General features: G+C 31.3%; 25 protein-coding genes and 3 non-coding genes across 29 annotated transcripts; 10 read left to right on the top strand and 18 right to left on the bottom strand.

Annotated features, from left to right (window-relative positions):
- The first annotated feature begins 7,910 nt into the window (after positions 1-7,910).
- LOC124914269 (expansin-A4) lies at positions 7,911-9,549 on the top strand. Its single transcript, XM_047454777.1, has 3 exons — positions 7,911-8,150; positions 8,237-8,555; positions 8,751-9,549. Exons 1-3 carry the CDS (start codon positions 7,997-7,999, stop codon positions 9,058-9,060), a joined length of 783 nt encoding a protein of 260 aa, XP_047310733.1. The 5' UTR covers positions 7,911-7,996; the 3' UTR covers positions 9,061-9,549.
- Positions 9,550-9,773: 224 nt separating this feature from the next.
- On the bottom strand, positions 9,774-12,716 carry LOC124916295 (protein INVOLVED IN DE NOVO 2-like). Its single transcript, XM_047457020.1, has 7 exons — positions 12,575-12,716; positions 11,276-12,431; positions 11,009-11,190; positions 10,847-10,915; positions 10,465-10,791; positions 10,217-10,384; positions 9,774-10,134 (listed from the first exon to the last, which is right to left on the bottom strand). The coding sequence occupies exons 2-7, from the start codon at positions 12,420-12,422 to the stop codon at positions 9,898-9,900; spliced, it is 2,130 nt and encodes a 709-aa protein (XP_047312976.1). The 5' UTR covers positions 12,423-12,431; positions 12,575-12,716; the 3' UTR covers positions 9,774-9,897.
- Positions 12,717-14,616: 1,900 nt separating this feature from the next.
- Positions 14,617-17,167, bottom strand: LOC124915326 (factor of DNA methylation 4-like). Its single transcript, XM_047456019.1, has 7 exons — positions 17,037-17,167; positions 16,090-16,945; positions 15,821-16,002; positions 15,659-15,727; positions 15,282-15,569; positions 14,998-15,198; positions 14,617-14,907 (listed from the first exon to the last, which is right to left on the bottom strand). Exons 2-7 carry the CDS (start codon positions 16,934-16,936, stop codon positions 14,668-14,670), a joined length of 1,827 nt encoding a protein of 608 aa, XP_047311975.1. The 5' UTR covers positions 16,937-16,945; positions 17,037-17,167; the 3' UTR covers positions 14,617-14,667.
- Positions 17,168-18,930: 1,763 nt separating this feature from the next.
- LOC124913787 (probable serine/threonine-protein kinase PBL10) lies at positions 18,931-21,190 on the bottom strand. Its single transcript, XM_047454202.1, has 7 exons — positions 21,019-21,190; positions 20,775-20,882; positions 20,293-20,654; positions 20,063-20,198; positions 19,848-19,990; positions 19,640-19,763; positions 18,931-19,563 (listed from the first exon to the last, which is right to left on the bottom strand). The coding sequence occupies exons 1-7, from the start codon at positions 21,023-21,025 to the stop codon at positions 19,127-19,129; spliced, it is 1,317 nt and encodes a 438-aa protein (XP_047310158.1). The 5' UTR covers positions 21,026-21,190; the 3' UTR covers positions 18,931-19,126.
- Positions 21,191-21,382: 192 nt separating this feature from the next.
- LOC124913785 (pentatricopeptide repeat-containing protein At4g11690) lies at positions 21,383-23,305 on the bottom strand. The gene has a single exon (XM_047454201.1). It carries the CDS (start codon positions 23,241-23,243, stop codon positions 21,549-21,551), a length of 1,695 nt encoding a protein of 564 aa, XP_047310157.1. The 5' UTR covers positions 23,244-23,305; the 3' UTR covers positions 21,383-21,548.
- Positions 23,306-25,786: 2,481 nt separating this feature from the next.
- LOC124916581 (pupal cuticle protein G1A-like) lies at positions 25,787-26,531 on the bottom strand. The gene is made up of 3 exons (XM_047457310.1): positions 26,464-26,531; positions 26,285-26,350; positions 25,787-26,188 (listed from the first exon to the last, which is right to left on the bottom strand). The coding sequence occupies exons 1-3, from the start codon at positions 26,478-26,480 to the stop codon at positions 25,888-25,890; spliced, it is 384 nt and encodes a 127-aa protein (XP_047313266.1). The 5' UTR covers positions 26,481-26,531; the 3' UTR covers positions 25,787-25,887.
- Positions 26,532-36,163: 9,632 nt separating this feature from the next.
- LOC124915717 (metallothionein-like protein 1A) lies at positions 36,164-36,959 on the bottom strand. The gene is made up of 3 exons (XM_047456484.1): positions 36,845-36,959; positions 36,660-36,737; positions 36,164-36,563 (listed from the first exon to the last, which is right to left on the bottom strand). Exons 1-3 carry the CDS (start codon positions 36,895-36,897, stop codon positions 36,410-36,412), a joined length of 285 nt encoding a protein of 94 aa, XP_047312440.1. The 5' UTR covers positions 36,898-36,959; the 3' UTR covers positions 36,164-36,409.
- Positions 36,960-38,962: 2,003 nt separating this feature from the next.
- On the bottom strand, positions 38,963-41,215 carry LOC124916557 (protein TRM32-like). Its single transcript, XM_047457290.1, has 3 exons — positions 41,019-41,215; positions 40,819-40,910; positions 38,963-40,703 (listed from the first exon to the last, which is right to left on the bottom strand). The coding sequence occupies exons 1-3, from the start codon at positions 41,188-41,190 to the stop codon at positions 39,162-39,164; spliced, it is 1,806 nt and encodes a 601-aa protein (XP_047313246.1). The 5' UTR covers positions 41,191-41,215; the 3' UTR covers positions 38,963-39,161.
- Positions 41,216-43,905: 2,690 nt separating this feature from the next.
- LOC124914809 (fasciclin-like arabinogalactan protein 4) lies at positions 43,906-50,250 on the top strand. Its single transcript, XM_047455417.1, has 2 exons — positions 43,906-45,080; positions 49,728-50,250. Exons 1-2 carry the CDS (start codon positions 44,126-44,128, stop codon positions 50,099-50,101), a joined length of 1,329 nt encoding a protein of 442 aa, XP_047311373.1. The 5' UTR covers positions 43,906-44,125; the 3' UTR covers positions 50,102-50,250.
- A 4,707-nt stretch (positions 50,251-54,957) lies between these two features.
- On the top strand, positions 54,958-55,543 carry LOC124913665. Its single transcript, XM_047454076.1, has one exon. The coding sequence runs from the start codon at positions 55,004-55,006 to the stop codon at positions 55,469-55,471; it is 468 nt and encodes a 155-aa protein (XP_047310032.1). The 5' UTR covers positions 54,958-55,003; the 3' UTR covers positions 55,472-55,543.
- Positions 55,544-60,366: 4,823 nt separating this feature from the next.
- LOC124915047 (40S ribosomal protein S26-3-like) lies at positions 60,367-61,770 on the bottom strand. Its single transcript, XM_047455695.1, has 5 exons — positions 61,695-61,770; positions 61,519-61,611; positions 61,188-61,272; positions 60,963-61,093; positions 60,367-60,643 (listed from the first exon to the last, which is right to left on the bottom strand). Exons 1-5 carry the CDS (start codon positions 61,695-61,697, stop codon positions 60,563-60,565), a joined length of 393 nt encoding a protein of 130 aa, XP_047311651.1. The 5' UTR covers positions 61,698-61,770; the 3' UTR covers positions 60,367-60,562.
- An 877-nt stretch (positions 61,771-62,647) lies between these two features.
- LOC124914868 (UDP-xylose transporter 3) lies at positions 62,648-67,371 on the bottom strand. Its single transcript, XM_047455487.1, has 7 exons — positions 67,236-67,371; positions 66,792-67,096; positions 65,286-65,470; positions 64,594-64,661; positions 63,736-63,868; positions 63,475-63,636; positions 62,648-63,405 (listed from the first exon to the last, which is right to left on the bottom strand). Exons 2-7 carry the CDS (start codon positions 66,910-66,912, stop codon positions 63,103-63,105), a joined length of 972 nt encoding a protein of 323 aa, XP_047311443.1. The 5' UTR covers positions 66,913-67,096; positions 67,236-67,371; the 3' UTR covers positions 62,648-63,102.
- Positions 67,372-68,037: 666 nt separating this feature from the next.
- LOC124914867 (transcription factor RF2b-like) lies at positions 68,038-70,175 on the bottom strand. Its single transcript, XM_047455486.1, has 3 exons — positions 69,337-70,175; positions 69,104-69,236; positions 68,038-68,728 (listed from the first exon to the last, which is right to left on the bottom strand). Exons 1-3 carry the CDS (start codon positions 69,879-69,881, stop codon positions 68,192-68,194), a joined length of 1,215 nt encoding a protein of 404 aa, XP_047311442.1. The 5' UTR covers positions 69,882-70,175; the 3' UTR covers positions 68,038-68,191.
- A 1,940-nt stretch (positions 70,176-72,115) lies between these two features.
- On the top strand, positions 72,116-72,907 carry LOC124914869 (RING-H2 finger protein ATL72-like). The gene has a single exon (XM_047455488.1). The coding sequence runs from the start codon at positions 72,230-72,232 to the stop codon at positions 72,737-72,739; it is 510 nt and encodes a 169-aa protein (XP_047311444.1). The 5' UTR covers positions 72,116-72,229; the 3' UTR covers positions 72,740-72,907.
- Positions 72,908-73,486: 579 nt separating this feature from the next.
- On the top strand, positions 73,487-75,282 carry LOC124915377 (taxadiene 5-alpha hydroxylase-like). The gene is made up of 4 exons (XM_047456083.1): positions 73,487-73,848; positions 73,934-74,502; positions 74,586-74,776; positions 74,848-75,282. The coding sequence occupies exons 1-4, from the start codon at positions 73,487-73,489 to the stop codon at positions 75,148-75,150; spliced, it is 1,425 nt and encodes a 474-aa protein (XP_047312039.1). The 3' UTR covers positions 75,151-75,282.
- Positions 75,283-79,289: 4,007 nt separating this feature from the next.
- Positions 79,290-80,923, top strand: LOC124916296 (taxadiene 5-alpha hydroxylase-like). The gene is made up of 4 exons (XM_047457021.1): positions 79,290-79,651; positions 79,730-80,298; positions 80,368-80,558; positions 80,621-80,923. The coding sequence occupies exons 1-4, from the start codon at positions 79,290-79,292 to the stop codon at positions 80,921-80,923; spliced, it is 1,425 nt and encodes a 474-aa protein (XP_047312977.1).
- Positions 80,924-80,966: 43 nt separating this feature from the next.
- On the bottom strand, positions 80,967-85,839 carry LOC124914104 (B3 domain-containing transcription repressor VAL1-like). The gene is made up of 14 exons (XM_047454583.1): positions 85,356-85,839; positions 85,063-85,187; positions 84,586-84,667; positions 84,389-84,505; positions 83,618-84,318; positions 83,409-83,505; positions 83,162-83,336; positions 82,976-83,055; positions 82,789-82,881; positions 82,472-82,699; positions 82,320-82,369; positions 82,135-82,248; positions 81,980-82,041; positions 80,967-81,888 (listed from the first exon to the last, which is right to left on the bottom strand). The coding sequence occupies exons 2-14, from the start codon at positions 85,170-85,172 to the stop codon at positions 81,254-81,256; spliced, it is 2,544 nt and encodes an 847-aa protein (XP_047310539.1). The 5' UTR covers positions 85,173-85,187; positions 85,356-85,839; the 3' UTR covers positions 80,967-81,253.
- Positions 85,840-88,924: 3,085 nt separating this feature from the next.
- Positions 88,925-90,062, bottom strand: LOC124915302. Its single transcript, XM_047455995.1, has one exon. The coding sequence runs from the start codon at positions 90,032-90,034 to the stop codon at positions 89,117-89,119; it is 918 nt and encodes a 305-aa protein (XP_047311951.1). The 5' UTR covers positions 90,035-90,062; the 3' UTR covers positions 88,925-89,116.
- Positions 90,063-90,529: 467 nt separating this feature from the next.
- LOC124916889 lies at positions 90,530-90,631 on the top strand. The gene has a single exon (XR_007096964.1). It is a non-coding gene; the product is annotated as a small nucleolar RNA snoR100 (small nucleolar RNA).
- A 136-nt stretch (positions 90,632-90,767) lies between these two features.
- Positions 90,768-90,869, top strand: LOC124916891. Its single transcript, XR_007096966.1, has one exon. It is a non-coding gene; the product is annotated as a small nucleolar RNA snoR100 (small nucleolar RNA).
- A 137-nt stretch (positions 90,870-91,006) lies between these two features.
- On the top strand, positions 91,007-91,108 carry LOC124916892. The gene has a single exon (XR_007096967.1). It is a non-coding gene; the product is annotated as a small nucleolar RNA snoR100 (small nucleolar RNA).
- Positions 91,109-94,544: 3,436 nt separating this feature from the next.
- Positions 94,545-96,292, bottom strand: LOC124914308 (trans-cinnamate 4-monooxygenase-like). The gene is made up of 2 exons (XM_047454823.1): positions 95,333-96,292; positions 94,545-95,252 (listed from the first exon to the last, which is right to left on the bottom strand). The coding sequence occupies exons 1-2, from the start codon at positions 96,240-96,242 to the stop codon at positions 94,651-94,653; spliced, it is 1,512 nt and encodes a 503-aa protein (XP_047310779.1). The 5' UTR covers positions 96,243-96,292; the 3' UTR covers positions 94,545-94,650.
- A 7,677-nt stretch (positions 96,293-103,969) lies between these two features.
- LOC124915436 (pathogenesis-related genes transcriptional activator PTI6-like) lies at positions 103,970-105,244 on the bottom strand. Its single transcript, XM_047456149.1, has one exon. It carries the CDS (start codon positions 105,025-105,027, stop codon positions 104,293-104,295), a length of 735 nt encoding a protein of 244 aa, XP_047312105.1. The 5' UTR covers positions 105,028-105,244; the 3' UTR covers positions 103,970-104,292.
- A 2,297-nt stretch (positions 105,245-107,541) lies between these two features.
- On the bottom strand, positions 107,542-113,430 carry LOC124913996 (ubiquitin-conjugating enzyme E2-17 kDa-like). The gene is made up of 5 exons (XM_047454456.1): positions 113,269-113,430; positions 112,970-113,085; positions 112,710-112,837; positions 111,799-111,903; positions 107,542-107,897 (listed from the first exon to the last, which is right to left on the bottom strand). The coding sequence occupies exons 2-5, from the start codon at positions 113,037-113,039 to the stop codon at positions 107,754-107,756; spliced, it is 447 nt and encodes a 148-aa protein (XP_047310412.1). The 5' UTR covers positions 113,040-113,085; positions 113,269-113,430; the 3' UTR covers positions 107,542-107,753.
- Positions 113,431-115,054: 1,624 nt separating this feature from the next.
- Positions 115,055-117,960, bottom strand: LOC124913995 (probable inactive receptor kinase At5g58300). Its single transcript, XM_047454455.1, has 3 exons — positions 117,700-117,960; positions 115,975-117,296; positions 115,055-115,893 (listed from the first exon to the last, which is right to left on the bottom strand). Exons 2-3 carry the CDS (start codon positions 117,257-117,259, stop codon positions 115,295-115,297), a joined length of 1,884 nt encoding a protein of 627 aa, XP_047310411.1. The 5' UTR covers positions 117,260-117,296; positions 117,700-117,960; the 3' UTR covers positions 115,055-115,294.
- A 3,884-nt stretch (positions 117,961-121,844) lies between these two features.
- On the bottom strand, positions 121,845-123,491 carry LOC124915138 (cytochrome b-c1 complex subunit 8). Its single transcript, XM_047455801.1, has 2 exons — positions 123,231-123,491; positions 121,845-122,163 (listed from the first exon to the last, which is right to left on the bottom strand). Exons 1-2 carry the CDS (start codon positions 123,398-123,400, stop codon positions 122,115-122,117), a joined length of 219 nt encoding a protein of 72 aa, XP_047311757.1. The 5' UTR covers positions 123,401-123,491; the 3' UTR covers positions 121,845-122,114.
- Positions 123,492-123,594: 103 nt separating this feature from the next.
- Positions 123,595-127,917, bottom strand: LOC124916549. Its single transcript, XM_047457282.1, has 6 exons — positions 127,501-127,917; positions 125,286-125,483; positions 124,883-125,008; positions 124,525-124,746; positions 124,249-124,413; positions 123,595-124,161 (listed from the first exon to the last, which is right to left on the bottom strand). Exons 1-6 carry the CDS (start codon positions 127,747-127,749, stop codon positions 123,829-123,831), a joined length of 1,293 nt encoding a protein of 430 aa, XP_047313238.1. The 5' UTR covers positions 127,750-127,917; the 3' UTR covers positions 123,595-123,828.
- Positions 127,918-136,157: 8,240 nt separating this feature from the next.
- Positions 136,158-137,295, top strand: LOC124914947 (NAD(P)H-quinone oxidoreductase subunit N, chloroplastic). 2 transcript variants are annotated; one of them, XR_007096838.1, is made up of 4 exons: positions 136,158-136,678; positions 136,750-136,866; positions 136,923-137,021; positions 137,089-137,295. XR_007096838.1 is itself a non-coding variant. In XM_047455578.1 (4 exons), exons 1-4 carry the CDS (start codon positions 136,271-136,273, stop codon positions 137,147-137,149), a joined length of 672 nt encoding a protein of 223 aa, XP_047311534.1. In that variant the 5' UTR covers positions 136,161-136,270; the 3' UTR covers positions 137,150-137,295. The 2 variants fall into 2 exon arrangements, 1 of the variants encoding a protein (XP_047311534.1); XM_047455578.1 differs by having other exon boundaries at positions 136,161-136,678; positions 136,936-137,021.
- Positions 137,296-139,500: the final 2,205 nt, after the last annotated feature.

A 139,500-nucleotide genomic window follows, 5' to 3' on the forward strand; every position in this document is an offset into this window, starting at 1 on the left:
ATCCAATTGAAGAGTCGAGAATATGTGATACGACCCATTTAATATCTAATTCAAAAATTACTTTTTGTCATTGGTTATCGATGACAGAGCAGATTGCATATGGGATGGACATTACCTTCGTTGTCGCAAAGGAGTGACTTCTAAAATTGTGTGTAATGACACGAATTGGTTTTCCCACGTGATCTCGAATAAGAGACAAAAATGTTTGTCCATACTAGTTGTATGATCCAATCTTTCTTTGGCTCCCGAGTTGGTCTGCATCACAAGAGAATCAAAATTCTTTTAAGGTTCACATTATAAATAAAAAAATATTTATTTTTATCAAATAATAAATAATTTATACAAATTCAATAGATGGTAGCAAGAAGAATAGGGAAAATTTGACGAAATGACCCTTAGGGTAAATGAGCGGGTAACCAGCGCATAATTTTAAATGCGCTGGTGACCACTTCATATTTTTTTGACGAAATTGTCTCTATCGCGAGACGTAATCGAATGCCCTGTGAAAATTCCACAATCACGAGACGCAACCAGCATTCGCGAGTCGTAAATTTTTTCAAAAAAAAAATGTCGATTGCGTCTCGCGATTGTGGACTTTTCACCGGACATCCGGTTGCGTCCCGTGACAGGGATAATTTCGTAAAAAAATATGAAGTGGTCACCAGCGAATTTAAAATTATGTGTGGGTCACTAACTCATTTTAATCCTTTGCAGGGTCATCTCGACAAATTTCCCAAAAGAATATTGGAAATATTATTTGTAAATATTCTCTTGCTTTCTCCCATTAAAAAAAATTACCTTCGATAATAATTATTAAAACTACTTTTTGTCAATTTAAAATGCATATGTATATATATATATATATATATATATATATATATATATATATATATATATATATATATATATATATATATATATATATATATATATATATATATATATATATATATATATATATATATATATATATATATATATATATATAATATTATGATTCCAACATGGAAATTCGATTTTAGGCTTTATTTTAATTACCTCATCAAGCTAGTCATTTAATTTCTTTTGATTATGCCTAAATTGACAAAACTATCATCCTCCCAACTGTACATTCGGTTTTTTTTTTTTTTAGAAACAATCCAAGCTTGAGATGTGGAGAACTTCACCTGAAGAAATACGAGACAAGGGACGAATCCACCAGGAGATTGAAGATCGTTAACCCTTGAAGAAATCTATGAAGATATCCATCACTCATTCGGAATTTAATGATTGGGTCTTGTTCTTAAGGCCTTATCCGGGTCAACTTTCTCTCTTTCTATCTTCTTTGGTGAGCCCACGCCAAGTGAGTTATCAACTTATCGAAGATGGTGGAGAAGATTGCAATTCATAATTTCAAGATTCTAGATAAATCCAAGAAAATTAAGGGAGCGGTAAAAGAAGTTACAGCTCCGTAAAGAAAATCGAGCTCCAAAGTTTGACATCAATTCTTCTAATACAGAGTTTGAGTGTTAATGTGACCCATGTTTCATTTTCTTTTTGTAGCTTCTCATTTGATGGTATTATTTAGAATTTCAAGAGACATCAAACTTAAAAGAAACAGACTAAGAGGAAACCAAAACCAAGACCGAAGAATTAGGTCACAGCTGTATCCAGATCAGGAGAGACGAGGACACAGGGCGAATCTATGTAGAGGCTCGGTTCTCCCCGAAAAAAACAAAAGAATTTTTTTTTTTTTTCCGGTAGGGTACCCTCAATTTTTTAAAATATTTTAATATAATTAATTGTTTTTTTATTTAATTATTGGTAAAACTTTATTTTTATATATTTGTGTTTTTCAAAATGTTCTAGTTATTATTTTAAATATATCTTAAATTTTTTTCAAGCCCACCAAATTCGAAATATTGGTTCCTCCATGAGGACATACAGTAAGTCTTAACCACCATAAACATGGGTATGATGGGCGTTCTGCTGTTTTTGGAAGAGAGGTGTACGTGTCACCACCACCGCCTGTAGCCCGATATCCACCTCCTCCACTGTTGGCTCAATCAAGTCTAGAATTGGATATGTATAGACGGGACAGAGTGATTGAAGATCACGGATATAGCAGGCGATTGGATTTGGAGATTGCTAGGCATGAATCCTACTTGCCATACAGCAGGCAGGAAGTAGTACTTCCTATGTATCATCATCATCATCTTCAATATTCTGCAGTCAATGAACCAAGAGATCATCCCCTCGTCCTCATCCTCCTTCTCATCCTAGACAATCTTACGAGGAAGAATACCGTGGTGGTGGTGATGGTGCTGCTGTTGCAGTCCCATCTGATGATTACCGTCATCATCATCCTGTGGCACTATCATCTGAGTATGGTCGTCACAGACATGTTTATAGACTTTAATTTAGGTTTGATGGGGAATAAAGCTGTTGGATCTTCCAAATATATGTCAACCAAGATTAGTATAACTTTGCATGGGTACATTGTCTTGTCCTTCCTTCTTCCCCTTCATTGGAATTCCCATACAATGCGGGCTCAGTTGTTAGTGCCCAAGTGAATTTTGCTTGGATTTGGAACTTTTCAGAAAACTTTTGTTATGTCATAACCAGTCTCTGTTTGATCTTTTGACATATTCCTTGGCAAGTTCCCCTTCATTTTTTTTTATTGGTTAGTCTAATATTCCCAATCAATAATATGTCTTTTTTTTTAATCTAATTAACACACTTTTCAATAACAACTTATACCCAACAAAAAGACTCTTCTCTTGGCCAGAGAATGTCCTCCCCACACACAACACCCCCCATATAAATGATGATGAAATTTGAAAGAAGCATTGCTTGGAAGTGAAACATAAGTGATGATGATTATTGATAAGTGTGACTTTTGACCTCCTCTAATTTCATTTTCTATATGTAGTAAAGTTGCTTACTCATTAACAGTGTTTGTTTCATGAATAGTCAGTTGACAGGTTTCACCCATGACATTAATTTCATTATTTCTGCCTGACTTCTTGCTAAATTAAGGTATTGATTCATGTGAATCACTTTAAATTAGCTAGGACTTAGGAGAAGGATTCATTATAGGATATTTGTTCTTTTCAAGGTGCTAGCTGTTTCCCTTGTGTTTAATTTACTTTGACAAGTTTCGATCTTACCTTACCCACTGACTGTCCCACATGCTTCTATAGCTATGGCTACGTAATAAATATGTCATCCTCTCCATCACTCTTTCTTAACTGGATCCAATCAACCATGTGAATGATTGTCCGGGGATGCCAATCCAAACCAGCCCTTAGCAAAAAAGGAAGAAAAGAAAGTCAAAATTCACCTCCCTAGGCCTCCCCCACCCATGTATCCCTTTCAAAGTGTTCTTTTTCTTTTTTGAAAATTAGTCTGATTTGAATTGAGTGTTCCATATATAGTGTTTGAACCAGGGTCTATCATTCTCATTGTTTGGAGGACTTCTTTCTATATATAGATAGCTAGGTTGTTGTGGGTTATTGATAGGTTATATGTGAAGGCCACTCAATTAACCTTAACAAATTGGGCATTTCCTTTAATAATTTTCAGCACATTACAAAGAAATATTGTTAATAGAACTTGCAATAACCATGGCCAAGGAAATGTGCATCAAAGAACATATATTGTAATTTAGACTACTAGAGTCTACCAATTAGATAAGACATTTCATGGACAACAAGAACAAACAATTTAGGAGCACATTGGTAGCTAAGGAATGCAAGGAGAACAATGAATCATTTCTAACTTAGGGTTCACTACAAATTGCTTCCCAAAACAATTGATTCTCAAAATGAAAATATCTTTATCAAAATACAACACATAAATAAACAAATCTTGGAGGATAAAGATGAATGAGAAACACTTTATAAATATTTTGAACTCAGTGCGATACGAAAGATAGCGAAGATAATCAACAAATTAAACATATTGGACATTAATAAGAAATCAAAACGAGCTAAGAAATGAAAGAAACAAAAGACATAGTATAAGATTGCATACGGAATTTAGAGATCGATGACAAATATGTCATAACAGAATAGCTCTTATCAAAAGGAGAACTCATGTCGGCTGAACAAAGAATCCAAGTCACGTAGAATTCTGAAATTTCAACTCGGTCTAGAGTTTACATATTGACTAAAACACTCTTAATTTGAGTTTTTGTGTACTTTAAATCTATTTATATTATTATTTTTTAAAATATTGAGCAATTTTATTTTATAATATTTTGTCACAATTATTATTGTAATTATAATTATATTAATCAACTTTTATAACACTACAAAACAATTTTAGATTACTTTTTTTTTTTGCCAAATACATTTCTTATTGATTTTTATTTTTTCACTTTTGTCAAAATATAATATGAAAAGGGATTGTAAATTTGTCAATGCATGGTTATATGTGTAACAAGTGTTATATATATATACCTATATTTGAAATTTGGAAACTTGGAATTGACCCATTAAAACGAAATTCCGGTAATTAAGGCTTCAATCTTTATGTATCCTGATCAATGGGAAACCGTACTTTATTATCCTCTTTTCTATTTGTATATCTTAACAAAAATTAAATTAATCGGTGCATTACTGTTTTGACCACTTTATTAACAGGAAATTTTGAACTTAGTTTGATATTGGTTGTTTTTTTATGATTTTTTTATTTAATATAAAAAGTTAACCGTGACCCACCTCAACTTAATGAATTCTAAGTTATTTGAATTTGTTAATTTATTAAATTATTATAATAACTTTTATATTTAAAACTTATAAAAATAAAATAATTTTAATATTTTAATTAATAAATTAAATAATTAAATTACTAAACATTATTTTAAAATAAGATGTACTATTTTTTTATAAATAAAAAAATTAAAACTATTTATCAAACAAGCTATTTATTTAAGAGATTTTGTTCTCTTTTTCTAAAGTTAAAAGAGGATGCATGTTTTATAAATAATTAAATATTATAATATATTTAATAAAATTTAACATTTCATCACTAATCAAATATAGATAACACCCCCACATGTTCTTTTAGTTGGAATTTAATCTGTGATACTTTGGTCTTGTAAGTAGACTCTTAATATCGTATTATCTTAATTGGTTAAAAATATTTAATATTATAATTTATAATATTTAAACTTATTTTGATAAATTAACTTAAATAATTTTAGAGAAATGATTAGGTGAGGGAATTTGGTGAGGGAATAATGTGGCATAATGAAAAAATCAAATAATTTCTCTCTTTTCTCTCTTTCCTCTCACTTTTACATTTTCCAAGATGATGCCACGTCATTCCCTCACCAAATTCCCTCACTCTATCACTCCTCATAATTTTATACATTAACAAATAATATATTTTAAAATAAGTGAAAAAGAAAAAATATTTTGATCTTTTATTAAGTAATTTCAATCAATTCTTGTAGGACTGAAAAATATATAAATATTGGGTCAAACACAGTTGACCCACAGTTAACGGCACATGATGCGGATGATAATAATAATAATAATTAATATTATTAGAAATGACCAATATTAATAATGATTTTATTCCTTAGAAGTCAATTTACTGCTAACGTGAGTTATCAACCTTAATTCCTTTTTCTTCAAGGATGTGTTTCGAATGGCAAATTATAATTATTTTTATTTTTGTGTTTAAAAAAAAACAATCATTGTAATTTTTAGACCAGTATTATATATAAAAGAGAATCAGAAATGGAGCCAAAGAGAGAAAACAAAACAACAAGTCTCCAAATAGAAGGCATACAAGCAGAAAAAATTAAAAATAAAAATATATATTCCAATATTATTAGGTCAAACCACATTTTCTTTAAGTAGGTAAACTAAAATATATATTATTATAGCAGCTATCAACTAAATAAGTAGGCACCGTTAAAGAAAGAATAAATTTAGACAATCCAAAAAAATATATATAATTAAAATGCAAGTAAAAATATATTAGCATACAAGAATTAAAGTTTTATCTCTAGACAATATTCCCAATATATAGGTTTAGTTTAGTTAAACACTAGGGTTACTTAAATTTCAAAAATCATGCATAAAAAATCATAAGTTGTATTAGAGCTTCTTGAATTGAGAAAAAAAAAATGTTCAGTTTAATTACACACTTTTAAACTTATCTTGTTGACACCTTGTCAATATAAAAATAATCGATTATTTGTTTTTATAATTATAAATTAATACGTTTTAATTCATTTTAAAAAAAACTTAAAATTACTTTTTAAAAAATAATTTTAAATTTATTCAAATAAACCCAACTCCGCAGTCCCCAGGGGTATTAGTTTTAGTTTTAGTTTTAATTTTTTTTTTAATGGAATTTTATATATAATATTTTAAAAAAATAAAAAATGATGTAGGATTGGCTGTAGTTGAGAATATTATACATGAATTCCTAGTTTGTAAGGTCATTTTGAATAGATTTTATATATAATATAATATGGTTGGCTAGATTGTCCCTCGATATGATCCCATTATTCCATTCCATTTCATCCAAATTCGATATATTTAAATAGTTTATTATAAAATTCCAATGAAATGGTAACAAATTACAAACTGACAAAGAAGTTACACTGATTGATTGATTAATGAAAGATCATTTCACCAAACACCAAATAAATAAATTGAAGGGAAAATGATTGAAACCCTAACATAACTATTATTATTATTATTATTATTATTATTATTATTATCCCAAACCAGAGACAAGGTGGAGCTTCCGCTCGCAACCTCCGATCTCCGGCATCCTCCATTACACCTTACAGTCTTCTCCGAACTATATATATAAAATAATAACTATTTTTCTTAATTAATCAAATCAACCAATATCTATCATAATAAAGTGAGAAGTTGAGAAAATCATTCACAATGATTGAGCAAATCTCACCCACCATGTTACTTTTCTGTTCCTTAATTCAAACGAATATAACAAATATTAGTATTAGACAGACAGACCCATGATTCTATATATTTATATATGCATATACCTCTGTTAAAGTTCATCCAATAATATTCTTACCATATATAATAGTTAAAGTTCAATCTCTGCAATAACCTAAGAATTCATTCATTTAGTTAGTTTGTTTGTTTGTTTATTGTAGAAAATAAAGTTTGATATTATTAATTGCTGCAAAATTAAGTTTGAGCTATAATGTCTTCTTGTTTGTTTGGGGTCAGCCAGAGACCAAAAAAAAACATATATAGATAAGAATAGAATAATTTAATATTAAAAATAATAATAATATATGAATTAAAAAGTAGGGTAGTGATCGGACGGGTGTTGTTTTTCATTCGGGTCGGGTTTATAAAGAGATAAGGAGGTGGATGACAGGTGTTTGGTAGAGAGTGGAGTGGGGCCATTGTTTCGGGGAAGCATACAATGGGAAACCCGTGGGCGTGCGGCTCGATACATATATTTCATTAATTATAATCACTAGTATTTATAAAAACATTAATTCTTTTAATTTTGTACTTAATTTAAATTTTATTTATATTAACTAATTAATTAACTAATAAAAATAAAGTGGGCCTAATGGGCCACGCCACACCACGCCACGCCTTGTTGGTTACAGTTTAATGTCTCTCTACTCCGGCCGTTAATTACGGGCCATCATGTGGGTCCCAGTCTTGCTCTTTTTTTTTTTCTTTTTTTTTTCTCAGTCTCTGTCGTCTGGTTAGTGGGGTACAATAGTAAAAGATGAAATTTTGACTGAGAAGCTGGCGGGAGAGACTTATTAGAGAGAGAGTTTCTCTCTCAACATTTGTTTTCACTTTTACGACATGCTTCATCCCCAAATTACATGATTTGCCACTGAGAACTGTGAGGAACTGTGAGGAACTGTCCTCCCATAAGTACTACATTCCATCCACCTTTCCCTTCTCACACCACCTCAATTCAATCTCTCTCACACACACATATAAACACTCGCCGGCCGGCCGGAATACAGTCTTGTTAGAAAGAGAAAATGTCTGTAACAAATGTGATCTGCATTTGTAAATTCGTTCTTCTTCTCATCATAACAATGGTCGAGGCAAAGCTCCCAGGCGTCTACACCGGCGGCGCATGGCAAACCGCTCACGCCACTTTCTACGGCGGTAGTGATGCTTCTGGAACAATGGGTATGTCCCCATTTTCTTATATACTTCTTATAACATATTTTTCAACTATCGTCTCTAGTTTCTTATAATGTAAAGGATTTCCGCAGGTGGAGCTTGTGGTTACGGCAATCTATACAGTCAGGGCTACGGCGTGAACACGGCGGCGCTGAGTACAGCTCTGTTCAACAATGGGTTGAGTTGCGGCGCCTGTTTTGAGCTCAAATGTGCTAACGACCCACAGTGGTGTCATTCCGGTAGCCCATCGATCTTGATAACGGCGACGAACTTCTGCCCGCCTAACTTCGCCCAGGCTAGCGATAACGGTGGGTGGTGTAATCCTCCTCGCCCCCATTTCGATCTCGCCATGCCAATGTTCTTGAAGATCGCCGAGTACCGTGCCGGCATTGTTCCCGTCTCTTATCGCCGGTAAATCTTCTGCCTTTTTCTTGATTTGCTTAACTTTATTTATGACCATTCAAAATCTGACACGTCATGTTATCTGACAAGACATGTCCTGAACATTATTACTGTTTTTTAGTGGTCAGAAATTAGTTTTATTTTTTAATATGTTGAAATGACGAAATTGACCCTAAACAACTTTTATGCGCGTTTTTGTTACAGTGTGCCGTGCAGAAAGCAGGGAGGAATAAGGTTCACGATCAACGGCTTCCGTTACTTTAACCTGGTTTTGATCAGCAACGTTGCGGGTGCAGGGGATATAGTGAGGACTAGTGTGAAAGGTTCTAAAACTGGTTGGATAAGCATGAGTCGGAATTGGGGACAAAACTGGCAATCAAACGCCGTTCTGGTCGGACAAGCACTCTCTTTCCGGGTAACCGGAAGCGACCGTCGGACATCCACTTCTTGGAACATCGTTCCTTCTAACTGGCAGTTCGGTCAGACCTTCACCGGCAAGAACTTCAGGGTCTAGACCAATTTTCTTTCTTTGGGGAGGAAAAGGGGAGAAGGGAAATTCTTGATTTCCCACCCCTTTTTGATGTGAAATCATTTTTATATTACCCATTTGGATCCCAATTTCAAAGACAGTCTTTTTTTTCTTTCTTTTTTTTTTATTATTATTACCAATGTCTAGGGTTTTATGATTTGTGTATGTGGGAACAGGGCAGGGGGAAGAAGGAAATAATTTTCTTTTGTCGTCCAGTTTTGATTGGGAGGATACAGTGGGAACAGGGGAGGGGGAAGATTTGACTTTGTGTTTTAAATGTGTGTGTGTGTGAGAGAGAAAGAGTGTGGGCTGAAGCGGCTGCGGAAAGCATAATTGTAGCCCACAGCATCGTGAAAGGGGACGAGGATGAGGCATAATGCTAATTAATTATTAATTAATGTAATGTTTTTTTTTTATATATATTATATATATATATATAATGATAATGAAAAAGGTTTGTATGTATGTTCCCTACTTTGCTTCACTTTATTATCTTTTGTACTTCAAAAGCTGTCATTGTATAATATTGTTCCTCACTGTTATTATTACCATTTACAGGATCCTATGAAAAAAGAGAGAACAAACAGGATGATTCTCTAAAGATCATAGGATTCCATACGAGAGAATGTTGAATTCAATCATGTAATTGTTTTTTCAGTTTTACATTTAACTTCAATAAATTGACACTAAACAACCCATGATCATCAACCAAAGATAAAAAGAAAAGTCTTATGTTAAGAAAGTCATGACAAACAATTAGAATAAAACTCGGAGTTATATGATATGAAAAAGGCATGATAGAACTGTGTTTGGGCAATCTATCTATCTCCTCTTAGTCTTTTGTAGTTTCCATTGTTTGATTATATAATCTGCACCTTCCATCAGTGTTGCTTTGCGGTTATCTCTGGAATTCCATAGTTCTGGCACAGGATGACGATCATAAGGATTGTACATACTCATTTCAGTTAAGGCTCTTGTCACAGCTTCATACACTTCTTCCCCATATTCATCCTTCAAATTTACAAGTTTCTCATCATTTTCATCGATTACATACTCCTCCTGAATTCCCCAACCAACAATTAATTCAAAGATGGTGAGAAAAGAAGAAAACGTAAGACACATGTTTTTCAACAGGACTAACCTTAAAAGGACACCAAGTTGGGTCTCTAATATAATCCTCCCAAAGAGAGCACAATTCCACTGCATCTGCTTTAGAAAATTTCCCCTTTGCTGCTTTAAGGAACGGCTTTAAATCAAGTTCACCCAGTCTCTTCACGCATATAATAGAACGATGATGGTCCTTCAAACCCTGTCAATAATAATAATCATGTTTAAAGCATGCAGCAGCAGCAGCAAGTCACCTTAATTACTTAAGCTGTAATCACTTACAGTAATAAGCTCCTTACGAGCATCATCTAACTCCTCTTTGCTGATACGTTCCTTAACAATAAGTGCCTGATTTAGTGCTTCAGCTTCTTCAAGGTCATCTAACTTTTCCTTTAGTTCTTCCTCAACTTCATCCATCTTCTTCTTCGCATCCACATCTCCAGCCTCGTTCATATGTTTCATCACCCCTACAGCTCCTCTTAACCGCTCAATCTCCAGTTCTAATGCCTGCTTCGCATCGATTTTCTTTTCCAGATCCATAGCTTTCGCATGAAGTTTCTCCTTCTCTTTCTGCAACAATTTCTCAGACTCATCAATACACAGTTTTGTTCAATTTCATCACCTAAATTATAACCACAACAACAATATTAATTAAGCATCAAACCTTTTGCTCTTCCAACAGGTTCATCATTTTCTCATCCACTTTCTTCTGTTCTAAAATTGCCATTTCATTCTGCAATCATATAAAGCACCATATGAATAATGACAAAACCTCCATAAATCAAACAACATGATAATGATTATTGAGACAAAAATCAAATGAGACCATTTTCTTCTCATGGTCAAATCTCCTTTGTTCATTTTCAGTAACAGTTTCAAGCTCTTTCAGCTCTTCTTCTCGCTGCTTAAGCTTTTCCCTTTGACACTCTAATTCTGACATACTCCTTTCATGAGAATCCCAAACATTACGCAAGTAATTATATGCTTCATCCCGCATCGTCGTAATCTCTATATGAAAAAATTGAATAATAAGGAAAATGACAGTAAAGCATATAATCAAAAGTTTTGAAAATTATTTAAATCAGTTCCATACTTTGGTTATGTAAATGAACCATCTCTTCAGTCTTCTTCATAACATTGCCAATGGAAACTTCAATTGTGCTTATTTTTTTCTTCCTCTCTTCATACTCTAAATTTTTAACCTCCAGGTTATTGGTTAAACTAGACATAAGAGTCTTATCTTTCCTTTCAATCTCTGTTTGAATGTCCAATACAGTTTTTAGATCCCCATTCTTACGCAAATAGTCCCCAACGACACCTCTGGCATTATAGTCATCCTCCCGTGCTATCCAAGCATACAAACTCTCTCCTTTAGCCCCGAGTTTTTGCCAATCTCGCTTCCCATGGTTTTCAGCTGCAAATGTGGACTCAAACTTCATGGCATCTCCGAAACCAGTCCAATCTTTGTTGAACTCTACAACTGCAAATCCCGAATGACCACGGTAGTTCCACAAAAGTCTAACCCTGACAGGCTTAAGTCCCTTTTTCAACCAACCATCTCTCATAGTCGTAGAACGTTCATACCTACAACTGTTTTGATCAACAAAGATGTTGGACACCACTGCCACCCAAGGATGGACAAACAATTCTTCATTAGATTTCTGTTCAGATGTTTTGTTAATGGAACTGACTGATTTGTTTGGTCGAGAAATAGGAACATTCGTTGTTTTTACTTCATCACAAATCTGCATTGCTCCAGAAGGTCTTTCAGCAGGTTTAACAGCAGCGTCTGCAGTTGATAATGGTGCTTCAGTCTCAACAACGTGAGATGGTCTGTACTTTGGTGGCGATGCGCCACTTTTGTATTTGGACCTATCCCTGGTTGGGGAACGATAAGATCTCCTACTCCTATTATCATCATAATTTTCATGTCTCCTGTCGGATGATAAGCTATTGATTACATCTACATCCTTCTCCAGATACATCAACAAGGCTAAATGTCTAGCTCTATCCTTCCATCTTTCACCCTTGATGTCATAACCTATGCGAGAAGCATGATTTCTTATAGCCTTATAATCATAATCCTTACCTCTCCTGTCATAACAGTAAGGGCATTCAAACAATTTGCGTGATATTCGGACTCTGGTTTTCCTATCTCTCAGATCGTCGTAGCATCTTAACTTGTAATCTTCCAACTCCGAGTCAGCATAATCGTTTCTTTTATCAAGCTTGCTAGACATGTTCGGAACCTAAACATTAGAAAAGAAACGATCAAGCATTTTAAAACTAGTAGTGATCATTCTCATCACTAGATGATAGCTCAAACCTGTCGTACACATCCGCGAAGAAATGACGATGACGATGATAGAAGAACGATGATCGGAAAACTTACCTGGAGAAAGGTGGCGGCCACTGGTTTGGATCAGTGAAGAAGAGATGATAACCGCTAGGGTTTCTTGAGAAAGGAATTCTGGAATGATGAGTGAGAGATGAAAAAGGAATCAAGTTAGTTAGTCAAGAGAATGGGAAAAAGGCAAGACTTCATCAGTAATCAAAGGAGGCGGAATTTCACCACTCTATACGGACCACTGACATTTTGTTCTAGCCAGCCATATTCGAGTTTCTTTGTTTTATTCTTTTAAGTAATACAACATCATTATTTTAATTATATTATTCAAATCCACTCTATATAGATTAACAAAAAATATATATGATTAAAATTAATTGAAAACATTTTTTTAATATTTTTAACAATGAAAATTCATTCCATAAACACATACTCCTAATTTAGTTTTTATCTAAAAAAATCAATCGTGTAACACAAAAAAGAAAATTGAACTTCGAAACCCTAACCTAGAAAGATTAAACTTGCGAGACGAATCTACGTAGGGTTGTACTGGGCTGAAGCCCAACTAATTTTTTTTTATTATTTATCGAGCAAAGTCGACAAGTGATTAGTATTATCTTAAGACGTAGACATAACATTAGAAAGAAATTGTTAATATTTTAACCTCACACTCAAAGAGAAAGACATTTAGTAATATTGCAAACTTTATTAATCATGATATTTTAAAAAGTTCTTAATAAAAAATGGTCTAAATATTATATCATTAAAAACATTCAACACGAAATCTCATATATTTATTTATTATTATTACTAATATTACAAGAGATAGAAAAAATGAGACTGGGAGAAGAAAAATATGAGAAAGTAGAGAAGATAGATAAATTATTATATATATATATATATATATATATATATATATATATATTAGAAAAATTTTTCAATTCTCTTTTTGATTATATCTTCTAAATACTCTCGCTATTATTTCTCTCCTTCTATATTATAGGATAATACACTTACCTAATTTAGATAAAAAAAATATTGAGTCATTATCCACCTAGAAATATTAAATACTAATTATAAATAAATCTAAAAAAATGAAATTATGCCTACTTGGATTGTAGAAACATATACTTCGGATAAGGAATACTTTCATAAAAATGAATTGATTACCTAAAAAATTGATATAAATAAGGTACTCTATATTTGTTATTATTATTATTATTTACTATAAGAGGCAGATGGTTGATGACAGTTAGGGTTGGGATTAGAGGCATTGTTCAGATCCTTAAGAAGTTTCTCTAATTCCTTGATCATGGTTGGGCTCCACCGAAAGGCATCTCAGTGTCAGGCTGGCTGCATACATGATGTACTGCCCTTCAAGACGGTTGTCTAGGACCAAACCAAGGCTGCTTATTAGCCCATTCCACCAACAAAGGTAATAGACCTTGACCCTGACACCATTTCCAGAAGTACCCGCCCCAAAACTGCACACACTATTTGCATTGAACCTGGGCCAAATAAGAATTCAAAATATTTGAAGAATATATTCTGTAAAAGTATTTACCAGTGGCAAGATATTCTGGAGTAGCATATCAATATATGTCCCAATTAGGCAGGCCCTGTCTTTTATTTTAATCAAACTTTTAGTTTACTAATCACACCCAGTTGTGCCATACTAATTCTTTTAAATCTATAGGATTCGAATCTCATGAAACAATCTAATTCTCAATGAAAACAATGGGTTATTATTATTAAACCTCAATCTGGTTTGACTATTACCATTTACTTGAATAAAAACTATGATATAAAGGAACAGGTGCAGAGATATCATATGATCCTATGAGACAAAGAGAGAATGTTAGGTGAAAATGGAAAAGGAAGGGTGAATTCAAAGTGAAGAATATCATTAATTAATATCATTTTCTGATCTATTCTTTCTTTTTCACATTTAACTACTACCAATTATAATCATCTAATTAATATGGACAAGAATATAAAGTAATTGTGATGTTAAGAAAGTAATAACAAACAAACAAAGAATTCTATTCAATTCTATTCGGAGTTATATGTAAAACCTTAAGAAGAAGAAGGCATGGCATTGATAGAACTAAGTTTGGGCTATCTATCTATCTATCTATCTATTTCCTCTTAGTCTTTTGTAGTTTCCACTGTTTGACTATATGTATTGCCCCCTCCTTCAGTGTTGCTTTCCGGTTTTCTTTGGAATTCCACAGTTCTTGCACAGGACGCCGATCATGAGGACCGTATTTACTCATTTCAGTCAAGGTTCTTGTCACAGCTTCATACACTTCCTTCCCATACACTTTCTTCAGATTTTTAAGTTTCTCGTCATTCTCATCAATTACATCCTCCTCCTCCTGAGTAGTTCCCCAACCAATTTCAGCCCAACTCATTGCAGCAATAAAGAAAATTAATTCAAAGATGGTGCAAAAAAAAGTAAAACATACCTCCTTCACAGGATCAACCTTAAAAGGACACCAACTTGGGTCTCTAATGTAATCCTCCCACAAAGAGCACAACTCCACTCCCTTTTCTGGAGCTTCTTCTTTAGAAAATTTCTTCTTTGCTGCTTTGAGGAACGGTTTTACATCAAGTTCACCCAGTTTCTTCACACATATAATAGATCGACCGTGATTGTCCATCAATCCCTGTTAATAATAATAATACAAAGCATGCAACAGCAAGTCACCTTTCTGAACTATTCATTATTACTTAAGCTTTAAGCACTTACATTAATAAGCTCCTTACGAGCATCATCTAACTCCTCTTTGCTGATACGTTCCTTAACAATAAGTGCCTGATTTAGTGCTTCAGCTTGTTCAAGGTCATCTAATTTTTCCTTTAGTTCTTCCTCAACTTCATCCATCTTCTTCTTCGCTTCCACATCACCAGAATCGTTCATATGTTTCATCACCCCTACAGCTCCTCTTAACCGCTCAATCTCCAGTTCCAATGCCTGCTTCGCATCGATTTTCTTTTCCAAATCTAATGTTTTTGCATGAAGTTTCTCCTTCTCTTTCTGCAACAATTTCTCAGACATCAATACACAATTTTGTTCAATTTCATCAACTAAATTATAACAACAACAATATTAATTAAGCATGAAACCTTTTGCTCTTCCAACAGGTTCATCATTTTCTCATCCACTTTCTTCTGTTCCAAAATTGCCATTTCATTCTGCAATCATATAAAGCACCATATGAATGATGACAAAACCTCCATAAATCAAACAATATGATAATGATTATTGAGACAAAAATCAAATGAGACCATTTTCTTCTCATGGTCAAATCTCCTTTGTTCATTTTCAGTAACAGTTTCAAGCTCTTTCAGCTCTTCTTCCCTTTGCTTAAGCCTTTCCCTTTGACACTCTAATTCTGACATACTCCTTTCATGAGAATCCCAAACACCACGCAAGTGATTATATGCTTCCTCCCGCATCATCTTGATCTCTATATGAACAAAAATTGAATAATATGGAAAAAGACAGTTAAGCATAGAATCAATTTTTTAGAAAATGATTTAAATGTGTTCCATACTTTGGTTATATGAATGAACCATCTCTTCATTTTCCTTTATAACATTGTCCATCGACGTTTCAACTGTGCTTATTTTTTTCCTCGTCTCTTCATACTCTAACTTTTTAACCTCTAGGTTATTGGTTAAACTAGACATAAGAGTCTTATCTTTCCTTTCAATTTCTCTTTGAATGTCCAATACAGATTTTAGATCCCCATTCTTACGCAAAAAGTCCCCAACAACTCCTCTAGAATTATAGTCATCCTCCCTTGCTATCCAAGCATACAAACCATCTCCTTTAGACCCGAGTTTATGCCAATCTTGCCTCCCATGGTTCTCTGCTTCAAATGCAGACTCAAACTTCATGGCATCTCCGAAACCATTCCAATCTTTGTTGAACTCTACAACTGCATATCCAGATTGACCAAGGTAGTTCCACAAAATCCGAACCCTCACAGGCTTAAATCCCCTTTTCAACCAACCATCTCTCAAAGTCGTGGAACGTTCATACCTACAACTGTTATGATCAACAAAGATGTTGGCCACCACGGCCACCCAAGGATGAACAAACAACTCTTCATTAGATTCGAGTTCTGATGTTTTGTTTGGTTGAGTAATAGGAACATCTTTTTCTGCTTCATCACAAATCTGCATGGGTGTAGAAGAGCTTTCAGCAGGTTTATCAGCGTCTGCAGTTGATAATATTGGTGATCCACTCTCAACGTCTTCATGAAATACAGAACGGTGAGAAGAGCTTATATCCCTCTGGATATATTCAGCATTCAGATCCTCGTAACAATTTAACTTGCAATCTTCCAACTCTGAACCACATCCATAATCATTCCTATTATCGATCTTGCTAGACATATTCGGGACCTAGTCATTAGAAAATAAAGATCAATTCCCAACACTAGATGATAGCTAAAACCTGTCCGTATGATGATGAATGAAGGAGAAGAATGATTACCTGGAAAAAGGTGACGGCGACTGGTTTGGGTCAGTGAAGACACTAGCTAGGGCTTCTTGAAAGCATGAAGGAATTCTGAAAACGAATCGACTTTCTATGGCTGGCTGGCTGGCTCGGAATTTCTACTCTGTATGTACGAACTACTCAAATTTCGCTCCGGCCATATATATTCGAACATGTTTTCTTTTATGGAATCTTATTAAATAATTCACTTTATTCATTCCCATATTAATTTGTTATTGGTCAAATCTTTTTGAAATAATTGTTATTTTTTAAAAGTGGTTAAGTTATTAACAATATATTGGAAGTTTATTATTATTAAGTTTTGCTGGGTTTAAATGTTTTTCTATAATGTGACTATTCTAATTTGCTTCTTCTCTTTTAAAAAAAATGAATTACCTCCTTGTCTGTGTCTTTCTTTTTTCTTTTGTCTGATTTTTCAAAACATCTCCCTTGAACTGTTTATTGATAGGTTCATTTGAAAGCAATCATGAACATTCAAATTAGGATTATTAAAAAAATTTACATTCTAAATTAATCTATTCCAAATTTGAGCAGTTTAAAAAAAAAGTGTGTTATAGTATTTTTTTTCTCATTTTAATACAATGTTCGGCATCACTAAGGACTAGTTTCGTCTATGAGTCTTTTAGGCTTTTCTTTTTATTTTATTTTAAAAAAAGACAAATGAATTATTTAAAATTTGTGTAAGAAAAGGTATCAGAATATCTTTTTAAATTTAAATTTAATAAAAGTAAAATTTATTTTGATATTTTAAGTAGGGTGAGTATACCATAATTTTTTATCAATATTTTGTATCTTACCAAAAATTTTAATATAGAAAAATCATTACTTTTTTTGTACATTAATTTTGATATAATTTAATTTTGGTACGGTATTAATATTATACCGTTGATATAAAAAAATATATTTACTAAACATAAAACGTTAAACAAAACTAAAATTTAGTTTATATAATTGAATAGTATCAAATCTATTTGGAAAAAATTTATTAAGTTTAGATAAACAAAGTAAATACCTTAAAAATTGAGATTCAAATATATTTGGAGAATAAAATAAATTTATTAAAATGGGTTGATTCATTAATAACCATTTAATCCTGTTAAAAATTTCGTAATTACCAATGTAATTTTTGAAATGGAAATTAAAGTATAATTATTCATAATTTAATTATTTATTATTTATTTTTTAGTATAATATTATATATATTTAATTTATAAATATTATTTCGATATATACTTACCTACCAAAAATTTAAAAATTAACTTTTACCAATTATTTATTATTTATGTATCGTTACCATACTTTAATTTTTTTTCGTTATATCAAAAAAATTAATATTTTCGATATTTTATGGTACGGCATTTTCAATATACCGATAATATCGATAATTTTGAACCCCTAATTTTAAGTTCTACTAACAATAAATAATGTAATTTAATAACTAGAATGATGTGATAGAATCATTTTAGAAAAAAAAAATAAAATAAAATACCAGAGATCAAATCAATGAGTGATCAAGTCATGGGGCATATAAACAATTGGGAATATGAGACAAATATGTTAAGGAGATAGCATTATTTCACAAGACATCAACTTTGACTTTTTCTTTTAAGAAGAAAATCAAACATGACCAAAACATAAAGTAACAATTTATTAGACAAGTTCCGTAACAAAGAATCAGTCTTAAATTAGACATAACAATAGCAACCATGAATGTTCAAACATGGATAAAAAATATAACATGATTTAGTTTTAGTGCACCTGATGCATATGACTAACATAATATAGGACATTCTGGTTGCCTTATTTGTCAAATCAATACTTTAACTTCATTGTAAGCAATGTTACATATATATTCCAAAATTCTTAAAACTTACAAAAAAAACAAACTTATAAACTGCTGCCTGCATTTATAATAATAATAACAATGTTTCCTGCACCATATAGAAAGACGAATGAATTTGACAGTGAAGAATTTCGTCTTCAAGTTAGTAGCTTTGCTAGCTTGTATGTAAGAATACATCTTGATCATGATCTTCATCATAATATCCCTATTCTATTTGTTATTATTATTTACTATAGGAGGCAGATGGCCTCAAAAAGTCTTCTGCGGCGGGGTTTCTCCTAGCAGCGTAGCTTGAGCTTAACCTCCTCCCAGAAACTGGTCGATCAGAATTAGGGTTTAGATTAGAGGCATTGTTCAGATCCTTAAGTTCCTCTAATTCCTTTACTACCTCGATCATGGTTGGTCTGAACTTGGGCTCCACCGAAAGGCATCTCAGTGCTAGGCTGGCTGCATTCATGACCACATCCATCGTGTACTGTCCTTCAAGACGGTTGTCTAGGACTCGGTGAATTTTCCGCTTGTTGGCAAGCCAAGGCTTAGCCCAATCCACCAATTTCTGTTCAGACGAAGGCCTATTATTGTCCATTGACCTTCGCCCTGACAACATTTCCAGAAGTACCACCCCAAAACTGTACACGTCGCTCTTTGCACTCAAATGACCTGAAATTAAAATATCTGAAGCATGTAATATTCTGTAAAATAATAATCTTGTTTGTAAGTGTAGTAGTAGTAGTACCAGTGGCAAGATATTCTGGAGCAGCATATCCATATGTCCCCATCACTCTTGTGGAGACATGACTCTTGTCCCCATTAGGCCCGTCTTTCGCTAACCCGAAATCAGAAAGCTTCGCATTGTATGCCTTTGCAATTGAAACACACGCAGAACCGTATTAGGGTCCCCGCCACTCCACATAGGCATAAACCAATACAAATATATAGCTTACCGAATCAAGCAAGATGTTGGAAGTCTTGAAATCCCTATATATCACTTTTGTCTTGGCACTGTGAAGAAAAGCTAGCCCTTCCGCAGCACCAAGAGCCACCTTTAGTCGAAGGTTCCAGGAAAGCGGTTGGAAGTAGGAACCTCCTGTGTTAAAGTTGTTGTATTTAGTAATAATTACTATATGAAATGAAAAAAAACAAAACAAACAAAACTAACTTCTGAATAAATGATTCTCTAAGCTCCCTCTGGGCATGAATTCATAGACAAGAAGCCTTTGTTCATCTTCCAAGCAAAACCCAACCAGTTTCACAAGATTTGGATGATAAAACTGCCCCAAGTAATTCACCTCTGCCTATAATCCATTGATATATAATTCAAAATAAATCAATAACCCATTAATTAAGAAAGAAACTAATATATAATTCCAAATAAAAATCAAAACTCACCAACCACTCTCGGTGACCTTGAAAACCATCTTGGTTGAGCCTTTTAACGGCAATCACCATGCCAGTACCCGGCTTTGCAGCCTCTAAAGAGTGTTCATCAATCCAACCTTTAAACACGGACCCAAACCCACCTTCCCCTAACACACTATCCATTCGGAAGTTTCTTGTGGCCGATTTCAGGTCAGAGAAAGCAAAGTTCTTCAAATTAGGGGATTGTTGCAGGATTTCATTCTCACTTTTCGTTGCCAGAGGTGTTGCCAGAGGTGTTGCCAGAGGTGCTGACGAGAACAAAGAAGAGGCTTTAGTGCTGCTATAATTAGAACCACCACTCAGACTGCTTCCGTGCTTTGGATCTTCTTCACCTGAATCAAACAAGCAACTTCAATATGTGTAACAACAGCCTGGAGATCTAACTGTATCTTGATAATTTCATCCAGAAAGTAATCAAGAACAACTGAAAAATGGATCAATACAATACCCACCAGTTTGACTGAGGCTTTCGCCGCCTTTAATTCGAGAACTGAGACAACTCCCCATGGAAAACAAGCCAGGGAAGCAAGAAGCCACCTTAACCTCCTCCTTCGCCAGTTCTATTAATTAATTCCACAAAGCAAAAAAGCGTTACAACTTCCAAAAAGGCAACTAATCATATAGAAACAGATCCTGGATATTCAGGTGCAGAAATCAAAACTGATCAGAAAATAAAAAGCGTTAAAAAGTCCCCACCTTTCATTGATAATTGATTCCACACCAGGTGGAAATTCGGCAGCAAATAGGTTCAGAGGTCTGATGGGTCGGTCGTCTACTCGTCTTGGAGCTTCGTGACAGGCCTATTGTCCGCAAGAAGGGAGCAGTTTGGGGGAGAAGTGGGAGATGGGATGGTATGCATTAATGGTGGGAGTGAAGGCTGGTACAGTAGAAAGTTGTGAACAAAAAATAATGAAAATGGTAAGATGGGTACAAAATAAGTCTCTTTCCTTTCTCTCGGTCGCTAGTGGACGACTGTAATGGAGGGTGGACTTGGAGCTGTATGGTCTCTCTCTCCCTCTTTCTTCAAGACAAAGTCAGTGTGGGGGAGAGAAGGAAGTCATTCACAGGAAACAGATAAGCCTCCGTGGGACCCCAACTCATCTCTGCCGTTGGATCTGAATTGCTTACGTCAAATTCCCTCATATTTCGGTCGTAGCAATTAGAATAACCACCAACATTCAAGTAATTTTCAATCTTAATCATTGATTGCTTCTTCTTCTTCTTCTTCAACCTCCACTAAAGACTTTACATTCAGACATAAGATTTTTGATTGAGATGGGAGGTTGATGACCTGAATTCATCATATCTTTAAGAATAATATCTGCATCTTCCAACTTCCCATCTTTGCAAAGAATTTCAACTGTCATCGAATAGCTAGTGGAATTTGGAACCATTCCTTTTTGACCCATTTCATTAAGCATCCTTAGAGCTCTATAGGAATTACCTTCTTTGCAATACCCAAGTATCATCATGTTATAAATCACATCATTTGGTTCAAAATTCATTGATTCAAATAGTTTTGATGCTTCCTTCATATTTCCTTTCATACACCATCCATTTATCAATACGCCAAATGTTCGAATATCTGGTGATAAACCAACTTTCTTCAAGGAATGAAATAACTCGATTGCTCTAACCATGTTACCTGATCGTGTACAACACTGAATAAGGATTGTGTATGTTGTTTTAGATGGGGGGATGCCTCTCTCCTTCATCTCTAACATCAATCTTTCACCAACTTGTAGATTTCCGGCTTTTGAGAAACCTGAAATTAGTACATTGTAGGTAACCAGAGATGGCAATAGGCCTAGAGATTTCATTCGTTCAAATAAACTCAAAGCTTTCTCCATTTTTCCGGTTTCACAGAAGCCATTCATTAGGGTATTGTAAGTGATGAGATTAGGTTCCATCCCAGCTCCTTTCATCGTTGCCAACAATTCCTCAGCTTCTGAAACTCTCATTTCTTGGCAAAACCCCCAAATTAAAGTGTTGTACGTCACAACATTACATGCCACACCTCTTGTACGCATTTCATCGAGCAGTTGGAAGGCTATGTCCATTTGGCCGGTGTTTGCATATTCTTTCATCATACAATTGTAGGTATAAACATTCGGCCAAATTCCATCGACCTTCATCTTCTCGTACAGATTAAACCCATCCTCCCTAAGCCCATTCTTGAAAAGACCATTGATCAAGACAGTGTAAGTGTACTGATTAGGAACAAGACCTAGCTGCCCAATAACATTGAACAACTCCTTCGCCCTGTCAATCTCACCTTCTTTACAACACCCCTCAATCAAACTAGTGTAGATAACCACGTTCGCTTTCCAATCCGAATCCTGCAACTGATTCATGATCTCAAAAGCTTTATCCAACGAACCAATCTCACAGCAATACTTGATCATTATCCCAAAACTGTGTTGGTCCACCATATTACTACTCTTAAACTCTCTGAAAAGTTTCCAAGCTTTCTCCAATTCGTTTGACCTGAGAATACACAACAGAACACTGTTAAAAGTTCTGGAAGAGGGGCGCAGACCGATTTCAATCATTCTCTTAAGATAGAACAAGCAGGGGTCGTGCAATTGCATTCGAGCATGGGAGGAGATGATTGTTTCGAAGAGAAGAGCTTGATGATGGGGTACGAGGGCAAAGTGGGGATCGGTTAGTGAGTTGAGAAGAGAGGAAAGGTTGAAAGATGGGAAGGTGATCCGGCCGGAGAGAAGTCGGAGGAGGAGGGATTGGGCGTCGGAATGCTTGTCGGAGGAAACGAGAAGATGCAGGATGATAGCTAAGGATTGGTAGCTGTGCTGGAAATCATTGGTCATGGATGAATTGAATAGAGAAAGAGCTTTGGACGGCGGAATCTTCACCAAACTAGGAATCAAAGCAATGCAGTTTCGCCGCATTCCAGTCATCATTCAAAGACACGAAGGAAGGAGGGGAAAACAAAAGGGGCGGTCGGGGTTTTCACCAAACTGGAAATCAAATCTACGTTTTGTTTTGTTTTGTAACAATTTCCCTATCATCAAATATCTAAAATATTATATTTTTTGGTTTGTGAAAAAACCTGGCTACAATTTTGATTCGAGCATTTAGAATTATTCGAATTTATTTTTATAGTTTTCTAATTGAAATTGTATATATATATTTTTGGTCTCTTGTGGCCTTTTAGTATTGGTATTTCTTTTTTTATCTATCATATTTGAGTTAGGTTGCATTTTATTTGGTTCAGCATATGTTTAATAATCAGTTTTTTGTCTCGAATTATTGTAATCCAAATAAAATTTGCAATCGTTGGTGGATCGTTTATCGCTCATATACTCTGATTGTGTTGTTGATCTTTTCTCGAGTTCGTGTCCGTCTCCTTCTTAACAATAAATATGACCAAATAATCGAACCTATAGATATTTTTTATTTTTTTAAATAAAGAGTTAGTGGATTTAAATTTTCTTATAGAGTCTCTTACAAATATTTTTTCATCATTTGTATCAATTTCTCGTTATTTCGACTATATGTATAGATGACCATTACCATTTGTCATGACATTTTTTGACGTTACTTACCGTTCATCGATTAATTAAGAATAATTTTAACTGTTGCACTATTTTATTGGTTTGTTCAACTTGCTTTATTGCAACACTCATTACTTATAACTCAAATAAATTAAAAAAATTATTTTGTAAATTGTTCATACAAATTAATATATAGATCATTAAAATAAATTATTTTGATTTTGAAAATATTAATTGATTTTATATATATATATATATATATATATATATATATATATATATAAATTTATATAAAAAAAAAATAGTATCAATTATGTAACACTTTGAACTAGTTTGATTCAGCGTTTAAACGTTAAGTTTGAGTGTTTGTGTAATAAGATGTAGCTAAAGTGTCTACTAATAAACTATTACAGTAATTTTACACAAAATTATAATAAACACATTTTGCGTTTAAACTCAATTTTATCTTTATTTCACTCATAAGCATTTAAACTTATAATCTCAATGATTTCCTTCTCATCACTTTTAAATATTTTTTTATTTATTTTCTCTTATTTTTCTCTCATTTTTTTATACATTTTCTAAATCTATTTAATCTCTTTTAATTATTTTATTCATTATCTCTCATCTATTTAATCTCTTTTTAATTATTTTATTCTTTTTTTAATCTATTTTATCTCTTTTTAATAATTTTATTTAGAGAAATTATATAGGCAAAGAAGCAAGATCACTAATCCTACCTAGCATGATCACTAATCCTACCCGGTATGATGTGACATGTGTAGAAGAGAGAAATGAAAAAAAAAATTCTATATTTCAAATATCTCATTCTCACACCTCTCTTATATTCTGTTCACCGAATATTTCATTTTATCTTTTTCTCTCAACTTAAGAAAATATCTTTTTGTTTATTTATTATTATTTAAAAAAAATTATTAATTTTTTTTATATATATCTATATATTTTGTATATCATATTTATATTAAATATATTTAAAATTATATATTTATAAAATTAATATATGATTTATAAAATATATGATTTTTTAGTTTAAATTATTTATTAATATTTAAAATTATATATTAAAAAATATAAAATTTAATATATTAATAAAATTTATTTTCAAATATATTATTTTTTAGTTTAAATAATTTATTAATATTTAAAATTGAATTAATATATATATAATATTAATTATTAAATAATATTATAAAAATAAATATTAATTATTAAATAATATTATAAAAATAAATATTAAATAAGGTGAAATTATATCAAACTTACCTAGCTTATTTGATAAGCTACCTAGCTTATTCGATAAATTGAAGTCAATAAACTGAGATTAAGCTGAATCAAACTAGTTCTTTATATAAGTAAAAATTAAATTAAATCATGTTTACCCAATAAATATATGATAATTATTTTATTTTTTAATTAAAAAATTAACACAATTATCACTCTAATTACGTACCTTTACTACAACTTAACGCGTATTAGCTGTGATAAAACATTTTATCTCTTAAACATCGACTTTTATCACTTGAACTATCATATTGAGTTATCTTGTTATTTATAATTACTCTATTTATTTTTACTTTATTCTCAATATAGTCTTGTTTATTTTATTAATAAAAAGTCTTAATTTAAAAAAATAAATTATAATATATAATAATTTTTTAAATGCTGCTCATCGAAATTATAAATGAGTCTCATCCTATAATTTTTTATTAAAAAAGTAATATAATTTCATAAGAATATATATAGCTTGGTCTTGAAACATAAACACAATACTTAATTAAGACATATCCTCATAATTAATTAAGATTAGGAACAGAAGTACATACATTGAAGCAGGCAGTCAAGCAGAGCTTAGAGACCACAGTAAATCATTAACTATATACTGTGGCCATGATCTATGGATAAACTAAGCCCAGACATGAGTCTTATTTATAAGAAATAAGAAACACACTATATATATATATACAACACAAAGCACATAAACATATTTGATCTTAATTAATACGAGGATTTAATAATTAATCAAAGCTGATTAATACATAATTGCAGCTCTCTCCGCAGCTGCATGAGCCATGAAGCCCTCCGCCGCAGCTGCATGAGCCATGTAACCCTCAGCCGCAGCTGCATGAGCCATGTAACCCTCCGCCGCAGCTGCATGAGCCATGTAACCCTCAGCCGCAGCTGCATGAGCCATGTAACCCTCCGCCGCAGCTGCATGAGCCATAAAACCCTCAGCAGCTGCATGAGCCATGGAGCCTTCCTCAGCTCCCCCACCATGTTTGCATAGATATTTGTTTGTTGCCATACGAGACTTAAAACTATACATGCATGAACTGATCGATCCAGTAAAACACAAAACAGGGTTAATATATATTATCTTAATAATTTATTTTATTATTTAATCAAATAATAATAATTAAAATTCATACACTTTGGCTGGAGTAGCTATAGCCACGTCGGTTGGAATCGGCACATCAAGGTACATCTTCTTTTCACTGCTTATGACAAATAATATATAATTAATGAAACACACAAATTAATGATTTTTTTTCTTAATTAATTTAAAGAAAAAAACTAAAAATGGTAGCTAACTAGCTAGGGTTGTTACCCGAAGTTGCAAGACATTTTCTTTCTTAGGAAGAGAGAGAGAGATAAAAGCTTAAATTTTTGTTTTGGTACGAGATTAAATGTTATCCCATGGCTGCTATTTATATTAGTTAGTCTTCCAGATCTGCCCGACACGTGTTTGAATCATATCCATATGATGGATGATGCATATGCCCCCCTTTATTTTATGCATTATTAACCTTTATGTCTATTTATCTTTTTGATTCATGCATGAGTTCTTATAATTTGATCTTGAATAGAAATGTATAAATAAATAAATAAATAAAAACATGCATGATGTTTGCTAAGAAATTAGTTGGTTTTAAAAATCAGATTTAGTTTTTTTGATGTTCACTAATTGTGAGTTTTTATCTAATTAAAATATTAAATATTTTATATTGGGAATAATTATGAAGAAACTCGTATTAACTTTTTGTTTTTGTTTTTATTCTTAGATAATAAATTTTATTTCAAAAGAAATAAGAAAAGCTAATTTAAGTGGATATTTCGTTAATATTTGTGTGGATCAGGGAAATTTGAGATATTTGTGAACGAGGTGAGGTGGGTGTGTGGTGGCTAATTAAATATCCAAAACAAATTATACGTAAGCAAAACTCCAAGAAGAGACGTCAATAATAGTACTAATTAATATTATTAATTGTCACATTTCATTAATAAATCATGAATGAGGACAAAAGCTTCATGATATTAAATTATGAAGATGGTTTAACCCTAGTTACCTGCACCCCATGATATTTATCTCCCACACAAGTTGCTGATTTTGACATTTCAAAACAATTTTAAACCTAAGTGTAAAGGCTTTTTCTCGGTAAATTTTATCTTATTTCATTCTTAAATGCATGGTATTATCCATTTATTTGTAGTATGTTTTATGAAGACTTTTCTTTTTTTTGATTTTTTTTTTATCTATAGAATATTCTTATAATTACTCTAAACTCTCACTAATTAAGTAAAAATTAAAACTAAAATATAAAATTATTTGTTATTTATAAACTGAAAATTAATTTTAAAATAATATTATTTATATAAAATATTAAGAATAAAATTAATTTAAATAATAATAAATAAATTACACTAACAAGAAAATATATTTATAAAATAAATTATAATTTTTTATTTATTTAAATTAATATTTAATATATATATATATATTCACTTTATTTGTGTAAAGTTGTAAAATATTAAAATAATAAAAGTTTAACTTATTTAATTAAAAGTTACTTAAAAGAGACTAGTTAATCTATTTTAAAATCATAAAATTATAAGAACATATTTTAACTTAATAAAAAAACATAACAAAATTTTTAAAATTTTAATTATTCCTAATTTAAAATCAACAAAAGAAATCTTAATTAAAATAAAAATTATTACACCAATACAAATGTAACGGAAAATCAAAATGTTTAACTCAATCTATTAAGGTGATGATTTCTATATTTTATTGAAAACGAATTTCTACATTTTATTGTTCATAACCTCCTTATTGGTCATGAATGAATTGAATCACGCGCATAATCAAAATAAAAACCTTATTTGACTGACCTGTAAAAAAAAATAAAGTTATAAAAAAAATAATATATGTAGCTATAAATTTTGAAGTTAGTACCTATCTTGCAGATCTACTATATTTGCAATTTCGATAGCTTGAACTAATTGCAACATAGTGTGGCGTTTTGGAGATGACTTAATCAGTCAATTTTGAAAAAAAAAATCCAAATAAAACTCTCTTTTTCAGCAGTCGATACCAACGTCAATTGAAGCCTATATACGAAACAATGTATATAATATGCTTGAGGAGAATCCCTCAGAAAAAGAGCATACAGTCCGTTCCATGAAACAACATTTTGCTAGCTTTATTGTATCTAGGGATGAGCATAATTTGGGTTTACCCAAACCCAACCCTAACTCAAACCTAAAATATTAATTTGGGTAAGTTAATATGGGTTGGGTTGAGTGGAGTATAGATTAGGTTGAATATGAGTTGGGTTTAATTTAGGTTGAATTAGGGTTAGTTGAATTAGGGTTACTCAAATTATATAAATTTAATTTAATTCTCTATTATTAATCCAATATAAACTAATTATCTTCCAACTTCAAGTTGAACACGTTTTTGACATGTTTAATACGTTTAACACGTTTTTACACATACAACACGTTTTTCACACGTTTAACACGTTTTTGGCACATTTAACACGTTTTTGACATGTTAACACGTTTAACACGTTTTTACACTAATAACACGTTTTTGACACGTTTAACACGTTTTGACACATTTAACACGTTTTTAACATGTTTAACATGTTTTTCACATGTTTACACATTTTTCACACGTTTAACACGTTTTTTTATATTTTTGGCACATTTAACATGTTTTTGATATATTGAACACGTTTAACACGTTTTTGGCTTATTTAACACATTTTTAGCACATTTAACACATTTTTAGCACATTTAACACATTTTGGTATGTTTAACACATTTTTACGTTTTTGGCACGTTTAACACGTTTTTGACATTTGAACACGTTTAACATGTTTTTGCACATTTCACATATTTTTGACATGTTTAACATGTTTTTTGCACGTTTAACACATTTTGACAAGTTTTAACACGTTTTTAGCACGTTTAACACGTTTTTGGCATATTTAATACATTTTTCATAGTTTGGCACGTTTTTCACGTTTTTGGCATGTTTAACAAGATTTTCAAATTGTTGGCACGTTAAACGTGTCAAAAATGTAAAAAACGTGTTAAACATGTCAAAACATGCAAAAAAGATGAAAATATGGAAAATGTGTTAAACATATCAAAAACGTGTTAAACGTGTCAAATCATGTTAAACATTTCAAAAACATGAAAAACGTGTTAAACATGTGAAAACGTGTTAAATATGTTAAAAACGTGTTAAAAACGTGAAAAACATGTTAAACGTGTTAAAACGTGTCAAAAACTGTTAAATGTGTCATAATCATCAAAAACGTGTCATGCATGTCAAGCGTGTCAAAAATGTGTCAGGTGTGTCAAAAACGTATTAAACGTGTTGAACATGCCAAAAATATAAAAAAAAAAACGTGTTCAACGTATTAAAAACGTGTTAAACATGTCAAAAACGTGACAAAACGTAAAAAAACGTGTTAAACGTGTGAAAATTGTCTTAAACGTGTCAAAAACGTGAGAAACGTGTTAAACGTGTCAAAAACATGTTAAACGTGTCAAAACATATCAAAAACGTGAAAACCGTAGAAAACGTGTTAAATATGTTAAACATGTCAAAAACGTGTTAAACGAATAAAAACGTGTTAAACGAGTCAAATAAATGTTAAATGAAAAAATAAAAAATTAATTTGGGTTACCCAACTCATATTAGTAAATAATATGAGTTGAGTAAATTTAATTTGGGTTGAATATGAGTTGGGTAATACGGGTTGGGTTTACCCATTTGCTCACTCCTAATCGTATCCTTGACCCCGAATATCTTTGATATGTAACTCATGTCGACCAAGTACATTGCATATTTCTTTTTTAAGTGTCACGACAATGATGCCAACAACATGCACAATATCAAAGTAATGCTCTTTTAAGAACCCTTCACGATTAACAAATCTCAACACAATAGCCATATGTTCTTTGTCTGATATATCTTTAGCATCATCAATCAAAAGATAAAATTTTGCATTCCCAACCTCCTCGCGTATTTTCTTCCTCACTCTTTCAGCAAAAATATGCAAAATATCTTTTTGAATATCAGGTGATGTATATTTTTCATTTTGTAATGCTTTTTCTAAAACAATATTATTAATGTTAACATGCATTTTTTTCATAAGTTTTATCATCTCTATAAGATTACCTTGATTTTTAGAAGACGAAGATTCGTCATGTCCTCTCAATGTGTATCCTAGCAAACAAAGCCATCGAATGCTTTCAATTATGGTTGTAAGCCTCAACCGATTCTTCTTCACTTCTTCTGATATTTGTGCATTCATTGTTTTTTCGATGTGATTACTTAGTTTCATCAAAACACTCATAAATTTTACAGCATTGTTATGTGATGAAGTGGACTTCTCGTATGCATCAATAAAGCACATCTCTTTCCATCATGAACTCTTTTCCAATATCTGAAACCATCAACTGTAAATGCATGATAACGAGCCTCTTTTTCTTGAAAAATAAAATATGGAAATCAAAATATTGCATCTTTACTAAGAGAGTACTCCAACCAACGAAATTGCTCAAACCAACGTGTTTGAAATCGACGATATTGTTCTCCAAACTTGGTGAAATGTTGATCATCATGGTTTGACATATCAACGTTAATTGAAGAATTCTCATGCAGCTCCTCAGTCTCACTAGTCTCACTAGTCGGTGTACTAGGTTTTGATTTAAAAAATGAAAACAAGGTTTTCTTTTTAGCTCATTGATCATCCACTAAAAAAAATTAACCTATTAAATATTAAATCAACCTTTTGAGAATTGAGATATGCTAAGAAATATTTAAGATAAAAAATATCTAAGAGAACCTTAAAATGCAAAAAGAATGAAAAAATAATGAATATATATTAAATATTGTAAATTTATAACATAATAGTAGGCATATAACGGGGAATTTGAGCATGTGACCCTAAAAATAGGCTGAATTGAGGGAAGTGAGTGTGACTAATTTAAATAGCGCTGGTGACCCTCTTTTTTTTTAATGACAATTATACCCTTGCGTAACGCAACTCCAGTTGCGTGACGCAACCGAATTATTTTTTTTTTTTCAAATTTTTTTTTTCCGTCTCGCGGTTGCGTGACGCACCTGGGGTTGCGTGACGCAACTGGGGCATTTTCGTCCAAAAAATTTCATAATTAAAATTTTTTGAAAAATAAAAAAATAAAAAATTGCGTCACGCAACCTGAGGATGCGTGACGCAATAGGGGCATTTTCGTCAAAAAAAAAAGGGTCACCAACGCTATTTAAATTAGTCACCCTCACCATATGCATTTAGGCCTCTTTTTAGGGTCATTTGCTCAAATTTCCCCATACAACATCCACAAATACAATCTTTGTTTATGGTCTGAACTCTGAATTAAGGCAAGGCAATTAGGTAATTAGGCAAGACAACTATAAAATTAGGGAAAAATTATGGCTAATGGGAATTCTAATTTACGAAGGAAGAGAAAAAGAGAGAGAGAAAAAAATTAGGAACTGGGGAAGGAAGAGAGAAGAAATAAAAGAATTGAATTGGATTTGAGCTCCTCAATTTGGGCCATTCATAGTTAAAAGAGAGAGAAAAATTGAACTGAGTTTGGGCTCCTCAATCTGAGCTAGCCAGGGATATAGTCCACCATATATAGCTTAGCTTTTGGTGTAGTTACGCACCTGAATTGAATAGAGAAAGAGCTTTGAACGGCGAAATCTTCACCAAACTAAAACTGCCGCATTCCAGTCATCATTCAAAGACACCGAAGAAGAGGGAAACAAAAGGGGCGGTGAGAAAGAGGATTTTCACCGAATTGGAAATCAAATCCGATGACTATTTTTGATAGTTCAAGCCTCAATAAAACAACTAAAAATTTGAGCCTTGTTTTGTAAAAATGATTCAAATTTGAGCCTCAAATAACAAATGGGACTTTAAAATAATAGAATTATTCTAATTTATTTTTTATAGTTTTCTAATTGAAATTGTATATATATTTTTGGTGTAATTACAAGAAAAATTGATAAGTAGTTTCTTTTTTGTTCTTCTTGTGGTCTTTTAATATCGATGTTTCGTTTTTTTTTCATCCTCATATTTAAGTTGGTGTTACATTTTGTTTGGTTCAGTATCATGTTTAACGATCAATTTTTCGTCTTAAATTTTTGTAATTTGAATAAAATTTACAATCATTGGTGGGTCATTTATTGTTCATTCCCTCTAATTGTGTTGGTAATCCTTTCTCGAGTATGTATCCGTCTCCTTCTTAGTAACAAATTAGATGAAATAATCCGATCTAGAGTTATTTTTCATTTTTTAATAAAGATTTTTCTTATAGACTCTCTTACAAGTATTCTCTCATGATTTGTATAAATTTCTCGTTATTTTAGCTATATATATAGATGATTTATTACCATTTTCTGATGTTACTTACCATTCATCGATTAAGAATAATTTTAATTGTTTTTCAAAATATTTAATAAAAATTCTTCTCACATCATTTTATTGATTCGTTCAACTTGTTATATTTCAACACTCATTATTTATAATTCAAATAAGTTCAGATTTGCATTTAATCACGAAAACAAATTTCATGGTTGTTAGATTTTTTCATTAAAAAAATTGTTTTTTAAATTGTTCATACAAATTGATATCTAGATCATTAATTTTTGAAATTATTTTGATTTCGTAAATTTTAATTTATTATATATAGCTCTTAATTAAATTTAATAAGAATTAATTTTTATAAAATAAATAGTATCATTTATGTAACACTTTGTATAAGTAAAAAATTAAACCATGCTTACCCAATAGATGTATGAAAATTATTTTATTTTTTAGTTTAAAAAATTATTACGATTCTTACTCTATTTACCTTCACTACAACCTAACGCGTCTAATCAATCATTTTATCTCTTAAACACCAATTCTTATCACTTAAAACTACCATATTGAGTTATCTTATTATTTATAACTAGCATAATGTTCTTTCGTTGCAAGGATAAATAAAAATTAAATTTACAAAAGTTGAAATAAATATTATTCACCTCTTTAGGGTTGTCATCATCATCATAATCATAATCTTTTTCGTAGTCAACATTTATGGTCTGAATATGATATAATTTCAATGGTTGGGATAGCTTAATGATCGTCTTCCTCCTCTCATTCTTCGTTGTTTTCATTATTCATAAAAAAAAAGATAACAAATTTGATAAGAAGACATTCATATAACTTTTTTCTCATTAGTACATATATCTTCTTCTTCGACCTCTTACTCTCATTTCTCGGTTAACCAACAATGTCATTAATTTTTTACCTAATAATCTCTCATATTATTAATCTCATGACCTCACTTCTACACTCAACCATTTCAATAGTATCAACATATTTTACCATCACTTTTGGCAAACCAATCATCTCATCATATCACCAACCTCTTTACCCTAACTTCTTCGATAAATCAACAAATTCATTCATTTATTTAACCACCAATATTTGTTGTTCTACAATTAACATCTCATTACTAATGCCGTGACCTCACTTTGAGTATTTTGTACCTCAACCATTTCAACTCTTTATTGCGACCTCTTTACCTTCATTTCAGTAAACCAATCACCAATTCAATCGACCTCTCATCTCTTGACTTCACTTTCAAACTTCGATCAACCAACCATCTTAGTCACACATTTAACCGCCAATATTTTCTTTCCTAATGGACAACTCTAATTACTAATATTGTGATCTCACACACTTTTATACATCTCTTATCCTCTACCAAATCAACCATCAAATCCCAATTGATCTCTCTATTTCATGACCTCACACTTTCAGACGTCTTTTATCTCTCAGTAAATCAACCACAAATCACAATCGATCTATAATATCTTGATCTCACACTTCGGTCAATCAACATCTTATTCATATATATTTTTAACCACCAATCACAATCAATCTTAACCCTAAACCATCAATCTTAATCTTATCGGCCTCTTATTTCTTGGCAAACCAGCCACTAATCTCATCAACCTCTCATCTCATGACCTTATACTTTCACATGCTTCTAATCCCTCGACAAACCAACTAATAATCACAATTGACCTATATTCTTGTGACTTTATGATCATTTGTTATCGGTCTCTTATCCTTCGGTAAACCAACCATCAATTCTAATTGACCTCGCATCTCATGGCCCATTACTTTCACGCACCTCTTATATCTCGTCAAACCAACCACCAATCCCAATGAACATCTCAATATCATGACATCACACTTTCATATACCTCTCTTATCACTCGGCAAACCAACCAACCACCAACCTAAATCGACCTCTTATCCCTCGAAAAACTAACCACCAATTCCAATATTTTCGGCCTCTTATTCATCGGTAAAACAATTATTAATCTCAATCGACCTCTCATCTCGTAACCTCACACTTTCAAACTTACATGCCTTTAATCCCTTGGTAAACTAATCACCGATCTCAATCGACCACTAATTTCTTGAATTTATGATCCTTTGTTACCGATCTCTTTATCCCTTGACAAACCAACCACTAATCATAATGTTATCGACCTCTTATCTCTTGACAAACCAATCATGAGTCTAAATCATACTTTTACACGCATCTTATCCATCGACAACCCAACCACCAATCTCAATCACATTGTCACACGTCTATTATCCATCGGCAAATTAACCATCAATCTCAATCGACCTCTAATCTCATCACCTCATTATCCTTTATTAGCGCCCTTTTATTCTTTGGCAAACCACATCCCATCACACTTTCATAAGTTTTTTATCCCTCAATAAACCAACCATCAATATCAATGACACTTTCACACGCCTCTACCCCTTAGTAAACTAATTGCCTCTCTCAATTATAATTTTACACACCTTTTATCCCTCAACAAATCACCACCAATCTCAATCACATTTTCACACGTCTCTTATCCATTGGTAAACCAACCACCAATCTCAATCACACTTTCACACGTCACTTATCCCTCAGCAAACCAACTACCAATCTCAATCATACTTTCACACGCCTCTTATCTTTTTTAGCAAACCAATCATTAATCTCAATCGACCTCTAATCTCGTGACCTCATGATCTTTTGTTACCGGTCTCTTATCTCTTAGCAAACCACATCACAATCACACTTTCACACGTCTCTTATCCCTAAGCAAACCAACCACCAATCTTAATCAATATTTAACTTTGTGACATCACATTGGTCAATCAAATATTTTATTCATATTTTTAACCACTCTTATTTGTTACCAGCCTCTTATCTGTCGGTTGTTTTGTTAAGTTTCAAGTTCGAAACATACCTATATCATTTTTTATTTTATTTTTAACTGTTACAAGTTTATGGGCAGATCAACCCACAATCCGACCCAAGTATCCATTTACTGTCACATATATATTCAAATTAACTACAACTCTCGACCCGACAAACCAAGTAAATTCAAATTAAGCATTATTATATATATTAGTTAGTTAAAAAGTTGAACTTATATTGTTAGAAATGTCACGCGTTCTTCAAATTTTGTGATGAATTTAAAATATAAAGTCTTATTAGCCAAGTTGGTTAAATGTTTGTACTTATTTTGTTAGTTTGTAAGTTCGAAACATATATATCTATAGTATTTTTAATTTTATTTTTAAATATTTTAAGTTTATGTGCGAGTCAACCCACGATCCAACCCAAATATCAATTTACTCTCACATATATGTTCAAATTAAATACAGCTCTCGACACGGCAAATCAAACAAATTCAAATTAAGCCTATATATATTACTCTATTTATTTTACTTTATTCTTAGTATTGTTTATGTTGTTTTTTTATTAATAGAAAAAAGTCTTAATTTAAAAAGATAAATTATAATATATAATATTTTTTTAAATGCTGCTCATTGAAATTTTCAATGAACATCGTCTTATAATTTCTTATTAAAAAAGTAATCTAATTTCATAAGAATATATAGCTTGCTCTTGAAACATAAACACAACACTTAATCAATACATATCCTCATAATTAAGATGATTTAGAAACAGGTTCGTACATCGAAACAGAGCTTAGAGACCACAGTAAATCATTAATTATATACTGTGGCCATGATCTATAGATAAACCAAGCCCTAACATGAGTCTTATTTAGAAATAAGAAACACACATAATATATACAACACAGAGCACATAAACATATATTTGATCTTAATTAGTATGAGGATTTAATTAATCAAGGATTAATACATAAGTGCAGCTCCCTCCGCAGCTGCGTGAGCCATGAAGCCCTCCGCCGCAGCTGCATGAGCCATGAAACCCTCCTCCGCTCCCCCACCATGCTTGCATAGATATTTGTTTGTTGCCATACGAGACTTAAAACTATACATGCATGAACTGATCGATCCAGTAAAACACAAAACAGGGTTTTAATATTATCTTAATTAATAATTTAGTTTTTATTATTAATTTAATCAAATATAAAATCCATACACTTTGGCTGGAGTAGCTATAGCCACGTCGGTTGGAATCGGCTCATCAATCATGTCTAGGTACATCTTCTTCTTACTTCTTATATATATGTCAAATATAATTAATGAAACACACAAATTAATGATTCTTTTTTCTTAATTTATGAAAAAAATAAACTATAAATGGTAGCTAGCTAGGGTTGTTACCCGCAGTTGCAGCTGGAGCCGCAGTTACAGCTTGATCCGCAGTTGCAAGACATTTTTTTTTTTTATTTCTTAAGAAGAGAGATATATAAAAACTTAAATCTTTGTCTGGTACGAAATAAAATGTTATCCCATGGATGCTATTTATAGTAGGCTAGTCTTTCAGATCTGCCGACACGTGTTTGAATCAAATCCATCTGATGGATGATGCATATGGCCCCCTCTTTAATTGCATTGATATATTTTTTTATGCATTATTATAATGTATGTCTATTTATCTTTTGATCATGAGTTCTTATAATTTGATCTTGACAAGAAATGTATAAATAAATAAACAAAAACATGCATGATGTTTGCTAAGAAATTAGTTGGTTTTAAAAATCAGATTTAGTTTTTTGATGTTCACAAATTGTGGGTTTTTATCTAATCGGAGATGATTATGAAGAAACTCGTATTAATATTTTTTTTTAGATAATAAATTTTGTTTACAAGAAATAAGTAAAACTAATTTAAGGTTAATATTTGTGTGGATCAGAAAGTTGAAAGGGAAATTTGATATATTTGTGAATGAGGTGGGTGGCTAATTAAATATCCAAAACTAACACGTAAGCTAAACTCCAGGAAGATAATATTATTAATGTCACATTTCAAATCATCATTATTAATGAGGACAAAAGCTTCATGATATTATTAAATATTTCATTTTTAACTATGAAATGGTTTAACCCTAGTTACCTGCTCCCCATGATATTTATCTCCCACACAAGTTGTTGATTTTGACATTTTAAAATAATTTTAAACTTGAGTATTTGGCTTTTACTCGTTAAATTTTATTTTTGGGTTAGTTGGTAGTCACTTATTTTAAAAATTAAGAGAGAGAAATTTTAATTAAAAGAGATTATTTCGAGGAGATGATAATTTTTTTTGATAAAAAAATTTAAAAATTATTGATATATATAAATAAAATAAATAATAATAATTTTAAATAAAAAGTATTTTAATATTTTAATTAATAAATTAAATTGTGTGATGAATATAAATTGAGTGGTACAATAAATAGAGAAAGTTAAATAATATTTAATTTGTTTAAAATTATTTTAATAACTTGTAGGGCAGGGTGAGTTGAAATTATCCATTTATTCTTAATAATAATAATGTTTTATGAAGACATTTTTTTATTTTTATTTTTATATATAGAATATTCTTATAATTACTATAATCTTTCAATAAAAAAGTAATAATTAAAAATAAAATATAAAATTATTTGTTATTTATAAACTAAAAATTAATTGTAGTTATATATTATTATTATATATAAAATTAATTTAAATAATAATAAATAAATGATACTATCAAGAAAATATATTTATAAAATTAATTATAAAAATATATTTATTTAATAAGTATTTTTTTATAAAAAAATTTATAAATATAAATTCACTTTATTTTTATAAAGTTGCAAGATATTAAAATAATAAAAGTTTAACTTATTTAATTAAAAGTTACTTAAAAGAGACTAATTAATTTATTTTAAAATCATAAAATTTAAAAAGTTAAGTCAAGATTTTAATATTTTAACTTGATAAAAAAAACATAACAAAAACTATTTAAATTTTAATTATTCCTAGTTTAAAATTAACCAAAGTAATATTACTTTAAATAAAAGTCTTGGACCAATACAAATGTAACACAAAGTCAAAATGTTTAACTCAATCTATTAAATTGATGATTTATATATTTTATTGAAAAGGAATTTCTACATTTTATTATTCATAACCTCCTTACATATTATTTGTAAATTTATTATAATTCAAGTTTACTTAAATTATATTTGAAATTTAGGTGATATATCTTCTACAAAAATTTCAAATGCAGCAAATAAAAACATAATTAAAATGGTACAACTAACGTTTTGAATTAAATAGTTAACATGACCTATTCGAGAAATCAAACTCCGAATCGATCAAATCCATGGCCTTCCATATACCAATCCAAGCCCCCAAAACCGGGCATAACCCAAACCATGTTGAACTTTACTTAATGATTCAATTTTTTAAATGAACTAAATTATCACAATTAGTTAAACCATTGTTTCCCTAAAATAAAAACAAGCAATCCACCTCACAATCTATCGATATATATATATACATATACATGCAAACAATTAATGATCGTTCGTGTATGGCCGGGTATGACCATGTTTATGTATTCATGCATCTACAGGCCTACAACACAACCCTAAAAGAATACTGAAAAAGTATAAAAGAAAAGACAGATTGACTGAAATCCCATCTGACTCCTAAAAGTATAAAAGGGAATCTCAACTATACATTAGTTCATCAACAAGTTCATCTATAAGCAGCTCCTCAAACTCGAGTGCAACGCACTCACTTTCAAACTGTAGATTCATCCAACCATAATCTTCAGCAAGATCTCGACCCACGATGCAATCCACCGGCTGGTCAGGCTCTGCGCTTTTATTGAAGGATCTGTCAATACATGCCAATACCTCATCTAGGAAATGGTTTCCAAATGGAAGTGGTCGAACCCAACAAACAGAGGACAATGCCTTCGGGTAGTAAGTGTATGATCTGTCGTATATTTGAATTATCGCTTCGTTTGTTAAATCAAATAGAATCTGGTGATGTGAAAATGAGGACGCGGTGTCATTGTCATCACATGGCCAGTATGTCTCCATATCTTCGTATAATGATGGGTCAAGAGGAGATTCAGATGAATTCCATGCCCCGAATAAGTCATTAGCCGTGAAGCCTGAAAGTTCTAGAATCTTCTTAACGTAATTGATGTCAGAACCGTCTGTGATCTGTAGCTCGTTCTGATTTCTGTTTTCTGTCTGACTGTTCTGATCAGCTTCTTCAGCAGAAGACATTTCTTTCTCCTCTTCAAGCAAACAGATCTCCATTTCGCCGAAAAATGTCTCTTCCTTGCAAAATTCAACATGTGAAAGCGAGTGGACCCTCTTGAAAGATATCCGAGGCTGTGCTAATTCGGAAGAAATCTCATATTCACTCCTCAACTTCAAGCTCTTGGAGCGATAGCAGCTGGTATCTCTACCTGAAACTGAAGAATGCTCTAACAAATGAATATACCTATCCAATGATTCTTGAAGAGAGGATGTTCTTAAGTGGGTTCTTCTAAAACCATAATCAGATCCATCATACTTATCCTCCTCAACCACATGTTCCTCTTCAATAAATTTTGATTCTTCCTGATCATTTGTATTGCTTTCGCCATCATACTGAAAGCGTAACGGACCAGATTTCGAGCTAAGGAGTTTTTCTCTCTTCTTCTTGAAAGACCACACCTCGTCTATTTTGTGGTTTAGTTTGCTGGATCTAACATTTGTACCATGTGACATACCAGCTTGAGGAAATGAGCCCGATTTACTCAGTCTTGCCGGTCTGTCAGAAATTCGAGGGATTTTCGTGTGAATTGTTGTACCATCATCATCTTCAGTATTATACAGAAACTTTTGGAACAAGTCCTTGTTGACTCTAAATATCTCAAGAATATCCTTCTTTCCTTGTTGATCCGGATCCAAGTATTCTTCTTCGTTGACTAGACTTTGGTTTTGTGAAGTAGTCTTCTTTATTTGGGATGGATGAAAGCTGTCCGGTTTACTGTGAAGGAAAATAACTTTTCGCCTCCAGCCAGCGATCTTTCCTTTAGTAGGTCCATGATTGAGAGTTTCTAAATGATGGATGGAATAGGTTCTTGTAAGTTTCTTTTGTTGTTTAAGTGATGACTTTTCTTCCTTCGACATCTCATAAACTAATGACTTAATTCGTGCCATAATGGATCGCTTGCTTGACGATCTGGTTTCCTTTGTATCTCCATCAACCTGATACAAATTTGAAATCATAACTCAATTAGGAATTTTACTAAAGTTATATGGAACCATTGATGTCAATTAACAAATTTTGTAGGTAACCAAAGTTGGTGATCCATAAACTTACAAGGAAGTTACCAGCAACTTCTTCATCATCCAAAAGACTGTGAACCTCATTAGAATCATCTATATTCAATGTTATCCCCGATCTCCTATTTCCTTTAGGAGAAGAAAAAGAAAGATTTTCAATGCTTACACTTGAGAAAACCATATAAATTTGACATCAATGGTTGAATCAAACCTTGGAAAAGGAAAGGCGATCCATACCTTTTACATGTTTGTTCCTATTGTGTTTCTTGGGGCTGTGGGGCATCATCTTTTTAACATGACGGTTCCAATGATGGTAATCAAAGGCATGAATTATTCCCCACATGCATCCCGGATGGAATTCTTCAAGCTGCCCATCATCGTTACTGTCAGCAATGGAGTCCTTCCCCATTCTTCAAGCAGATCAAAGCTGGAAGAATTCTATCACCACCATAAACCCCAGAAACAGAAACTAATTAATAACAAGTAAAATTCACAACTGAGCCAAAATTCACAGACGCAAAATATCAAACACCTTATAGGCAAACAGAACAACTCTCTTGATTTTGATCAAACTAGTTAAAAACTCGAACAACCATTGATGATGTGGGTAATAAATCCAATTAGAGTTTCTATAAACCACCTAAATTAGGAGGAGATAGTCGTAAAAAGTCGACGAACCTTTGATTGTGGGAACAGAATAGAACAGAGAGGCGGTAGATGGTGGAATTGGCGACCAAGGAAGGAGGATCGTAGGCGTTGTCCCTTATGGTTGAAAAGGGTTGGAGATACTGGAGCTCTGGTATGGAGAGGTGTAAAGATTACTACTGAAGGCCGTCGATATTGAAAAAAATCATTCGTGAAGGTAAAGATATGAGATATGAGATGTCAAGATTGGCCCGTCAATGCGGAAAGTTTCAATATTTAAGCTAAATAGTCGAATCGGAGAGTGTCGCGTCTCTCTGTGTGTGTGTGTGTGAGAGAGAGAGAGAGAGAGAGAGAGAGAGAGAGAGAGAGAGAGAAATGGTCAAAGTTTATGTTCTTCGTTCAGAGAGGGGAGGGGAGACTTTGAAGAACGATGGGGGTGTTTTTAGCGACGCTTAAGCTTTTACCCGTCAACTACTTTTCTGTGTAGAAAGAACAAACCACTTTACCGGTCATCAACCACTCTCCTCAGTCACACATATACACGACCAGGCTTACACGCGACACCAAAATATCTAATTATACTTAATTTATTATCATAATAATAATAATCTATTAGTGGTTATACCATACAAGCAAAGCAAAGCAACCATTGATTAATTCATATGCTTATTTTTATGTAATTCTTTCTTTGTCTAGAATGTTTTCATTTCCAAACAAAAAAAAACAACATTTCCTTGTTTTTTTAGATCAAACCAATGCTCCAAACACAATAACATTATAGTTTCTATATGTAAAAGATCAATTTTTTTTTTAGGCATATGAGATAACAATTTTGATCATATCGAAGAGTGTCTCATTTTTATTTTCATCACTCAGATTTGAGTTAATGTTGTGTTTTGTTAGTTTGATGTTTTTTGTCTCGGAAATTTATAGTCTAAATAATATTTTTAATTGTTGGTGAGTGTTGGTGAGTCGCTTACTACTCAAACCCTCTAATTGTGTTGATAATTATTTCTCGAGTCCGTGTCCGTCTCTATGTAGCAGCAAAAGAAATGAAATAATCGGGTATGAAATTATTTTTCATTTTTTTAATAAATAGTTATTTGATTTGATCTTTCATATAATGACATCCTCACTCACATAATTTGTATGAATTTCTCACTACTTTTGTCATATATATGTATATAGTTTATTTTCACTTAACATGATTTTTTTCGGCGTCATTTATCAACTTTCGGTTAAAGATAATTTAACTGTTGCTAGGAATATTTTGTAGAAATTTTTTCGATATCGTTTTCATTGATTTGTTCGGCTTGCTCTACTTCCACTTTATTGTTTAAGAACTCAAATGAGTTTGTTTCTTCTCAACAAATTGTATTTTTTACCTTAAGAGTTTTATTTTTATAAATTATTTATACGATCTTTAGATAATCAATTATTTATTTTGATTTTATTTATTTACTAATTAATTTATTTTATATTTAAATTTGATGAGAATTAATTTATTATAAAAAAAATAAATCATTAATACTGCCAAGACATTACACAATCACAAATAAATAACCAATTTATGTTTTAAATCAATAATAAACAAAATTGAAATAACTAATTAAAGAGGTTACAAAACAGAGAGCAGGTTGAGGATGTATTAATAGTGTGATTAGGTGACCGAATTGATGATTATTTATTTCAAAGCAATATCATAATATGTATTTATTGTTGTTGAAATATGAAAGTAACATATATCTAACTATATGACACTAATTTTGAGGCATACATATAGTTGTACTTGTATTCCAATCAATAATGGGCATATGTATATATAAAAAATATAGTTTATTTTTAATTTTTTATAGAATTAATGACTCCCAAATATAATTATATTTTGTTAGATAAAAGAGGATAAGCTTTAACTAGTGTTAGGCCATCCGCCTTAACAACTTAAGTGAGGTCATTTGTTTGGAGATTATCCAGATTCTCTTGTACTTTCACTTTATTTATTTATTTATCAATTATATTATCCCATAACTTTGTACTTATCTGACTTTTTAATTTATAAAACTAACAACACTTCACAACTATAATTCTCATGTTTTCATGAAATTTTCATTTATATATTCTCAGTGTCTAATTTTAATTACTACTAATTTATTTATGTATTGGGTTAGAAAATTAATATAAAGCAAATTTCAAAGGTTTACATAGTCAAAGTAAAAGTCAAACGTGTTTAGTGTGTTTGTTTGAAGAATATCCAGTTGTTGAAGTAAAAGTATGAACACAAGCTAACGTATACAGAGGGCAAATCATCATCTTCTTCTTCTTCTAGAATCAAATAAAATACAAACAAGGGTTTTATAGAAGAACTAAAATACAAACAGGGTTTTAAAGAAGAACGATTATTGTTGAGGAAAGATTAAAACTTTAGAACTTAGAAGGCAGAATCAAACCAGGTTATGCTGATTGCTGATGATATGAAAGAGCTTTGAATTCACAAACATGGAATGATAAAATTATTTGAAAAGTGAAGATTGAAGTCATCTCTTTCTGTAAGACTGACTTGACTGTAAGTCTGTAACCCTTTTTTCCTGTAAAAATGGAAATCACGAGAGGAATATTCTTATTATAGCTTTCTTTCTTTCACTCTCTCACTTGCTGCTCCATTCTTTTCTTCTTCTTCATCTGGGCTAAGCGAGCTAAACATGGGCGGCACCTCTCGTGATGCCCATTTAGCCCCATTCATAATTCTATTCCTTTTCTCGACCAATTCAATCTCCATTCTCACCACCACCGCCGCCATAAACATCACAGATTTGCTATCTCCTTTCCCCCATCTCTCCGAATTCAACAATCTACTATCTTCAACCTCCGTCGCCGCAGATCTCGCTTCTCGATCCTCCATAACTATCCTCGCCGTCCCTAACGCCTACCTACGCTCTCCTAATTTCACTCGCCTCACTTCTTCCTCCGCTACTAACCTCGCCGATGTCGTCCGTTACCACGTCCTTCTCCAATACCTTTCCTGGCCCGATCTCAACCGCATTCCTCCCTCCGGTAAATTAGTCACCACACTCTACCAAACCACCGGCCGCGCCACCAATAACTTCGGCTCTGTTAACATCACTCATGACGATTCCGCCGTCGGCTTCTCTGTCAGATCCCCTGCGCTATCTCCCTCCAATGCCTCCATTCTTTCGCTCGTTGTATCCCAACCCTACAATTTCAGTATCTTCACCATCAATTCGGTTCTCGTTCCTTCCGGATTCGATCTAATGGAGACGGAATTGCGGCCCTTGGGTATCAACATCACAGACGAATTAATCGAAGCGCATGATTTCAATGTAGCCGCTTCCTTGCTAGCCGCGTCCGGCCTCGAGCTGGAGCTCGAGAGGAACGAGGGCGGCGCCGGAATCACAATGTTTATTCCCACCGACGAGGCTTTTTCGGATCTTCCCGTTTCAGCAAATTTCCAGTCCCTTGCGGCAGACAAGAAGGAGGTCGTGCTCAAATTCCACGTCCTTCATTCCTACTACACCCTCGGCTCGCTTCAGTCGATAGTGAACCCGGTTCAACCCACACTAGCCACAGAGTTCATGGGGGCTGGCACCTTTACACTCAATATTTCTCGGATTAACGGTTCGGTCGCCATTAATTCAGGTAGATTAATCTTCTTCATCATTTTTTTTCCATATCATAAAATCAGCTTTTACTATTCATTTCCTAAACAGAATTTCAATATCTTAAGAATTTGCCCAAGTAGAAAAAGGCACCAATCATGCTCTTTGCTATAGACAAATTGTTGCATATCTTTGCAGTTTACAGAACCGTATTATAAAGGCTTCCTAGACACTAATCATACTAACTGGTATTTCCAAATTGTTTATATGCTTACATGTTTATTCCCTCAAATCTGACAGCCTTATCAGTCCATAGTGTAATCAACCAATTAACATTGTAGTAAATAACTAAATACTGAAATAAGTATCTCTTGCCTCTCCAAACCTTGGCAGCCTTTTCTAGTTTTATTTGAGAATGGAAAGAGTCATGTCTCATCTTGTTAAATGAAATATTGCCAAGATGGGGAATGTCTCAGTGTTCAATAAAGTCATTCTGTTTAAATGGTGTTGGATATTGTCTAAAGAAAAGGATAAGCTTTGGGTGAGGGTGACTCTGGGCGAAGTATGGTGTTGATATTATAGGATAGTTCGCCAACTAGGTTTCTCACACCCAGGACATTGGTATGTGGAAGGAGCATTAGTCTTAAGTCTTAACTGAAAGAATTTCAAGAGTGCGACCAGCTTCTTGGTGGGTAATTGGAACTCCATTGTGTTTTGGACTCATAAATTGGAAACTCATTCCCTTAGCCTTTTGATGTTATTTTTAGGATGCTAGTGCTGAGGATATGTAAGATGGGGATGATAGGGATGTTTCAAGTCGTGTTCGTTTTACCTGTTGTTTAACAGAGACGGAAAAGGAAGCAAAGCAATAGTTGATTAGTTTGATTCAGGGAGTCAAACCCCGAGAGAACTGTGAGGACATAATGAAGTGGGGCAGTATGGACCATTTTTGTGTCAAAGTGTGCTACGAGCTGTTGGAAAAGGATGAAATATCTTCGTTCCCTTAGACCGGGGTATGGAATGCTAAAACCTCTCCAAAATTTCATTTTTCGGTTGGAGGGTTATTCATGGTGAAATTCTCACTCATGACTTTCTTGTTAAGGATAAAAGAGTTACTCTTGTATGTGTCTCTCATTTGAGGAGTCAGACATCTTCATTGCTCTTTAACAAAAGAATTGTGGGACTTGATCATGTGTTGCAATTCTCAATTAATGCCTTTTTGGAGGAATTGACTGATTAGGGAAGAAAGTGCTCTTAATGAGATATGATTTACCATTCATATTCTCAATTAATGCCTTTTGGGTGGATTTGATTGATTAAGGAAGAAAGTGGCTCCTAATGAGATATGATTTACCATTTATATTATCATTTAGTGGGTGATCTGGAATGAAAGGATCAAGAGATGACTAGGAGACTGGTCAGCTGACTGAAAAACAATTTCCTTAACATCCTCACGTCTTATTCTTATTGACGCCCCACCCGGGTTCATCTGCACTATCCCTCTACTCCAATCTCTTCGTCATTTAATTTAAATGATGGCACATCATATGTTTTAGTTTAAACCGTTCGTTGGTTTTAACCCAAATAAATTATAAATATTAATATCATTATTATAATTTAACAACGTTAATATCTCTCCCCTCTTATTTAAGAATTGTATCTGTTGATAGTAGAATATTATGTGAATGTGCCAGAGATTAATAGTGGAATATTATGTGAATGTACAAGAGATTGATAGATGAATATTATGTGAATGTGCAAGTGATTAAGCCTTGGCGCTGCTTCCTTGACAATCCCTGAAGCTATCAATTCTGCACAGCTTCAATGATAAATGCAGATAAAAATTATCGGTTATTATCTACCTTAGTTGTTGAATTCAATGAATCATTCGTTCTCCTTGTTACCCTTCTCAAGTAAAAGAAAACCCATGATAATTTTTTAGTATACACTTTTAGCTATTATCATCCTAATGAACAAGAGATGGAAGACAACTTAGATTGACTCCTCGTTTCACCAAACTGCTAGAGACTACTCTGTTTGATGTTTTTTTAATGTCTTTTATTATTATGTTATTAGTATTTATCCTAATTAGTATTATTGGCTTCTAGTTTCTCTAATGTTATTTAAGTTGATTTAATCAAATGATCAGGACAAAATAATTGGACTCAATTAGCATTTCTAGTTTCAGTTATTGTATTGCATATGTTCATGTTCCTAAACAAAAACAAGATTGAAGTTGCATGATAAGAGCTAAAAGTGTATCTTCAAAAATTATCATGGTTTTCTTTTCAACAAGGAGAACAATTTTTATTTATTGAATGTTGAAAGCTAGCATGACACATTACAGTCATGACTTCCATTTCCATTTAAGGTATTTTAAGTGGGAATCGAAGAAGAACATTTTTTTTTTTAAATGTAGAAAGCTAGCATGACACCCCATAACCCTGACTTCCACTTCCATTTAAGACGTTCTAAGTGGGAATCGAATCCGTAATTTTTGGTCTCTTATGAACCACTCTTGGCGCTTGAAGTAACAAGGAGAACAAATGATTCATTGAATTCGATATATAACACCATCCAACAACAGAGGTAGATAATAACCCATAATTTTATCTCTATTACCCATTGAAGTTGTACATAATTGATAGTTTTAAGGGATTGTAATGAGGCATCCAATGCTTAATCTCTTTGCACATTCACATATTATTTCAATTAACAGATATTTTTTCAGACGATTCTTACGGAAGAGGGAGAAGGAAGAGAGAGGTGAATAAATGTGATGTTAACTATGTTAAATTATAATAATGATATTATAATTTATTTGGGTTAAAAATAATGAAAGGTTTAAATTAAAACATATGATGTGTCATCATTTAAATGAATGGATGAGGAGAATGGTGTAGAGGGATGGTGCAGAAGAAAACGGGCCCTTATTGACAAGGGATTTTCGGATCACTCGGTGTATGACGATTTGGATCTCTTGAACAATCTAAGGTAGTGTTTGTCTTCACTGTCTTTTATTGTACTTTCTCTTTTTCCATGTTGTGTTTTTTTGTGTTGTGTTTCTTTCTTTTTCTTGTACTCTTGATATCCCTGAAATTACCTTATTAAAAAAATGGTAACCTTTTCACTCCATAATATAAGCAACCAAGTGACAGTTTTAAATAACTGAAACTGTGTATTTGATTTACTGTCTGTATGTAGTGATGCTTAATATTTTCAATAAATGGAGGATTGCATCAGGAAGTTCTATACTATACTTTTCCATACCAATAAGGCTGACGGATTACTCACCAATATATATTAAAGTAACATTAAATATTATCTTGTGCTTGCCATGAGAAAATGGAAATTATAAACATCAACACAAACATCTCATATACACATTTAGTTGTTTCAGAGGAAGAACATGTGTAGGTAGAAGGGAAGGGACCTGGAAAGGAAGAACATATGTTTTTTTTTGGACATGGAAAACAGAGAGACGTAGTGAATAGAAATGCTGCTAGAAAGCTCATGAGTTAGACAAAGACAGATACCAAAGGCTGGTAGGTCGACTTATTTGCCGACGTTTGTTTTAAAGTTAGTCAGTGGCTCGATTCATGCATGATCCAACTGAAGTGCACATGGTATAATAAAAATACATTTTTTTCGGGAAAATAATGGAAGGGGAATCACAGATGCACAGAGCACATGTTACCAAAGATATCTACACAGATGCAGATCTTGCCAGAAACACAGTGAACAAGTGATATATATATATATATATATATATATACGACCAACAAAACAGGTTGTGGTCTCAAAAAGTGGTGTTTGAATCGAGATCTCTAACTCTTGGGATATGTAATGTGGACATAGACAGAGACTTCATCTTAATTTTCTACATACATACCCACTACTGCATGTCGACAGACTCACCAGGACAAGGTTTGAAAAACTCTGTGGGTGAGTGTAGAAGAATATCCAGATTAGTGGAATATCTTATAATTTGGGTAGAGATAATATGTGAAAATAATTGTCTATAGTTGCATAAGTGGTTAAAATATCATTATTTTAGCATAGTTATAGGAACTGAAACTATATCCTAGAATTTTATGTGTATTGTGTATATAAACGTATGAGCAGTTGGAATAAAATCATCACTATTATATTCCCTTTTATCCAATCTCCACAAGAATCAAGATTCCCTTCACCATTTACTCTCATCTCCTTCCTTTCCCACTCCCCTTCAAATATATATATATATATAGAGAGAGAGAGAGATATAGATAGACAGTTATGTTATGTACTTATAGATTACCATTTGACCTGATTCTGACACACTAATCATGATTGGAGAGCTGGATTAATATGTGAAGTTCTTTTGACATATGACTTTCTTTATTGCTTTGAGAAATGAAAACATCATTTAGCATGAGAGTTACTTGTGATTGAGGGGGTTTCTGAAAATGAACAGAGAAACAAGGGGGCTCTGTGGTATGAGGTGAATTCACTAGGGTCATGTTCATTTTTAGATAAAATAATTATAAGAAAATGTAATGAGCTTGAGATTGGTGGGAACAAGCTAGCATAAATGGTAAAGTTGAACTATGCTTCTTTCCACTAGCATATTTGCATTAGAATATTAGGGGGAAGAATGTAACTAAAAAAAACTGTATTGGATCCTTTTAACATGACACGTATACAGGACTTATTCAGGCGACAGTGACACGAACGGTGTTCGATCAGAACCCTTTGGCTATTTTTGGAGTGTCAAATGTACTATTGCCAAGAGAGATCTTTGGAAAAAATCCTGTGGATACCAAGCCTGTCGGTGATGGTTCATGGGATGCTGTGTCACCTGAATCTAATTGGTCACCGCGGGAGGATTCGCCTGCAGGTCTGTTGTCTCCGCCAGGAACCAACCAAGATATCCTCCAATCAGAAGCTGTTAGAATTTCCCCTATCCTTATTGCTGCTCTATGGAGGGAAGGTTGTGTTGCCAATTTTATCCAGCTCCCAGGTTTAATTTTGCCAATTGTAATTTTTATGGCATTATGCAATTATCAACATAGAGGGTAAATAGTAATCAATTGAAATGATGATGTGGACTGGCTGGAAGAAGAAAGAAAGAAAGAAAGAGCAGCCATTTTAATTTTGATATTGATTTAATCTTATCATAAGGAAATTATGTGTAGCTTGATTAAATCCAGAGTGTGTTATCTCTTGACTAGATATTTCACCAGTTAGTAATTATTAGTGATATATATATATACCAAACCATATTTCTCATGCTTTATTAGGTTCATTTGTGTGTATTAGCGGCTGGTACTATGTATTTTATGGTTAGGTTTTTGTAATGCTGGTTATTGTTTTGTTTCTTAATAAAATAAAGAAAAAGAAGAAAAAGTGCATGTTTTCAAGCACAGGTTCATGAAAATGATTTGAGTGTGCCAAAAGTCTAAAGAATTTGCGCATGTAAATGTGTAATGTAAGCACAAAGGCATGCATTTAATTCATGCAGGCAGGCCTTGTAAAAAGGAGGACTAAAACAAGCAAACAAACTTGCAGCCTCATTTGTCACAGCATATGAATTTTAAATGTCAACCAAATTGAAAAAATTTTATCCGGCTCTCTTTTTTGGATTGAAGTGAATGCGTGTAACAGGATTTCTTTAAACTATCGTACCTTTAATTTTTTTTTTCAAATTTTTTTTTTATTTATTTATCTCCCAGTTGTCCTCCACAAGTTGTTGCTATAATTCCTCCATTCAATTAATTTGATTCAAAAATTGGCAACAATTATTGGTGTAAGAAGCTTCTGCATAAGCGTTCACCACAAAGTAATAATTGATTTGAAATATAACCCATACTTGTTTTTAATGAATAAGTACAAATAAAATAAATGAAAAAGTTAGATCTAAAGAAGAAAGAGATGGAAGAATCAATCCATTTTGGTAATCGTGATCTGTAATGTAATGTAATGTGGGGGTATGGGGGGGACCTTAAAATTCAGCTTGAATTCAGCCTTGAAACTGTAAAAAAAAGGAAAGTGAAGGGAATAAAAGAGACAGGTGAAGTAGAAATCAAGGCCTTGTTATGTGGGGGATTTGTTATTATAGTTGACAATATTGTGTAAGAAGAAGATGAAAGTGGGACCCTAACCCATATTGGAAGCAAAAATCATTCTTTATTATGATCAAATGGACACATAATTGCTTGCCATGAGAGTCTGTGTTAATTATTAATTTTCATCTTTTACTTTACTTTACTTTGCTTTTGTTTGTGGGCATTATTATTACTATTACCCAGCCACACCCATCATTATTTCATTCATTTCTTTATTTATTTATATATCACTTCTAGTACTTCTACCTAAGCATGCATGCAATTTCTTTTCTTTTCTTTTTTTAATTTAGGTTTCTTCTTCTTCTTGTATTTTTTCCATTTCATTTGTAACCAATGACTAATGATCTTTTGATTGCATAACCATCTATGGACATGATGCTTTCAAAATTAAAGATGAGTAATTAGCAAACCCTTTAACTTGTTTAATTAGTCCAAGTTTTTGTATGACTTAAATACATATGGTCAGTGGGTAGGTAATTAAGCTCTATCAATTACCATATTTATAAAAATATATTAGTTGCCTATATATATATTTCTGCAGCATAATTTACTACTTATAAATATTTGACTTGTACCCCTTAATTAGCTAGCTAGCTAGCATATGGTTTGCATTCATATCCACATGATCCATTATAATTAATACTTCAAATGCCTGTTTGATTTCATTTAATTCCAGCTATATATAGAGAGAAAGAAATGGGTGTGGATTAGAAACCCTAGTAATAAATACTTCAACTCAATTCAGTAAAGAAATCAAATCATTTTATTAATTAAACCTACTTTCTTTAATCCCACTTGTGATTAATTGTCAATGCAATGGATCTTCTATATTAATTAAACCTAGCTAGCTACTCTCCTAGAGTATTCCAAGAGTCGTTATAAGATGACCTGGCTAATTAAATTAAGAAATCAAAATATACATCAGTCAGTAGATAATTAAAATGCATATTTCTTTTATACTTCGCCCCCGCCCGTATCATATATATTGCGGCCAGTAAATAGGGCATATAATATATAAGATATGGAGATTATATTTAATTAATATATATATGATCACTTCATTAAGTCTCTGTCACGTTTAATGTTGGAATCCTATGTAATATGAATATTTAATTTATCATTACTAAAATCTCTCTGTCATGCGGGAGTGTGGCTCACTTATGGACTTGTTCCATACTCTCTTCTAAAATATATTATTGTCTTAATTATATATATAAATCATCAATTAATATTAATTGCTGGTGACGTTTCTATACTGAAAATATATATAATATATTAAAGTACATTTAGGGCTTATGTAAGATTAGAGGAAGTTTGAAAATTGATACTCATAATTTAATGTCGAGTTGTGGATGTGATATTTAGAGATTATGTTTTACATAATTTTCAAATCTGTAAGTTTTTAATATAATGATAACTACAGTTAACAAGTTTAATTTTATAACTCATCTATTGTGTTATTTGCATTGATAATTTATTTAAAATAATTCCAAAATAATATGCAACTGATGTCTATGATTATTTTTTTAATCTTAAAAAGTGAGCATATTTCCACTCAAACTTAACATGACAGATCTTTGAACTACCCTATTGGGATTACTTTACATAGATAAATTGGTAATAAAAAAAGACTGATCCTGCTAGTGGTTTAATTTAATTTTATCGTTGGTTGGAAAATTAGGATAATGAACTTATTATATTTGTAGTACATACATTAATGCGATCCCATAGCTATGGGTTGACATGTATATTCTAGAATCTTAGGGCTAGTTTAATGAGATTCGATATAAACATTTTTAAATATAATTAATTAAATATTAAGGATATTTTAATAATTTGAAACTGATTATATAAACAATAAAATAAATCTAGATCAAACAAGGCCCTAATAATTATGGATGAGCTAATTAAGTAGGCATTTGATCCAATGAAGAAACACACAGATAATGGAGGGATGGATGGATGTTTGTTGGGTTAATTAATTAATAATGCAATTATTAATTATTATGATCAAAATTTTGAAAACTTTTTTGAGAATGGGTGGTGGGATTGATCCAGATCGTGATTAGATGTTGGATCCAATTAATAATTAATTTTTATAGAATTTTCAAATAATAATAATAACAATTAAGGAGGGTAATATATATATATATATATATATATATATATATATATATATATATATATATATAATTAGATACTTTGAATCCTTCTCATCCCATGATGCATATTGGGTAAAATAGCATATATGTCCCCCACTGTCCCAATGCTATGTGAATGGACCCCTAAATTATTAGTTTCTGACCAAATTTAATACAGACTTTAACATATGCAATTGGAGTTAGACTAAATTGCCCCTCCCTTCTTTTCTCATATAATTAATTAATTAGTCAGTTCAATATTATAAATATATATATATATATATATAATGAATTTTGATGTTAATTATGATTATTATTATTGTATAAAGAAGGCAAACCAAGCACAAGCACGTGAATTGTTACATCAAAGTTGTTTTCCAGATCTGGAATTATTAGTTAAAGACACTGTAAATAAATTATATATATTACCTTAATTAGTTTATTTATTATGATAATAATTAAAACATTACAGATAGATAGAGAGGAGAGCACTTTAATTCCCTTTCCCAGCTACAATGAGATTCAGAGTTATAATTTAAAAAGTACACAAAGAATTTGATAGTTACTTGATAAGGACTACTTTACTCTATTTTAATTCCTTTTAAAAATATCTTATTTTTTTTGTTTTTTTCTTTCTAAAATAATATATATATATATATATATAAATAAATAAATGATAGAGAAGAAATTTGAAAGACTAGAAATTAATTTGGTTAAAAAATTAAAAATATTTTTCAATATTCTCTCTTTACATTTTTTTTTTTATTTTTTCATGATGGCATTCATTTCTCTAATTTCTTTCCCTCCTTTTATATATATATATATATATATATATATATATATATATATATATATATATATATATATATATATATATAAATTAATTAAGATTATATCAAATTTAATATTTTATCATAATCATTATTAATTACAAATAAGTTGTAGAGAATTAATAAACTAAAAAAAAAACTATTTTTGTTTGATATAAAAGATGAGATTAATTATAAAACATTTTTGAATAAACATACAAATTTTAGATTACTTTTTTAATAAACATAATTGGTATTTTTTATAAGGGTTTTAGTTTAATTTCATATATATTTATGTTTTAAAAATATTCTCTCCTAAATAAAACAATACCTAAGAGATTTTTAAAATTAATTTATAAATATTTAATCAAGATTATTTAATAACTCTATTATAATCACATTATTCTACTTTCTCCCTTATCTATTATATCACTCCATTTATTTATTAAAATATTAAAATATTATATATTTAAAAATAAAATTATTTTATCATTATATTAATATTATTTAAATATTTTTACCAAAAAAAATTATATACTTCAAATTAACCAAAATAAATATAAAAAAATCATAACATTTTAAATAATTTTTAAATTATTTAAATAAGTAATTAATAATAATAATAATAAATGGATAATTGTTAGATGGCCTGGGAATTAGAAGTGAAGTGTTTGCATCGGATCCCTCGCCGAAATAGACATGTCAACCACAACCCACAACCCACACACACAGTGTCTCTATCTCTCTCACACACTAATAACACACACAGTCATGATCCAAATTACAAATTTAAAAAGCCATCACTCAATCTCCAGCTATTATTATTATTAATTATTTTATTAATACAGCTATATAAATATACATAATTCTCTCATCCTCATCCAAGGCTAGGCTAGGTGATCAACGATGAATATGGCCGGTATAGAAGATTCTGTCCGTCCTCCTTCTGTACTAATAAATTCCTCTGCCTCCTCCTCCACCACTAATAATAATAATTGCCAGACGTTGGATCATCATCATCATCAAAATGATTTCTTCACTTCTACAAATCTCACCGTCAAAATTCCAAACAACCATGGAAGAGGACTAAAACAAGAAGAAGAAGAAGAAGGGTATACGACATCCACATCCTCTGACCGGAGAATTCCACCGGTTCCTATCCGTTGCCCGCCGGCGCCAAGAAAACCCAAGCCACGCCCAACGCCGGCCAAGAGAACAAGAACAGGTCGCCGGATAATTGTTTTGGATCTCTCAACAGATATTGATTTCTTATTCCCGCCCACTCACCATCTAATCAAATGTTCTAGTAGTACTCATGATGATGATGATGATGATGGTAAGATCATCAAGAAATTTAGAACAGATAATAATTAGTTAACTAACCCAATTAGTTATATATATTTATTACGATTAATTTGATGCTATAGCTTTTCTTCATTTCTTCCATCTAAAATTGTGAATTTATAATTGTATTACATATAACTATGCCATGCAGTTTAATTCAATTAATTAGAAGACACTAGCTACCTAGATCTTCATTTATAATTTGTTACAACAAATTTATTTATTTTCGACTATACCTAGCTAGATAGATAGATACTAATTATATCTATTAGTTAATGCAAATTACAAGCAGCTAGCTAGAACTTCACATTTTCAAATTATTCTTCCTTTTGATTTTTCGATCATAGGTTAAAATCATCTCATTAACACTTTGGGAAGCCTGGATTGGAATTAAAAATATATATATAATAATAATAATGATCGCAATCATTGATTTTCATTAATGCTGGTGATAATGGGAATAGCTAGTTGGACAATATTACTCTCCCTCTCTGTCTTCTTTGTTGTTTTCAGCATTAATTGACGATAGCTTGACAAATTTGCAACGCAATAAGTTATGTCGTCACTGCAATGTGAAAGTAAAAGTTTTTTTTGTTTTTTGAAAATAAAAAATTATATTTATTATTACGGGCACCGCAACAATTCAGAACAACTGTTTTTGTAAGTAGTTGTCTTTCAATAGAAAATGAATACAACTTTGGGGCCTAGGGCGAGGATATTGAAATATAAATAGCTGAAAACTTAGTTTAGTTGTAGGCATATCCAAATAGAAGAAAGTAAACAAAAGAAGAATTATTGTTCAAGCAATTAGTAATCAATTTAAAACCATACAATATCACAATATATAGAAGAAAAAAAATAGTATTATTTATGATTTTTCAAATAAGGAATTACAAGGGAATAAGAACACCAAAAGGACATGTCTTCCTGGAATAAACATGCATATTTAGAGTGCGGCGTTTTTAAATAAAATAGCAAAAGACTGAAGGATCTGAGTTGCATCTTTTGAGGAGAGAACATTTTGGTAGATTCATTGATGAAGTTTATACAATTTACTGAATTCAATGTAAATAAACTTATGCATATGCATAAATAAGATCATCCTATTTAAAACAATACATCTATACACTATACATATAAGCTTATGAAGAAATTAATTAATCAATTAACTATATTTTTTTTTCATTTTAGTGTTAAAGAATTTATATATCTCTATAATTTTTCTTAAAGAGAAGTTAAGATAATAAAAATTGATTAAATAAATCTCATGAAGATATTAATTGTCTTTAATGACTCGCATAGGTTGAGACAAACCTATCCAATTGCATAACCCAATTTATAAAGTGTCCAAATTTCTCATAAATATAATATTATTAATTAATTATTAAATATATTATAAATCAATTAATATATTTAGTTTTCAATTATATTAATATTTTTTATATATTATAAAATACTTTATATAATTATATATTTAATTTATGTAAATATTTTAAGAGTAACAATATGGTGAGAGCTAAAAAAAAATTCCAGTATTGATGTGGAACAATGGAAGACATAATTTTAAAATTCGTGCCGATCATCAACCCGGTGAAGGGACTGTGTCACTGAGTTACTGATTTAATTGGTGAGTCAACTGGTTCAACTAGTGATAATAATAAAATTTTAATAAAATACATCAAATTGTTTATACAAAAGTAAAGATAAATTTTCCGCAATAGAGACATATGCGTCTTTTTTTTAATTTTTTTTAATTACTTAGATTTTTCTACAATGAGCCTGTGCATGATCAAATTTTACTCTTATATAAATTTGAGATTTACACTTAAAAGATTTTGTGTTGCATCCGTTAATGTTTCTCCAACATAATTCATTATTAAACAACATATAAAAATATAATCTAGAAACCAAATAATCACTATATAAAGTATGAAGTTCAAAATAAGTCAAATTTAGATAAGAAAATGATGACAATAATTTAAAAAAGTTGAAATAAAATAGATTTACTTGAATTATGCGAGAGACAAGGCTTCAAATCAAACTGCAACCATCGATTTTATATAACTATGTTTTTAACTAGAGAAAAATTAGGCTTAAGTTATGAATTACAATACTACATTAAATTGATTTTCTTATCTGGTAAAAACGGAATGAGTTGGTTTAGATAAGAGTGGAATTTGATGTTAATGAAATAATTTGTCATTTTTAGTGTCTAAACTATAAATCAATTATCTCCCCACATATAACTAGAAATAGGTAAACTCAATGGGAACAAAAAAACCGAGAGAGTGATAAGTGAGAAAAAAAAAATTAATAGAATAAACCCGCTGGTTAACCTTCGGGCTGCCGAATTTTCGGTCCAAACGACGGGTTAATTAGGTTTAACTAGGTTATTGTATTTCCCATGTTTTCATAACCCAGCCTAGTGGGTTAATTAGGCTTAACTAGGTTATTGTATTTCCCATATTTTCATAACCCAGCCTAGTGGAAACTATGATGGAAGAATGATTATGACTTGCTAGATAAGAATAAAATTTAAAAGTTTATTTCTATCTTTCTCTTTATTAATAATTTTCCCTATTCTCTTTATTGCTTTACCTATTAATTTATATTTATATATATATATATATTTTTCCTATTAATTTATATATATATATATATATATTTTAAAAAATAATAACATGAAAAATAAATAAATCAAATTAGAAAAAAGTTATATAATATATATAAAAAAAATTAATATATAATTATTAAATGTGTTTTTAATAATAAAAAAATAAAAAAATAAATTATTAAATGTATCTGTCGAAGGTATAATGTCCGCAAATGTTTAATTTGCTTATCAGTTAGTATATATTTTTTTAATTTATGGGCCTCAAATGTTTTTTTGCATGGGCCCGTAATTCTTAGGGCCACTCTGACTCACTGGTAAATAATTTTAATAATTTTTTAACAAAACATAATAAAAATTTGCAAACAATTTTATAAAATTAATATAACAAATTACAAAATAATGAGACAGTCTGCTTCTTATAATAAGAAATAGAGGGAGAAAAATGAAGGAATGGGTTCTCAAAATCGAGAGTTTTCGTAAAATCGTTGGTTGGTCATTTGTAAACTCGTAAAATTTATAGCTTATTTGAAATAGTTAAGGCTGTGCAAAAAAACCGGAAAACCGGAAAACCGGTAACCCAACCGAACCGATAGTTAACCGGTTTCATTTTAACGGTTTATTGGTTAACCGGTTCTAGCGGTTCCGGTTAATCGTTTTTTACCGATTAAACGGTTCGGTTTTCGGTTTTCTTATTTTTTTAACGATTTAACCGGTAAACCGGTAATAATTTAATTATATATTTTTATGTTTTAACTTTCTCTCCAACACGTCCAATACGGAAACACCTAAAATCAAAGTTATAAATTATAATTTACCAATTTTACTTCTCGTTCTATCGGTTAAGAAGGAGATTTTATCATATTCGCTTATACTTGATTGATCAAAGACTAATCGAAATGAATTTGAATTTTTTCAAGAAACATATAAAACCTAACCGAATAGCTATAAAATATATTATATTGTTACAATAAAATTATATATTATAATATATTTCTAAATATATCAATAAAATATATTATTATAATATAATATATTTATATTACATTATAATAATAATATAATATATTATAATAGAGAAAAAAAAAAGATGAAGAATAGTATAATAGGAAAATGCAAACAATAATTAAAAAAAAAATATATTTTTATAAATTTATTACTTAATTTAAAAAAAATTGAATTATCGGTTCCTGGTTAAACCCGGTTAACCGGCCAGAACCGATCAAAACCGGTAGAACCAGAACCGTTAAAACCGATACCATTAACGGCGGGTTAAACGGTTTGTAAAATAAAAGGCAAAACTGGTATTAATAACACCCCTAGAAATAGTAAGAGTTTAATAAAAAAAATAATAGTTATATATTATTATTATTATTTATATATATAATTAAGTATTTTATACTTAGTCAATTTTAAATTTTATATATTTAAATATAAAATTAATTTAAAATAATAATAAGTAATAATACTATAAAATAATAATTATATTTATAAAATTAATTATATTAATTTATTTATTTGAATAAGTAATAACTTTATTTTTTATTTTTAAATATAAATTCATTTTTTAAACGTAAAATCGAAATTATTTATAAACTCATAAAATTATAAAATTTTATTATTGTAAATTTAAAATTGTAAAAGTTTACCTATTTAAGATTTTATTTAAAATAAGAATCGTTAATCTCATTTGAAATCGTAAGTTTGTAAGATTTTAAGAATTAACTCGAAATTTTAACAGGCTTTTCAAAGGGACAAGAAAAGAAAAGAAAGATGAATATATAAGCAAGTACTTATATAACACTCTAAGCGGTTTGCTTAAGTTATTATTATTATTACGTAAAGAAAAAATTATCTATTTTCCAAAAGTCTTGTTTCTAGATTTGATCCCTCCTTTGTTTGCTAGAGGGCCTAGAGGCATTCATTGATATTACACCTCTTTGGGGTGCTTGGTTTGTCCTGACCAAAACAAAATATTAAATAAATTAATACTAAAATATTCAATAATTTTGATTAAAATATATCAAATTAATATTTTGAAGATATTTTGTTTGGGATTAAGGTTTTCTTGAACTTATGGGACGAAGATTATAATATTTATAATTATTTTTGAACCGTGATCCACTTTAATGAGATGTCAATCTATCAATTCTTTTGAAAAAATGATATTCCAGTCAAATGATATTTACTATAGGCAATTGATGAAATAAAAAAGACAAGACAACCAGCTTCATAAACAATCTTCAACAAATCATTAGAGGAATTTCAACATCTTTTTAAGGATGCCTCTAATTCTTTAACTCTTGCAGGTGTTAAATAAAAATGGTTCTTCAATGCAAAATGAAAATAGTAATAATTATAGCTCAAACAATAAGAGTCAATAACATTTCAATCCAAAGACATGTCTTGGTTCTGAAAAATAAAATTTGCTTAAATAGTGGAGTTCAAAGCTTTCAAAAGTAAACAAGGAAAATGCAAAACTAGGCAAAAACCATCATAGGATAGATGTCTCAAGTGCGGGCTGCTGCTGCAGCTGCTGGTCCACCAGCAGTGTGTGGTGCTCCTCCTTGGGCAGGCTTTGGCTGATCATCCTGGTGTACATAGAGAAGAAAACATTTCAAATGATTAGGTTCTATACCAAACAGCACTATAACAGCACATTTCTTGTTGCAATAATATATCATGAAAAGCATGCAAAACTAGAAATTTCAAAAAGTTCATTCTGATTAGATTTAGAAAGTTAGAACCAAACCCACTCTTCAAAGGACTCATAATTATGTGAACTTGTGAAATGAGTTCAAAGTGGATGATAATAGATTGCCAAGTGATTTGATTGAACAAACAAGAAAGTTTACAATAATATGCAAGAGATCTGAAAAATTAAGAAAACATGAATAAAACATTGCATACCCTGCGTCTGAAGCGCTGTGGGGGCTCACGGTTTCTCCTATCGGTGCGAGAACGAACCCTAACAACTTTAGAATGAATGGCACATGAAATGCAGTACTGCATTTTCAGATATAGCTTGGGCAAGGTGTAAGCTAGCAAGAACAATAGAGAAAGTCCAATTGTTAATCATCAAGAATAAACATCTAGCAATATTAGCATAGAAATAAAATTAAGAACAAATTATACATTCAAAAGCACAGGCTTCTTGAACATCACGAACAGCAGCCTGCTCCACAATATTCCTCACAAGAAACCTCTTAATGGCCTTGTCCTATCAAAGTTATTCAATTAATCAGATTCATGTACAAAATACAAAAGGTGAACAAAATTAGGTCCCTAGACCGGATCTCAATCCCAAAACAGAAAGCAACAACAAATTCTAATAGAAATCCCGACATTCAATAGAAAAATCTTATATCAGGTTCATTCTAGTGAGGGTTTTTCTAAGCAGATCCGGATAGATATGAGAATAAAACAAGATCAATTGATATAGAACGCATAGATATAGAAAGAGGACCTTGGGGCAGCATTTGCCGCAGTTGGAACAACGGATGAACTTGACATGACCACGGCCGTGTTTGTTGCGGCCACCGTTCCGTCTCTTGAAAGTCTGAAAATACACAAAAACTAAACAATGAGAAGAGAAAGAAACGAACATGAGATCAAAATCCAGATTCGCGGGAATCGACTCACCATATTGAAAGAAAACCTTAGGATTCTCTTTCGCCTCTCTCTACGCCTGTATCTCTCTTTGATTAGGGTTTGGCAATCAGACAGTTTAAATATATAAGTGATTATTCAGGCCCATTACGTATTGGGCCCGACATCTTTATTTGTTACGAAGTCCATTAGACAGTTTAAATATAGAATAACTCATTAGATAAAATTATTAATAGTTTTCTACCTTTTTAACTATTTTATTTTTTCATTCAATTCACAAAATTGACCTTACAGAATTTTTAGGTTTCATTTGCTCAATATATTAAAAAAACTGTATTACATCTTTAAATAATTTTAACACCTTGATTAGTCGTGACACATAGATTATAACCTGGTATTTTATTTTTCAAATTAATTGTTATATATTTGATAGATGGAAAGAGTCAATATTTTGGGGCTCAAAATAAACCAAGATTATTAACAAACTAAAGATGACATTTTTTTTTGTATGTTTAAAATAAACGTTGAAAGGAAATAGCAAAAAGAAATGTGGCTATATTTTAGTTTTAATTTAGTTTGGAGCAAAAGACCTTTGTCATTCTTTAATTTTATTTGAAGCAAAAATAATATTGTCCTAATCCTGCGTTCTTGAAATCCAACCTAACCACAATAGATGAACTTATTCTTATCATTACAATTTATGTTTAAAATTTATTCATTTAACATATTTTTATTTCTTTATATCTAATGTAAATTATATTAAAAAAATAGCTATAGTTTTGTTGTTTATAACAAAAATATAATTGGAAATGTGGCATCTAACGTAAACACTAGCTGTGTGCTAAGATATGACTTTTAACGACAGGTTTAGATACTGTCTTTGGTTCCTTTCCAGTACTGAAGTGTCCCGTCGCTATAAAATATTATGACAGTTTTTTTAGCAACGCGTTAATTTCATGGCACTTATTTTTCTAGTCACCACAAAATCTCATTCAACCTAAATTGAATATCAAAATAACAAATATGAATTTACAACCTCAACAATATTGAGTATATATATATATTCCCCGCAAATTAAAAAAAAAAATTACCCTCATTCCTTTGTATTGGCACAAACAGCTAATACGTAAATTGCAGACATACCTTCCTTCCCATCGACTTTCTCTGTAAAGTCATGGGGATATCATCCTCACCTCTGAATGGCTCTCCATCAGCTTATATTTCAGATGCATCTCGATAAGTATATATATGGATAGGACAAGGCTCAGGCATGGAGGTCCTTGTTTGAGCTCCAAGAAGGGCCTTTTGTACCCACATTGCCATCTGCTAATAATATGCTAGCTCCACTTTCCACGATTAAGAGTGAATCTGATTCCCCCTCCTTCAATAATTCAACAACATATAGGACAAGTTTGTTTATAATATATACATCAACCCCTTTTCAATTGAGATTTTTTTGTTTAAATGTACCTACCTGGGTTAGCTCTTCAATAATAGTTTTTTGCTGGGTGGTCTCAAGGGTGCAATAGTATGAATAGAGAACCATGCCTACAACTGCAACCAATATGCCTAGAATGTTTCGCCAACTAAATGGTTCATGGAGAAGCACATACCCAAATCCTAAAACTAGGCATGTTTTAAGGTGTCCCAACACCTGATATGTCACAGGCGATGTCTTTCCTATCACCAGGAAGGTACTGAAATTCACTGATACAGATATCAAGCATGATAGCACGATGAATGCCTGCAATCAACCACTGAAATTAATTATATCCCCCTTTTTTTATCCTACTAGTAAATGTCATGTCCATACCAGAACTTGAGGGGTATATTTGAACGCAAACACATTTTTATTTGTTAACAGTCCATCCACAAATGGGCCACTAATGAATAAAGTCATTGCCTGATAAGGACATGATTGGTATAGAAGCTGTGTTGAAGATACTTTGAATTTCTTCTGGATTGTGTTTGTCATCTACAATTTTTTATTGGTTAAAGGCCATAAAACAACTTAACAGACTTGTTGTAAGTATCTATCCAAGTGAAAGTTGTAACAGAATAATGTCAAGGATACAATCTGGGCTATGCAAGTCGTGATAACCGCAAGAAGAGACAAGACAGATCCCGTGGCATTGAGCTGCAGATCAGTAACAGTTGCAATACCAACACCCAAAAGAAGGACTGTAAGCGAAAGCTGGACATTTTGGCTGCTTGCTCATATTAGTAAAATGAATATGAGTTAGTCCCAGTTCCACAATTCTTCATTTAAACAGTACCATAATGATGATGAAAACAATCAAAATGATAGATCTCATTAACTGCACAAAATGCAATAACATTTACTAATCCCTTCAAAAGAAGTAGCAAGTTCAGTTTTTAAATGTAAAAAGAAACTAACATTGAACCATACAGAAGTATAATCCACAGCAATTTAGCTTCATAGAACATAGGTTGCTACATAAAGCAGTCAATAACATGACTGTTAACCATGACACTAACACTAGCCTCCTGTCTCTCTGAAAAAGAAATTGAAAATGGCTTTTAATGTGTAATATGATAAAGAAGAAAGAAGGTGAAACTAGCATAGCTATGCCGGTGCACAAAGTATCACACATCAAAATAAAAATGCCTGGATATGCTATTGATACTTCCAGAAATGGTCTCTACATGAACAAGTAAACAGCAAGCTAAAGCAACTAGTATCATGGAAAAGCCAAAGTACTATGGATTAAAATTTGCTCTAAACTTCTTTTTTCAAAAGACAGCATATAAAGGCTCAAAGCCTGGCAAGAAACAATCAAACCCAGGGCACTTGTGGGTATGTATCATTCCTTTGGAGGAACAGATAACTTTTTTTTCCTTTTTTGAGGAACAGGTAACTGTATATAATTAGCACACTGCCATGATTTAAATAAAGTATGGCACGACTTACCTGAACTTTTTCCTGAAGAAAAGAGTCTCTAGAAGTACTGTACAGGGTATAATTGCCAGCTTTGTCATCTGGAGAGCAACAAAAAGACACTCGGCTCAGATTCAACTCGGAGAACAATAACTAGAACCGATCTTTATTATTTTCTCTGTATCTAGGAGCAGGGTACAGAGAACTATGAGCATCTAGAACTAATTCATGTAATAAAATGAATAAATGCTTCATGATGAATCACTTGCTTTCATGCACATAAATCAGCCTAGATTTTCCATGAAGCAATATTGGGAAGTTGCATGTGCGATTTCATTCACAAGTTCGTCATCACAAAAGGTTATTATTAGCAGTTTGTAAAGCCAAATGATAGGGAACCATTATTGTTCTTTAAGGATCAACACCAGAAAGGATTTGCATATATGCATGTTTTTGGGTGTATGTCTGCATGTATGTGAAAGAGAAAATATAACAATTGCTTTTTCATTAAGGGGTCCATTCATGGCTGTGAGTTCTTCCTGATTTTTCATGTGATTTTTTTTTAGTGTGACATGTATAGGAATATATTAAGACTATTGAATTAAGATTGACAAATTGACATGTGAAACACCCTGACACGGATCAACAGTAAAAGATTCATGTTATTTATGTCTGTTGCATCATAGACCATTTAGAGCACCATGTAATGATGACACAGAAATTACCTGGTAGAAGCCAACGGAGTTAAAACCAAGACTAAGATTCAGAAGCCCAATAGAAGTGCCATTCAATATGCCAAATCCCATCACAGCTCTAGGATCAAAAGGCTTGTGCTCAAACAATTTCATCCATAGAGAAAAGTGAAGAGAACAGAAAGTGACTAAAAGATGCCAACTTGTTAATGTTGTAGCTGCAAAAGGAAAAAGTTGCCATTAAACAATCTGGTTTTAGTCCATACCTAAGAAATTCTTGAAATTTTTATTGTTACATCCTGCTTATGTTTTATTTTAGTTCTTAACATATGTATATCAACCTCATACCTGTTCAAATTTACTGAGTATTATGAAAGTGTTGAACCCTCATCTTCAAAGATAATATATATTTTCTACAAATTATTATTCTTTTTAATTTCAGAATTTGGCTTTCTTTAAATGTTTTTACATGTTCTAGTCACTAGATAAAGGCACAATATTATTCAGTGTTATGAAAACATGACCCCCACCACCCCCTTGTCAGTCTACACATTACACAGTGTAAACAATTCAATTCACAGTCAATCACAATTTTTTACCAAGAAAATTATGTTTTCCTACAATGTACCGAGCATGTTTGCATAAAGGCTAGAGCATATGCAGATAGCTCAAGGATGCAAAAGACAACAACCTCATTTAGTGTGTGTGTGTGAGAAAGCAAAATTAATGAAAATAATTAGTCACCAACTCCAAGGTGTTTATGTTCGGTCGCAAAATATTGAAAAGTTCAGATGCAATGTTGTCGCAACTATAAGAAGAATCTCAATTCTCTAGGTCAAAAATAGAGCCACATCTGTGACAAAATAAAAATCTGACCTGCATCTTCACTTGATTTTGTAATTACATTTTTATAGTTCATTTATCTGTATGCAAGAAAAATATTCTCGCATTATTATCTCAGGGGATACCGCCAAGAAAGTTGTGTAACTATTCAAAAGCAAAAAAATACTGAAAAAATGCAACTAAACAATCAGTTCTGCCCTAAAACAAAATCAATTCCTAAATCATAAAGGATTTAACTGCACACAACACATACAATGAGAATGAACTCAAAAAGTTGAGAAGAAATGCCAATGACACTATGACATCAACAAAATCCTTGTATGTAATGCTCTGCTCATACAGTTGAACTTGATAGACATTTCAAGATGCATTAGAGACTTGAAGTTTAATTGCAATGCACAAATCTAAAGCAGTGATAGAATAATCTTTTCTCAAGCCAGCTAAACAAGTACCAAAGGAATGGTTCTACATTCATTTGATTTCAGGTGATCAACTATTACTAATGTGATAAGATGTCCAAAGACTTAAAGTGAATGTAGTCAGTCATTAAACTATTCTCATAATTACAATTCGAGGATCTAAAATGTAAGAAATATAGGATCAAATTGATAAGACGATTTCCAGCATTGTTAGTACCTATATTCGCTTAGTAAATGTGAAAACGAAGAATGAAGTGAGAAAAAGCAAACCACTCACCAAACATGAAACCAAGAGTGCTAATCAGCGCCTTGTTGCAAATCACGATGGACACAGATGAGACGACAGACAGACTTAGTGCACCAACAGTTCCCAACTGAAATCTCTGTCCCTCGCTCATTTTACAACCTTATATAATCGCTTGTCTCGTCGCCTAATCTGTCGGTCTCTCAATCTTCCCAATTAAAGTTTCAATCCAAAATCCACATCAACACAGGATCGCAGGAGAGGCATACGATGAACGAGTCATGCACCTCCTCATATTCATTAAATCCAAGCAGAAACCGAAAGAGCAAGTAGCTCAGCTGCAAAAAGACAAGAGATAAGAATTTCACATAATGAAGCATATATAACAGAGCAGAGCAGATGAAATAACAAGTTGTGAGAAATCCAACGCTCTGGACCCTAGATCTGCCGACTTACATAAGTAGAAGATGCAGTAACCTGGAGAAGGAAGAGATTAGGATAATTAATTCAGGAGTTTTTCTGATCAAACTTATGATCGATCCAAGCTTCATTTTGATTCCATTTGAACTGATGAGAGAGAAAGAGCTTATTATTGGTCTAACTAATAGTAACGATAAATTGATTGTAACGGAAGTGAAGGTGGGTGAGAGAAAGCGAAATATCAAATCAGGGATTTTCCCTTTGCTGGCCATTTCATGCCAATAATATCAATTTTTTATTTATTTTTATTTATTTCTGAACTAACAATAATCAAATCATATACATCATTAATACAACTAATACATCATTAATTTAATTAATGCGTCATTTATTTTTAATTTAAATGGAGTGAGAATGAATTTGTGATATTGAACAATTATAGTAGAGTATTGTTTGTAAAATTATATATATATAAGAGGCGCATACTCACACTCCTTTTTAGACAAATTCTTAGACAAACCCTCATAGTGAAGATCTCGTCTACTCATTGAGAGTTGATCAGGCTTTAGGCAGCGATCAACCGATCCCCTTTCTAAGAAAAGGCACCAACATCGGTGATTAGTAGGGATTCTACACGTTCATGCATCATGATAATCATGCGATAGGGAAATAAAATATATATGTTTATAACAATATTTATGTGTTTGGATTCATCTTTTAAAAACAATTGTGTTCAAGAAAAAACAGATATCTATGATAAGTGTAAAAGTAAAAAATGTAATGAAAGCAACATGGACGATTTGTGAAATACATGATTTACATTTCTTTAAATATCAAGAAGAAATCCGTGAATGCCAAAAATAAATGAAATCGAAGAATTGGTGTTGACAATATTGTTCCAAACAAACATTAGATATATATAGAGTACAATATACATGAATAATGCACACGATCTGTTCTAGTGAAATCCTTAAATCTATAATATTGTTTTGCCTCAAGAAATTGAATTATAATCAAGGAGAAGACAGTTGAGTGATGGGGCTGCCGTCGGATTTTGAGACATTTGATCTCATGTTGGGGCTCGGTTGTGATAACCCGGTGGTTAGGATAGTAGCCGATTTCCTGGGGAGAGGAAATATTACGTTTTTGTTGGTAAGGTTAATGGTCTGAGGAGGGGAAGTTGTTGAACTATAGGGCATCTTTTTCATGTTTTCCGGGGATGTCAATTGGCTAGGTACATTAGTTGTTGTTGGGCTGTATGACGACTTGATTCGTTGACCTGCAAAGATGAATGACTCCAATGATGGGCTTTGCATTTCTCCGGTCGCAATCTTGAGTCTGTCGACTTCTTGCTTCAATGCTTCGTTTAATGCTGCATGCATGCAAAAACCACAATATATATTTTTAAGATTACATAAATTTGGAAACTCGTTAAATATATATGTTTCAAAACAATTGTGATCACCGTCTCGTAATTGTGCATGTTGGTCCATCGCTTGCATACGAAATTTGAGCTCAGCATTCTCCGTGGTCAAGCCCAACGCGTCCCTCTAGTAAATGCAAATGATGTAAGAAACAATACATTGACAATAGATGTTAAAAGCTTTTTTTTTCCTTTGAAAACAAGGGTTTAACTATTCCTTCACACCAATGAAAAGACCATTTTTATTTATTGGACAAAATTATTTCACTGAGTTCAGGGTTGGAACCAAGTGTATGTTTGCCCGGGCTGTAGCCGGGTAGTCCAAAATAATTATTATGTGTCCAAAAAAATATTAGTGACTGTATACTTTGTTTATTTCGTTTGTTTAGCCCGGATAGATTTTTTTGATAAAGAATTAGTCCGGGTAGATTTCAAATCTTGACTCCGCCCTGCTCGAGTTAGTCTATTGGTTACATATATATAAGATGTTTCAAAACCTAACCTGATATATGGTGAGTTGAGCCGCTAAATTTGTAGCTTCTGTTTGAAGACTTTGAACCTTCCTTTCTAGCTCCAATATATAGCGGGCCTTCCTTTCCTTTGACCTTGCAGCCGATTGTCGATTAGCTAGGATTCTAAATTCAATAATCACGGTCACATTAGATTAGAGTTATTGAATTATAATTTGATCAACTTATAATAGTTTGGTAACAATTATAACATGCATGAATTAACCTTTTGACTCGTTTAGGATCCACCGTCCAAATCTCCGCCAACTTTTCTGGAGGAATAGCTTTCTTTGTTTCAATTACCTCGCCAAATCGGCGCCTTAGATTGGAATTCCTTTCCCATTCATCAATAGCCCTCCCTTGGTCAATGGGGCCACTTCCATCATCGTGGTCCATGACATGTGTGGTGGTGACTTCTTCGTCATTTCCCCCTACCTTCTCGAGGAGGGCAGACATGAGATCGTCCTCCGATGACATCATCATCTCCGGCGTCAAGCTGTCGAAGGCTTCCCCGGTCATATCATCGGTGGGGATACGTAAGCCACCGTCCGAACAACTTCTCCTAAAAATGTCATTGTATGATGAGTCAACCCTCGAGGTAGTAGGGACGTCATTGGGTGATGAGACCGCAAGATGAAAATCACCATTTGAATTAGTACTTGACGAAGAAACCGGAATTGAAAAATCGCGAATAGGAATATTTGTATTGTTATCGATGTTATTTTTGTTGTTTATATTGGGATTAGAATTCAACGAGTCATGGATTTCCATCGAGATATATGCTTAACAAAACATTTGTCGGATTTCTCTTGAGAAAAATAGAAATGATAGAATGTGTGATGCTTGAATGGAGGTGTCCAAGTTTAACGACAAACCATAACACCACTCTCATGCACAAATAAAAAGTCGACAGAGCAACCGCGAGGAAGGGATGGGGGTTATTTCCTCGCGCGCCCGTGCGCGAGTCAAGAAAGAAAGAAATAGAGAAAGTGGAAGAGATTGTTTTTACCTAAATTGGCTAGCTAAAAGATTGCATGTTGTTGGTTCGATTACCATGGGATTTTCATAATTAACAACAACAAAAAAAGAATAGAATGGGTCAAAATAATTTAGGCCACCATGTCTCCGAGATTGTCGGATATATCTTACACTGCTGTAATTTTTATTTAGTATAATTATTATTTGTAATAATAAATGTTGTAAATGAATTGCTAAATATTTTAGAAAAAGATATTTATAGCAAAAGGGGTTTTGCGTGTGATAGGGGTGTTGTGGACTGGACGATAAGATGGGGCAAGTGATATAATTATGGAGATGGATAAGGATGCATCCAAATTCAATAATGTATCAACTTGACATGCTACCATTGATGATGTTTGTGTTTTGGTCGGTTTAGACTTTAGACTTAGATCCTCATATTTTGAAAAAATAAAATAAAAATTGAAAAGTCTTCAAACACTGTGTGTCCACTCAAGTAAAAAATGAAGAAAAAAGATTATAGAAATATATATATTTTATTGTATAATCATTTTATACATAAAATGTCATGCATTGAGTGAGAATAGCACTAAGCTGATGTAATAATGCAGTTAAACCATGATTAACAATAGGATATTGTTTGATTTTAGGTTATTTAGGAGGTTTTTTTAGAAAAATGATTTTTTGATAAAAAAAAATTATATGTTATTTGAATTTTTGATTAGCTGAGTTATTGTAATTTTTTATTTATTTAAAATTTTATAAAAATAATATAAGAATAATGTTGAATATATCTTCAAATGGTTGATAAGAGCTCGCTACAATATCATGTCAACATTGTCAATTGAATTTCGTGTTGTGGACTCAATAGCATTTATTGATGACAACTATTTTTCTAAATATTTAAAAGGGTAGGTGTGTTTTCAGAATTTTTGGGCTTAATTTAATATATATATATATATATAAATTGGTTTTTAATAGCTTTCATCATTTTAAATGAAATCCCTTAAGTTATGTGAAATAAATTTAACATTTTAATTCAATAAGCTTTTTTGTTATCATTTTTTTTCTTTATAAAAATCAAAACTAATAATATTTGTTAACAAAAATTAATCTCAACTTTTTACTTATTTTTTCATCAACTTTTTACTTATTTTTTATTTAATTTATTCACATTTTTTATATCAAATGAAAATAAAATCACTTTCACTTTTTATTTTAATAAATTTAAATTTTCATTTTTAAAAATAATTATAATAAATTATTAGTTTTTAAATAACTATAATATATTTAATACTCCTTAGAGCTAGGTGGTACGAGATATTTAAATAATTTAGAGAGAAAATAAATATAATAATTGATAATTATTTTAAAGAAGTAATTATTTTTTTTTTATAAGATGACTATTGATATATATAAATAAAATAAAGAGTGATAATTTTAAATAAATAAAATTATAGTATTTTAATGAATGAATTGATATTTGATTTTTATGAGTTATTTAAATAACTTAAAACCGAATCAGGCCTAAGCATTTTTTATAATATGTAATAATATGTTTATAATAAGTTCAATATCTGCAGTAATTTAAAAAAAAAAGGAAAGAAATAAAAAAACCCATTAAAAAATACATCTTCGCCCTTTGATCTCCAAGTCAAAATTTGAAAAAATAACTCAATGAAAAATGAAATGTTAATAAGAAAAACAAAAGTGAAGTAAAATGATACCACCAAACAAATCTTCTTTGGGTGTTACAAATTAGAACTAGATCTAGAGGAATGTTTGCTTCTTCTTGTAGGTAAGAAATGTTTAACATAAATTTGAAAATAAAATATATAAATTTATTTATTTAAAAATTAAAAGAAATAGATGGGTATAATGATTGTGACTTGAGTTTTAATAAATTCCTAATATGTATATAAAATAAATAAAAAGAAATTGAAAGGCCACCTAACTCCGATATAGTCTGAAAAAATATCTGATTTGTCTGTGTATGTATGTATGTTCTTCAAGTTCTCTCTCTTTTTTTTTTTTTCCTCATGCCCAAGATATTTTCTCTCTATCCCTTTCCTCCTCAATCAATTTGATGTTTTTCTTGATAGCATTTCTTTTACCTGATTCCAAATCAACAACAGAGATCAATGGAAGAAAGACATGTGGCTTACTTTGGCCGCCACCTCCTACTGGACAACAACAACATTGCCGCGACACTCCCGCCGGCGAACGGAACGAATCCTCCGGCGAACACCAACAATTCGGATTTCGAGAACAATATGGTAGTCATTCTAGCCGGGCTCCTCTGTGCCCTGATTTGCGTTCTCGGGCTCAACTCCATGTTACGCTGCGTGTTTAGGTGTTGCCAGCGATTTCGGGTAGAGAGGCCGCCGGATCAGGAGTCGGGTCAATTGGGTTCGTCGTCGTCGGCGGCGGGGCTAAAGAAGGAGGCGCTGAATCAGATTCCGGTAGAGGTGTACAGTGTGGAGGTTGGGATTCCGATGACTGGAGAGTGCCCAATTTGCCTTGGAGAGTTTACGGAAGGAGAGAAGGTGAGGATTTTGCCTGAATGCAGACACGGGTTTCACGCCAAATGTATTGATAAATGGCTCTCTTCAAGCTCCTCCTGTCCCACTTGCCGGGCGGCTCTTGCTTGATCCTTCTTCTTCTTCTTCTTCAACCTCTCTCCGGTCGCCGCCGGTGTAAATGGACTGGACATCTTGTTTTTCTCTATTTCTTTCCTTTGTTTGTTTGAGGGAAAAAAATAATGATACAATTGATATCACATTTTATTATTTAATTGGATTAAGTTTATTTAATTATTATTATTATTATTATTATTATTATTATATCAAATCACTTAAACTAAAAAATTGTCTTAATTCTATATTATTGTAATTTATAAATTCTTTCAAAAGAAATATTTAATGACACTGCAATTTGATGATAATAATAAGGATGGTTTATACTATTTTTTCAATTCATATGTTTATAAAAGTTTTGAAAAATTTAAATAATTAAAAACTCTTTAAACATAATATAATATTGATAGTTCAAATTAAAAATATCTACGACTCATCCAAAATAATAGGTTAAAAGACTTTAATCTAAAATCTGATTCATCTAGAGCATCCTTGACTTTTTACATTCCACCAATCTAGCAATTTAAATTGATGGGTATTTTTTAACATTAACATTTATAAATATCAAAATCTGACTTTAGTTTTAACCTTATAAATTTTATTGCATTTGTTAAACAGCCGGGCGAAGACCATTGAATATTCGCTCTTTGGCTTGTCATTATCTAAATTTAACTTATTGAACTCAAAAAATACAATTAAAATTCCTTTTTTTTCCTACATATATATAATTAACGCCATGTAATCACAATAAGAAAAATCAAAATGGATATTGTTCTCTTAACAGCAATTCTACTATTCTCCATTTATTTTATTTCACTTCTCCAAAGAGGAAAAGGTCGAAATCTTCCTCGCGGATCTCTGGGCTGGCCGGTGATTGGGGAGACGTTGAGCTTTTTAAAGGCTCAAAAGACAGATTCCGGCGCAAACTGGATCGACGATAGGGTGAAGAGATATGGAAAGGTGTTCAAAACCTCTTTAATGGGTGCGCCCACCATAGTTATGGTGGGTCAGGCCGGTAACAAGTTCATTTTGGGTTCGGACGAGGATATCCTCGTCGCTCAACAGCCTAAAACATTGTCATCTATTGCAGGCAAGAACAACATAATTGAACTCACAGGTTCAAGGTAATGATCTTTTTTTTTTTATAAATTAACTAAATACTAACACTAACATGTTTATATTATTATTGTATCATGTGTAATGTGTTAGATACAAATTAATAAAGGGGGCAATGTTAAGTTTCTTAAAGCCAGAAAGCCTACAAAACTACATAACTGAAATGGATGAAATGGTCACAAACTTACTAAACACAGAAACAGAACAATCCGACACACTTCAAACCGTTGCATTCATGAAGAAGATAACATACAACATAGCTTGCACAGTTCTGTTCGGTTTTCGCGAAACACAAACCAGGGAAGATTTCTCTGACGACCTAAGGATAGCCCTCGCAGCAGTCTGGTCCCTTCCCCTGAACCTTCCTGGAACCGCCTTTCGCCGTGGCCTGAAAGCTCGGTCAAGGATCGTCGAAAGGCTGAGGCCGATCATGAGGAGTAGGAGAGATGGACTCGAGAAAGGGTTATTAGATGCTAACAGCGAAGTGATGACGAGTCTCTTATCGTTGAGGGATGAGAAAGGGGAGCTGTTAAAAGAAGAATATGTTGTGGATAACTTCATCACCTTGTTGATTGCTAGCCATGATACTTCTGCTATTCTTTTGAGCTTGATGGTTTGGAAGATGTCCACGGATAAAGATGTTTATAACAGAGTGCTGGAAGGTAATATAATATCTTCTTGATCTTTTTGTTTTCTTTCTTTCATCATCATCATCTTTATCGAGATTATCGTCTTCTTTTGACAGAGCAAATGGGAATTCTGAGAGGGAAAGGAGGAATGGAGGAAAGTTTAAAATGGACGGATATACAAAAGATGAAATATACGTGGAGATTTGCGCAAGAGATAATGAGAGTTATTCCTCCTGCATTCGGTAGCTTTAGGAAGGCAATTAAAGATACAACCTTTGGATCTTTTGACATTCCTAAAGGCTGGCAGGTAAGTTTTCTTCAATACAATACCCATTATCTTAATTATTGAATATCTAAGAATTAATTGTTTCTGAGCAGGTGTTTTGGGTATCACACGGAACTCATATGGACGACAACATATTTGAAAACGCAACTAAATTCGACCCGAATCGATTCGAGAACCAGTCAAAACCAGTTCCACCCTATGCTTACGTTCCGTTTGGTGGGGGGCGACATAGTTGTATAGGAAACGAGTTTGCTAGAGTGGAGAGCTTGATTAGCATCCATAAGTTGGTGACTATGTTTGAGTGGTCGCCGGTGCACCCTAATGAAGTGATCACTCGACAACCCATGCCTTACCCATCCATGGGTCTACCTATCAAGCTCAAGCCAAGAATTTGATGCAATTAAATGCTCTTTGCTTATTCTATTTCGAAATAAAATATGTAAAAAGTTTATGTTATTGTTAATAATATAATTCAAAATTCTAAAGGCAATTGTAACCCAAGAAAACAAGGAGACAAACCGTCTCTGTTTCTTGAGGATTAATTAATATGTTTGGAATTTTGAAACGAATAATAATTTTATATTGTACTTAATCGATGTGAAAATGCTAAAGTTATCCAAATATAATACAAGAGAACAAACCCAATAAAATAATATAAAATTTACGTAGAAAACTTTCTCAACCTAAAGGATAAAACCACGTGATCAACCGATAAATTTTACTATAAATAAGAAACGAATACAAATGCTCTTCTCATTTTAAACCTAAAATTGAGGTATTCAAAGAAAATCAATTTATTCAGACCCAAACAAGTCTAGATACAAGATACCTGAATGTGATAAAGGTAAGGATATGCTACTGCCTTTTTCTCTTCTTATTCATATGTTTTTTCTTCTCTGTTTCTTCTTTTAGTAAAACCCTTTGTCTCTAGCAGTGATAGAATAAATAACATTCTTAGAGTTTGCTTGTTTAAATAAGTGTCTAATTGGGCTGAACCCACAAGGCTCAACATTCTCCCCTCCAGCCCATGGAAAAAGGCACACCGATTTTCAAGTCATCACTTAATATTAATGCCGACAAGTCGACAACAGAGTTTGAGCTTTGTCTTTTGGAACTATCTTCGTAAAAATGTTTGACGATTTTATCCGCGTAGATTTTCTTCAACTTCATCTGCTGGTTTCTATTACATCTCTTAACCACGAAATCTCACATCAATATGTTTAGTTCTGTAATGATATGTAACATTTTTGCTCAAATCTATGGCACTCTAAATATCACAAAAAAACAATTGCATCTTTTTGTTGCATACCAAGTTCAGTTGCTACAATATAAAGTTCAGTTGCATACCAAGAGAAATTTAATTACCCACAATAACTCCTTACCAACTTCAGTTGCTACAATGTATTATGCTTATAATGTTAACAAAATAACACATTTTTGTAACTTGGATTACTATGACACAGCTCTCCCTACAAAAGTAAACACATAACCCGAAGTGGATTTTCTATGATCTAGATCTCTAGTCATATTAGCACCTGTGTAACCTTATAACACAGTTTCACCATTTTCAAAACTCAAACACAAATTGGAAATGCCTCTTAAATATATAAGAATTCTCTTTACTACTTCTCAATTTTGTTTTCCTGGATTAGAGAGGAATTTATTTACCACACTGATTGCATTCGCTATATTTGGTCTAGTGCAAACTCTCTACAGCTGAGTAGTATGACACAATTGATATTTCATCATTTTCTCTATTTTGATGGACATATCTTCTTGCTCAATTTCAAATAGTTAGGAAGTGGGCAACTTACTTCCTTTGCTCCTCAGCTCCTTGCATGTTGAATCTCTCAAGCACCATTTCAATGTACTTCATTTGTTACAACCAAATTCTATTGACCTTTCTGTCACGAGTAATCTACATGCTCAATATTTGACGTGCTTGGCCTATGTCCTTCTTGTCAAATGTCTGGCACATCTCTTTTTTTAACATAGTTATTATCTGAGCATCATGTCTTATAATCAACATATCATCAACATAAAGTAAAGATTAGAAATTTTTCATTATTAAATCTTTTGAAGTAAACACACGGATCTACCTTGATTATCTGGTACCCGTGACTCATCATAAAAAAATCAAATTTTTTACCACTGTCTCGGAGCTTCTTTCAAACTGTATAAATTATTTTTCAATTTGCAATTTATGTTCTCTTTTTCTTTCACTTCAAATTACTCTAGTTGCACCATGTAGATCTTTTCTTCCAAGTTACCATGAATAAATGTAGTTTATACTTCAAGTTGTTCAAGTTCAAGATTTAAGTTAGCTACTAGACCTAACATTGTACGAATGTAAGTCATTTTATACCTTATTTCTGTCCAAAACCCTTTACAATCAGTTGGGCTTTGTACTTCATAATTTCTCAATTTTCATCTCTCTTTAGCTTGAACACCAATTTGTTTCTAAATACCTTTCGGCCCTTAGGAAGTTCCACCAACTCATATGTGCTCATTTCTTGTAATGACTTCATCTCCACATTCATGACATTCTCCCATTTAGCTTTATCTTTATGAATTTGTGCCTCTTGAAAACTTTTGACTCTCCTTTTTATGTCAATAGAATATACTCTGAAAAATTATGTTTTAGAAGGTGTGTGTTCTGTTTCAGACCTTCTTACTAGGAGGAGCTCTTCTGACTCCTCTTGATGGTGTTGCTCCCCTACTTAGAAGCATCATAAACAAGCTCATCATCATTACTACCATTAATGTCAAAGGTTTCCTCGGCGATTTCTTCATTATGTATATCTTCATTTGTTACTATTGATTGTACACGTGAAAGAAATTGGTACGAGTTATATGAACTCATCTACTCTTTCTGACTTCTCGTTGATTTTTAGATTTATCCCGTTCTTACCCTCGTCTTTTTTTAGTCTCATCATCTATACCCAAATTCCTACATAATTATAATCAAATTGGATTAAGTTTATTTAATTACTATAATATAAACTCACTTATTTATAATCATATTATACTACAAATTTGTCTTAGTTCTATATTATTGTAATTTATAAATTCTTTCAAAAATAAATATTTAATGACACGTAAATTGATGAGAATAATGATAGTTTATACTATTTTTTTCAATTGAGATGTTTATACACTTTTTAAAAAATTGAATTAGCTAAAAACTCTTAAAATTAGACTTTGATATGTTTTAATTATTTAAATATTCTACTAAAATATTATTTATTTTATTAGTATATATTAATATCTTTAAATCTTCTTAACCAAAAAAAACTACCTCTTCAAAATCATCACGATTATTAATTTGTTTTTCTCTCCTATTTTTAAAAATAACTTCAATCCAAACGTGGCCTTAATATGATAGTTCAATTGGTTTAAATTAAAATAAAATAAAATCTATACTCATCCAAAATAATAGGTTAAAAGACTTTAATCCAAAATAGGGCTGAAAACGAGTCGAGTCGAGCTCGAGTAGAGGTCTACTCGAGCTCGAGCTCGAAAAAATTTCAACGGCTCGAGCTCGATCGAGTATCAAAATTAAAGTTCGAGCTCGAACTCGAACTCAAAACAAGTACTCGAGCTCGACTCGAACTCGACTCGATTAGCTTGAATTTTACCGAGCTCAAGAGCTCGACTCGATTAGTTCGATTTATAGCTCGAGCTCGAGCTCGAACTCGACTCGAAACATACAAAATTAAAACATATCAACTAAATAGTTTCACACTTTCAATATATCAAATGATCACAACAAAATGAATAAACATATAGAATTATTCATTTCACCTAAAACATAAACATTCCATCAAAATCAAATAGAACACACAACATTACACATTAAAACATTCAACTTAAAACATAACCATTCTAATTAAAAATATCTAAAATCCAAAGTCCAAACATACAATATATTAAAATATAAAATATAAATTAAAAAATATATATAAAATATAAAATATAAATTAAATATAAAATATATTAATATAAATTATATATATTCGAGTAGTTCGTCGAGTACTCGAGCCGAGTATATAACTACTCGAACTCGGCTCGATTATATAACGAGTCGAGCTCGAGCATGCTCAAGCTCGAGTTTGACTGAGCTCGAGTCGAGCTTTGACCGAGCTACTCGTGAGCAGCTCACGAGCAGCTCACGAGCAGCTCACGAGCAGCTCGTCTCATTTTCAGCCCTAATCCAAAACTGACTCAGGCAGAGCATCCTTGACTTTTTACATTCCACCAATCCAGCAATTTGATTTGATGGGGGTATTTTTTAACATTTACATTTATAAATCATCATAAATATCATTTGTTATCGAAATCTGACTTTGATTTTAACGTATATATTTTATTGCATTTTTTAAACAGCCAGCCGGCGAAGAGCATAGTATATTCGCTCTTTATAATTTATATATATATGTCCTCTTATTATAAAGAGTTTGTCTCTATCTAAATTTAACTTATTTTCCCCCATATATATAATTAACATCATGTAATCACAATAGGAAAAATCAAAATGGATGTTGTTCTCTTAACAGCAATTCTACTATTCTCCCTTTCTTTCATTTCCCTTCTCCGAAGAGGAAAAGTTCAAAATCTTCCTCGCGGATCTCTGGGCTGGCCGGTGATTGGGGAGACATTGAGCTTTTTAAAGGCTCAAAAGACCGATTCTGGCGCAAACTGGATTGATGATAGGGTGAAGAGATATGGAAAGGTGTTCAAAACCTCGTTAATGGGTGCGCCCACCATAGTCATTGTGGGTCAAGCCGGTAACAAGTTCATTTTGGGTTCGGACGAGGATATCCTCGTCGCCCAACAGCCTAAAACATTGTCAACTATTGCAGGCAAAAACAACATATTTGAACTCACAGGTTCAAGGTAATGATCTTTATTTTATTTAAAATTAAATAAAATACTAACAGTAACATGTTACTGTTTATATTGTTATTGTGTTAGGTACAAATTAATAAAAGGGGCAATGTTAAGTTTCTTAAAGCCAGAAAGCCTACAAAACTACATAACTGAAATGGATGAAATGGTCACAAACTTGCTAAATACAGAAACAGAACAATCCGACACACTTCAAACCGTTGCATTCATGAAGAAGATAACTTACAACATAGCTTGCACAGTTCTGTTCGGTTTTCGCGAAACACAAACCAGGGAAGATTTCTCCGAAGACATAAGGATAGCCTTCGCCGCAGTCTGGTCCCTTCCACTGAACCTCCCTGGAACCGCCTTTCGTCGTGGCCTGAAAGCACGGTCGAGGATTGTTGAAAGGCTGAGGCCGATCATGAGGACTAGGAGAGATGGACTCGAGAAAGGGATATTAGATGCTAACAGCGACGTGATGACGAGTCTCTTATCGTTGAGGGATGAGAAAGGGGAGCTGTTAAAAGAAGAATATGTTGTGGATAACTTCATCACCTTGTTGATTGCTAGCCATGATACTTCTGCTATTCTTTTGAGCTTGATGGTTTGGAAGATGTCCACGGACAAGGATGTTTATAACAGAGTGCTGGAAGGTAATATAATATCTTCTTCTTTTTGTTTTCTTTCCTCCTCTATATTCAATTATCGTCTTCTTTTAACAGAGCAAATGGAGATTCTGAGAGGGAAAGGAGGAGTCGAGGAGAGTTTAAGATGGACGGATATACAAAAGATGAAATATACGTGGAGATTTGCTCAAGAGATAATGAGAGTCATTCCTCCTGTATTTGGTAGCTTTAGGAAGGCAATTAAAGATACAACCTTTGGATCTTTTGACATTCCTAAAGGCTGGCAGGTAAGTTTTCTTCAATACCCATTATCTTAAATTGGATATCTAAGAATTATTTGTTTCTGCAGGTATTTTGGGTATCACACGGAACTCATATGGACGAGGACATATTTGAAAACGCAACAAAATTTGACCCAAATCGATTCGTGAACCAGTCAAAACCAGTTCCTCCATATGCTTACGTTCCTTTTGGTGGAGGGCTACATAGTTGTATAGGAAACGAGTTTGCTAGAGTGGAGAGCTTGATTAGCATCCATAAGTTGGTGACTATGTTTGAGTGGTCGCTGGTGCACCCTAATGAAGTGATCACTCGACAACCCATGCCTTACCCATCCATGGGTCTACCTATCAAGCTCAAACCAAGACTTTGATGCTATTAAATGCTCTTTGCTTATTCTATTTCGAAATAAAATATGTAAAAAGATTCTGTTACTGTTAATAATATAATTCAAAATTCAAAGGCAATTGTAGCAGCATGAAAAAAACAGAGACAAACAGTCATCTTTCTTGAGGACTAATATGACCCCAAGAAAGAATTTGAACAAACCAAGAAAATGAAAAGAAAGAAAAACGTCTATGAGGTTGCTAGTCTGTATATAATAATAATATATAAAATTTTGACACCACAAATAACTCAAACCCGATAAACAGGGGCAGGAATTTAAAGAAAAGAAAGAAAAAAATTGAGAAAAAACTCACACTCAATGATCCATAATCTCATTCTCTTGATCCCGGGAAATTGCAGCAGTTGTTGTGGTCTCGTCATCCATGCGCAGAAGAGATTCAGAACGAGGGTGGTAAAGGTTTTTGATATCATCCTTCCTGGTCATAAGTATTTCATCGTCCCTGTTTGGATGGCTGTTCAAGTCCAGTATTTTTCCCTCCTTATCAGTAGTCTCTTCCACATCATCCTCCTCCTCCACCACAGATGGTGTTCCGACAATGTCATCCCCTTGACAGGAGGTTCCTTCCGTTTCAGGAGGAAGGAGCTCCTTCCCTTGTCCAGTTTCCGCATCTCTTTCTGATTGCCTCTTCTTCTTGCGTAGCATTAAGGTTTTGAACCGGCGTTTCACTGTCAAGCAGACGTTGCACATGCATGTGGGCTTGTGTTTTCCCTTCCCGCTCGGTGGCTGAATGCAAACTATGCACGAGCACCCATCACGGTGTCGCGGATGTTTAGTAGTGGGTCCCGACGATGGCTCAGTAACCGAGTCAACCAGGTTGTCTCCCAAAACCGCAGCTGTAGCCAAGGCCTCTAAGCCAGAGAGCTCTTGGTCTTGACGTATCTGTATATGTATATTCTTGTTGGTTTCCGAGATCTTCCTTTTCTTGAAATCTATTTCCCACAGATATAGAAAACAAACATTTTGGTGTTGACAGACAAAGATGAAGGGGAAAAAATGAGCAAAATGGACAAGACATAATACCAGCTTTAAGAAGACTTTCCATTTCTTTTGCATTTATCTCATCAGCTGCTGAACACAAACATCTGCAAACATGCATCATACAACGATACAGGGCAATTATAATTCAGAAACAAAAGAAAAAAACAAAACTTTTTGATTCCAAATGAACTAGCTACCTGCTTTGATCCCAAACATTGTCTGCGCAAGTCCATTTTACAGGGAGAAGAGCATCAACTGGCAATCTTCTCCATTTCCAGCAACTATCACATTGAGTCCATTGTTCTTGTTCCCTGATTAATATATCCGACACCTTTAGTAGACAAACTTCCAACAAATCTGATTACATTGAAAATAATCTTACCCAGAAAGTCTGGCTGTGAACACGGTTCTCTTCCCAAAAACAGGCGGCTCCTAATTGACATACAAAATTAAGCACATATGCATCACCTAAATGTCCTCTAGAGAATACAATACTTCAATTATCATCATCTAATTATGGTAGCAATAACTTACATCATATTCTTCAAATTCTTGATCATCAATCATGACAATACTTCGGGTGGCACTGGTAGAAGGCCGAAGCAACTCCTGTGCTTCTTCCCATGTAAGTTTGAGCTCCATAGCTTCTGTACTACGCATCAAAAGCCTCTTGCTTTTTAATCCAATATTTCTACTCTTCTTCTTCTCTTGAATCAGCAGCCCGGGTTGCTGCGAAGATTCTTCATTTGACTTCCCTCCAAGCTAGAATCCCCACCAAACCAAAAGCAAATTGAATCATTTCAGACACCAGTTATGAGTAATTAAATGGCAGTAAGCTGGATAAAACTTACTGCAGGTGTACTGCTGCTGTCATTGGCACAGGATGATACAACTGTTTCTCCAGGTGGCGCTCCCCCATTGGTGACAGGTGTTGTCTGACCATCCTGTTAATTAGAAACAAATAAGAGGGCTTGTTTGTAAAACTGACATGCCTAACTATTAAGTTATGAATATGATCACATGTATATGAAGTTTGACCTGCACAGTATCAACTGAAGTAGCTGACTTCCTAAAGCCGATGACAAGTTTGCCACCAGGATCTAACCGACTAAAAGTCACTGCAAATCAATCAATCAATCAATCAAAATTTGAATTAATAAGATAATAATGTCTCTTCTTCTCCCCCTTGTTTGTAAGAGTAAAACAGACTGCCAATAAAATTACCAGTATCACCAGCTTGTAATTGCATATTCTGTATGCAAGGTGTTACCCCTTCTAGCACATACATACGACTGTTATTGTTCGGCCAAAATCTGAACTGGAAAGTCCACTCTTTCCCCTTCACATCCTGAATCTTAATTGGTATACCTTCTGATTGAGATATAGAAGGAAAATACGCCTGCATGCATCATCAATTCATCATTTACAGATCCAAACACATCCCAACTCAAACAAAACAAACAAATCTTACTTCTGCGCAGGCTTTTGGGAGGACCAAACGTCCAATTCGACCAGCATCACTCGCACTAAGAACTTTCTCGAAAAGTGGCAGAATAGTAGAGTTCAAGCTAATGACAAAATTAAAGGCAACATATCCAAACAAGGAAAATAAACAGATTGCTATTGTGTTTCGCTATGCATGAGAAAATAAAATAAATAAATATATATAGAAAAGGATACTCTCCGGAGATTTTTTGCAATTCTTGATCTGTGATTCTCGGCCAATATCTAGGAAGTAACTGATTCCGTCCCCGCCCTTCAGCAGGAGGCCTTGGAACACGGGTCTGAGAAACCGACCCCTTACTTGTGTCGGGAGTTATTGTTATCCCAGATTTAGATAGCTTAGGCAAAATTTGTCGAGATTTTTGGGCTTGTTGGAAAGGAATAACTACTTTATTATTGAGTTGTTGTTGCTGTTCTCTTCCTTCAACCCCGCCACCATTATTAGTTACAGGAAATGAAACATTTGAAGCATCCAGAGGGCCAAGAGAGAAATGCAAAGATGGCTGAGATGATAAAGGATCACGCAAATCATTGACTGTTAATATCGGGATATTATTACCATCTGGTTTGGGGAAAAGGGAAGATGTAGTAACAGCCCTTTGAGAAAAGCTTGAGCTAACTTCCCCTACATGACTTTTAATCTCTTCATGTTTCAGATTTTTATGTCCAGGAGAAGGTTCTTTCATGATGGTTTTCTTTGGTTGAAGATAGTGGTCTGTTTCTCTAGAATCGAGTTTCCTGCTCAACTGCATAAAGTTTGTCATATCAAAGCTGGCACCACCATTGTTCATCCTATTGTCAACATAAGAAGTCTGCAAATCACCATTGTTGATCATGGTCATCGAAGAAAACCCATTAGGAATCCCATCATTTGGCATCTGCACAGGAAATGTAAATTGTATAGTCAAGATTTTCTATACATGAACTTCAAAACTGCAATAAGTTTACCTGAACAGATAAAAAGGAGTGAGCTTCCACGCTCTTTACACAGCCAATACACCCAACACCCCCAGTATCAAGATATTCGTGCATTGATTTTGAAGCAATGCATCCGCAGTGAATACGCTGCAATTAAAAATGAAATATTATTCGCGAACAAGACTTGAAACCAAACCCGAAAGCAGAAGGAACAATATCAAACATACCTTTCCACAAAGTCTGCATTCTCTCCAACCAGATTCCTCCGGATGAAACGTTTCACAGTATACTAAGCTCTCGTATACAGATCTACATGCCAGTCACATATAAGTGTTGGTTAACATACAATAAAACTCAAACTAAATCACAATTCCAATAACAAGGGTCAGTAAGTTCATACAAACTGCTGCAAGCAGCAATACTAGTAGACACTATATTGGAATGAATGATTTATCTATATATGTTTTTTCTTACACAGTTACACCCCCAAAAGAAAGTTTCAAAAGAATATATTGAAATGACTGTGACCATATATTCGAAGAGTCTAAGAAAAACAAATACAAGTCCAATCAAGAATCAAGAATCGTAATCGAGAATGGATTTAAAAGAAAAACCTGAGAAACCCAAATTACCCCTTGACGAATCAGATCAAAAAGCATCGGCGGATAAGGAGAGGAGAAAAATAGGGATAGTGAAGAACATACCCGCAGTTGTAACATAGAGTGGCTAGTCCACCTGATTTCAAACTCCATCCTTTCTTCCAGTCGAGAGTCGTGATTGATTTACAAGCCTCGTTCATGCAAATCGTCGCCATTGACTCGAATCAACACTGAAATAAGCAATATAAAACTCAAAACCCTAAGACCCCTCTACGAATTGAAGGATAAATCTAATGGATCCAAAAATAAGAATGGGTAGATAAAAAGCAGGCGCTCAATTCGAAACACAATAAACTTAGTAGGAAGATACATACATAGAGACAGACAGACAGACCGACCTGATAGAAAACTATGAAACGAATTCGCTAATGTGACATTCACATGCACACAAAGTATCGAACATAAGAAGAGGCGATTCACTTTGTTGTTCTTGGTTGGACTTGGGTCTGACTGAAGGAACCGACTTTATCAAATCTGATAACGAATCGAGACAAAAACGGCTGAAAGAACCCGATCTCCTCTAAGTCGGAGAGATCGAGAGCAGGGGCGGAGACAGAGATGGGGATAATTTGCAGGAAGAGAGAGGGAGAGAGAGAGAAAGTGTATGTGCATGCAGAGAGAAGAATGAATGAAGGAAGGGAGAGGGGAGAAGAGGGGGGGGTAAGGTAAAAACAGATGCACAAAATGCATGCACGACAACACTTGAAGACACCGCGAGGGTGAGAGAGAGAGAGAGAGAGAGAAAAGGAGTCGTCTCTTTACCCACTAAAGACTCGGCCTTTTTGGGTTTTAGCTTCTTTCCTCGCTGCCCAAATTCGGACAGTGATATCCCAACCCCGATGGTTTCGTGGATTCCCCCATTGATATTCTATGCATGATGTCAAAACTCCTTAAATTCATTTCCACCCACCAACTGTAAACCCTCTTTAATTTTCTCCACCTTCTCTTTCTTTCCTAACAACACTTCTCCTTTTCTTTTTCTTTTTCTTTTTTTTATTATTATTATATATCAAATCTTCTTTAACCTATAAATTATTTACTTAATATTATTTTATTTTTATTAGGATTTTTAATAATATTTTATTCTTTTCTATATTATGTTGGTCAAACCTTACTAGAAAATTAGTAACTGTCTTTAACTTTTTCAATTCCTTAAATTCATATTAGTGTCCAGCAAAATATTATACTTTATTAACAATTACACTAAACATAATAAAAATATATATTAATCCAAATAAGCAATCATATCGACCATTTTCACATAAAAAATTTTTTTATCTAATTAAATAATATTTTTTTATTTTAATAATTTTTAAAAATAAAATTTCAAAAGAAATCAAATAAGGCAAAGGACCCTTTTACTCCTCGGAGCAATCATGGGTACCTGTCCCAAAATGGAATCGGGTTATAATATAATTTGTCAATAAATCCGTGACACATAATTTTCGATATAATAACTGTGGGTTCTTTTTTGGACAGATTTTAAATTCCTTGGTTGTATGATCAATCTAATAAAATTAATATACTACGAAGGGGGAATAAGATAAATATTAATAAAAGACAACTGGATATGTATCCTTTCAATATATTGTTATAAAAAAATTGTTCTTGGTGGAATTATTTTAATAATATATGTTTCCCAATCATATTTTGTTATTTCATTATTATTAATTATAGTTATTAGTAGGTTCTATATATAGAGTAGTATTATGGAAGACATGCTAATAATAATAATATTAATAATTTAATTATATATAATATATGAGCTGTTTGTTTGGTTTGTGATGATAAGTCATATAGATATAGATTAACGTTTACTTTGATGCAATTTGATTTTGCATGACACATGATGTCCTTAATTAACTTGATCATGTCAATAATCAATTTAAGGATTAAAAAAAAAAAAGTATATATATTAATTTATAAAATTAGTAAGAACACGTAGTATTGAATTATGGGTCTTTAATTTAATTTATTAAATCGGTTTTATTCTCTTATTTTTTATTTTAGTACATGATTAAAATAAAAATTAATAAAAAAGAGAGTATATCTAAATTAACTTTGGAAAAAAAAGAAAGATGTCAACATTGTTGGCTGATGGAGAATCATGACGATGATTACCACAACAATTAGCGGCACAAATTTCAAATTAATTCATTGTGGGAAACCCAGCCAACTAGCTAGCATTATATTATTATTATTAATGTGAACATTGACAATATTGGCAGAGTATTTCAAATAATCTTTAAATGGTCACAAATTTAGTAATACATTTTCTTACGTGTCATGGTGTAAATATTTAATTTTACTAGAAAACATATATATATATATATATATATATATATATATATATATATATCAAAATACTTTATTCAAGCTTATATAAAGTATCAACTTGTAAATTAGAACTATAAGACAATTTAGGGGCCTAAATAAATTACATGGCCGGTTTGAACAAAGAAGAAGTCAGTTAGAGAATTATAATTTTTTTTGTTTGAAAATTAAATATATGTTAGGTGTGTTTGTTTAATTAGTTTTAGTACATGTTGTTACATGTGTGTATGTATACCACACACACCTGATCGAATGTGGCTTCCTTTGTTTATATTCTAACTTAAAAGTCAAAGAAAATTAAAAGCAAGCAATAACAGATGTGAGGTTAATGGACAAATAAATAAATAATCAATAATAATTTATTCTCTTAAGTAAATTAAGCCTCAACAATTATTATTATTATATTTTATTTAAAAAAAAAAATTATTTAAAAAAGTTATAACTTATAACCTAACCTACAATTATTCCTCCACTTCAAATCAAAGTGAAGGGTAAGTCACAATAAACAAATTATTAAGCAAAACTTGTTCCAATCAAACTAGAATAATAATTTTCATATAGTATAAAAACTTCATTTAAAAATATATATATATAATTATAATAGATGTTTATTTTTATTTCTGTCAAAGCTGTATATAGTTAATAAAGTTGGTAAATGCATCTTAGTCGGTGAGATGGACTAACCTATGAAAAATAATTAAGTCATATTTAAAATTTATTTTCAAGTCGTTTATTAATGACTTATTCATAGTGAGTTATCTCTCATTCTCATTTGTTATTGTTCTGTCTTTTTATAAATTATTCTACTAATTCCTAATTTTGTTATGGAACTTTTGAAGCTAAATTAAGTTAAAGACATTTCAAATTTTGTTTTTATTACTGCATCCGAAACAAATCCAGATACAAATAATAAGGGTTTCTAAATGGGGACACTAAGTATATTTTTGCCTTGCAAATCAGGTCAATAATTTGTTTTTCTTCATTTGTTAGAGGGAATAAATATTAGAGGAATGTATTATTTGGCCTGTTTAGGAATAACTGCTAATATTGATTTAATTATATTATGAGAATTCTTTATTAATTTTTTTAATTATCTTTTGTAGAAGTATGGTCAAGAGTCAGAATCCTATGCAACTAGTTTGAAGAAGGAATAGTCAAAAGACGAGACCAGAGTCACCAGACACAAATAAGATTGTGATTGGGCCACAAAAACTGACAATGATGGATCAAAATAAGCTCCAAAAGGGGTGAAGCACACCTCCAAAAATAATAATAATAAATTTATTTTTTTGTTGTTATTGGTAGAAAGTATATTAGGGCAAGCATGAAGGCAATATACAATGGAGGGTTTCTTGAAGGTTGATGATAATGATTTGAAGAATGATAGGCACCCTAACCCTACTGAATGGTCTTTCTAATTACATGATTCAAATGGAAACCATTGTTCATAGACATCAGTTGTTTACATTATTGTCACATTTTCTACCAATTCAAAGTTAACTTTGTAGGCTTAATGGTGGTCCAGTCACCAGTGGCAGGAAACACACAATGAAATCAATCCGGAAGAAGAATCTAGAGAAATCAAACATACCCATTGAGCCTTTTTGGTGTTATTTTGATAAACATAACAAGAATCTCAATGATTTCAGAGGATTACTCATATCAAAATTTGTGAGATTAACAACACAATTGAGTTGGCCATTGTTGAGACTTGAGACTAACCAAAAGATATACTATAAACTAAATATAATCTAATTGTCAAAGACTATTGAACAAATTTGGTCGTGTTGAATTGAAGATGATGAATGGCTTGCAAATTGTTTGGCTCCTCCTCCTTCTTCTTCTTCTCCAGCAGATTTTGGTTGCAAACTCCACTCTTCAAGTCAACTACACCATTACCGGGTTCACTCACTTTACTACTATTAAAACAACTAACCCCATTGATGCCCATGATATTCAATGGTGGTCTCAACCTTTTCACACATTTCCCACCCATCTTAAATCTAACATTTTCTCTCTTGTTTGGTAATTTCGTTGCCTCCAGCTTAGTATTCCCAAATCCACTGCATAACAATTCTTCTGTTGTTGTTGTTATCTGTCCAAATAAAACATCATCCCTTGCCCTGCTCTTGTTATCATCATCACATAATAACTTCATGTCTGGAATCGGTGGAAGCCAATCCGGGATATGAGAATATCTTTTCATGTTTTCTGTAATGTTCAAACCACAATCACTGGACTGCTTCTGCTGCTGCTGTTGTTGCTGTTGTTGTTCATGAAGGATGACAATTGGCTTAATAGACTTATTTATTTGTATGGATGTTGAAAACCTGATTAGATCAGTTAATAATGAGGAGTTTAGGATTGGTCGAGTGATATCAGATGCGCCTGTAAAACCACGGTTAGAGTTGAGGTCCTCTAGGGCATACAAGATGTCTAGAAGGTTACATGTTGGCGACGATGACTGATCAGATAATGCGGCGGATTTGGCGGCAGACTGGGCTAGGGCTCCAAGATACTTGCTTGCGACGCTTGTAAAAATATCCAACACAGATTGACTGCAGCCACGAAACCCAACTGATTGAGAAATCCTAGCCACCGCAGCTCTCATTACCATCTTTGTGAAATTCGAATTACTTGTTTCCGGAAGTTTGATCTTCAATATTTTATTGTTATCTTTCATCTTAAGATCAAGAACTGAAGACTGCCCTAATTTCATGCCCAAAGATGATGAAGATGAAGATGAAGAAGAAAGGGGTCTTAATTTTTCCTTTTTTTTTTAGAAACAGAAAACAAAATATTAGGGTTTTAGATGGGTCAGGTTGAAGTAGCGGGTCGGGCGATAACCATATTTATTTATAATAATATGGGATGTGTTTCTTTAATAACGTTAGTGCAAGGAGTAGAGTGTAACTTTGTTGATAGTTGGAGGGATAGTTTAGTAAATATAGAACCTCATACGGGCCGCCAGGAGAAACCCTAGTTCGTCTCAAGCCTACTATAAATAAAGAAGGATGTGAGAAAATTATTCATTATCTCTTTCTCTCTGAAATGTTTACGGCTAGGGTTTCTCCTTTATTTTTCTAGATCTAATGTGATTTTCTCTGTTTTCAATATTGAAATCGAATGAATTAGATTGTTAATCCGTGCACAATTAAGCCGATGCTCTGGAAAACAAAGATGAAGGAAGCATGGTTATGTGTACGGAGATCAAATTAGGTCCGCATGTCTGCCCCCTCTGATTCTCTCTGATTTGGGGGCCTGGTTACGACCTACATCTTCCATATTTATTTTCATTTTCATGATCATCTTCATTCGATTACTGTTTTTATCAGTATAGTTGTTAGATTTATTATGATTATATATCTGTTTCATTGTTAATCCGTGCACAATTAAGCCGATGCTCTGGAATATAACGATGAAGGAAGCATGGTTATGTGTACGGAGATCGATATCGGTCCGCATGTCTGCCCCCTCTGATGATCTCTGATTTGGGGGCCTGGTAACGACCTACATTTTCATTATCATCTTCATTCGTCTTTTATTGTTTTTATTAACCTGTTTTCATCATTCATTGCTTTATCGTATTCGATTGGTATAGATTTTAGGTTTATTTTGTTAATCCGTGCACAATTAAGCCGATGCTCTGGAATAAAGATGAAGGAAGCATGGTTATGTGTACGGAGATTAATATCGGTCCGCATGTCTGCCCCCTCTGATCATCTCTGATTTGGGGGCCTGGTAACGACTTACATCTTCATTCGCCATTCTTTATCAAATGCTAATATCATTTATGTAAGCCTGTATTGTCTATATTCATATCTTCATTTACAGATAAACGCATCGTCTTGCAGATATAGCAGCAATTATCAACGAATACATGGTTTTTTGATAGATCGAGTGCAAGAAGAACTAGGGTTAGATGAAAAATTTAAAAATAAACTAAACTAATTTTATCAATTTATCAAATTTTATTAGAAAGTTCATATTTATCTCGTACACGAATTAAAATAAACTAATTTAAATCCTTTGAAAACATAAATTATATTTTTTTTTTTAAATTTGAAATTGTGTATTAATGAATTATTATATTTTATTTGTTAATCTTGTAATTGTATGGCTGGGTCCTCAAGATTGCCCTCTCCCAATCGCGTCACTTACACACATATATAGGTGATAATAATGAACTGAATTTGAAGAAACTAAACAATATCTTAATTGAACCAATAATATTAGAAAGTAAACATTGCTAAGTAGAATTCCCTTTACCCCCATCTCAAAAACATAAATAAATATGATTCATTTGAGAATGTTTTTATTTTTATAAATATTAATATGAATTATATTTTTATTCATCATAATAACATAATAAAAATATGAAATTATTATTTTTTAATTGGAAAACATTAATGCTGGCCTTATTTATACATCCCATGAATTATCAAATATGTAATTATGATTAATAATTGTTGAATATTATAATTATACAAATTCTTTTGCACTTATTTTTCCTTCCATTTTCATTTTTTAACACTCCAATCCTTACTCCTAGAAAATCCATTCCTCTTGTGGGGAGGTCTTATAATTATATTACTTACATTTTAATAAATAAAAATTAATATTTTAATTATATATATAATTATGCTTAATTTTTAAAGTGTTTAAATGGTGTGGTTAATGAGAGTAAATGAATTTGAATATATATGTGAGAGTAAATGAATAATTGAGTCAGGATTTTGGGTTGACTTGTTCATAAATTTAAATTGATTAAAAATAAAATTAAAAATTTTATAAGTATGAATTAATTTAATAAAAATAAGTAAAACTTTTTAACTAACTAAGCTAATAACACTTTATATTTTAAATTTAACATCAAATTTGATGATTGTGTATATTTTAACTATATAAGTTCAACTTTTTAACTAACTAATCTATAAATATATATAATGATGCTTAATTTTTAAAATGTTTGGATTGTCGGGTTGAGACTGTGATTAATTTGAATATATGTGAGAGTAAATGAATTTTTTGGTTGGATTGTATGTTGAACCCGCCCATAAATATTTTTACCGTAATGTTTTTTTCATGTTTTTTACTTGTACAAATTGTCACGGGCTCAGTCTTTTCACTGACGATTCGTGTGGTACTAGTTATGATCTTCGTAAAACGAGTAACTAGCCAGCCTTATTTGACGTTTAATAGAATTGACACAAAATTTTAGAGAGAGTTACTCTTACAAAGAATAATATTATATCGTTTGACGTTTAATAGAATTGACACAAAATTTCAGAGAGAGTAACTTTTACAAAGAATAATATTATATCGTTTTAAAGTTATTTATAAGACTAATTCTAGCTATTACATTAATGACACCTTAATTTAATTATCCATGTGATGCACTAATTCTAGCTATTACATTCTTTTTAACTATCAATTAGTGATACGTTAATCAAGCACCTGCCTTCCACTTAGAATATTTTTTGCGTTGGGTTTAAGCGGGCTTAAGCCTCCTCTTTTTGGGCCAGAAAGATCGGGTCGTGACATTCTCCTTAAGTCTCCTCTTCTTGGCCAGGAAGATTGGGCCGTGACAAAATGCACTGGATAATGCTAGTTTAAATAATATCATAAATTATTTAAAATAATATATAATTAATAAAATAAAATTTTAATAATAATTATAATATCTAAAAAAAAATTAGTATTTTTATATATTATATACTTATTTAGTTATATTTTTCTTATATCTCATTTGATTTAGCTTTAATAAGTTTATGGATTTGAGCTAAGTAGGTACCAAGTTCTCTTGTTGTTCTATTTTTTTTATATCTCATTTGATTTAGCTTTAATAAGTTTATGGATTTGAGCTAGGTAGGTAGCAAGTTCTATTATGTTATTAATTAATTATAAATGATAATTTTTGAATGTTATAATTATACAAATTGACTTACTTTTCATTCAATTTTCTTTTTTTTAACAAACTCAAATCCTAATTCCCAAAAAAATCCATCTAAGATATATTATATTATATTGTAATTATATTATTTATTTTTTAATAATTAAAAATAAACATTTAAATTATTTAAATAATATTACGCAAATTATTTAAAATAATATATAATTAATAAAATAAATTTTTAATAATAATATAATATTTTTATATAATTAATTATAAAAATTATAATAAATTAATTAAAATAAAAAGAGAAAAAATAATAATTTTATATAAAAGTTTATTTAAAAATTATTAAAAAAGTTAAATATGAAATTTTTTAAAAATAATTATTATTATAAAAATTTAACATGTTATAATATGCTATTCAATAAATAGTTATATTTAATCTAGATACTAATATTTTAAAAACTTAGTTTCGTCGAACAAAATTAAATTAGTATGATTAAATGTTTATATTTTATTAAATTATGATATATTGTTAAAAATAATAATATTTTATATTTTTAATAAAATATAATATAATAAAAAATAAAATTGAAATATAAATATAAAAAAAAAAAAATAAATTAAAATATTAATACTAATTTTAATTATAATAATAATTTATTTCTAATAAATTCAAACATAATTAAAATAGTTCTAACTTCTCACCAAACTATTGATTAATGGTTAGATCCTCGAATCAGGGACAACTATGATGCGATTGAGGGAGGAGAGAGAATTGAGAAACGTGGGGAAATATGGATGACATTTAAAAATAATATATGAAATAAAAATAGATAAATAAATTATATAACATTTGAAAATAATATATGAAATAAAAATAAATAGATTTATATGACAAATAAACTATATATAAATTAACTGATAACTAACTAATAGCATAGTTAGAGTTTTTTTAATAGATCATAAATTTATCATTTATTCTTATTTATAATTATTAAATTTGATAATAATTTATAATCAAATATTTTGAAAATTGATTATATATATATTTTTTAAATATCACAAACAATAAATTATATATAATTTTATTTTAAATATTTGTTAAAATATTTATTAAATTATGTAATAATAATAATTTTTAGTAAGATAAATAATTCTAATATATATTATTCCCAATAAACAATAAAAGAAAAATGTTTTTTATTTATATAGATGTCAAAGAAGAAACAAAATGTATTTCAATATTTAAAAATAAAAATAAATAAACAAGTTACCAACAATCCCCATCCAAATATAAAACAAACAAAAACATATTATTATTATAAAACATATTATATATATAAAAACAAACAAAAACAATATTCTTATTATAAAACATAATATAAAAAGAGATTAAATGATCAGGATATAGATCTGGGCTTCAAAACAATGGTGGAATGCTTTAAAATATGCAGACTAAACTGCCCCCCTTTCTCGGTCGTATCGATCTTTGACTCTCCCGGCGGCGGCAGCATCTCAAAGTTCTGAACCAACCTCCCAATCGTTATCCCAAGAATCGGCATAGCCAAGATTAATCCCGGACAACTCCTCCGGCCAACACCAAATGGCAAAAACCTGAAATCATTACCATTTACCTCAACTTTAGCCTCCTCTTCCAGGAATCTCTCCGGCCTGAACTCCGATGGGTTCTTCCAGTTCTCAGGGTTGTTAGCTAGCCACCATGCGTTCACCAAGATCTTGCTCTCGGCCGGAATGTCATACCCATATAGTTTTGCATCATGGAGGTTCATGTGTGGAACCAGTAGTGGGATTGCCATTCTTAAACGCAGCGTTTCCTTGATAACAGCTTGGAGATATGGAAGCTTGTACGTGTCTGGCTCGGTTATCTGCACCCCACGGCCAAGGACTGTGTCTAGTTCTTCCCTTAACTTGGTTTGAATTTCCTGGTTATTCACTAGCTCTGCAATCCCCCATTCGATCGACCACAATGTTGTCTCAATTGCTGTCATCATGTATTATAATTGAGTTATTTAGCAAAATTAAAATGTGGGTTTTCAATGAAAATGGAAATTGAAGTAGTACCTGCAACGTTAATGTTCTCAACGATGTAAAGAACATTATCTTCGTTGATCTCCCCCTTCTGTTCAGCCTCCAAGATATGATCTATTGCGCATTTCATGCTATTTGTCTTATTCTTCAGTAAACTCTTCCTTTGATCGACAAAGTAATCCTTGAATAGCTGTAAACGTTTATCCTTAACCTCCTTACAGATCTTCAAGTATCCTCTGAGAAAAGGCCTCAAGATTGGAATGAAATCGCCATAGTTATACTCAAAGCTCTGAGCAAGTCTACTTCTTTCCCCATTCACAGCCTTCAACTTCACAAACAAAGGATCATCCTCCCTTTCAAATCTCCTATCAAACATAATCCTATACATATTATTATACATCATCATCTGCAACCGTCGCCTCAGCACGATCCCCTTCGTCGCCGATTCCGGGTTCTTCATCACATCCTCAACCACCGCACCCGCTTCCTCCTCCCACCCGTATCGATACTGCTGAACCACCTTGTTCGTGAAGAAGGGTACCGTCATAATCCTCCTCATCTTCCTCCAATGCTCGCCGTAGACGGTGAACACCATGTCCTGTCCCTTCCCAGTGAAAATATCGAAAACCACGTTTCTAGTTCGTGACCCGAATTCAACACCTTGTGTATGTAACACCTCCTTGGCGAGGTCGGGTGATGAGACCACGACCAGATTGCGCTGTCCCATTCGGAGGAGAAACATCTCTCCGAATTTCTTTGCTAATTCTGTCAGGTTGCGATGATTGAGGTCATCGCCGACTTGGAGCCAGTTACCGAATATGGGTACCGGAATTGGACCGGGTGGAAGCTTGAATTTCTTTCCACGGAGTTTGGAGATTCCGATTGCTAGAACGATAGCGATGAAGAGGCCTAATAAGGCCTTCTCTAGAAAGAGAAGATCCATCGGAGAAGATGATCGGCGTCGGAAAATGTATTAAGAGTTGAATGGTTGATATGAGCGATTCATTTATTTATATATAGATACGATTTGGTGGGGTGGGTGTAGTGGTTACTGGTTAGCAGTGCCATATCAGCTAACGGCGTTAGAGCGACTTAACGGATCAGATTGACGTAGATGGGTGGTAGGTAGAAACGGCGACACTGGTATTTTCTAGTTTGTTTGTTTTGGATTTATTTGACCAAAAATCTGCCAAATCATTTTTTTTAATTATTTAAAATATCAAAACACTTTATATATTTTATTTTGATGAAATTTAATTAATATTTCTAATAACTGAACATCAGAGAATTCTTGGAGCTGGTTCCATATTTTTCTTTTAGTTTTACCCAAACCAAACATTTTATATAGTTTTTTTATTAATTAAATTATTTTATTAAAAAAATAAAACTTTATTTAAATATATATACTATTCAAAATTGATTCATTTTCTTCTTATTATTTTTAAAATTTAATATTTATTAATTTAATATTTATTTTTTATATTTTTTTATTAATTAATTAATATATTTATCTCCTTTTATTATTATTCTTTTTTTCTATTCTTTTTTTATTAATTATTTAATTCATTTATCTCTTTTTATTATTAATTAATTAATCTATTTATCTACTTTTATTAATTTTTTTGTTATTTTATTATTTTATTTTTATTCTTTTTTACTATTTCACTAATTATTATATTAATATAGATTATTTTAAAAATTTGACTTTATTTTAATTTTAGGGACTAATAACTGAATATTTAATATATAAAATAGTTTAATATATATATATATAATATTTAATTAGCTAATTTATAGAAAATATATTCATTTTTTCTCAAGGTTATTTTTACTCAAATTTGCATAAATATGACGAATATATAATTTGTATTCAACTTTTGAAATTGAAATAATTTTTTTTGAAAAAAATTATATAAATAACTAATTAATATAAATACTTGATCAAAATATAAAAATATTAGAGTATCAAAACATTAAACTATATTATAAATTATAATATTTAAATATTAATTTTTAAAAAAGACCGATTATTTTTAAAATAATATATAAAAAGAAATTAAATAATAAAAAAATAATTAAATAACAAAAAAAATAGTAAAAAGATATAAATAGATTAATTAATTAATAAATAAATAGTAATAAATAAATAAATTAATTAATTAATAAAAAAGAGATAAAAGAAAATAAATATTTAATTAATAAATATTAAAATTTTAAAAAATAATTAAGTATGATTACTAACCTAGAGATTAGATGAACCATTTCTTTATATTAGATACGTTTAAATGATTTTTTTTTTATATTTAATTAAAAGGCTAACGTGACCTTACATTATTGTTACACTTTATTTTAATACGTTTTAAATGAGAATAAATGTGAAACCACCTAAGCTAATTAATTTAGTATTTTATTATTAGTTTGTTTTATAATTAATTAATAATCTTTTTGAAACCTCTTTCAAATTTTTACACCAAATAGAGTTATTTTTCCAAATAACCAACATCAAACAAGCTCTTAAAGATGGAAACATAGTTGAACCATTCAAACCAATGAAACGTCAACTGCATGAATTTCATTAACATATTTGACAATTTGTCATTGTTTCTTATATAATTTGTTTTTAATCAATAATTTATTTAATTTGGTGAACATTATCTTATTTAAAATAAGACATATATAATAAAAAAAAACGTTTTTACAATGACTCTAAACTTTATTCCAAGTACGGAAATTAAGTGTTTTCAAACAGGATTATATATTATTAATAAAGATAAACGTTTACATCTTGTTTTAAAGTATATATAATTAAGGTAGTGGTTATATATGAGATGACTTTAAGACATAAAAATGAGTAATTTAATGAAATATGGGCTACACGTTGCCTCCACTGCGTTGATTTATTGTTAATAAAGAGTATATATAATTAAAGCTAGCTAGCTAGATGTTTATTTTTAAATGTCAACTAGTGATTTAAAATGGTTATAAATCCGGACTTAAATGTTTTGAGATCATACCTCTCGTATTATATTGTATCACATCCTTCAAATAATAAGGTTAGATAGATTGATTAAATAATTCATTTAGAATTATCAAAGTCATTGACCTGACTATTTATGGTATATTCAATTTTTTTTATCTAGTTTAATAAATATTATACATTAATAAGTTGTTTTTATTTATTTAGTTATAAATAATTAAATTCTTATAAACAACAAAAATATAATAAAATTCTCTTTTAAAATGTCAACCAGTGATTTAAAATTGCCATAAATCCGGACTTTTAACATGTCTGCAAATAATGCAATCATACATCTGATAATCATATATGATGTATTATTTTGTGTTGTATTACCTGTAAAATATATCTAAATTAAATTGTAGGCTCAATCCATATTTTTTTTGGTATTAATGTAATAAGTTGATATAGACCCCTTATTTTTTTTTTCAACTTTAATTAACTATTTGATCATTTAATTATAAAAAGATGAGCAATCCATATTGATACATCAGTTTCATTAATAATATATAAACATAATATATATCATAATATTATATAAATTATGATAATATCATAATATTTTAAATTATGATAATATTATTAAAATATAAAATAATATAACGGTAAAATATTATCACAATACGATAAATTATGATAATATCATTATTATTTTATATTATTAGATTAACTAGCATGTAGTGCATTTGTATGATGATATACAAAACCGTGGAAAAAAAATTACGATAAAATTGTGATATTATTTTTAATTTTAATTTTAACCGTTTTAAATTTATGGTCGGGTCAACCCATAATCCGACCCAAGTATTAATTTACTCTCACATATATATCCAAATTAACTACAGCTCTCGACCCGACAATTCGGACACTTTGAAAATTAAGCATCATTATATATATATATATTTCTTTATAAGTGCAATGTAATGTCTATATAATAGACATAACTTATGTAACTAAAATAAATAATTCAATACAATTTCTCTCTTCTCTTTATTTCTGACATATATTAAAAATAGAAAAAAATCTTTTAAGCATACAACGACAAAAACATGACATGAAAATGAAAAAAGAAAAGAATTATACTAAATAAGTTATCGAGTTCGTAAATTCTCGAAAAAAACGATTAACTCTCCCGACATACTCTACTAGCTTTTTGGAACATATATAAAAAAATGTCGTAATAATAGCATTATAAATAATACGCATCAACAGTTACAATCATTAAAAATTCGATGAATTATCTCAAACCAAATATTTCACCAAAAAATAATTTGGATGTTATCTCAAATATGTAGATTTGTCCCATTAGCTGCATCAATCCAAATTTACTCGCAATTATCAGTGACACTAATATCACCTAATACCTAATGAATTTCAGTAATATTTCACAAAAGACTCAAATAGTATTAATCATCCATAATTTTTAAAAATAAATAAAACAACAAGGTGTTGTGGTGTAGTGGTTATGACGTCATTTTTTTTTCTTCTCCCCCACTTTATATTTTTTTAGTTACACTTTGTCAAAAATTTCATTTATTTATTCAATAATTATTAAGATTTCTTAAAAACTAAGAGTGAAATGTTAAGTTTTTATTTAAAATGATTTAAATTTTGAAAATCATAAATGAATCATATAATTTCTTTCCTTAAATAAAAATATAATCAATAAATTTAGGATATCAAGCCCGCCGCCATTGTTGACTTGAAAGTTCTAACAATTATTAATATGAGAAATGATTAAGGGAGGGAATTTGGTGAGGGAATGACGTGTTTATTCGCTAAAAAAATCAAATAATTTCTCTTTTTTCTCTCTTTCCTTCTACTTTTACATTTTACAACCAAGGTGATACCAAGTCATTCTCTCACCAAATTCTCTCTCTCTATCACTTCTCTATTAATATTTAGGGTTTATTATTGTCACTCCTCTATTAATATTTAGGGTTTATTATTGTCTGGTTAGTCTTTAAGCCGAATTATTTATTATAAATTGGGCTTGATCTTGGTTATGTAAATAATCGAAATAACGTGCCTGGTGATGTTGCGCTAATATACCTTTTTTTTGTTTCTGGGCCTGGCCCCTGGCCACATACTTTAATTCGGTAATAATTCCTATTGAATAATATCTGTTATAGAATTATATTTTTAAAAGAAATATTTGGATGAGGAAATATTTGATTGGCCCCAAAAATAACAAAAATAATATTTTTTATTTTTTTTCTCTTTTTATCTATTTTTTAACCAGTGATATAATGACACATTATTTTCTCTTTCAAATTTTCACCCTATCACTCCTCTATTTTTAATTTCATTTTTCTTGACTTACTATTAATGTAAATAAAATGATTATGTCATTTTCTCAACAAAAACAAATTGTGTATTATTATACTTAGAGGTGTGTAAATAGGTAAACTCAATTTATATTACTTTACTCATATTCAACCCAAATTAAATTTATTCAACTCATTATTCAACTATTAAATTGTGACTAGAAAAATGAAAAATTGTGAAAAAAAAGATAATAGAGATAAATTATTTTATTTTTTCAGCCAAACAAATTGAATCACGTCATTTCCTCTTTCAAATTCACTCTTTAATCATTTCTCAATGAATAATATGGGTTGTGTATGGATTCGGTAACCCAAACTAAATTTTAGTTTGTAACATATTTATTACGTTTACGACTTTTTAATATTTAATACATTTTTGTCTGTTTAACACATTTTGATCCGTTTAACAACTATTTGATTCGTTTTACCTAATTTAATATGTTTTTAACTTATTCAACACGTTTTGAACTCGTTTAACTAATATTTGATTTGTTTGACCTGTTTTGACTCGCTTAATATGTTTTTAGTTTTAATAAATATGTAACTAGTTTTAATCAATTTCACACGTTTTTGACACGTTTATATTTTTTCACGTTTAACATGTTTTTAACACGTTTAACACGATTTGGTCTGATTAATACATTTGTGACACATTTAATATTTTCGGTTCGTTTAATTTATTTATTTTTCGTATAACATGTCTTTGAAATTACCATTTAACATAATTTTAATTTGTTTGAAATTATTTTGATAATTTAATTACTAAACTAGTTGAAAAATTAATAATTGACATTAATATATTAAATTTTTTTTGAATAAGATAAACTCTATTTATAATTATTTTATTAAAGAGTTTTAGAACCATAGTGATAAGTTAGTTATGTATAGTTATAATATAAATAATAAATATATTATTAATGAGTTTAAAAAAATAAAAGAATTAAATTAATTTAGGTAAATCTAACCTAACCTGAATTTATTTTAACCCAAAATTAATTTAACCTAAATTAACTTATCAAAATTAATATATTTTGGTTTAAACTAACATGGTTTTGATCAACCCAAACTATGTTCTTCCCTATACTCCTAGATTCAAATGCCCAATCCAACAAACTTAAGCCAACCTGGCCCAATCCTTGCTTCTGATTTTTTTTTTTCAACATCAAAATGTCTATTTCTATAATTACAATTTTAATTTTAGAGTCAAACTACTATGTCGGTTTTTATATATTAAAATAATATTAATTTATTGAAAAAATATATATTAATTTTATTTTTATTTTTATAATCACCTTTAGTATTATAACTAGTTTCAAGTCAACTTCTAAAATTATTGTCTGAAACCAACCAGGAAGAATGGAATACTAATAATTTTGATGAAAATAAAGGGGGCAATACAATTATTAATACTAATAAACGTGCTAATTGGGTGGGTATGGAAAATGTTGTGGTGGGCCCCCATGTGGAGAGGCGGCTGGTAATAGCAAGTTGACCATAACTATGGCCACAAATAAATAAATAAAAATATATATAATATATTAAAAAACAAATTCTAAAAACGGCTTTATTATATATTATATGAAAAAGGAAAAATCATATTTTCTTCTTGCCCTTGTCAGCCGCCGGTTACCGGTAGCTCTTCTCCATTTCCATCCTCTTAGCCGTACGAGCCTTTCAGACCAGCCGACCTCCCTTTCCCGGTTACCACATTCCTTTTTTCCTTATTTAATGTTTTATTAATAATAAAAACAAAAACAAAAAGAAGAAAAAAAAACTTACTCCAAAAGTAATAAAATGACAAAATAATTAGATTTAGCTGGATCCGGTTTTGTTAATTTGTTCCATTCATATGATTTAATATATATATGGATAAATTAATTAAGATAAATATAATTTATTTTCTTTGATATTAGGGGATTTATATGTACAGAAGTAGTAATAAAGGAAAAAAAAAATTAATTTAGGGAACATGTCAATAGAAAGGGGACATGTGAGGAAGCTTCAAAGGGATTTCGAATGTTTATGGACTGAAAGCTACCATATATATTAATTATTATTGTTATAATATTTTACAATATTAAAAGGTAAATACTAATAAATTAAAAGTCTGGTTATAAGTAAACATAATTGTATAAATGAAATATAAAGTATAATTAGTTGGTGCATGCCCTATTTAATTCTTTGCTTTTGGAAAATTTGAGGATTTAATTAATTTCTCTCCATTAATGACTGTGACATTTTCTTGGATTCATCTTTAATTACTTATTTTTCAAGCAATCTAAATGAAATCAACCATTGATTAAATATTACATATGTTTCTAATTAACTTTTTGTTAATAAATTGAGGGTAATCAAAATGTGTCATGAAAGGGTAAAGAGGAAATAAGAAGGAAGAGACTGAAAACATGATAAATATATTTATTTAAAATATAGTATAATTAAGATGATTAAATAAATATAAATGGCGGAGAAAGTGACATGCTTCAATCAAGTTCATTGCAAAGCTAAATTCACATGGTGATGATTGCATGCATATATAATTAGTCACCCTTTTATAATTTTGATTATACTAAATGATTCTTTTAGCATGTTTCCAAAATGTAATTGAATGTTATTATAAAATTGACTGTTAGTATGTGTTTCTATTGACAATGAAAAAATTATGTAGACACAATAATACTTATTTTGGAACGATATGAAAGAAGTAAAAGAGTTTTGATGTGTTTACTTCACAACTATTTTAATTTTTGTCTTCAACAAAGAAACTAATTAAAACAATGTCATTAATTATTTGATAAAAGGATAGCCAATGTTAGATCATTGATTTTTGATCATATGAAGAATTAATATGACTTAACTATATTATCATCAAACAAAACTAATCATATGTAGAATTTGAAAGATAGCTTTCAATTAACACGATTTCATAAGCATATATGGTTAATCTTTGTGTGTTTGTTGGTACCAATATGAATCATTCGATCATGACAAAATAGTGGAAAACGTTTTGTAAAATTGAATTAAATGAAGAAAAATTAAAAAAAAAATTAGAAATAAAATATGATATACCAAAAATAGGTCTAAACTGGTTTGGTTTCACCCAAATTTTCTACGAGAAGTAGAATATTTGCAAATGATTTTCTATGGGATATGATTGAATATTTATTAATAGAGGTGTGGAGATATTTCTTGAATGATTTTTCTCTATTATATCTCTTAATCATAGATTGTGAAGAATCACACATCATGATATTTTCATATTCCTATCAATTCTTTCTCGATCCGATTATCAAATTACTAAAACATTAATAAATGAAAATATTAACCGCCCAATAATAATATATTTGAACTCCTCCGGCTTTACTACTTATCTCTCAAAATAATACTCCAATCACTTACTGACACGTAAAGACAAGACACATATAATTACCACATACATACATACATGATACATATTACTGTTCCCTAGTCTTATTTAGGTATATTTTATATGAGTTTGCATTTACGATAATGCCCCCTTCATCTCTTTTGGACGGACAAACAATCATGATTCAAATCAAACATCATCATCATCATCATCATATTCATATTCATATACCCCCCAATAAGTTTGAATAATTAGTTTCCAGATCAAGAACCCCACTTTCTCATCATCTTACGTCAACCAGGAATTCATCAAAGTCAAACTCGCCAATCTCTTCTTCTTCTTCCCCGTACTTGTTCCTCACCAACGGCATAAAATCCGGCAACTTAAATGAACCGTCGTCGAACCCGAACCCAAACCCGTCGATCTCCCCGTAGCCCAAATCGCTAAACGGCGTCCAGTCTTCACTGGGGAGGACAGAAGTCGGAGAAGATGTAACAACGTCGTTTTTCTGTTTGATTTCAGTGTTAATATCTGTCTGACTGTCTTCAACTGCGGACGGCAACTGAGGCAAAGGAAAGTTGGTAACGGCGTCGGATCCTTTCAGCATAACAGCAGCTTTATCGTAAACTAAAGCAGCTTCCTCCTGCGTGTCGTATGTTCCTAGCCATAACCGTTTTCGTTTGGTCGGATCCCTGATCTCCGCCGCCCATCGCCCCCATGGTCTTTGACGAACTCCCCTGTATTTCTTCCTATTCGTCAAGGGTCTTTTAATTGCCCTCGATTTCGGCGCCGTTTTCTTGAAATGAATCTCCTTGACGTATCTCTTCACTCTCGGGATCGAAACGTCTTGATCGAGTTCGTCCCCTGATGAATCGGTGGCGTAGGCATCGGTTAGAATTATTCTAACGACTCTGTTCTGGTAACCACCTTGGCAGTGATCTTCTGAGGTTATTATTGATTTAACCGCCTGTGTGTCGGTAAGCCGGTAGGCCGTAGTTTGATCTTTTTCCCAGACCATGGGAGCTAATTAGGATGAGAAAGATCCGATCTTTTAGATAAAAAGAAGAAGAAGAAACAAGGGATGAATACAAATGATTAAGATTCAAGCGGGATGAATAGCTGAAAAGAGAGCGATAGATCTATCTATCTATCTTATAATAGGTGGGGATTGTTTTGTTTGTGATCGCAGAGGGCGAAAGTGGAAGTGAAAGAGAGAGAAATTGTTGTTGTGTGGATATGCATCTGTATTTCATTTCATTTCATATTATATATATATATATATAAATAAAAAGAAAATTTACCGTGGGACAAGAAAGGAGCCGCAAAGATAGCTTCTTTGTTTTGGCGGGAGTATTATTACACTACTACAGTAACAGTCTGCTATTGCTAATATGCTATAGAAAGAAAAATCAAGAAATAGAGAGAGAAAGTAAATTATTATTATTATTATTAGTGGTGGAGTGGGAATTAGTCCAACAATTGTGGATTTTTTCAGTGGCACGCGTTCAATTGTCAGTTTTATTTTATTTATTTGTTGTAGCTAAATATATAATTAATAATTACTTCATTTTACAACTAGCCAAATTCTTGTTAGGCATATTACAGGCATCATTAATAATTTATCATATACGTGGCGTGGCTATTAGGCTCTTAATAGGCGGGCTACACGTAAAAATTATTTCTTTTTTGTTTTGTAGATAACAAAAAAAAATAATAATGATTGTGGCCCAAAATTAACGTCTCCAAGTGTGAAAAGACACTATAATATCTTCGTATAAGATAAACTAGAGCTTAAATAGGTGACTTAAGAATTCAATAAATTATTCCTTTGGTAAGAACAATATTGGCCGATCTACTTAACTAATTAGAGCTCAATCACGACTTTGAAATTTTTGTCATGTTTGTGGAGGGAATCGGTTTAGGGATTTGTAAAAAAAATTAAAAAATTGAAAATTTTACTTTTAATCAGAAACATATATTTTGATTAGATAGAGCTTAAATATATTAATTATAAAAACAATTAACAATCAAACTGGCGTAATAAAAATGCTTTTGTGGGTATTGCTTGTATAAGGGGGAACCAAGTCTAGTTAAAAAAAAGAAAAAAAGAAAAAAAGAAAAAAAGAAAAAAAAGAGGAAGTGTAGTTTGACTTGTCTTTGACTGAGTTAGGACACGACTGACTTTTCGTTACAATTTTCTTAATTACAAGAATTTAAAGCATTAAGAATTAATTAATTAATGTGTCCAATAATTCTTAGATTTTGTTGTAGATTTAAAAATAAATAAATTTTATTATTTATTTATTGTATCTGTCTAATGGTGCCATTTAAAAAAAAATTAGTTTGGTTTATTTATACCTTTTTAAGACATCTCATCTTATATATTAAATATTTCTTATTGAAGTATATATAAATTTTTTTAAATAAAATATTCTACTTAATAAATGTTATAATAGATATATAAATAATAACTAAAAAAAATTAATTTTAACAAATTAGATTTATGTCAAATTTTATTTTTTGAAAACTTCAGAAAAAAAATTTGGAGACTTTCAGGATAAAAACGTTCCCAAAGTTTTCATTTTTTTTTTAGAAAATGTTCCGAAAATTAAAACTTTCGAGAAAAAAAACGTCCTAAAAATAAAACATTTTGGGACAAAAACGTCCCAAAAATTTTCATTTCCGAGAGAAAACGTCCAGAAAATAAAAACTTTCAGGAACTTTCTAGATGTTTTTTTCTAAAATATGTGCATGATCGGGACGTTATTCTCAAAACCCAAATTGCAAAACCCGATGACGCTGAAAAAAAATAAAAAGACGCCGAAGTCGCACAAATAAAAAAAAAATCGTTGAAGAAAAAAGAGAGTGAAAGTATTGAGATACATGAAAGGACAGAAAAATAAAGGAAAAAATATAAGAAAAATTATATTATTTTTTTTAAATGCAGAGTTAGCCTTTGCCTTATGGCTGCCCCTATCATTTTTCTTTATTTTATTAAAATTATATGTCCAATAAATCAAATACTTTTCAGTTTCTTAAACCAGTTGGGCAATACAAATTGATTGTCATGTTCATACCTTATTATTATAATCTGTATTTAATCACTAATAAGTAGGATTGAAACAAATAAAATTGTAATGCAAAATCTAAAGAAGAAGATATTTTGTTTCATAGAGAAAATAATCTTCTAATTCAATTGTTGATCCTATCCACATAGAATGATTACGTCATTAATGGCACAACCAGTAGTTGAAAAAAGTAATATTAAATGTAAACTACGCTAGCCAATTAGTCAATCACGTGCTCTCTCCATTAAAGATTTAATTCACACTCATTTTTGCTTCTCACCAAAGCAAACATTAAATCAGTTTCTATTTCTTTTAAAATAATTGTCTAGTTTGTAAGTCGATTCAAATATTGATGGGGTCCCTTGATATCCACAAACAGATTAGGTAAAGGAATACAACAATAATAATAATAATAATAATAATAATAATAATTCCTGACAATTTTAGACCGGGAAAAAGACAGATAAGAGAAACAACAGAGTTCTTTCCTTTGAATTTTCCTTTCCTTCCATCCAAAATGTTTCTTCTTTCTTCTTCTTATTAATAGTATTATTATTATTATTATAATAATAGCAGAAAAGGACAGAAAATAGGGATGAAGTTAACAGACCAGGAAAGAGCCATGAAGGTTCTTCTCTAAAGATATCATCATAACCATAATTCATCAAGACATCAATCAACCCATGGCATATTTTTGGGTCCAGCTACGTGCACTGGCTTCGTACTTGGTCCTGTCAGTCTTGTACATATGAGCTATCTCCGGTACAAGAGGGTCATCTGGGTTCGGGTCCGTCAACAGGGAACATATTGACAACAGAACCTGAGATTCCATTCACAAACAAACACATATCAACAACATCCACCAAAATAATATTACACCCACCTAATTATGCAATAGTTTGTATTAAAACAAGGCTAACCAAGAGTTGGGATTGTTGAGATCATCATAGAAGTGGAAGGTGCACCTAATAATAGTTTCTGCCTTTTTCTATAATTTATGATCTTCTTAACCTATAGGCTAAGATTTAACTATTCCAGTTAGTCCCAAAACCCCAAGTGTATGATTATCCTAGAACCTCTTACTTATCATAAATAAGTGTGCATATCTATAATCAATATCATCTCCTAGCTCATTTAGAGGATGTTGTTAAACTCATATGTTTCAGAATTCATATAACTAAATACTGAAAGGACATTCAAATGCTTAGGTGATCATTACAGTTAAGTAAGTTATTCAACCCAACCTAAACAAATCCCTAGAACAAATGCAACAACAGTAGCATTATAAATAGGTTTGGAATAGGGATAGGGTTCATCCCCTTTTATTGATAATGTTTAACTCATCCAATTCTAAAATCTCAGCTAGAAATTCAAGGACAATATATCAATCTTGGTAACTAAACATAAATCCATCTCAACAAAGGAATGAATGTCCCTTGTGAGCTCTGTTTTGAAAGAGTTCAGAAAGCCAACTTTGGTAAAGCCAAGCTTCAGTGATTGAACTCCAAATCTAACTGATTTTTCAAACATGTCTAAATCTGCTTCATACACAATTTAGGACCAAAAACCCCATTTTCTGGAGACATCTTGTCAAACCAAGGAAAAGTTTTCATCATTGGTTCTATTAGGAGACTGTATGTCATTTTTATTACTGATGAGTCTAGTAACCCAAGTTGAAATTATGTCCAATAGTATCTACCTCATTATCTGTTCATGGAAACTCATTCACAGAGCTCACAAATCATCCTTCCTGATTAAACTCCATAAGAAAAACTCATAAAAGAAATTCTATCATCAAAGTACCAGACTCCATTCTTTTGAATCATATTAAACTCCATATGTTTGATTGAGCTAGAAAAGCTATGGAAGTCTCCTCATTCTCGCTCAAGGAGACACTACTGCTTTAGGACTTATTTACCAGGATTATGACCAAAGTTATCATCCACATATATCATACACATGGAGTGTTTACCTTAAAGCTGAGATGGACAAGGTTGAAGGTTAGATAAAAAGTACAATTTTTTTATGTACATCTGGAGAGGAGTACCTGAATGTGAGATCTCAATTAATTTTTAATATTATAAATGAAATCATGTTAGATAAAACATGGATTTATTTTGGCGGATTTACCAATTTCAACATTGGTGTGGTCATTCTGCAATATTAAAATTGCAAATACTAAGTACCTTATCAGTACATTCTTAACAACAGATAGTGCCCCTCAAGTCAAATATTATACCATTTACATTTAAATTGTATAAACTGCAAGTTTCTGCATTCTTCTTGAGACAGGCTCCTGCCTCAAACCTAGATTATTGCTTGTTTTCCCCAAGTTTGAATGGACAAAATTTATCCTAGTCTGTGAGCTGGCACAATATGATTGAAAGTGAATCTTTGACTTAAACAGTCAAAAATCTCATTTGCAACCCTAAACTTGTTTGTTAATCGTTGAACACATAACATGAATCTTAATAGTAGAACCTAAATTCATTGTAGGCCAGTAAGAATCCAACTCTATTGAGAAATATTGACCAATAGCCTACTCAAAAGGCTTAATAGAAATATGTCTAAAGAAACAAAAATAAAAGGCAAGTAAACTCATCTAAATTCAATTTTTAGAATTAAAGATTTTTTTATCTTTTTAATGTTTAATATGCAGTGAGAAATATAAAACTTTCAAAAATCAATATATAACTAAAAAGATGTTTGTTGCAGAAAGAGAGATAGATTTTTCATATTTCAAAAGATTGATTGCATTATATAATAAGATAAATAGACAAGAAGATTTCTTTTAGCATAAAGTGGAAAATAATACCTTTTTGTTTTCTTAAAATCACGACTTTCTAAAAAATTGAAAATTGTACTTTCTAAATTATGAGAAGTATAAAAGATTAGGTTTGATTTCTTATTTTGCTCTTAAACAGATTATTTAGACTTGACCACTGGCATTTGTGTTGCATTCAAATACTACCTTAAGCACTAAGATGAAAATATCCTACATAAGCACAAAGTTCACATCAATTTTTGGAGTTGAAAAGAATTCTTAGCAAATTGAAACCTTGTTAGATTTTTTTTATCATTTTGAATCATATGACGCAAGTCAAGAACTGCAGAAATCCTCATTCAACTTGGAGAGAGAGTATGTCATATCAATGTGCATTCAGGAACAGGAATAAATTTCTCACTAGTGAATTTTCATGTTCAAGAAAATAAATTAAGTAAATGTTCATAACATTTGTCACAATCCTCTTCTACATTTCCTTGGATTTAACTTAATGTTCATGTGAGATTTTTTAAATTTATACCATTAAATCACTTTAATACTATGCATATCCAATAAAACACAAACCAAATGTTTTTCTAAGTTTAATCATTAGTTATAAAGACATCATCAAAGGAAAATGGAGTCATTATAAGCCAATTCTACATTTTCATATTCGTGAATATTAATGTTTGCTAGTGTAACTATAAGCCAACTTCCACTTTGTGATTTAGGTGCACTTAGGTAGGCACTATAAGCCCACTTCCACTATAAGATGCATTTAAACATAGTTGAGCCATTAACTTGTGCAATTTAAGACGTCATGAACCATTCAGTCCTCTTATCTAATCTTTACATGCTTTGATTCTTGTAATACTCCAGTCATAATTTCACATACTTACTGAGCCAATCAAAACTAGTGGTGAACATAGGCCAACATGTAAATCAATGTGGGTGTTTAAACTCTCCTTGTCTTATATCCAAACTACAAATCCTCTTGGAATAACCAATTTCTTTTCAGAAATGAGTTCACCAAATTGTGCTTCTAACTTTCCACAAAAAAAGAAAATCATAGTATAATGAGTTGCAATTCCTGAAAATTTGAAAATGACTTATCATTATGAAATAAGCAACTAATCAAGTATTTAAGAAAATCACGCCATAAATTTCTACAGACATAGGGCTTGAGAAGTTGCTTCTCATTCCAAAGAAACTAGTCATTGAAAAGTCATTTGGCATTGGCAAGTTGCTTCTAATGCACATAAATCACAAAAGTAATAAATCCTACAATTGAAAATTTATCCTACCTCATTTATTATACCCACCGTCACCTGTCTCACTCATAGAGACAAAATGGGAAAATACATCAAAGATGACGTTTCTAAATAGTATAGGGCTCAAAAACTCATCAGAATGGCCAGAGTTCTTGCCCTCTTTATATATTTCAATCTGGTTTTACAAATTACTTTTTGTTTTGTAGTGTCAAAATCTTTTTTTATTAATTTGGTAACAGGAAAACTGAACATTTTCATGAGTACATCATTTAGCTTAGGCTAATTAGTTTAAGTACATCTATCAAAAGTTACATTATAAGTGGATACTAATTGAACTAAATTTTTCCAGATGGGCGATCCTATTAATCACATTCACATGTTTTCTCTTCCTCCTCTAAATTCTTCATTATCTCTTAGACACAGTAGGATGAATAACTAGAATGGTGTTTAGTCAAACATTCTTACAAGTCCTATAATTTTTGTATAGTTTGGACAAGTGATTACTTGGATCATCATCCAACACATTACACAGGATAAACAGAAACCAGCAGTAACACTTTTAAATATTATACGCAATCCTGATAAGGGACGGTTGTGCAAAGCCTAGAAAATTAGAAAGCCTCTAGAGATGACAAATATTTCTCCAAGAAGCACAACATAAACAAATCACAATAAGAAAGGAATACCTTAGATATGGTTAATGCTGGGCTCCACTGTTCCTTCAAGATATCAAGACAGATACTTCCATTGCTGTTGATGTTTGGGTGAAAAACCTTGGTTCTGAAAGCAACCTGAAGCATGTAACAAAACAAACTTAATCCACCTCCAAAATGTGAACCAAAAACAAAACAATGTAAACCAAATCAATAGAAGGATTTAATGTATGCTTTATTTATTATACATTATTGAGGTCAAAAGATAAATGAGCTTTTCATTTAAAAAGATAAAAACTTAGACTCTACTTAAAATGAAGAAAAAACAAATCTTCTGGTGTGAAAAATAATTATTAATAACTAATATTAAGCAAGCAGTTTTGTTTGCCACCACTTGAGAAGCAAAAGATTCAAGAGTCCAGGCCCTATGTTAACAATCTAGACAACCACCAGTATAAATTGTAAGCAACTTGTGGTATTCAATTTTTACTTTCTTCCTTTAAATTCACATGTATTATTTCATGTTTATTCATTGACAAACCTCAATGTATATATTCACCAGTTATGTGAGTGGATTTGAGTAAATATCTAGAGAAAAAATATTAAAATTAAGATATTGACAATTTTCAGCAACTCTATTGGTCTATCCTTTTTCATGCTTCAGTTTTTAATTGTTCATACAATGTCACCTAGATGTGAATATCATCAGGAGATTGCCAGACTAAACCAACAACTGAAAAGAATTCTGAAGACAATATATATCTAATTACAGTTGACATCAAATCCTAGTAGAGGTGCAATGTTTTCATAACATCCTTCAATTAAAGCTTGTACTTTATACAAAATAATCAATATGTGCATCTGACACAGAAGCCATATTTAAAAACAATGAAACAACCCGTCCCTTTTAATAGTTCACTAGAAGCAAATAGAAAATGATATACCTTGGGAGGCTTAAATGGATAGTCAGGTGGGAAATGAATAGAGACCAGAAACACGCCTCCAGCATAAGGACTATCACTGGGCCCCATGATGGTTGCTTGCCAATGGAACATGTCCTCAGCAACAGGACCTATAAAGTAGAACAACAACTTAAATCAATGATATACTATCTAGATAAGGATAGAAATATAATTGAAGGTCAACAAATCATACAGTTATAAGAACAAATTTGACAGAATCAGTCAATGAAATTCAAACAAACCTGCACTGCAAGATGTAGGAGGATCTTTCTGCAGATCCTTAAGCTCCTTCAAGATCCGCTTCGATGCCATCGAACCACCACCAGCACGACCAACAACTTCAACCTAAAACTTTTGCCTAACAAGCGAAAACGCAAAACAATGGAAGCAAATCGTAAGCCAGATACTTATGACACATGATTCAACTGATTAAATATCAAGAAACAACCTCAAATTGAAATCTACAGCTAAAGAATAGAACATCAAAACAGAGGATTTCAACATTTGACGAATGCTTAGAGATGTAGATAAAATGAAATACCTGGAAGCGTAGACGTGAAGAACGCGGAAGTTATCAGATTCGGCGATTAGGCGGGGAGGCACGAAGAAAGAAGAAGAAGAGATAGGAGAGAAGATCCAAGACTAATAATAATGCAATGCACCAGTTAAGGCCCTGTTTGCTTCAAGATGAGTTCCTTTCAGTGTTTAACACTCTAATTATATTATATTATTAATTGTGGTGAAAAACAGTTTCTTAAATATATTAGGTAAAAAAATGATTTTATAATTTTAAAATATAAAGAGGAAAAACAATAATACATGATTGTATTTGTATATGGTAAATTTTGTAATAAATATAGGTTGATAAAATTGGCCAAACAAGGCATAGTGGATGAAAAAAAATTGTGGGAAAGATGGACGGCAGATATTGGTGCTTCTGGAATTTTCTATTTTTTTTTTTTTTTTTATGGAATCTCGTAATCAGATTATTGATAATTTATGATAGCGTACAACTAACGTCAATACGCTGTCTTTTATTCCGCACTTATCTTTCCTACCGTTTCTTTATTTTTCTAAATAACAATTAATATATAATATATTTATTATTATTTAAAAACTCGGAAAAAGGGACATTTGACAACAAAACTTTCAAGGGGACACTAAAGAAGTGGATTCAAGAAAATATTTGAAAAAATAATACATATTTCAATAGAATGGAACTTAAAGTGTGATTTAATTTATTTTTTATATTAGTAATAGTTAGTCCACTAATATAATTATTATTATCTTTTTAAAATTTAAATATATAAAGACTTGATAAAAATAATATTATTTTTTTGTTTAAGCTTATTACAGTCTCAGTCTCTATGTAAATATTATTTAAATTGAGAGTTTATTTTATAAAAATATTATTATTATTATTTATATATATAAGTAAGTATATTTATACTTTCATCATTTAAAAAAAAATATATAATCAAGTATAAAATTTATAAAATAAAAATAAATAACATTATAAAGAATATATTTACAAATTAGATACACAATAAATAATGAGTTTTTTTAATATATAATTATAAATTCAATTTTCAATATTATAAAATCTAAATTATCTATAAATGTGTAAGCGTATTTAATCTTAATATCTCAAATTAAAATATTGTAAGAATTTGTTTAGTTTAAGAGTTATTTAAATCCTTAAAATTGTAAAATTTTAATTTGTGCTTAGTTGAATTTGGACGGTCGTACTCTTAAGGTTGGCTCCGCTCCTGTAACCCATGGACTTATTGCCCCAGGCCGGCCCAGCACAGACAAACTTTGCTCTAGTAAAATTTCATTTATTTTATGATTACATTATATTAAATAGAGTTATATAATTTATCTGCCAACTCATATGAAAAGATTTTATAAGAAAATTGTTACATTTCATTATCACTAAAAAAAAAGTTTAATATAAAAGAGTTAAAAGTGCCTATTTTTCAGGAATTCTTTTACCAAAAAAATGTTTAAGTTAAATTATTAAAATATTTTTTATACTTTAAATTTAATAAATATATTTTAATTAATGACTATGAATTGACTTGATTGTTAGAATGAAATGATAGAATATGTATATATAATCAAATATCAAAGATGTTGTAATGGTTGACCATTGAAAGTCAAAACTTGGGAGTTATTATAAAATTTAAACTAAAAGTGAAGTTCTCAAATAATTTAACAAATTAAAAACTCAAATAATATATATCTTCTTAAAATAAAATAAAAAATCTTAAATAACCATACATAAAAAATCAAACAAGCCAAGCAATATATATTCTTAGGATATATGAGTTGAAATGGAAGGAGAAGAAGTCTAAATTAGTCCAAGGTCCACTCCACAAATACTTATTACAAACTATTAATGCTAGCTAGGCTTACAATAAATTCATTAAAAAAAACCCTGAATAAAATAGATTCACAGTTCACACCATCTAAATACAATAAAATGTTAACTTAATCTCTCCACCTTCATTCAATCAATGAGAATAAAATCTTAAAAAGAAAATAAAAGAAAAGATGGATGATACCTATGATTTGTTATCTTCAGAAGAAGGTCTGTTTTCTGAGTCAGATTGTCGGACATCCTCAATCATCCTAACTACCTCTCCCATGACAGGTCGCATGTCCGGAACCTTAACCACGCACGCCATCCCAATCTGTAGCATCTGCACCATCTCTTCCTCAATGTTTTGAAATCTCATTAGCTCAACATCAAAAACCTCGGCAGTCCATTCCTCCCTAACAACCGATTGCACCCACCGGGGAAGGTCCACCATATCGTCTCGCCCTGGGGATTGGATCGGTTGCTTTCCCGTTAGCATCTCCAGCAACAACACTCCAAAACTGTAAACATCTGATTTGTGAGTGTGCTTTCGGGTTTCCATTACCTCAGGAGCTCGGTACCCTGCATGCCTGGATGGAGGGAAGTTCATCAGAGGGGATAAACCGAAATCCGAAACACATCCTTCTAGATCTTGATTAAGGAGGACGTTCGAGGATTTTATATTTCCATGGGAAAACTTTGGACCGCCAACCGAATGTATATGGGCAATCCCCCTCGCGATACCAACGCAAATCTTGATTCTTGCGTCCCAATCCAGGGGCGATCTTCCTGAACTTCTGTTTCCTGTATTTATGATCACCAAACAAATTCATCAGGAACAAAAGAAAAAGGGCAACAAATCAAAAACAAAACAAAGAAACGTACCATGCAATACTGTGGATAGGTTTCCATTTGGGAGATAGTCGTAAACAAGGAGTTTTTCATCCTTGGAGTAATAATAAGCCCGGAGTGGAAGAACATTGGTGTGCTGTCCGACTCTGCCTACAATGTCCATCTGTTGCTCGAAATCCTTTTTCCCAACAACAACCTCTTTCAAACGTTTAACCACGACAGTTGTAGACTCTTCCAAGACAGCCTTATAAGCAGTCCCGTAACTTCCTTTTCCCAACACCTCGGCCGAAGCTCTCAATAGATCCTCGAGGTCAAAGTTATACGAACAAGCTTCGAAGAAAACTAGTTTGTTTTTCTCCGCCTCTTGTATGCCACTACCAAAATCTTCCTTTGGCTTCTCACTACTCCTTCCCCCACTAGCTGCCTTTCCTTTCAGAACACTCCCACCCCCATTATTACCCTTTCTCTTCAAACAACACACAAGTAAGAATATAACCAGAAGAAGAATAAAGAGGATCACAGCCCCACCAACCGCCACTAAAATAATAGCTCGTCTCGAGAATTTCTTTTTCGAGCCTTTCTTGTTAGGTGATGGAGAAGGGGAAACAGGGACGGAGCAAGGACTTAGAGGCAGACCACACAAATGAGGATTCCCAAGAAAGGAAGAGTCTGTGAAATTCTCGAGAGGAGGAGGAATTGAACCATTAAGTTGGTTATAGCTTACGTTGAAATGAACGAGCCTGGGGAGATTGATATTAGGAATGGAACCCGAAAGGGCATTGTTCTGAAGATACAATCCCGTGAGCCTGGTCAAATTCTGAATGGTTATAGGAATGTCGCCCGTGAAAGAATTGAAAGAGAGGTCAAGAACGGTGAGATTAGGGGAGAGTGAAGTAGGAATCTCACCAGATAAATCATTGTGCTGAAGAAAGAGGTTGTGTAGGGAGGGGAGTGAGGATATATCGGAGAGAATACTTCCATTAAGGCGATTAGAACGAAGGCTGAGAACCCTCAGGGCGTCTAACTTGGAAAGGGTGTTAGGTGGGATTGAGCCTCTAATCCCAACACCAGGAAGACGGAGTTCAACAACTCGAGAATTATCCAACGAGCAAGTAATGCCAACCCAAGAACAAACAGGGGTGGAACTGTTCCAGTTGACTTTTCGACCATGAGGAACAGCAGAAGAAAAGTCGAGAAGTGCTTGTTTATCAGACTCCAAATCACCAAGAGTGGTTGAGAGAATTGTAGAAATGAGAAACAAGAAAGAAAGCAACACAAAAGGACGAATTCCCATTGAGAAAAGCAAAGTTCTAGTCATTCCAAGAAGAAACAGCTAAACATCTCGCCCCTTTCTCCTGTTTAAAACAAAACAACATCATCAGTTACAAGAACCAATTGAAAATGTAAATTTCACACTTTGTAATAACATCATTAGATCAAACAGAAGTGAATTTTACATTTCAGGTAGAAATTAGGAAGAAAATCCCCAAGTCATTAACATATATAAAATCTTCTCCAACAAATTTTCAGATTTCCATATATATCTCACATTCCAGAACAGTTTGCTATCTATCTCCAATCCTTCTAGTCAACCGTCAACGCAATCACAAGAAGAAACCAGACTTCTTAAAACCTAATAATCGATTAGTGAGATTTCTAACACTATTTCAGATCTGTCTCTCTAAGATCATATAAACATATGCATACAGAATTGGCGCAAGTAGAACACATTTCTAAACCTAAAAGAATTCAGCTAACCTCAAAAACAAGCCGACCTGGCCAAACCTCGTTTATCCACGAACTCTAAGCTTCGATTTCCCCATAGAAGCTCCCTTCCAGCTCAAATCCGAGTAACAGGCAAACTCGATACACAATGTCGACGAGAATTCAAGAGACGGATTATCCACAGATCCGAATTTCGAAATCCAAACAGCTCTCAGGCATGTGCAGAAAAAATTACTCCAGATAGGATTCCATTAAGCAAATATATCTGAACATGCAAAATACTAACAATCAAGGAAGATTTGAGGTTCACTAGATCTGATATATATGAATGAAAAAATCAAAAAAGAGTCGTTTCTACAAAAGTAAAAGAGAATGAGAAGATACCGTAAAAGTGCATATGTGCCGGAGAACGATACTAAAGTGAATAGAATAGCATTGATTCTCGCCGGAGCTTTCCCGTGACTGAAGAACGAAGGCGCAGATATAGAGAGAGAGTGGAGTGGAGGTTAGTTCTTAGGCGGTCATTTATATATTACCTTATTTAACAGTCTGGCTAAAATTGATTCAAAATTAATCGTAAAGGTAAATAAATATATTTATTTAAGTAATCTTTATTCAAATTTAAAATAAAGTAAGTTATACATAAATAACTTCATTAAATGTTTTTTTCTCTTATATTTATTTAAATTCACGCTTTCAAATAATTTTAAGTTTGGAAAGAGACATATTTTGGATTGGAATAATAATAATAAATTATACCAAAAAAATGAGACAAAATTAAAAGATGGTATAGCGGATGAAACAAAAGAGAATAAAATAAATAATAAAAAAATTAAGTAATTATTTCGTTAAAGCCTAAGAAACGAAGGTAGTTATGAAATTAAAATACAAATATTGCATGTGCTATGTGCTGTGCTCGGCTGTCTTTATTGATTTCACTTTAGTCCTCAATCTTTTTTAATAATTATAAACTGGCCTCTTCTTTTCATATAATCACAAAGGATGTGTTTTTTAGTAATGAAATTGTAATTATAATTGAATTTAAGAGTCTAATTCAAAATTTTAAGTTAAGCCTATCACTCACTATTAAGAATTATAATTTTTATTAAATTTAAATAATGTGTTTTATAATTCTCTAAGTTTGGAATTAAAATTCAAAATATTTATATTTTTTATTATTTTAAATAAAATTATTTTATTATTTTATCATTTATAACACAATTAACATGTTTAAACGGATACTTATTTTTTTTTTTTATAAATTTAAATTTTAGAATATTTTATTTTTTAATTTAGAGGTTAATATGTTGAACTAATAAAAAAAATCTTGAACATATATTATTTTTTATTTTATTTTTATTGAGAATAGACTTCTAAAAAAAAAAGTCTTGACAATGAACTATTCTAATTTTATGTTGAGTCAAAAACATCTTAATAATATAGATAATATATATTCAAATTATTTTTATTATATATTTTTTAAACATACAAACAAATTGTAATTAAATTATAATTTTATATTTTTTAAAATATAAAAATTAAATTTTAATATAATTCTGGTGAAATTGGAATTAAAATTTAAATATTAAGTTCAATTATAGGGTGAGGATGAAAAAAATTAATTCGAAATCTAATCTGAAATACTAATAGATTGAATTGATTTCGAATTTAATTCGAATTAGGATTATCCAAACAATATTCACACAATCAAACTTTTTATTAATATATATGACGCTTAGTTGAATATAACTTTTCTTTTTAATATATTATTTTTTGGGTAGCTATAAAATCAATTTTATTTAAAAAGAAGTGATTTATATAAAATATATATTAAACATTAATTAAAAGATAAAAATAAATAAAATTATTAAATAATTAGATATAAAAAAAATTAGATTATCTAAATCATACTCAATCTTATCCATATTAATCAATATAGATTTAACAATTTGAATTTAAAATGAATTGAATTTAACAATTTACTCAACCATATTCAATTCTATTTCCACTTATTCAAACACAACCTAAGTCAATTCAAATTTGAATGATAAATTGGTTTTGTTAAATAATAAATTAATATGGAGTTTAAATTTAAATGAATTATAAATAAAATCTTATTTAATAAAATTACATGAATATAGGAGATAGATCAGCCACCTAACACACAGCTTGTCATCATTATTATTGGTGTTATGTTTGATCACAACGATCTCTTAATCATTATATCATTCATTTCGAATGAAATATTTAATTACAATTAATTTTTAGTAATAATAAATGTTATGGATTAATTAAACAAAAATATAATCTTAGGCCATGTATTCTATTATATTATTTATTATTCAAATAAAAAATAATAATAATCAAAGTGGTCCATAACCATAATAAAGACTTCTCTTTGGCTAGACAATGAAAAACAAAAAATAAAAATAAAGAAGAAATGGGACCCCGCATATGTGGAGGTTGTTTAAGCATATTATATAATGGATTATTAGTTATATATGTTAAATAATCCTCCAAATAAATTACTTTAAGTTATTAGGTCAAATTATAAGTTTGTTCCTTTTGATATCAATTAAACAAAATTAAATATGAACTGATTGACTTCTAGACAAAATCATTTCCATCACTGGCAATCCAGAAAGCTAACCCAATTTCTTGGTTCAAAGTTAAATTGAAAGATATTTGGCTCCAAAGAGTCCATTTATCACATGTCATTTTTCAATTTCTACCACGGAAAACTCATAACCGCCATAACTCTAGTGTCTCGGTATAACCTTGGTGCTTCGGATGATTAATTTGAGTAACAATTACAACATATTGAAAATTCGAAGAAAGGAAAACACGCAAAATCTTGAGTGGCGACAAGTCTGAAAAGAAGTTACTATTTAATCACCCTGAAATTATTAAGTCGATGCACGCAAATGTTTGTTAAGAAATTGTTAAGTTTGCTTATATAAACTTTTGTTATCATAGTAGTGGGTGATTTATGCCAAAAATTTTAAATATAACTTTGTAACTTATAAAAAGCTTGTTTCTTTGTTCAAACTTCAAAAATAATAATTAAATAAATATCACCCTTTAAAATAAAAAACATCATCATGCTATAATAGAATAATAAAATAATTAGGAGGAGTTGCATAAATGAAAAAATTGACAGATTCAACTCCTTTTGACTGTTGTCAACACTTTATAAATGGGAATATATATTTAAAAAAAGAAGAAGAATTTTGAAACAAGGAGAAGAGGACATTAAATGAAGTTGTTGGCTTTGTAGGTGAGACTTGCATTCATAATCTAATATTGGGGTTATTATTAAATGATCTAGCTAGCTTAGTAGTTCTAATAACAAAAAAAAAGATAGATAGTTAGTTAGATGATCTGTCCAATTAAAGTGGTGATTAAATAAAACTTCCTTTATATGTAATAATATGCCAACTTGCAATCTTCAATGTCATGACACAACATGAAACAAAAGAAAGTACATAATTTTCATTTAAAATAAAAAATCATACAACTTTAAGTTAAGGCATGATTATATATATAGAAAAAAATAAATCATGATTGATATAATGTAACGTTTGAATCGGACAAGTCTAAGTTAAGTTATCACAGACCAAATTATGTACCAAAGCATTTACTCTACTAAACAGATCATCATCAAATTGATTGGTGTAGTTGCCGTGTGAATGGGTTAAATATTCTAGGCATTAGTTGGCGTGTTTAATGAATGATAAGGTTTCTTCGTTTATACTTGATATCAATGGTCTCCATTTACTTTTGACAGTGATGATAACAGTTTGACAGAAAATTATCATTAAAGATACAAAAAAACAAACACAATAACATATGACAAAAACGAATATGAGAGGACAGAACAAAAACAAATAGAAAAGATAAAGCTAGAGGACCACTTTAGTTTCTTTCAATCTTTTGTTAATTGGCCTACTCTAAAAGTTGATATCTTTTACTTAAATTCATTGTCCAATAACATTGACATATTCAACTTCTTTGGAACTTATTCTTAGATCCTAGTTATAGTTGCTGATGTGAAAAAATTAGATGAAAAGTTTCCATATGTTCATTGATTGAATGGCAAGATATTTTTAAACCCAGCTTTCTGAATATTCGAAATTCCAATGCACAAGGTGTGAAAATCAGGTATTCGAAGAACCAGGGAGCTAAGTGGCAATGTTTTATTTCGGTTCAGGATTTGACAGTAAAAGAAAAAAGAGTAACATATCATTGGAGAAAAGAGACATGAACTAAATCAGTAGTAACCAATGTATTTATTCAAGCATACCCAAAAGAGTTGTTATCTCAGACTTGAATGAATGGCGGCATGCAGTACAACTATAATAAATAAAATTGCCATAGCCACAGCCACAGCCACAGCCACAGCCACAGCCACAGCCACAGAGCTTTAGCCCATGTTCCCTCCTGAACTTCTAGTATCTATGGGCCAACTTCTCCTTCTCCAGGTAATTCTGGGCATATCTGCAGGATTTCCCGACAAATGGGCATGAAAACTCAGATAATAATAATAATAATAAGGGTATCATTAGTCGATTATAACTTGCTAAAAGTACATTTTAAATGGAGACACTTCCCAAATTAAGCAAGCTAAGACTGGGAACAAAGATGAAGAAGTAAGCAAGGTCAGGATTAAATTTAAGAGGAAAAAGATGAAGAAATTATTTGGGGTCATTTCAACATTGTATAAGAAATCGATGAAGAAATTACAGCAAGCAAGCAACCTTCCCAATGTGAATCGATGGAATAACCTAATTCAAATGATAAGACTCCACAAGCTTTAATAATTCTCTGAAAAGCAAAACATTGATTTACTTTGGCTCTTCTCTTTCTTTTATGTACTCACAGAAAATGATAAATGTAACTCTATAAAGCTTGTATATCATAGAATCATACATTTTTGTTGATTTACCCTATACATATACATATCTAATAAACATTTTGATACTACAACAAAAATACAGTGCCAATTCAAATTTACAGGCTTAACTCAGAAGTTATAAACATGGATCAAACTACTCAATAATTCATAATATAAACTCATGAAACTAGCAAAAACCAGCTATTTGCAATCACTTTTACTTGGGAAATAAACACCCCACAAATGCATTCTCAGCTTGAAATCACTGCAAACCATTTGATATCAAGCACTAGAAATTAACACACACACACATCCCACATGTTGTATGAGGGGTTCCTTCCTCCTAAGGATTCTTCAATTAGCTATATGATTCCAGGTAACAGGCACATAAACATATAATCAAGAACAATACAATTCTACAACAAGATGAGCCAGACAGACAATAAGCTTCATTCCAATCGATTAACCAACCAACAAATCTAATTTTTTTTCATCCAGCAATCATAAACCGAAAAATACCCTTCTATGCATGGATTAAAGATTTGATTTGATACCCTCGATAGACAGATGAACGAAAATACGGAAATAGGAATCGATAACCCTAAATGAGAGAAGGATATCGCATTACATGTTGACATAAAAATAGGAATAGGGGATTGAAAGGAATTACGAGTAGGTGCCAATGACGGGGCCGAGGAGAAGGATAGTGCTGATCCAATTCTCAGAGACCTTGTGATGGATCTTTTCCGGCAAACCCTTCCATAGACCTGGCATCACCTTTTGCTGAAACGGAGAAAGCGCATACACAACCGCCTTCAACTTTACCGGCTGTTTCCCCATCGCTTTGCCTTTCTCTCTCTTTCTCCGACGGCGGCTCGATGATCCTCTTTCGTGCGTTGAATAGAGATAATGGGGTTTGAGCTCTCACATATATAAAATGTTTTCAAGTTTCTTGACCACCCTTTTATTTTTATTTTTATGTTTTTTAAATGAATAAATATAATTATATATATATAATATTTCACTCAATTATCTCATATAAAGTAAATAAATGCTTCACAAAAATTATTCCCATCAACAAAATGTAGACAATTTGATTACAATAAATAACTAAAGTGCTTTTACATACAATATATATTTAGTTTTCAATATAGAATACAAGATTCAGGGAGATGTGGTATTAGCACAATGAGAATGTAACAAACTTGTGTATCAATCAATCAGTGTTCAAATCACACACCATTTTCCCTAGAAAAAAATAAGAGAATTTATTTGGGTTTTGAGCATCTTTGCAATGAAGAGCTGATGATGAATGATGTATTGACATCATCATCGTCGTCATTCAATGCGGCAATATCTCTGATGAGCTCGTCACTCGGTGGTGGCGAATCATCTTCAGGCATCTCAATCGGATATACATTCTTGATGGGATAAACTTCCGTGACCCTTTCCTTGTTTTCATCCAAATAAACAACATCTTGCATTGTTAGCTGGTGGTATTCAACTATTTCCCTCAGGAAACGATTCTCACGAGCAAATACAGAGTTCTCCTGAGCCAATCGAGCCTTCTCCGCCAAAAGTGTTTCCAGTTGAAGCCGTATCTGATCATATCATTCAATACAAATTTATAAATTTAATAACTAGTACTGGTATACAAATATACATTACACATATACATGCATACATACCAAATCATCATCTTCGGGGTTTCCACCCCTTTGAAGACTCTCTCGGACTATTCTATTTTCTTCTTCCAGTTGACCACATCGCTCTTTTGCAAAGGCTAGGTCAGCTTTTACTGTCTTCAGCTCCCGAAGAAGAAGCTTTGCCTTAGCTGCCATTGCCATTGCAACCTTCCATAAACAAAACAAGATCATGCTTTTTAATTTAAACATTTTTAATTAACTAACTGAGATATTTCATTTCATGCATTCCTTAAATAAGTAAAAACAGAGCCACCTTACATCTCGAGATGCCTTCAGTTGAATTTCCAAATCATTTTGAGGCTGAGGTTGCATATTATAGGCCTGTTGCTGCATTGGCGGTTGTTGTTTCTGTGTAATACTGGGAGCAGGTGATTGATTCTGCTTCTCAGAACTGTTATTAACCACCTTCTTTCTTATTTGCAGCTTCCGAGTTTCTTGGATGATGTCTGCTGTTCTGTTTTCCACCACAGTCATACCTTCCTGCATATTGAACAAATGGCCTTATCAATGTCATAACCATCTCAAATTACTGTCCCTGTCCTCTACAAATACTAATAACCTAGATAATACATTTCAACAATAGGACATAATTGGAAATCTTAAAAATGGCATTTACCTCTAAGGCATTACCAATGGTACCGCCAATATAACTCAAGGAAGAAGCAAGTGCATCTAGACCCCTTTGTAACCGAGGGTTCTCCATCTTCTGACTGTCTTCAGATGATTGATATGTGTCACCAGGCTACAACAAGTAGATATATGTAGAAGATATTTGTGAGGCCCAGATTAGCTTAACAGTAAAGTACACAAGAGAACAGCTACATGGACCATAACAAGAGGTGCAGCTAGACATCTATTTGAAATAAATAGCATTTCCGAGAGAACAAAATAACAACAATTATCACTAAATCTGTTTGGGTGCATTCTGGGAAAGAAGAAAATTGGGCAGAAAAACTCAGTTCAGTATATTTAGAAATTATAAGTATAATCAATAAAATTGGTTTCAGTATAATTCTCACCTGAAACTTTGATGTATTATCAGATGTCAATCTGGTTCTTCCAGCTGCTTCAAATTGTTGGGCTGCATTGTCATCTTCAACAAGGTTTTTAGCCTTCCTAGCCAAAGCTCCCCAAAAGCTTTGCCTCGGTTCATTCTTACTTTGCTTGGCTTCATTTAAGTTTTTGATAGATGTGTAACCAGGGGTGGTGGTTGACTCCTATATCAAGAAAGCCAGACATTTACATTAGATGACAAATAATGGTTACAAGACAAATCTTCCATAAGATAAAATCAGTAACAAAATTTTTTAGATTCCAGAAGTTGAAAATACAAGATTTCAACTTGTCTCGCACTAGCATAAGCTAAAGGAGTAAAATGGTCGATTTTGCTTCTTTGATGTACAAAAACTACTATATGGAAGTACAAAAGACCTAGAAAAAATCATTCTCGTGGATAACTTTAGCTCAAACGGACAAATGAGAAAGGTTGAAGAATAACAACCAAACAATACATTATTGAACACCATAAACAAATTTAAATAATCCATCAATGGACCATTCTAAACTAATACTATGAGCTGATAAAAATTAAGCAATGTCATGTGTGCCATAGATTGCATCTAAAGAGAAATTTATCCATCATTAAGTAATGCCATGAATTCCTTGTCCGGTGTAACAACTATGGGATTGAAAAACGTATATGCATTTTTAAAGTATTATAACATCAGAGTATTGTGTGTTATACGTTTATACCAATTCAGCCTTCAGATGCATCTTTAGAGGAATTTGTTCAACACAGAGTGGTATCATGAACAGAAGCACATTCAAATGGGATGGATTTTCTCTCCAACTTTCACTTCCTCTCATATCTCATAGAGAACTCTAGAAACTAGTGCTTGTACTGCGGAGAATTCCAAGACCAAGGGTGTGAAATCCTTTGCCTCCAGGACTTTGAAAGGTAAAACTAGATAGGTAAACTATGCATACAGGAAACAAAGCAAAATATTACTTACATGAACCTTGGTTAGTTTTCACAAACCATAATTGAGAAAGTGGAGAGCTGACATGAAGTTTTTTTATGGACCACAATTGAGAAAGTGGAAAACCAATATGCTGTAAATAATAATTGCTAATATGACAAATTTCAACTGACCATGTGAAAAGAGTGGAGACCAACATGTCGCGCACCTATTTGTGAAATACAAAAGAATCGGGGTAGACGATGAAAAGAATAGCTCAAGAACTAGGTGTGAAGAGAGAAAGGGAGGTGAGAAACAGAAAAACTGAATTCTCAATTCAGTTAACATTTACATTCAACACATTCTCAACTTGGATTAAGATGCCAAGGCTCCATTATGACCCGTATTCCAAAACAATCTACCATCTACAAGTTCAAAACTATTTATTGTTCCTGTAGCATCAAATCTCTTATTTACATTATGGCACTCCTACACATGACTCATAAAAGTGGAGAACCAACTTTATTCAGACACAATTGCAGAATATGATAAAAGAGTCTTCATGAACTTGTATAAAACTATCTAACCGATAAGTGGCCGCGTATTTTATTTTCAGAACTGACCCAATTAAAACTAAATCTGACTTTAAAAGTGGGGTGACTCAAACTCAGTTTAAACTCTCTAACTGTGTTGTTACATTAGGATTTGTACAACTATAAATTACCCCTTTCCTTATCAGGCTCTGGACTAAATAAGAGAATGGTTGGGACCAGCTCTAACTATGAGAAAAATCAACCAATCCACTAGTGATATGTGAACAATGACAGTTCCTGAATAAGGAAATAGGTATTGTAATGTAGCAGAGATTATTTGTATTCCTCTAAAACCCCACCCACATCAGTATAAATAGCTCAAGAGTACCTAGATCTGAAGTACTTAGTTAAACATACACATCTTATTGAGAAATGATCAAGTTTATAATATATATGAACATGTCACTAAGATTTCTAGTCCCTTCACAGCTCTAATGAATATGAAATTGTATTTGAACATAGCTAATACAGTTCACAAGTGAAATCTGATCACGCAATAAACATATCCCAGAATAAAGATGCATAACAAGGAATTATATGATGAGGAAATTGATATACTGATTCAACTAAAGATTACAATTTTCAATCTTCAAGCATCAATTTGCAGTGATCCATATAGAAAAGTACGGAACCTCAGTAGATAATACTTTGTAATCAATAATTAGATGATATAGGAGCCTCACCTGGTGCACGGAGATGGAAGATCTCGCGACAGTAGCATTTGGGAAAGAGGAGGACGGAGAAGAATGACCATAAGCAGATGAGAGAGAAGAGTCCCGGTAAGCAGACGAGGCCCTGATAGCTTTGGCGGCGAGCGAAGGCGCAGAGGATGACGAGGAGTTCTCTGGAGATGAAGCACGAATACGTGAACGATCGGTTTCCTCCTTGAAGGAGGAAGGTCCTGACCCACCTTGCCTCCTGCGATACATCATTAGGGTTGGGTCAAGCTTAACGGTTCCACCGCCGACAAAGTCCTGGACGGACAACCGTTCGTCGACGGCACAGTCAAAAGGATTTTACCGGCGATTTGATGAAATCCCGTATTTTTCTGAGTCCTCTCTCTCTCTCTTCTCTCTGTCAGTGCCAGTGTGTGCAATTGGTGAATATGTTTGGCACGTGTGATTATTGATCGGTTTTGATTTTTCTGTAAATTGTAAAATTATTATAAAAAAAATTTGAGAATATATTTAATAAATAAATTATATCTCTACATTTTTATAAAAAAAATATTATATTATTATTAACTTTAAAATAATAATTAAAGTTTATGAATGAGACGAGAAGTAACTTTACTAACTTTTATCACTGTACTACTTTCGTGGAGTTATAATTAAAATTATTATTATATAAAAAAAATAAAATTAACTATATAATTCTTTAAAAATTATTAGTAATAATAAAATGTATTTAATAATTATTTATTAATATGTTGAGATAAATCAAACTTTTAAAAAGTAAAATATCAAAGTCATCTAGAGAAAGAGAATGGTCAGGTTAGGGTTAGAAAGAGGAGAAACTAGATAGATAGTGTAATATCAATTATTTTTTTTTAAATGATAAATTTGATATAAGAAATGCATTAGTCATGTTAATTAAATTTACTTTTGCCCCAATCTCAGTCTTTTTTTTTTTCTTTTTTTTTTAGATTGCATTTTCAACTCATCTAGCACAAAGGTCCTCGATCCAAGGTCACACTTCTGTGCCAATCTTTTGTCATTTTCTTTTTATTTAATTTTTTTGTATATAATCATCTATATCTAAAATATTTTTTCCATTTTTTACATAAATTTTCTTTATGATTTTTTTTTGTATTGATTCTAATAAATAATAATCACTCTATATTTTAAAACTGAATATGCATTATTAAACTCAATAAATATGCATTATTAAACTGGATATTTGATTGGATTAAATATGAATACCTTTAGGAGATAATTTATTTCAATAATTCAATTAGTTGGTAACATTGTTCATCTGGATTTTGCTGGCGGATATACTCACGTGGATATATTTGATTAGATGTTTTTGTTTATATTTGATAAGAGTTATTAATAACTGGTTCATTAATTAATACAAATTTTAATCTTAAAAAATATTTGTTAGAAAGTATAAACTATGGGATAAATCAATAAATGTTATTTACACAATAGATAATGTGGAGAATTGTGATGACATTGGGGGCCTTATCGATAGTGCAGGACAGAGAGTCTCTTCAGTGTACTAACAAATATACATATTACCTAAGTTTTTTAGGAGAGGAACATTGATTTATATTTAATAATTTATGTCATTTTAACTCAAGTAATTTAATGAGTTAAAATTAATTGAATCCTTAAATATACTATTTCAATACAAATAAGGATATTAATACACTTTTATCATTTATGTTTTTGGGTAGGAAAACCTACTACCATTTATATTCAATTGTACCCTCCAACACATTGAAATTGTCATTTTAGTTCAAGGATTTGTTTGAAGTATAGCTTTTTAAAAAGGTTTTACTTTTCTTTTGTACTAATAAAAAAATATAGACTTGTGAATAAAGTTGCATCAAATAAACCATTAACAAAGAAATTAAGTTTGATGATTTTTTTTTTAAACAATTGACCGGAAATTATACAGCTACAATAAGTAGTTGTGATTTCTATCGTCCCAATTGTGCTGGAAATATGGTTGTTGAATTCCCTAAAATTGATAAAAGGTGAAAAGTGACTCGGGAAAACACATTTTCAAGCAATGTTGAAGTCTTACGAGACTAGGAGAAAAACTTTGCACATTTAGAAGTTGTGATTTATGCCGAGAATGATATCTAAAATTACACTGTGAATAAACCAATAAACCGATCATTGTACTTGTTATGACACCTACATGCAGAGACGAATTTAGCCTAAAAAAATCCTCCTAAATCTTATTTCTTTCCAAATTTAAAAATATATATAATAAAATAAAATATAACATTTTTAAGTATATTAATAGTATATATTTTAATCTTTTCATATATCTTCTTCTTTCTTAGTTTTATCATATTTTATATTTTATTCTATTAATTATTTATCTTTTAATTATTTCATTAAAATTCTCATATTTATATTTTTAATTCCAGAATAAATAAAATTTATTTCCCTTTAATTGTATTTTTTTTTAATTCTTTTCATAATTTTTATGTTCTTGATTGATATAATCGTTAATTTATTTATGTATATGAGATTTATAACTGATCTTATGTATGTTTGATAATATAAATTTTTGAGAATTTATCATGTTAGAATTACTTTTTTTTTTTACACTTTTTCATCGTTGTACAATCTAACTTTTTAAACTTTAACTTTTTTTTATTATTATTATTATTATTATTATTATTATTATTATTATGTATTTTCAACTTTATAATCAATTTTTCAATAAAATACTCAATTTTAAAAATTATGTATATAAAGATTAGGACATTAATATGCTGCAAATAAAAGAAAGACATTTTCATTCTTAAAAAAGATATAGATCGTCAAATTAGTAAAAGTTCTCCGACTACAACTACGGTCTCTACAATTCAAAATGCATCTCTTAGTAAATCTTCAAACCAAAAAAAAAAAACTATCAACTCATTTAATAGTGATGATATTTGTAAGATTGTAATGAAATTTTACCTTGAAGATTTTACTGATCAAAACATTATTAACTTTGAAATATGAATTGATACACATAAACTTGATGTGATGCCAAATTGAAGTTTTTACATGTTGAGTTGTGTCAACAATTGATCGAAGGTGAGTGATCAAAATTTTATTTTATGTTGACTAAATTGATTATTGTCTTAACATTGTCTATTTTTACCACTACTACTAAGTGAACATTTTCAACATGAAGAAAGTGAAGACCGAACTTCGCAATAAAATGAATTATGACTTTCTTACCTAACTTATTTAAACATTATAATATTTTTAATATATATATATATAATTTATTACATTAAATTCTAGCACATTCCAACTAAATCTTGAATCCGTTTTTACCACTACTACTATATGGAGGTGGAAGATGGAGGATTGGATAAATTAAGCTAATGTATGGGAGGATATGATGGCATATGCTGTGTTTGAAAGACCAAACTGGGGGACAAAGCTGTGTTTGAAAGACCAAACTGGGGGACAAAACAACAAAGACGAGGAACACTAGTGATTGAGGATGAAATATGTAATGAGATCGATTTAAATATTCATTTGAATTAAGGTTGACAATCATGATTTTATAGTTCAGATTGCAACTAGTAAATTATTACATTAAAATATTTGATCACTATACTTAATTCAAACAAGATTTAATTGGAATTTTTTTTAAATGTTAGGTTGATAAACAAGTAAAACCTATTGAAAAGACGAAAAAGAAAACACATGTCGAGCACATCAAGACAATCCGGTTATTGTACAAACTTTGCATTAATTTTAATGATACCGTAAAAAATGGAGTATACAAATCAAACGGAAGGTCGCTTATGAGCGGGGAGGATTTGTTGTTCCCAAGATGTTCTAAAAGCAGAACCGTCTTTCAAAATTAGTGTATTTTAAATGGTGATAATATTTTATCATTTAAGTTATTCTTAATTAATTATGATAAATTTTATTATAACTTAAATTTAAATATTTTTACATAACAAATGAATAAAGTCTTAATTAGATACGGTATAAAAAGTGGGTTATCACCATCTTGTCGGAGATTCAGTCGTGGTAAACTAACTATTTCAACGAGGCGTATCATTAATCTTTTGCACGATCGGAGGGGATAATGTGTGCATATTGCACGATCGAGGAGATAATGTGTGCATATTGGCGAAAGAGTTGGTATTTATCTTTGATACATTTATTTTATCTTTATTATCACGTTTTCAAGTTGTTGATGTTCAATTTTTTTTCTTTATCTTTTGTTTTATTTATCAAATTTTGTAGTTTTGCTTGAAATACTGAAAATAAAATTCCTTAAAAAAATAATGTCCTATTTAAAATTAATTTAAAATAATCCCATCAAACTCAGCGTAAATACAAATCACCTATAAAATAAGCTTTTTGTTTGGATTTTGATTAATTGAATAATTTATGAGTTGTTTTAAAATGTCTGATGGATAATTAGATATTAAGTTAATCGAAATTAAACAAAATTAATTAAACCCAACAAATTAAGTTAAGACCTTGTTTGATCTTGAGTTTAATTTTACTTTTCAATTATTTTAATTATATTTTTATCACTTCAATATTATTTTAATAATCAAATCCGATTAAAATACAAAATTTACTTTATTTTTATTAAATTCAAAATAAAAATATATTTTAATAATATATCTTAAACAAATCTCAAATAAATTTTATCTTTTGTCAAACAAAGTTTTTTTTAGACCAAATTTATAAATAAATAAATAAAATAAGATCAAACAAGTTCCAATTACATAATGAAAAGCAAAATACTATAAACCGAAATAAGAGTATGTTTATTTTCCTATATATGTTTATTTTCCTATATATGTTTATTTTGAAAATAATATCGTACGGAATAGAATCAAACAAGGCCTTTAAATTTATTGATATAGATAGCAGCAATATAGGCCGAGAGAGAGAGAATAGTGAATGATCCAGTCCAGTATAAGTTCTTCTTCATATTCATTCATATTCATCTGAAACATGCGTGTAATAATTAATTTGAAAAATCTCCTGAGAAAGTGAGAGATGAGAAGAAGAAGATTAAACACGCCAACACAACCCCCATACCATCTCAGATCTCTCTCTCACACACTGTCACACACACAAATATACAGTATACATATACATATATCGCTTTCCTATCCCTTACTCTCATATAAAGACAGCGACCCTTCAATATAATCTCTCTATTCCTCCTCCTCTTCTTCTTTTATGAACGCACAATTCTCTCTAATCTATTGGGGGGCCGGGGCCCTAGCAGCACATTCATTCAATCTTTCTTTTTCTTTGCAGGATCTCTCATCGTTCTCACTGGATCTAATCAACCTCCGACCCATCTAGGGTTTCCTAAACCAGGGAAGTATCTATATCTCTCTACATATCTAGGGTTTATATTTTACATGCATATATTACTCTTCTATTTTACCAGTCCCTGGATCTGATCTTGTATATATTATTTGTCCTTCCATTTATACTAGACTAATTCTTTAGAGATTCATTCATTTTATAGATCCCCTACGCTGCTACGTGTTTATTGTCAAACCTTGCTTATCAGATCTTAGCAAGAAGTATTAACCCAACGACCCTAGATCTGTTCTTCCCTGAAGAAAGAAAGTATGAATGTATGGTTAATGAAAGAAGGAAGCGAGCTTTCTTCAGTCCACTCATGGGTGGGTAATTAGGGTTTGAGATTGGCTGCCGACTCATTCAATCAAACGCTGCAGATGAGTTAATATATATGCTGCTGCTGCGAATGTTTGAATGATGCGGGAGATAATTTTCTGCCCTCCCTTTCGCTGTGCTTGGACTGAAGGGAGCTCCCTATCTTCTTCTTTTTCTTCTCATTCTATAATTAATTGTATGTTGGGGGGGGCATGACAGGTTTTCTTCCATCATTTTCAAATGACTCTATAATATTCACTTGACAGTCCATAGATGTGTTCCTTTTTCGGCAAATTAATCAGTTTTATCATAATTTCTTTGTTTGTCTTTAGGGTAAAATCATGTACTAGCTAGCTATCTACTTCTATTTCTCTCTCTCTAGCAGTGTAAGATTAAAGGTCGGTTGGATCAGGGAGTTTCTTTGATCTATTTTTAATGGGTCTATTGTGGTTGGAACTTGGACCTAACCCTTAGGGTTTCTCGACATTTGTGATACCATTATATTCTACTTTTTACAACCCCTATCTCTCCTATTTCGGGTCTTGTTTGCTTTACTTTTTATTCACAAATTCTTATGTTTTCTTTTCTCAATATTTATCTATAATTATTAACAACAAAAATACGTCTTGATTATGTTTGGAACAATCACTAATTTAATTATGACTCAGCTTATTCAATAAATTCTCATTTACATTTTTGATAATATTTAGTTCATTTTTATGTTTGATATGTTAATTGTTCTAATTTATTTTTATTATTTGCTGTATATTATTCAGTTGAATGGTTGAAGATGAAAGTACATATTATTTTTTATAATATTTTACTTATTAAAAGTATTGTAAAACTAAGTTAGGTAAACCTGAGATAGTTAGGTAAAAGATGTAGACACATTGTAGGGGTTTGTTATGTTATGGGTTACTTTTAATTTTTAGTTTAAGTTAAAAGATGTATTAATTAAAATAATTAATATATTAGTTAGATAATTTCATTACTCATGGCTCAATGAATAACATTGATTCAGTTTATTCTTAGGTATTTTTGATATAATTAAGTTAATACTTGTTTATTCTTTCTAAAAGAGATAAAAAGAGAAAATTATGTTTAATTATAATTTTTGTGTTTGTTTAATGTGTCAAATTATTTGTAGCATATTATTATGCAAACGCAAAAGCAAAAATTATAAGCTAAACTTAATGAGCCCAAAATAGTTAGCTAGGTGATTTGTTTATAGAATTTAAGATTGAAACATACCCTTGATCTATGAAACATGGTTCTAGTGTTCGGTCCCTTCATTGTTGATAGTAGAAAGTTGTCCAAAAGGGTTACATCTCTTCATAGTTCAAGCCATTTCTTTTGTTACATTTTGGCTTTGTATATTTTGGTCATCTATGATTACATGCTTTATAAATTATAACACAAATTAGGACATGCTAGCTAAATGAATAAATAAAACCAGAACTAGTGCTCCTTGGAAGAACGATTGTGAATCTCTATCTTATTAATATATATGGTTAAAGAAGATTCTTTGAAAGGAATTTTGCCACAAATGGTGTGTTCAAAGTACAAACTTTATTTAGAATAATTAACTAGAAAGCAGTGTTATCATTATTTATAATCGTGCTTATGCTTAAAATATACATATATTAATCTGAAATCTCTCTCTCTCCAAAATTAATAATAATTAATATTCATAACAAAGTACAGTATTAATTTGCTGTCTCTTCTCTATTTCCAAGTATTTGGTTGTTTCACTGACCCACGTACTTCTCTCTCCCCGGTGTTAACCTCTTTTGTTTTGTCATGTATTTTACATATTTTATATTACTTTTTGGTGTTCTGCGTGATGACCTAATTGGTTCTTGCATGAATTGGTTTGGTTGGTTAGATCGTGTCTGTAAATTTAATTTTTGGTAGCTATATATATAGTTTTATTCATCTTTGGTTATTGTTTTCCTTTTTATTAATTCAATATAACTACTTTTTATTTTTTTATTTGGTCATGAAGATCACGGAAAATTTAATGTTTTTCATCATTTTTATAAGAAAAATATAATATTTTCCAATGTAATTTTTTATCATAAAAAAAAATATTATTGACTAGTTTGCGAAATGACATAACTAATTATCAATGTAATACAAGCTTCATGCTTTCTCCAAATATGAAAAAAGAATTATAAAAAATGATTACAATCGTATATACGGTATATTTAACCCAAATCATAGTTTCGGTGCTAAAATCATGAATTCTTATTATATAAGTGATATATTGAATATAGACAGAAAGTTTAGGTGCTAACATGATAAGTTTCTACCTGTTCTTCGATCTTCATAACCCAGTTACCCAAACAAATAAAAATAAAAATGAAAATGAAAGAAAAAGTTAGAGCTCCTTTGATAAAAGATTTGTTTTGGGTTTTAAAATAAATGATTTTATTACATCTGGTAATTATAATCTCAATTTACTTAATTTATCATATAGGGTTTGTCTCGTATGATTTATTTGGGAGTTTATTCAAAAATACAATCATTAATATTTTTTTATTAATCAAATTATTTAATTTGTTATTAAAATATTAAATTATTTTGTATTTATTAAAGATAAAAGTATTTAGATGATAGTTATTTTTTTCAAATTATATAAAACTGTTAGTATTTTAAATATCCTCTTTAACCCTAAATAACCGAGGTTACAAATAACGAAAAACTTTTTTGAGAAAAATGTGTAAAGATTGATGTCTCACCTCCTTATAGTTTGATTGAAAATTATCTCATATTAAATTTTTAATCATCATTTTTTACACATTTTTATCAAGATTTTTCCTACACTCTCGTCACTCTTTTATTTAATTTAAATTTTAAATATAAAAATGATATTTTAATTATTTATTTTAAATTAATTACAAATTTAAGATTTATTTTATTTTTTTAAAAAAAACTTAAAAACCCAAAATCAAGCCAGCTAGTTCTATCTTCTTTCTCAACCATAGAATATCTATTCACAGTTCAAAGGTTCAAGCCAAGCCAATCCCGTTTCTTTCTTCACCAGAGAAAATTCAATAACCTAATGCTAAAAGATAAAAAGTAGAGATAGTGAGAAAGAGTGATAATGGCAGCAGCATTAGCAGCCACGTGTTGCCATGGATCCTTGCTAACGTCATCCTCGTCCAAAGTGGAACAACAGTATTATCGGCAGACCACGCCGCCGCCGTCGGCATTACACAGCAGCAGAAAATTGAAAAGCGAGAAAATGGTGGGTGGGTTTAATCGCGATGTGAAATGCGGCGTTGGAATCGGCGATTTCATCGGTGGAGATTTGTTAAAGTTAGATTTAGGGAAATGGTTATCGGACGTAGAAGAACACAAGGCGTTGGCGATTTACAGTCCCCACGAAGGTGGGTATGAAGGAAGATATCTTAATCGCTTGAGATATCAAGGTTACCATTTCCTAGACCTCTCTGCTCGTGGCCTCGGCGATCCTGAAACCACTCTCACAAAACTCCACCCTGTTTGTCCTGTATGTTCATGATAACTTCATATACATAATTATATATTTATTGACTAATTAATTGATCAATTTACTTACAGGCTCACATTGGGAAGGAGCCAATTGCAAGATGGTATTTCCCACCTGAAGTTGATTACAGGCTTTCAATGTTGCCTCCTGACGCCAAGGGGCTTATTCTCTGGGTTATTGAAGCAAAGGTTTCATTTTTATTTATACCAACTTAAACCCATGATCTAATTTTAAGTAAATTAAGTTCAATTTAATAGGTGTTGTCCAAGGCTGAGTTACAGTTTCTTGCAATCCTTCCTTCTCTTCGGCCGAGAGTAAGGGTCATTGCCGAATGTGGAAATTGGTAATAAAAAGATTCTTATAGTTTTCTATTGTTCATCAAATTCATGTGTCTTTTCATCTGGATACAGGAGGAAGTTCTTATGGAAGCCTCTCAAAGAAATTGCAGGTTTGACCCCAATTGTGGATTGATTATAAATATAATAATGTTCTTCAAGATCGAGATTCATCTATTGCATAATGTTATGTTAATGTTAAAACATTCATCTTGTAATATCAAATTGTATAGAAAGAACAGAAGCCAATTGGAGTTGATTGAGTGTTGGTTTCTTTATGCCTATTATTTTGGGATGTTTTTTTGGAGAGGCAGAAAACATTCTAAAGAAGCTGTCACATTCTTACATTCCAAATATGGAACAATAATTCAATTTTTAAGGGCTGTTGGCCAAAATTCTCTGAGAAAATTTAATTGTATTTGTTATGGGTTTTGAGGATTGAGAAGCCTTTCTAGGCAACAACATTTCCTTTTGACTTGTGTTGTTTTTTTAGTTGAATTCAAAAGCTGACTTTGTTGTGATGACTCATGAGTCCCAATTTTGTCTTCCTCCAGATGATTTTAATTAATTGCCTTAATCTGCTTGAATGCCAAGTTGCCTAACATACAAGAATATTCGAGAGATCTTGACTTATATTTGTATTTTAACTAAATTAAAATTTCACAAACTTGTAAATTTGAATATTGATGTAATCAAATTATGGCTATATATTCACTAATGTACAATATTCCAAGTTCTACAATCATTTCATTTGTTATTAAAAGAGATATAAATACATGATGATAACAAAATAAGAAGAAGAAAAAACTATTGGTCCCAATTATTCTTATGATATTTCATAATAATATAATTCCTTTAAGACCAGCCGCAGCAGGGGAGCAAATGAGGTGTTATTTGGGTGTCAAAAGAGGAGGGTGGGAGGCAGCAGGGGGGCAAAATTGGGGATCAAATTTTGGGTGTCAAAATTTGATACGGGTGTCAAATTTTGTTTGGCCAATGAGACGCTGCCATGTGGCAGTTTAATATTTACTTTTGATTTTAATTTTCTTATTTTAAAAATACATTTTAATAATAATTGATCAATAAAAAAAAAAAAAAATTATATCAATATTTTTTATTTTTCACGATCTATAAATAGAGACTTGGTTTGTGTCATTTGGACACCAAAAAATTTCAGAAATTTTCTACCATATTATCATCCTTGTTTGTATCACCTTTCTTTTGAAATCTTCAAACTCTACCATAGTTTTAAAAACACTATTTAAAAAATTACCAATGTTTAGAGTGTTTGTTTTCTTCTTCGTTTTAAATAATATTTGTATGTTTGATTTATCAAGTGATAAATAATATTGTTTGTGGTTAAAAAAAATAAAATTATGTATATGTTTAAATGATGTGGAAGTGAGAGAAAGTGAAAAAGTAATTTTGATACCTTGAATAACACGCTGCTGTATGACATGTTAAAAAGTGGGTGTTAAAAGAGGTGTTAAGCTGACGTGGCAGGGTGTTAAATGAAAAAATTTGACACCCTGCTGTGGGTAGTCTAAGAGTTCACATTGACATTGTTGCTAGCTGGATCCCGGAGTGTTTTGACCTTTGAATAAATTAATATAACTTTATTTATTAGCTGGCGAAGAAAGTACATCACATTTGTTATCTTAAAATATTCCATAATTCATAAGTTGGATTTATCAAATTAGTAAATGGAGCAGGGAAATTATTATTAAATCATTAAGACAGTTCTTAAAATAATATATGGGATTCTAAATCTCGTTTTTTTAGATGAGTGTAGTGTATTGAGTGATTTTAATGGACGATAGAAGCATTAAAAATGGTGTATTTCGTTAGAAAATGTGCTGCGAAGAGATGAAATTGACACATCACTTGTTTTTGCATTGCAAATAAGTGATGGCGGTTTATAGTCCACTTTGTAACAACATTATTGTCATTGAATGAATGATATATTAGTCCATCGTTGGTTGATGTGATGTTTGATAGAAATAATGAGTTCGGTTGAATTAAATCGATATATCTCTATCCTTATTATTTTATGGTGAACTATTTGGATCGAAAAGAATTGTAAAACGTTCAGTGATTGTTGTTACTAATGCGTTTACTCCACAATGTTATTATTACGATAATAAAATATATATGTTTTAGAAATCGATGGAGGCGGTGAACTCATTAATCTTAGAATATCCAAGTTTGGTAATGTTATATTTTATGTTTGTTTATTGTTAAACATTTATTTTTTTATGCTTACCCTCAACTTATTAATTTTATTTGGATTGGGTTTGTTTGTTGTAACTATCCTTGATTTTATAATATATTACTTTATAATAAAAGTGTAAAAAGCTGTCATAGAATATTCACAAAAATAAAGAAAGAAAGAATGAAAAAGACACTTCAACAAATAAAATACTATAAAAACAAGAAAATAAAATACCATAATTATCCACTAATTAATAGGAAAGGAACAACAATGAT

This window comes from Impatiens glandulifera, chromosome 9 (assembly GCF_907164915.1).
Source record: "Impatiens glandulifera chromosome 9, dImpGla2.1, whole genome shotgun sequence".
NCBI classification, from domain to species: domain Eukaryota; kingdom Viridiplantae; phylum Streptophyta; class Magnoliopsida; order Ericales; family Balsaminaceae; genus Impatiens; species Impatiens glandulifera.

Bases quoted from the DNA above. Each gene is read 5' to 3' on its own strand.
- LOC124914269 (XM_047454777.1), top strand. From the start codon at position 7,997: ATGTCTGTAACAAATGTGATCTGCATTTGTAAATTCGTTCTTCTTCTC. The intron at 8,151-8,236 runs GTATGTCCCCAT...GGATTTCCGCAG, and splicing joins TGATGCTTCTGGAACAATGG to GTGGAGCTTGTGGTTACGGC. The intron at 8,556-8,750 runs GTAAATCTTCTG...TTTTTGTTACAG, and splicing joins GTTCCCGTCTCTTATCGCCG to TGTGCCGTGCAGAAAGCAGG.
- LOC124916295 (XM_047457020.1), bottom strand. From the start codon at position 12,422: ATGTCTAGCAAGCTTGATAAAAGAAACGATTATGCTGACTCGGAGTTG. The intron at 10,916-11,008 runs GTCTCATTTGAT...ATATGATTGCAG, and splicing joins TTGACCATGAGAAGAAAATG to AATGAAATGGCAATTTTAGA. The intron at 10,385-10,464 runs GTAAGTGATTAC...TATTATTGACAG, and splicing joins CTCGTAAGGAGCTTATTACT to GGTTTGAAGGACCATCATCG.
- LOC124915326 (XM_047456019.1), bottom strand. From the start codon at position 16,936: ATGTCTAGCAAGATCGATAATAGGAATGATTATGGATGTGGTTCAGAG. The intron at 15,570-15,658 runs GTTTCATGCTTA...AAATTGTTGCAG, and splicing joins ACCTGTTGGAAGAGCAAAAG to AAAGAGAAGGAGAAACTTCA. The intron at 14,908-14,997 runs GTATGTTTTACT...GGAACTACTCAG, and splicing joins AGGTTGATCCTGTGAAGGAG to GAGGAGGAGGATGTAATTGA.
- LOC124913787 (XM_047454202.1), bottom strand. The intron at 20,199-20,292 runs GTGAGTTTTGAT...AATGGATTATAG, and splicing joins AAGGTCACCGAGAGTGGTTG to GCAGAGGTGAATTACTTGGG. The intron at 19,991-20,062 runs GTTAGTTTTGTT...ACTTTAACACAG, and splicing joins AGAGAATCATTTATTCAGAA to GAGGTTCCTACTTCCAACCG.
- LOC124913785 (XM_047454201.1), bottom strand. From the start codon at position 23,243: ATGATGACTGGAATGCGGCGAAACTGCATTGCTTTGATTCCTAGTTTG.
- LOC124916581 (XM_047457310.1), bottom strand. The intron at 26,189-26,284 runs GTATGAATTTTA...TGGATCGATCAG, and splicing joins ATAGCTACTCCAGCCAAAGT to TTCATGCATGTATAGTTTTA.
- LOC124915717 (XM_047456484.1), bottom strand. From the start codon at position 36,897: ATGTCTTGCAACTGCGGATCAAGCTGTAACTGCGGCTCCAGCTGCAAC. The intron at 36,738-36,844 runs GTAACAACCCTA...CATATATATAAG, and splicing joins GGCTCCAGCTGCAACTGCGG to AAGTAAGAAGAAGATGTACC. The intron at 36,564-36,659 runs GTATGGATTTTA...TGGATCGATCAG, and splicing joins ATAGCTACTCCAGCCAAAGT to TTCATGCATGTATAGTTTTA.
- LOC124916557 (XM_047457290.1), bottom strand. From the start codon at position 41,190: ATGGGGAAGGACTCCATTGCTGACAGTAACGATGATGGGCAGCTTGAA. The intron at 40,911-41,018 runs GTATGGATCGCC...CTTCTCCTAAAG, and splicing joins TAGGAACAAACATGTAAAAG to GAAATAGGAGATCGGGGATA. The intron at 40,704-40,818 runs GTAAGTTTATGG...AATTTGTATCAG, and splicing joins AAGTTGCTGGTAACTTCCTT to GTTGATGGAGATACAAAGGA.
- LOC124914809 (XM_047455417.1), top strand. From the start codon at position 44,126: ATGGGCGGCACCTCTCGTGATGCCCATTTAGCCCCATTCATAATTCTA. The intron at 45,081-49,727 runs GTAGATTAATCT...ACACGTATACAG, and splicing joins TTCGGTCGCCATTAATTCAG to GACTTATTCAGGCGACAGTG.
- LOC124913665 (XM_047454076.1), top strand. From the start codon at position 55,004: ATGAATATGGCCGGTATAGAAGATTCTGTCCGTCCTCCTTCTGTACTA.
- LOC124915047 (XM_047455695.1), bottom strand. The intron at 61,273-61,518 runs GTCCTCTTTCTA...TAACTTTGATAG, and splicing joins GCGGCAAATGCTGCCCCAAG to GACAAGGCCATTAAGAGGTT. The intron at 61,094-61,187 runs GTATAATTTGTT...TGTTCTTGCTAG, and splicing joins AGAAGCCTGTGCTTTTGAAT to CTTACACCTTGCCCAAGCTA.
- LOC124914868 (XM_047455487.1), bottom strand. From the start codon at position 66,912: ATGAGCGAGGGACAGAGATTTCAGTTGGGAACTGTTGGTGCACTAAGT. The intron at 64,662-65,285 runs GTAATTTCTGTG...GTTGCTCTCCAG, and splicing joins ACTCCGTTGGCTTCTACCAG to ATGACAAAGCTGGCAATTAT. The intron at 63,406-63,474 runs GTATGGACATGA...GGTTGATTGCAG, and splicing joins AATATACCCCTCAAGTTCTG to GCATTCATCGTGCTATCATG.
- LOC124914867 (XM_047455486.1), bottom strand. From the start codon at position 69,881: ATGGAAATCCATGACTCGTTGAATTCTAATCCCAATATAAACAACAAA. The intron at 69,237-69,336 runs GTTAATTCATGC...TATTGAATTTAG, and splicing joins GATCCTAAACGAGTCAAAAG to AATCCTAGCTAATCGACAAT. The intron at 68,729-69,103 runs GTTAGGTTTTGA...TGCATTTACTAG, and splicing joins CTCAACTCACCATATATCAG to AGGGACGCGTTGGGCTTGAC.
- LOC124914869 (XM_047455488.1), top strand. From the start codon at position 72,230: ATGGAAGAAAGACATGTGGCTTACTTTGGCCGCCACCTCCTACTGGAC.
- LOC124915377 (XM_047456083.1), top strand. From the start codon at position 73,487: ATGGATATTGTTCTCTTAACAGCAATTCTACTATTCTCCATTTATTTT. The intron at 73,849-73,933 runs GTAATGATCTTT...GTAATGTGTTAG, and splicing joins ATTGAACTCACAGGTTCAAG to ATACAAATTAATAAAGGGGG. The intron at 74,777-74,847 runs GTAAGTTTTCTT...GTTTCTGAGCAG, and splicing joins ACATTCCTAAAGGCTGGCAG to GTGTTTTGGGTATCACACGG.
- LOC124916296 (XM_047457021.1), top strand. From the start codon at position 79,290: ATGGATGTTGTTCTCTTAACAGCAATTCTACTATTCTCCCTTTCTTTC. The intron at 79,652-79,729 runs GTAATGATCTTT...TTATTGTGTTAG, and splicing joins TTTGAACTCACAGGTTCAAG to GTACAAATTAATAAAAGGGG. The intron at 80,299-80,367 runs GTAATATAATAT...TTCTTTTAACAG, and splicing joins TTATAACAGAGTGCTGGAAG to AGCAAATGGAGATTCTGAGA.
- LOC124914104 (XM_047454583.1), bottom strand. From the start codon at position 85,172: ATGGCGACGATTTGCATGAACGAGGCTTGTAAATCAATCACGACTCTC. The intron at 83,506-83,617 runs GTATCCTTTTCT...TTTTGTCATTAG, and splicing joins TTGCAAAAAATCTCCGGAGA to CTTGAACTCTACTATTCTGC. The intron at 83,337-83,408 runs GTAAGATTTGTT...TGATGCATGCAG, and splicing joins TCCCAAAAGCCTGCGCAGAA to GCGTATTTTCCTTCTATATC.
- LOC124915302 (XM_047455995.1), bottom strand. From the start codon at position 90,034: ATGAAAGATAACAATAAAATATTGAAGATCAAACTTCCGGAAACAAGT.
- LOC124914308 (XM_047454823.1), bottom strand. From the start codon at position 96,242: ATGGATCTTCTCTTTCTAGAGAAGGCCTTATTAGGCCTCTTCATCGCT. The intron at 95,253-95,332 runs GTACTACTTCAA...ACATGATGACAG, and splicing joins TGAGAACATTAACGTTGCAG to CAATTGAGACAACATTGTGG.
- LOC124915436 (XM_047456149.1), bottom strand. From the start codon at position 105,027: ATGGTCTGGGAAAAAGATCAAACTACGGCCTACCGGCTTACCGACACA.
- LOC124913996 (XM_047454456.1), bottom strand. From the start codon at position 113,039: ATGGCATCGAAGCGGATCTTGAAGGAGCTTAAGGATCTGCAGAAAGAT. The intron at 112,838-112,969 runs GTTTGTTTGAAT...TCTACTTTATAG, and splicing joins TCCTACATCTTGCAGTGCAG to GTCCTGTTGCTGAGGACATG. The intron at 107,898-111,798 runs GTATTCCTTTCT...ATGGAATCTCAG, and splicing joins CAGCATTAACCATATCTAAG to GTTCTGTTGTCAATATGTTC.
- LOC124913995 (XM_047454455.1), bottom strand. From the start codon at position 117,259: ATGACTAGAACTTTGCTTTTCTCAATGGGAATTCGTCCTTTTGTGTTG. The intron at 115,894-115,974 runs GTACGTTTCTTT...TCATAAATACAG, and splicing joins CCTATCCACAGTATTGCATG to GAAACAGAAGTTCAGGAAGA.
- LOC124915138 (XM_047455801.1), bottom strand. From the start codon at position 123,400: ATGGGGAAACAGCCGGTAAAGTTGAAGGCGGTTGTGTATGCGCTTTCT. The intron at 122,164-123,230 runs GTAATTCCTTTC...GAAATCCTGCAG, and splicing joins CCCGTCATTGGCACCTACTC to ATATGCCCAGAATTACCTGG.
- LOC124916549 (XM_047457282.1), bottom strand. From the start codon at position 127,749: ATGATGTATCGCAGGAGGCAAGGTGGGTCAGGACCTTCCTCCTTCAAG. The intron at 124,747-124,882 runs GTAAATGCCATT...TTCAATATGCAG, and splicing joins CCATTGGTAATGCCTTAGAG to GAAGGTATGACTGTGGTGGA. The intron at 124,414-124,524 runs GTAAGGTGGCTC...TGTTTATGGAAG, and splicing joins AACTGAAGGCATCTCGAGAT to GTTGCAATGGCAATGGCAGC.
- LOC124914947 (XM_047455578.1), top strand. From the start codon at position 136,271: ATGGCAGCAGCATTAGCAGCCACGTGTTGCCATGGATCCTTGCTAACG. The intron at 136,679-136,749 runs GTATGTTCATGA...ATTTACTTACAG, and splicing joins AACTCCACCCTGTTTGTCCT to GCTCACATTGGGAAGGAGCC. The intron at 136,867-136,935 runs GTTTCATTTTTA...TCAATTTAATAG, and splicing joins TCTGGGTTATTGAAGCAAAG to GTGTTGTCCAAGGCTGAGTT.